This window comes from Dermacentor silvarum, chromosome 1, assembly GCF_013339745.2.
Source record: "Dermacentor silvarum isolate Dsil-2018 chromosome 1, BIME_Dsil_1.4, whole genome shotgun sequence".
Classification (NCBI taxonomy): domain Eukaryota; kingdom Metazoa; phylum Arthropoda; class Arachnida; order Ixodida; family Ixodidae; genus Dermacentor; species Dermacentor silvarum.
This window is the reverse complement of record NC_051154.1, coordinates 128,777,545-128,917,543: the sequence shown is the minus strand read 5'-3', so window position 1 is coordinate 128,917,543 and position 139,999 is coordinate 128,777,545. Positions and strand designations below refer to the sequence as shown.

General features: G+C 46.3%; 3 protein-coding genes and 1 long non-coding RNA gene across 6 annotated transcripts; 3 read left to right on the top strand and 1 right to left on the bottom strand.

Moving 5' to 3' along the window:
* Positions 1-40,631: 40,631 nt before the first annotated feature.
* On the top strand, positions 40,632-41,162 carry LOC119458806 (uncharacterized). The gene has a single exon (XM_037720703.1). The coding sequence runs from the start codon at positions 40,632-40,634 to the stop codon at positions 41,160-41,162; it is 531 nt and encodes a 176-aa protein (XP_037576631.1).
* A 32,659-nt stretch (positions 41,163-73,821) lies between these two features.
* On the top strand, positions 73,822-76,742 carry LOC119436011 (ras-related protein Rab-30-like). The gene is made up of 3 exons (XM_037702734.2): positions 73,822-74,070; positions 74,455-74,650; positions 75,248-76,742. Exons 2-3 carry the CDS (start codon positions 74,471-74,473, stop codon positions 75,680-75,682), a joined length of 615 nt encoding a protein of 204 aa, XP_037558662.1. The 5' UTR covers positions 73,822-74,070; positions 74,455-74,470; the 3' UTR covers positions 75,683-76,742.
* Positions 76,743-79,537: 2,795 nt separating this feature from the next.
* Positions 79,538-93,898, top strand: LOC119436012 (transcription and mRNA export factor ENY2). Of its 3 annotated transcripts, none has more exons than XM_037702736.2 (5): positions 79,538-79,804; positions 80,169-80,249; positions 90,758-90,828; positions 92,317-92,391; positions 93,667-93,898. In XM_037702736.2, exons 1-5 carry the CDS (start codon positions 79,764-79,766, stop codon positions 93,744-93,746), a joined length of 348 nt encoding a protein of 115 aa, XP_037558664.1. In that variant the 5' UTR covers positions 79,538-79,763; the 3' UTR covers positions 93,747-93,898. The 3 variants fall into 3 exon arrangements, with proteins under 3 accessions (XP_037558664.1, XP_037558663.1, XP_037558665.1); XM_037702735.2 differs by lacking the exon at positions 79,538-79,804 and adding an exon at positions 79,827-80,053; XM_037702737.2 differs by lacking the exon at positions 79,538-79,804 and adding an exon at positions 79,829-80,049.
* Positions 93,899-93,986: 88 nt separating this feature from the next.
* LOC119436014 (uncharacterized) lies at positions 93,987-102,991 on the bottom strand. The gene is made up of 4 exons (XR_005188955.2): positions 102,913-102,991; positions 102,633-102,735; positions 98,822-98,931; positions 93,987-94,265 (listed from the first exon to the last, which is right to left on the bottom strand). It is a non-coding gene; the product is annotated as an uncharacterized LOC119436014 (long non-coding RNA).
* Between the last annotated feature and the right edge of the window lie 37,008 nt (positions 102,992-139,999).

Genomic DNA, 139,999 nt, shown 5'->3' with positions numbered 1-139,999 from the left:
CTGGAGCTGAGAGAGGGTTGCCTGCTCACTTTTCAACGCCAGCGGTCCGCGAGTTCAGCGGCCCGGGTTTTACGCCGCATCCTTTGAGAGATGGCGCCACCAAGCCGGCAGCATCCGGCACGCCATGGATGGTTGCGTGGTGTGGTGTGCCCTTGCGAACATGCACTATACCAATTTTAAGTACTAGAAGAGAAACTTGGGCGAGTTGGCGGGAAATGCATGTTTAGGAAAATAACAGCGCTGGATAAACAAGAACACAGGCAAAGAAAAACGGCCGCCTTGCCATCAACGATATAGTTTATACAGCGCCAGTGTCGTGTTCTTCTTTGCCTGTGTCCTCGTTTATCCAGCGCTGTCATTTTCCTAAACCCGTTTGAAGATTTTGACTAGTATGTCCCCAACGAATCTGCGTTGCCGGTAGCCATTTCATGCTTACATCTACTCTCGATTATGGGAGAGCCAGCATTTTTTTTGCATTTCGCCCCCCTCGAAATGCGGCCGCCGCTGCCGGGATTTGATTTCTTGTATTATGATCATGCATACTTTTTATATGGTCTACAGTACGAATTTTCTTTGACAATACGCTTGTTCTCCCTTTCCGGCTTCTTGCTTTTTCTTTCTTTCTTTTTTTTTTTTTTTGTATAGGAAGCGAAGCCCTCAGTTAGGCTGTGTACCGACTTTTGCCTCCTTTCCTCGGTTTGTATGCGATGAAGCTAAATAAACTCTATTATTATTATTATTATTATTATTATTATTTTATTATTATTATTATTATATATTATATTATTATTATTATTATTATTATTATTATTTTATTATTATTATTATATCCTTCCGAACGCTTCTATTGTGCGAAAATAGGAACGCGGGCGGGAAAGTGAACCGCTGCAGCGATATTTCGCATTGCCGTGACGCAGTTGTACTTTCCTCCGGCACGTTTTTTTAATTCATGCTGCGTAATGCAATCCGAAGAATATGCTTGACCGGTGCCTTCATACATGCTATACGAGCGCGGAAGCAATTCACGTGCCCGAAGCCGTCACATTTGTCCTTTCATTCGCGTTCCACTTCTTGGCCGACCAACTTCCAAATAATTCTAGCCCACGAGTCCAGATGCCGACAGCCGCTGCAGAGAGTTTCCACATTACTTCAAAGGACAAGTATCGCTGCTGCCGCGCAGCCAGCGTAGAAAACGATGGCAGGCAAGCCTGTTTCGACGACCGTCAGCAAAGCCACTCGATCATTGCGAAGTTCGTTTGCGAAGCCGCAGCGCCGCATCTGCGGTGGCTCAAATCATTCGCGTCAACGATTTCTCCGATACCGAGACTGTGAACGCGCTGAGGCGGCAGACGGCTACGACGGTGCCTCTCGGCAAAGCACGCGCCCAATAGCAAATTCAGCCGGGCCAGACAGTAGAAGTGCATGCCGCGAATACTGTCGATCAAGCGTCGCAGACACGGCATGCCTTTCTTGTGCATACTATGCGTTTTAGGGCTGATCTTGCTTTCTTTTTCCTGTACAGTTTACGTGTATAATGTATTCTCTACAGATAATGCAGTATACGTGTTTGCGGATGCTTTGCGCCGTCCGAAATAAACAGTTTTTCTTGTTTTGTTTTGTTTGTTTGTTTCTTGGGGGGAAGGGGGCATAAGGGGCGACATATGTAGAAAGCGTATTCAAAGGTAGAATTGCATGCTCCAACGCGGCCCATTTTTACGTTCGCTGTTCCCCCGATTTCCTTATTTATCTCCTTTTTATTCCACATGCGGGCGTGGCAGAGTTTTCGAAGATCTCTCTCGCTTTTCATAAAAGTAGTTCCTGAAGTGCGTAAGCATGTTTCCAATTCAACAACTATTGTGATGCTCAAATTTTTGGTATTTTCGTTCATATTTTCTTCTCACCACTACTGCGTATTGCTGCTAAACAGCTTTCTTCTGAATGTTTGGTGCAGATGCAGAGAAGATTTATTTTCGCAAGCGTTCCTTATATAAATAACGAAGACATAAAAAAAGCGCTTCGCTGCGTTTTCACTGCACTTTAATGAGATTTCATTTCTTTCGATTTCTCTGAAAGTAACCGTATTTGCACGATTCTACCGTGCCCCCGATTGTAAAGCACAGTTATAATCATCATCATCATCAGCCGATACTTATGTCCACTGTAGGACGAAGGGCTCTGCCTGCGATCTCCAATTACCCCTGTCTTGCGCTTCCCTTCTCTTTGTATCCATTCTGTAACTCTGATTGTCCACCGGTTATCCATCCAACGGATTACATGTCCTGCCCAGCTCCATTTCTTTCTCTTTATGTCCACTAGAATATCGGCTATCCCTGTTTGCTCCCTGATCCACACCGCTCTCTTCCTGTCTCTTAACGTTACGCCTACCATTTTTCCTTCCATCGCTCTTTGTACGGTCCTTAACTTGTTCTCGAGTTACTTCGTTAATCTCCAAGTTTCTGCCCCATATGTTAGCACCGGTAGAATTCAATGATTGTACACTGTTATTTTCAACGACAGTGGTAAGCTCCCAGTCAGGATTTGGCAATGCCTGCCGTATGCACTCCAACCCAATTTTATTCTTCTGAAATTTCCTTCTCATGATCAGGGTCCCCTGTGAGTAATTGACCTAGATAAACGTAGTTCTTTACAGACTCTAGAGACTGACTGGCGATCCTGAATTCTTGTTCCCTTGCCAAGCTATTGAATATTATCTTTGTATACTGCATATTAATCTTCAACCCCACTCTTACTGTTTCTCGGTTAAGGTCCTCAATCATTTGTTGTAATTCGTCCATATTGTAACCGAATAGGACAATGTCATCTGCAAACCGAAGGTTGCTGAGATATTCGCCGGTGGTCTTCACTCCTAAGCCTTCCCAGTCTAAGAGCTCGAATACCTCTTCTAAGCATGCAGTGAATAGCATTGGAGAGATTTGTTCCCTTGCCTGACCCCTTTCTTGATAGGTAATTTTCAACTTTTCTTGTGCAGAACCAAGGTAGCTGTGGAATCTTTGTAGATATTTGTCAAGATATTCACGTGTGCCTCCTGTACTCTTTGATTACGCAATGTCTCTATGACTGCAGGTATGTCTACTGAATAAAATGCCTTTTCATAATCTATGAAAGCCATATATAGAGGTTGATTGTACTCCGCAGTTTTCTCGATTACCTGATTGATGACATGGATGCCATCCATCGTAGAGTATCCCTTCTGAAGCCAGCCTGTTCTCTTGGTTGGCTGAAGTCAAGTGTCGTCCTGATTCTATTGGAAATTATCTTGGTGAATATTTTATACAACACAGAGAGGAAGCTAATGGGTCTATAACTCTTCAATTCTTTAACGTCTCCCTTCTTATGGATTAGTATAATTTAGGCATCCTTCCAGTCCTCTGGTACACTTGAAGTCATGAGGCATTGCGTATAAAGTGCAGCGAGCTTTTCAAGCATGATGTCTCCTTCATCTTTGATTAAATCGACTGTTATTCCATCTTTTCCTAGCCGCTTTTCCCCTGGTCATGTCTTGCAAGGCCCTTCTAACATCATCACTAGTTATAGAAGGAGCCTCTGTATCCTGTTCATCACCATTTCGAATGAAAGTAGCTTTCCAAGTTTTGTTGTCATTGATTTTATGCGGCGTCCATATTTTACGGCTTCCTCAACCTTTCCCATTTATAATTAGAATTTATAATTATAATTTTATATAAGTTTTCACGCACACTTATATTACCACCCAAATAATAAAAAAATACCTTGGTGCCAATTTTACCGCTCACATCAAGTAGCGAAACCTGAGTCGATGCGTACCGTGTTGAAACAATTTTATGGAACATACGGAGGTACACAGACACGCACACAGCTGGATCTTAGCCGCTAGTCGCTATCGGAATCCGACTACACCTTCTTTTCGCTGTCTACGGACCACAGAAAATAATCTTCAGTTCCATATAATGCATTCGAATTTCCACACATACATACAGTAAACTGGAAAATGGCGACCGCAAACCAAGACAGAAAAAAAAAAAACGTCCGTTCGTTGGCAGTGTGGCTAGCTACCTGGGTTGAGCTTTTATTTTAGTAAGAATCGGATTCGTTTTGGATTTTCAGTAGAATTAGTTACGATTGTAACGCGCATCCAAATTTTAATGCAAATTTTATTCAAAAAAAGGTGCGTGTTAGAATCATGCAAATACGGTATATCAAAAGGGGGCAGCGCCGAACACACCCGAGCATCAATTCCATAAGAGCGAACATCAGGCACAGAACCGTAGTTCCGGACCTGAGCCATTATACAGTGAGCATTAGTGCTAGTGACGTTCTCAAAGTGCTTGTCGCTGTTTGTGCTATTGCGGCAACTCTAGCCGTGTGGCAAGGAAGGGGTCAGTCTATGTGAAAGCGAAAATAAATAGTATACTGCCGCAATAAAACAGAACAATCTTCAATTCCCCCGGCTTCCGGCACGTCTAATTGATGAACAGGTCACTGTACGCTATTTATGAAAACGAGAAGGCACACAACCCAAAGTCGCACAGCAACCCCTTTCTCAGCTTCCAATTCACTCTGCGCCGAGCATAATTTAAATTAAGTCAAGTTGGCCACCACTATACGTAAGAACCTAATTACTCATTGCAGTATGTTTGTTCATGCGACAGCCTCTCGCGAAGTTATAATTTCCAGTCCCAGTGAGGGGGGAAAGATAGAATAAATTTTATTACCTGCAGCTCCAACGCTTTTGTTTCTCGCTTCTTGCAAGCACATCGCGAATGTGTAGCAGTAAAAATGGCCAGAATATTTGGGGCATGGCCTGCGGGACGTGGTCCTTGCACTCGCTCTATATGCTTCGCAACCTGAGGTCGGGTGGGGTGTGAGATATTTTACACGTTCGTTCATATAATTCTGTTTGTTGGTAGCTTTGACAGTGCGGACGTTAGCATGTGCCAGGCTAACCTCATATGCAGCGTATAATACGCAGTGCAGTATTTTTCTCGTTTTCCTTGATCATGGTATTTGAAGAGTGCATTGCTTGCCATAGTGCGTTACCCGATGATGGTCGTTTTATGACATGCGCTGAATGTAAACATGGCTACCATTTGGGTCAACCTTGTTCAGGCATCGCGCCTAGTACTTTTGCGACTAAGAGCCAAGCTAAGCGAGAAACTTGGGTCTGCAAAACCTGTCGGGCTGGCAGGCAGCGAGACGCTTCAGCATCGCAGATGGAGAGTAGCCAGATAGGAGCGGCAGTCCTGTAGAGCCATCCTTGGTTTCCGAGCTCAGGGAAATAAAATACAGTATTGCTTCTTTGTTAACTCTGCATGCAAAAGTGGATTCTCTGCTTCTGCTGAAAACTGAGTTTACTAAGCTTTCCATGAGTGTTAAAGAACTAGAGGAATCGGTCTCCTTTGTGTCGAAGCAGTATGATTCAGTACTGGAGGAGATGAAAGCTAACAAAGAGCGCGAACAGGCCCAGGAAGAGGAAATTATGCGCTTGAATGAAGTAGTCAAGGCCCAAGCGATGCAGCTTGAGCTTCTGCAGGATGTACAGAATGAGAACGAACAGTACAATCGGAAGAATAACTTGGAAATTGAAGGCCTCCCACTGGAACAAAATGAAAACCTAAGGCATGTTTTATCAGAGGAAGCTATCAAGCTAGAGCTAGAAAGCTTTTCAAACACTGATGTAGAGGCGGTGCACCGCGTGCCTAGTAAACGTAAACCGATCCCGACAGTCCTGATACGGTTCACTTCTGTAGCAGCCAGAGAAGCTTGGTTTGATTCACGAGGAAAACTGCGGCGGTTACACCAGAATGGTTCCCTACCCAAATTGTTTTTCAACGATAACTTGACAATAGCAAATCGTAGTTTGTTTTGGCGTGCAAGAACCGTGTCTAAGGAGAATGGGTACAAGTTCGCCTGGGTTAAAGGCGGAAAGATTTTCGTAAAGAAGGACGAACGTGCATCTTTGATCCGAGTAATCAGGCCAGCTGATATTGCTAGAATTGTGTAAGCAGCATGACGTCTAGTTTCTGTGTGATTCCTGATTTTAGAAGCTTCAAAACTACGTTTGGCTTGAGGTCACAACATAATTTTACTCTAGTCAGCGTAAACATAAGAAGCCTCCGAAAGTACTGGAATGAATTTAAAGAGAAAACGGAAGCGGCTAGCAATTACGTTGACTCTTTTGTTCCCACTGAAATAAATATACCACAAGTCGGTGCCGATATGTTTACGCTGTCTGGTTATCGCTCACATTTCGTGACCCGGCCACGAGGGCGAGGAGGTGGTTTAGCGATTTTTGTCCGGGACACGTATGTTACGTCTGGAGTAGATATTACGTTCGTTCATGCGGAATGCCTGGCCATAAAAATGAATATTTGAAATGTAGATTTAATCCTTTATATATATCGTCCACCATGTAACAGTGTGAGGCGATTCTTGGCAGAGCTCGATGAAATACTGGGAAAGCGGGGTTCAGCTGTGCAGTTATGCTTAACTGGTGATTTGAACATAAATACGCTATGTGTCACGTCAACTACTGTTTCCGATTACTTATCCATTTTGTCTTCTTATGGTATGGAATCCACCATAAATCATCCGACTAGAGAAGAGTGTTTAGATAACCGAGTAGTAGCGTCCTGCATAGACCACATTGTGGTGCGCGCGTCAGACTATTCCTTGACTGCTTGCGTCATAAATCAGAGGTTAGCCTACCACTATTTTGTGGCCTGTCGCCTTTCGAAGTGTTCTCTAGCTTTAGAACATCAATCGGTTGGGAACACAAAAAATGTCACAGTTTCGCCCTAAGGGCGAAGCAATGAATGCGATAGTAACACAGCAATGTCATACGAAGTAAGGTGAGCGGCTTTGGTAGCAATATGAATTGTAGTAAACATGAGCTGATTAAGTAAGTAGGTGTGCTGCGGCGTAAGTAGACCGACATGAAGAGAGACTCGATGACCACGATAAGGCGCGTGTGAAACGGTGGTGTTGATGAGAAGCGCTTCCCGTGGGCAGCGCGTGCGAATGGACACACCTGTAGCGCTGCACTGCCGACCCGGGCAGCATTGCATGTGTAGCGTGCGCTGGAAAATGTGGCCCTACTATTACTAACTGATTGAACAAGCGTGGTGTGAGCGCGTACAAACAAACATGAATAGATCACACTGAATGACTGCAGACGACTGTCAAAACGCTGGCAGCAAGCGCATACGCCGCAGTAACGGGCGAAAGTACGTGCGGTCTATCGCTTCAACGGAAACTGAGCGGCGAATGTACCGCGCATAAAGGTCAGAGCCGTGTGGAGATAAGCGACGGTGCGAGCGAGCGACGAGCGCGGTTGTTGGCAGAGTAGAAGTGCGCCCCCCCCCCCCCCCCCCCGCTTCCTCCGGCGCTGGCTTCCCGCTTCCTTGCTTGCGCGTGGGAGATTGAGTGCGTTCGCTCTCCGTGATAGCGCGCGTCCCCGCACGCTTCCGCTCGGGCATACGGCGCACGGCGAAGATTTTATCTATAGGGAACCTCACGGCGACAGCGACGGCGACGCCGACGGCAGAAATCCGGTTAAAGTGTCCATATAATTGCTATCGCAATAAAAGCAATAAAATGGAAATTCAAATCACTAATACAAAAACGTTTGACCAACACATCAGTAATTCTGACTGGTCCTTGCTGATTGATGGCAGTACACCCGATAAAGCATACGAAAAGTTCCCCACTCAACTCAAACACTTTGAGCGCCTAAGTACATATACTGTTATGAAAAAGTGCAGAAATAATGTTAGCTGACTGAATGCCGATATTATGTGTGCCATATCGTTTAGGGATTGGCTCTGGAAGCGGTGCAAACGTTCCCCTAGAAATGAGGGATTCAAAGCTGAATATAAAATGGCAAGAAACAGGGTTGTCGGGCTTTTGGGAACAGCGAAAAGAATGTATTTTTTAATAAATTCAACCAATCGCGCAAAATTCCCGCGAAAACGTGGTCTATAATAAATAATCTTAGGAGAGGAAGTGACGTTCTTACTAATCTCATTGACTCATTTCCAGATGACAAAACAGTGGTAGTTAACGCATTCAACCGTTTTTTTCTCGTGTGCTTCTGAAAATGTTTTAACCCAACAGGAAAATCATTGTACGTTGAAGGAATCTGTGTCGGCGTCCGCTTTTATGCCTAGCTTATGAACGCCTCACCTGAAAAGGATTCTTTTTAGTTTTCGGCAAAGTAAAACACCAGGAATAGATGGCATATCAGTAGGCACCCTGCGAAGAAACTTCGATGTACTTGCAAACATCTTGCTTTATTTTAATTAATGGCTTTTTAGAAACTGCAGTAATTCCCGAGACTCTGAAAACGGCTATAGTTAAGCCACTTTATATAGGAGGCAGGAAAGATAAGGTTGAAAATTATAGACCAATCTCAGTTTTGCCTGTACTTTCCCAGATACTCGAAAAATTCCTGTACGAATGCATGACGTCCTTTTTAATGAAGTTTCCTATTTTTTCACCCAGGCAGTTTGGTTTCGTTGCGAATCGAGGTACCATAGCCCTATTAGAAGAATTCTCAGATGAAGTATATTCCGCATTTGAAAACAACTTATTCACCTGTGCGCTATTTCTAGGCATAGCAAAAGCTTTTGACCGAGTGAATCATAACATTCTACTAGCAAAACTATCTTTAATGGGATTCAGAGGACCATTTCACAACGTACTGCGAAACTACAAGGAAACCATCAGTAGCAAGCAATGGCTTACAGCCGGTGTTCCCCAGGGGTCGATTTTATCACCACTTTTATTTAACATATTTGTAAATGATCTTCCTCTAGTAATTTCTAAAGGCACTATGTATCAGTATGTTGACGATACGCTAATATTAAAAAAGCATATAAATTATGAAAAGGCTGTAGGCGCCCTGCAAAATACAATACATAGTGTAATGCACTGGTTTCCGAAAAATTGTATTAATTTAAATATCGGGAAGACACAGTTAATATGTTTTAGAAATCCTTTAAAGACCACAGCAATAAAGATCCCAGTATTATTGCATCACCAGCACTGCGTTTCATGTACATGTTCCCCTATTCAGTATGTAGACTGTGTGAGATATCTAGGTTTATTCATTGATAGCAGTATGTCGTGGCAGCATCATCTGGCCTATCTGTGTGGCAAACTTAGGAGTGTCGCTTGGTTGCTTTTCATTATAAAAGGTTTTACGCCATTATGGGTAAAGAAAACCATAGTGCATGCTCTCGCGTACAGCATATTGCGATACTGAATCACCGTATTCGCTTTCTGCGCATTGCGATGGCAAACACGAATTGACAGTTTATTAAAAAATATATTGAAAAGTGTTGCCTATGGCTGTGGCCAGGTGTCAGATGACAATTTATTTTCAGCATTAGGTTTTCCTCCACTTTAGTCGTTATTTAAGCAAACTGTTGTTCTTCGTCATTTTTGGAACGACCAATTCAGAGAGACATATGTAGCCCCTCGACTTTTGAGGGACAACAAGCGTTTCATAGTTCCTCGTTCATCAACGAGGTATGGTGAGTCACGACGATCTGTCTATGTGCCAAAAATCTTTAATGATCTACTTGCCGAATTTTTCTCAGTGCAATCGAAAAAGGTTTTAAAGAAAATGTCACATTTGGTTGCCTTAATCTATATATATATATATATATATATATATATATATATATATATATAAAGCATGAAAAAAATGTTCACTATGTTGGCATAAAATGTATTTAATTCTTTGTTTTGGTTCTATATAGGCGTGAAAATATGTTCACGCTACATTAGACTAACATGTATCTAATTTTCTTTTGTTTGCACAATGTTTTGTCGGCACTAAGGTAACGCCTGTATGTACATACGCTGACCTCATCGCTGTTGCCGGCGCTGCCGGGCCTAGTCACACAAGCCATTTAGGCTTCGACAGGCCCGCCTACTATGTATTTATTCTTGTGGTGCATAAATAAACATTATTATTATTATTATTATTATTATTATTATTATTATTATTATTATTATTATTATTATTATTATTATTATTATTATTATTATTATTATTATTATTATTATTATTATTATTATTATTATTATTATTATTATTATTATTATTATTAGTTCAGCGCTCGAATACGCGTCGGTCGTCTGGAACGGCATCTCTAGATCCAACAGTGACATTATAGATCGGGTCCAGAAGAAGTTTCTAAGCATATATCATCACCGCTTTGCTAGCACGGACTCTGGGCCCTGCTCTAGCACTGTTGGATTATTGCCATTGCCCTCACTTCGCTGCCGACGTAATCGCGCTGACCTGCTTTTCCTTTTCAAACTCCTTCACGGTATCCTCATGTGTCCCTAACTCCTCAGTTGTATCAAGTTTCGTATTCCGCGCAAAATCACCAGAGAACACAGACCTTTCCATGTTGCTGCCTGTCACCACCAACACTCAACCGTCCACAGAATACAGAGTCTTTATAACGCCCACTTTCATGACCTTAATATTTTTCACAACTCGCTGTCTTTGTTCTGTTCTGAGCTTTGCGTTGTTGTCTCTTAGTTTCACATATTGTTCAACTTCCCTTCTCCTCCATTTTTTTATGTATGCATTTTGCGCCTTGTTGTATGTACCCTTTTCTTTTCAAGATAGTTATTTTTTATTCGTTGTTTTTTACTGATATTCACCTGCTGCATTTTTTATGTATACGTGTGCCAGCACTTAGACCTCATGGTTGTTCCTGGGCACGACAAATAAATGATTGATTGATTGATTGATTGATTGATTGATTGATTGATTGATTGATTGATTGATTATATACGTGGGTAGAAGAGTTTGGCATCATGGGTGATACCGGATACCTCTCGCTTATTCACAGTACATATCAAGGTTAGCCTGGCTCAAAAAATATTAACAAATAATAATAAATAAATAAATATCAAAAAGATAACATGTAAATAAAAGTCAGATCACGCTCACGCATTATTCACAAAAACTTCTAGTAAGCACATTGTACGTCCCAACAAACACAAATAGCACAAGTAATGACAGTTAGTCAAAACATTAATCATGTAAAAATAAAATTAAGGCAAGGTCACTCTTAACATTCATTTCGAGCAAATATCATTGCTGCAAAGCTAGTATGTATGCATATGCATGTATGAATAATTCATGTAACACATGCACTGCCCTAGCAATTATCAGATTCTCAGCAATTTTGATCAATTCCAGGAATTATTTTAAGGTGTTGTAGCCTTTGCAGTTTAATTGTTGGCTATGATCCCAATATTTCTTTTTTCAATGGCCGCGGTCTTCTGTTCAGGAGGCGCAAATATATCACTTAGTCTTTTTTTTTTTCAGTGGAGCATGATTAGTGCAGTGCAACAGAAGGTGTTCAATGTATTTTTCTAAAACCGAGCATGAACACACGGCGCTTTCGGCTCGAAGCATTCTATGTAACAAACAGTGTATGTATAGTACCTATAGACGCATTCTTTATATTACTGTTCCAATATAACGGCTGGCAGTGGAACATTGCTGGGGGCAGCAATAGGAAAATATGTAAACACAATAAAATGGAAATTTTTGTGAACAAAGGGAGGCGAAATTTTTGTCCGCCAGACAGAGTACTCTGAGATGATCCAAATAAATTTCCAGTCCGACCTTGATAAATTGACATAAAACATACTTATACCTAAACCAGTAAACAGTTTACGACAGCTGTCGCCATGGCTTCTGAAAACGAATGTCGCTACTACGATGATAATGAATTTAATTAGGCTCCCCTTACCTGGAATAAGCATTTTCGAGAATTTAACATAGATAAACGCAGTTTAAGGGACCAAACTGAAAGGTTGAGCATGCCTCTTTCCATGCTGGTTCAAAAGTTTGATGCTCTTTCATTTGCAGAGACATCATCATCATCATCAGCCTATTTTCATGTCCACTGCAGGACGAAGGCCTCTCCCTGCAATCTCCAGTTGCTCCTGTCTTGCGCTAGCTGATTCCAACTTGCGCCTGCAAATTTACGAATTCCATCACCCCACCTAGTTTTCTGCCGTCCTCGACTGCGCTTCCCTTCTATTGGTATCCATTCTGTAGCCCTAATGGTCCACCGGTTATCCATCCTACGCATTACATGGCCTGCCCAGCTCCATTTGTTCCGCTTAATGTCAACTACAATAACGGCTATCCCAGTTTGCTCTATGATCCACACCGCTCTCTTCCTGTCTCTTAACGTTACGCCTAACATTTTTTCATTCCATCACTCTTTGCGCGGTCCTTAAATTGTTCTCGAGCTTCTTTGTTAACGTCCAAGTTTCTTCCCCATATGTAAGCACCGGTAGAATGCAATGATTGCACACTTTTACTTTCAACGACAATGGTAAGCTCCCAGTCAGTATTTGGTAATGCCTGCCGTATGCACTCCAAGCCATTTTTATTCTTCTGTAAATTTCCTTCTCATGATCAGGATCCCCTATGAGTAATTGACCTAGATAAACGTACTCCTGTACAGACTCTAGGAGGCTGACTGGCGATCCTGAATTCTTGCTCCTTGCCAGGCTGTTGAACATTATCTATGTCTTCTGCCTATTAATGTTCAACCTCACTCTTACTCTTTCTCGGTTAAGGTCCTCAATCATTTGTTGCAATTCGTCCCCAGTGTTGCTGAACAGGATAATGTCATCTGCAAATCAAAGGTTGCTGAGATATTCGCCGTTTATCTTCACTCCTAAGCCTTCCTAGACCAACAGCTTGAATACTTCTTCTAAGCATGCAGTGAATAGCATAGAAGAGATTCTGTCTCCTTACCTGACCCCTTTCTTGATAGGTAATTTTCAACTTTTCTTGTGGAGGACAAAGGTAACGGTGGAATCTTCGTATATATTTGCCAAGGTATTCACGTATGCCTCCTGTACTCCTTGATTATGCAATGCCTCTATGACTGCAGGTATGTCTACTGAATCAAGTGCATTTTCATAATCTATGAAAATCATATATAAAGGTTGATTGTACTCCACAGATTTCTCGATTAGCTGATTGATGACATGCATGTGATCCATCGTAGAGTATCCCTTCCCGAAGCCAGCCTGTTCTCTTGGTTGATTGAAGTCAAGTGTTGCGCTGATTCTATTCGAAACTATCTTGGTGACTACTTTATACAATACTGAAAGCAAGCTAACTGGCCTATAATTCTTCAATTCTTTAACGTCTCCCGTGTTATGGATTAGTATAATGTTGGCATTCTTCCAGCTTTCTGGTACACTTGAAATCGTGAGGCATTGCGTATGAGCGTTTCAAGCATGATATATCCTCCACCTTTGATTAAATCGACTGTTATCCCATCTTCTCTTGCCGCTTTTCCCCGGGTCATGTCTTGCAAGGCCAGTTACATTTTTATCGCTAGTTATAGAAGGAGCCCCTATATTTGTTCATCACTACTTCAATTGAAGGTAGCGTTGCAGCTCTGGGTACTGTACAGGTCAGTATAACATTGTCCTTCTGGTTTTACTATATCATCGAAATTGCTGATGACATCACCCTGTTAATCTTTCAGTGCATACATCTTGCCTTGTCCTCTGCCAAGTGTTATTCTCGCTGATTTCATGTTGCGGCCATTTTTTACTACTTCCTCAATGTTTTCCACGTTAAAATTTCGAATATATCTTACTTTCTTTTTGTTGATCAGTTTTGACACTTCAGCGAATTCAATCTGATCTATTGAGTTACAGACTTTCATGCTTTGTCGTTTCTTTATTAGGTCATTTGTTACTTGGGAGAGCTTGCCTACTGGTGGCCTTGGTGCCTTACCTTCCAGTTCAATTGCTGCTTCTGAAATCAGCCTAGTTACGGTTTCATTCATTACCTCTATGTCATCTTCTACTTCCTATTCTAAAGCTGCATATTTGTCTGCGAGCACCAGCCTGAATTGGTCTGCTTTTACCCTTACTACGTCTAGGTTGGCTTGTTTCTTCTTGACAAATTTTACTCTTTCTCTTTTCAAATTGAGAGAAATCCTAGACCTCACTAACCTATGATCACTGCACTATATACCTAACACTTCTACATCCTGCACTCTGCCGGGATCGGCAGAGAGCATGAAATCCATTTCATGTCGTGTTCCTCCATTAGGACTTTTCCAGGTCCACTTCCTGTTACGGCTCTTCCTGAAGAAGGTATTCATTATTCGTAGACTATTCTTTTCCGCGAGCTCTAGCAACATCTGTCCTCTAGTGTTCCTAGAATCGATGCTGTAGCTGCCAATTGCTTGTTCCCAGCCTGCTTTTCCCCACTTTTGCAGTGAAGTAACCCATGGCTACAGTATACTGAGTTTGCGCCATCTAATTGCATATGCAACATCTTCATAAAACTGTTCTATTTCTTCATAATAATAATAATAATAATAATAATAATAATAATAATAATAATAATAATAATAATAATAATAATAATAATAATAATAATAATAATAATAATAATAGTTTATTCAACGAAAGTACAGGATACAATGTGCAGGCCTTTTCTGCCAGAGCCTGGCAGACAGCATGCAACCACATATTATTTTTCAAATAGAACAGAAAATGAACTAATAAACGTACTTCAAGGTGCTAAACCGAGGTTACTAAGAACAGTATTTCACTACTTCGGCACATTAAAAAAAAAAAAAGGCAGATAAGTTTGACTCCTTACTGACAAGTACTGAACCGTAATGGTAGTATATCTTGAACATAGATGCAAAACACAGCAAATACGCAAGTATAAATACGTTTACAACGCAGTAGATACAGTACAAGAACCGAAAAACAAATATGCAGGAAGCGAGATAGTGCATCGCCTATGTACAGCAGGAAGTTAAATCTAGGTTCCTGAGGGATTTTTTGAGCTTATATTTAGTTGTAGATAACAATATGGTACGGGGCAATTTGTTGAATATATTCGGCAGATTGTACTCGCGCGTTCTTTCCCGTCATCTGGTAGCGCAGCGTGTATTCTGTACCGCCACTTCCGTCTAAGGCAACGAAGTATGTCGTAGGGTATCTTGAATCGACGTCCCAGAAATGCTTAATCACGATGGTTTCGTTTAATAGCGAGTTGAAATTTGGCATGGTTAATATTTTTTAAATGTTGGAGTGTTTATCAAACTGCAAATGGTAAGATGTCACCTTTAATCGAGACCGCAGTGAAGCATTCTGTTTTCCCATCGAGTGACTGAATGCTGTAATGCCAGAGCGCAGTAGACTATAAGCTATAGCATGCAAAATTGTTTTTCTTATGGATAATGGCATCTAGTAACGTATTTTATATAACAAACACAGCACCGTGCGTAGTCTTTGGCAGATATAGTCAGGATGTGTGTTCCATGCAAGATCACTGTCGAAATGTATGCATAGGTATTTTACAGAGGTTGAGTAACCAATTGGATCGCAGGCACACACGGAACAGCAGGATGTGTGAAGTAAGATTCCCTGATTAAGTTGGACTTTCTTTAAGTGGTTACGGCGGTTTCTTTAAGTTTCTTTAAGTGGTTGTGAAAACAGATGACTTGGGTTTTGAAGACGTTAGTTTTTTTTAAATTCGCTGCAAACCAGTCCATTGCCTTAATCAACCTATTACCGCTAAATTAGCGAGAAGACATTTTTGAAAGAATATTCTTTATCAGACTAAACTAATATCGTGTTTCTTGTTATTATACCTTTAAAATTCAAGGCATTCGACAGGGTAATTACACATTCACCTATACGTGGGTACTTTGTCATATAACAGAACATGCTTAATAGTTTCTGCGCTATATTCAGACGCTACAGACGAGTAGTCGTCATGGGCAATTTTTCTAATAGTCACCGCGTTCAGAGAATCGTATTGACCCTTTTCGCGGCGATCCCGTGGGCGCTGCCATGTTTGATCACGTGGCGGCGCGTCCATTGCTTGCCTCAACTGCCTCCTTTGCCTCCGTGTTTACAATGGATGTGTATGACGCCGGTGCGTCTTGGCAAACCTTTGTTTCGGGAGATTTCGTAGACGGTGTGACTGCGTGGACGACACGAAGCTTTGGCCACACCTTTAGAGAACATGAAAAAGCACTGTCGGAGCTGATTCAGCTACGTCCAAACGGCGCGAGCAGCGTATATGGTGTTTGCTCTAAAAGCGGGGCTAAATATTGCATTCCAAGCCATTCAAACTTTCAGCTCATGAATTTAATCAGGATAAGCGCGTTTTGCTCTTCGTTCTTTATTTGGCAAATATTTCGAAGCAACGGCTTGTCATGTTTCTGACTCAGTAAAGTTCCTCGGTGCGGTCACTATCTGATCATTTTCTGCCTAATCACTCGCGAGTGTGCTCAGTTCCGTTAGATTTGTTCTTGCTGCCCACAAGGCTTGAAACGTAGCTGTTCTGTGCATAGTAATACTTTGTAGCTAAAACGTATTATCGCTAGTAACTCGCTTACTCTTGTGGACCGTCACGAAACATTCAGCTTCGACCATTCATGCGCTATCAGTGTAGTACTGTCAGTCATTTATTGTGCGTATATAGTGCGCATATATTCAAGTGTGCGCCCATTCACTTATTTTGACACATTGGCGTAAGAGTGGGCGTAACTTTCTGTGCCAGTTGAGGTAGACGTGTGTGTATACTGTGTGTGAAACCTACTATGACTGGCAGCGGCGCTATCCCTTCAAGGTTGTTTAACTTGCGGTACTCAATCTTGTTGACGTACCGGGGCTGAAGCCCTTTCTTTGAAGGTTAGCGATACAACGCTGGCGGATGAGCAAATTTCGGAATCCTCGAGGAAAGCCGTACATCTTGAAGTGCCAGAAACACGTACGAACAGTTGCAGCAGGGGTCCGCGAGCATTGGCCACACGTATTCATTACATTCCTTAATATGTCAGTCTCTATTTTTGCAGCCAACTACTACACACCTCTTCAATCCACATGATTCAATCCAGCATGATTGGAGCAAAGTACGTTAGCAAAAACTAAGTTGCATTTCCGACAGCTGATCACACAGAAGCAAGGTAGAGGCGGTGATGGTTTCCTATTCGTGCGTGGACGCTGATGCGACGTACGGCGCGCCGCTGAGAGCGCCATCTCGTTTCTCTAGAACAAAGAGCTCAGCTCCGCAAAAAGGGTCAATAGCCTCGTATGGTTTCGAACAGCAGTGCTGTAGCGCTTTGAAGTATCATAAAACTTCTCTCTTTAGATTTCATTCTTTTGTGTTCGATATAGTCCCATGGCTGGCTTCCTCTCCTTCACCCCAATATTCACTGTGCTTTTTCCTGGTCTTAGGAGTCTGTTGTCAAATGCGGCCTTTTTCTGGAAGCATCTACCGAAAAGCTGAGTGCTGCTAATGATAGCCGGTATGCTATCTTATATTGAACATCATCTGCTGCTACATGATCTACCACTTATTCGTCTGACTGGTACAAAGTCAAAATAGGAGGCACATATCGCAATACCATCATCAGTGGCGTGTACTGCTCCTGCTTCAGTCTCAGCCTTCACTTTAAACTACGCACACTTTGACCGTTGCTGCAAACCCATTATGCAGGTTTGATGATAACTATGATGATGATGTCCACTGTGAAAAATAGGTGGTGACAAATCTCACCAAGCTTCTTCTTTCAACTTTCTATTATATCTTTTTTTTTTTTACAGACGCCTAGAAACAAAATCTATACAACGCGGTGTATTCTTTTAAACATTGATATCTCCATATAACGTGCAACACATTCAGTGTACAATATGCAGATTTCGCACCGAAGCTAATGTGGCACAGTTATCAAACTATACAAGCGAACACGCTCCAATGTAAGACACTGACCTCGTAAACTGTTACGAAATTAACTGCGATCTATCTTGCTTGCAAACTATCTTTGCCCAGCCCTGGTACGTAAAAGCCAGTCGCACTCTGTCATTGATGACCTGACTATAATTCACTCGAATTTTGAGTGCATTGACGTACGGCGAAAGGCTATAACAGTCGCGGTTGTTTACTGCCCACCGATGGGTTAAGTGCAATATTTTAGAGCGAAGCTGTCTATTGCTAGGGTTTTATGCATTTAGCACGAGGTCGCGGGATCGAATCCCGGCCGCGGCGGCCGGGATTCGATCGCATTTCGATGGAGGCAAAATGCAAAAACGACCATGTGGTTGCGTTGTAGTGTACGTTAAAGAACTCCAGGTGGTCAAAATTAATCCGGAGCCCTCCACTACGGCGTGCCTCATAATCAGAACTGGTTTTGGCGCGTAAAACCCCAGAAAGAAGATGAAAGAAGAAGGGTTCTATGCATTTTTTGTGTCCGTCAACAGATCTGAGTGTCCAAAAACGCAGCTCCCGAATTTGATGCAAAATCGCTTCATTCTGTGCAAAAGCTTGCACGTCTCATCAGTTCGATACGCATCTTCAGCAGATTAGTTATCAATAGGCGCCATTTTCAAAATTAGTAGACTCTCAGGTAGATAATAAGGGTTTCTCAAACATTTGCCGCTGTGCGGCCCACGTCGGCCATGTGTACGCTTGCGCCGCCCTCTGTTTGTCGTCGTTCCAAGCGCTTGCGTCTCTAGTTTCCTTCCGCTCTCCTGGCGTGGCGGTCCCGTCGCGCGTGCCTAGTTTCCTCCGGCTCCCCGAGGTGGCGGTAGTCTTCCACGCGAATGTATGCCGCTGATCAAGACCGCCGATCAAAATAAAAGTGTGTGTGCGTGTGTCTTTCTTCGGGATGACCGCCGTCGCCGCTCATGAGGAATAAAATTTGCTCATACCTGTGCTAAAACTGCTTCGCCGCTAATCCACCTTCACAGCAATGGAATGGCGCGCGATTTATTATTCCCTATGACTGCTTATAAATTTACGGTTACTAATCACTGGTGATATGAATGAGCACTTTTTAAGTGACAGTGCTGCCTCGAGAGAACTGTACAAACCCACATTGTTGTTCAAATTTTACAGCACTATCCAGTAGGCTTGCTGAACAATGTGCCACATTACTTACTGTGCTCTCAACCAACACCCCAGAAAGCAGTTGTAAAAGTGGGCTACTGTCATCAGACATTAGTTAACACCGCCCTATCTTTTTTTTGCCAATTTGCCACGAAAACAGCAGTATTCCGACAGATATCGCTCGCCACTCCATCAATTCTAATACGCTGTAAATCGTTAAATACTGTGATTTCGTATATACAAAGGAGTCAATCCTAATGTAGCATATCAACATTTTTATCGAAAGCTGAAAACCTGCTGTCAAAATTCTTTCTCACACAGTCGAAACATAAGAAAAATGTTACAAAACCTTGCATTACTGAAAAACTATACGGCCGGATTTCAGGTAAAAATAAAATGTATCAATGCTAGGTCTGTTAGAACACGTTATTCCTATCTTCTAAAATTGCGTGAACAGTTTTGCAATAGGCTAAGCGCTGACATTAAGAAGTGGAAAATACAATATTATCAGCATCTATATTTTACAAATTTCGACGATCCCAGGAAAGTCTGCAAATAGGTAACTAAATGGCCTGGGTACTCAAACAAGAGGTGACACCGATGTCATCGCATGTCCAGCAATAAACCTGAATTAGAAGTTATTTCAGCAATGAAAGAGTACTTTACAAACATTGCAAAATGTGCCACCGAGCGAGAGAACGGTTGTAAAGAAACGGTGACACTGAGACTGCGGTTGACGCATTCCTGGCTTCTTTCTGAAGTCTCCCCATCTGAAATCGAAAAATCCATCCCAATAAACATTTGTAGCGATATTGTTGCTCGAGTAGACGATCTAAATGTCATTCCTATAAAATATGTAGCTCACCTGATTTCACTTTCTTTAGCAAATATAAATAATAGGATGTTGCTCAGGGGCACCTTTCCATCTGAACTGAAGATTGCTCGGATATATGCTGCTCAAAAAGGAGGCGGCGAAAGTGAAATGAATCATTATAGACTAATGTCTATTTTGCCTGTTCTCTCTGACGTTCTTGAAAGCGTGTTATTCGATATAATCGAAGGATTATCTGAAGGGGCCCTGAACCACTTTTTATCGAAATCTAGAAATGCATTTTAAGTTAAATTAGGCTGTTTCAGAACTGCTTTGCCGCAAAACGTTCTTCAATTTGTTCAGCAGAAGCGGAGTTATCGGCAACCAAACATACAGTTCGCGGTGCTTCCGCTTCTTCTTTAATGATTTGCACTACAAAGGCTACGGCGGAGAAGGGTGTGCGCAAAACGCTCAGCCTACTGAACGTCACCGTGGCGCGCAGTTCAAATGTGATTTTGGATGTTCACGTAGACGCCACTATTTCCGATTTTGACGCCTACGCCGCGCCAAATGCGGTTGTCCTCAGCGAAGTGTGCTTAGCCAGTGGACTCGTCGCGGCACACCGCGGCAGCCGCGGTATCTACGCTACGTAGCAGACCGCATTTACATGCAACTGCAGCGTTTGCTGCAGCGTTTGCAGCGTTTGCAGGCCACTCTAGCCCTGCAGCAACTGCAGGGCTAGAGTGGCCGCTCGTGCTCATATTGTAACAAGGAAAGCGAAAGGTAAAATATGTATTGCCGTACCACAGGCAATAGGCGAAATCCACCCACGAGCCGAGGCGCGCCTTCATCGTCCTCCTTTCGCTGCGACCTCGTGCGCGCGCTTGGGTAACGGGCCCGTGACACAAACCCCCGGCGGCAGGAGCACCGACTCGGTGCTGTTCAAGGACACGATAGGCAAGTAACAAGAGGACGACGGCTAAGGTTCGCGGACATAGTACGGTTTGAGCCGTACCACGTGCACAATTTCACATTGTGGGCGGCGAGTCGACGATGTCGGGGTTTGGAGGGGTGCAATTTCATAGATGAGGTCGGTGACTTGTCGAAGAACACGGTAAGGGCCTCTGTAAGGCGACAAAAGTTTTTCTGAGAGTGCGGCTCGGCGCGTTGGCGTCCAGAGGAGAACGAGGGAACCTGGTGAAAAGTGGTTGGCCGGCGATGCCTGTCGTATAAAGCTTTCTGTCTTGCTTGCGATGTGGCTAATCGGTGGCGAGCAAGCTGATGGGCATGCTCAGTTCGAGCAATGGCGTTGTGGGCATACTCAGTGGTGGTAGACGTATTAGAAGGCAGCAGGGTATCCATGGGTAAAACTGGATCACGTCCGAAGAGCAAATAAAATGGAGAGAAACCGGTGACCTCGTGGCGTGATGAATTGTAGGTGAACTTCACGAACGGAAGGTTAACGTCCCAATCGCGGTGATCCGAGGACACGTACATCGACATGTCCGTGAGCGTGCGATTTAAGCGTTCTGTTAGGCCATTAGTCTGGGGATGATAAGCGGTGGTGAGCTTGTGCCTGATTGCGCACGATATAAGAATGTCGGCGATTACTGTTGAGAGGAACTGCGGGCCTCTGTCCGTAATAAGTTGTTTAGGGGCCCCGTGATGAAGTATAACATCACGCAACAAAAAGTCGGCGACGTCAGTTGCACAGCTTGTAGGGAGGGCGCGCGTGACCGCGTACCGTGTGGTGTAATCTGTTGCGATGGCGATCCATTTGTTCCCAGAGTAAGACACTGGGAAAGGGACCAAGAAAGTCGACACCGACGCGGAAGAAAGGCGCATACGGGATGTCCAGGAGTTGAAGGGGGCCATTAGGGGAAAGGGTGGGCTTCTTTCGGCGTTGGCAGAGCTCGCATGAAGTGACGTACTGGCGTACCAGCCGATACATGTCGGGCCAGTAAAATCGGCGACGCGAGCGGTCGTACCAGCAACGCCGAGGTGGCCCGCCATGGGTACGTCATGAAGTTGAGCAATGACGGTCTGCCGCATCTGTTCCGGAATAACAAGCAGGAGCTCGATGCCGTCAGGGAACATACTTCGATGGTACAGTATTCCGTCCCGGAGTGAAAACATGCGGAGGTCGGCCTCTGAAGGCTAAGGATCCAGCCGTGCAATAAGTTGTTGCAGTGCGAGATCACGCCTTTGTTCATCTCCAATATGAGTGAGATTCGAGATCTGCATGACACAGGCCGTTGTAGTGTCGCTGGAATCACAGTCGGGTGGGTACAGCCGGGTGACGGAATAGACAGTCCGCATCCTGATGCATTCGACCAGACTTGTAGATGACGGAATAGGAGTACTCCTGCAGCCGCAAGGCCCAGCGACCGAGGCGGCCAGTTTGATCTTTCAGGGATGAAAGCCAACATAGTGCATGGCGGTCAGTGACAACAGAGAACTGTCAGCCGTAGAGGTAGGGTCGAAATTTTGCGACGGCCCACACAAGAGCAAGACATTCCCTCTCGGTGAAGGAGTACTGCTCAGACCTCGAAAGAAGACGGCTGGCGTAAGCTATCACTCGGTCATGCCCATGCTGCTGTTGTGCTAAAACAGCGCCTATGCCATGACCGCTTGCATGGGTGCGGACCTCCGTAGGGGTGGAGTCATCAAAGTGAGCCAGAATAGGGGGAGTCGCAAGCAGGGTTACCAGCGTGGTAAAAGCTGAAGCTTGTGAAGGACCCCGGGAGAAATGCACGTCTTTCTTAAGAAGTTCGGTAAGTGGCTGGGCGATAGTTGCAAAATCTCTCACGAAATGACGAAAATACGAGAAGAGGCCAACAAAGCTGCGAACGTCATGGATGGAACGTGGTACGGGGAAATCGGCCACTGCACCAACCTTGTCGGCGTCTGGCCTCATACCTGCAGCGTCAACAAGGTGCCCAAGGATTGTAATTTCACGGCGACCAAAATTACATTTGGAGGAATTCAACTGCAGGCCAGCTCTCCGGAACACATCGAGAACCACTCACATGCGCTGCAAGTGACTTGAAAAAGTAGATGAAAACACGATGACATCGTCGAGGTAGTATAGGCAAGTGGACCATTTCAAGCCCCGAAGAAGGGAGTCCATCATGCGTTCGAATGTCGTTGGGGTATTGTACAGACCAAACGGCCTGACCTTGAATTGTTAAAGACCATCTGGTGTTATGAACGTGGTCTTTTCCCGATCATTGTCGTCCACTGCAGTTTGCCAATAGCCCGAACGGAGGCCGATCGAGAAAAAATACTTAGCTCCGTGGAGACAGTCAAGCAGGTCGTCAATTCGCGGCAATGGATAAACATCCTTTTTAGTGACATTGTTTAGGTGACGATAGTCGACGCAGAAACGCCAACTGTTATCCTTCTTCTTTACGAGGACAACAGGGGAAGCCCAAGGGCTGCAAGAAGGCTCAATGATCTCCTTTTCGAGCATCTTGTCGACTTCTTCCTGAATGACGTGACGTTCAGTTGCGGACACTCGATAAGGACGCCGATAAATTGGGCGAGCATCACCCGTGTAGATCCGGTGTGCCACTATCGAGGTTTGGCCCAACAGCCCGCCGTCAAAATCAAATATGTCCCGGTATGACGTTAGCAAGCGGCGCAGCTCCTGAAAGTTGGACGTAGAAAGGTCAGGTGCTATCATTTCATCGATGTTGTCGGGTGGCTTGGACTGTGTCTTGGAGCAAGAAGACGGCAAGGTGGTATCAGGATCAATAGCAAACTGTGCGTGTTCCTTAAGGGCAGATACACTCCCCAGTCTAATGCCTTGCGGTAAGATTTGGGGAATGGTGCCAACGTTCAAAAGAGGAACGTACGTGCGGTTGTCAGCAACCGTCACAACTGCATGCGGAAGGGCTACGTTGCGCGTAAGGATCATGTCTAGCGTCGGTGATAGCACGTAGTCGCCGTCAGGTACCCGTGGGGTCGGTGACAATGGAACGTACGTAGAGGCTTTCGGCATCAGCCGAACAAACCGCAAACGATCTGATCTCTCTCTCTCTCTCTCTCTCTATATATATATATATATATATATATATATATATATATATATCAACATACATCGTGAACCATGGGAGCCCGAAAAATTATTTGAATTTGCATTTATTTCCCGCAACTATATAAAATCTCAAGGACGAGAAGCAATGAGTGCCTCACAAAGGTCCCTGATCCCGCCCAGTAGCAGCAGTACAGCGCACATAAAAAATGCACATTTTCTACACACAATTTTAATAATTACACAAAGAATTGTACTTGGTGTTTCAGTCTACAGCACAAATGTATGGCTAGTTTAGGTAATAGTATTGTCGAGATTATACGCAACGATGTACAATCACATATATTACTTGCAATATTCACAAGAAAAAAATACAGCAGATGTGTGCGACCATGGAGAATTACTACCCGATTTCCAGCGAAGCTGTTTCTTTCGAACAGTTGCAATAAAGGTTTCAGTTTCTTGTAATTATATCGCATACTTTAAGAAGTTGTCCATATATATATATACGGCTGTTCCGTTTGAAAACTTGCCCGCATCTATTGCTTTGGAACACTTCTTGTCAGAAATTCTTAAAAAGGCAGTAATTCATCAACACACATGTTACGTCGCCATAACATTTACCATGGTGTCCTCCCCCCTCCCTTGCTCTCTTGAGGCCTTCATTTGCCGGTATTATTGTTTTATTTTGGCACGCTAAATTATCTGATAGGACTAAATCACACAGTAATCATAAATTCCTTCCCGCAGAATGAAACTAGATAGAAGGAATAGGCGCGCGCAGACAGAAGGAGCATACGTAAAGACTGGCGCGAGCGAAGATACTGCTCCGGGAGAGCAGGCCTGGTCTTTATTGCGGCCCGAACTGCTCCCCCGGGAAATGAGAGGGATGAGTCATTGCATTTTTTGCTGGCTTAGGGGGGTATGAGCGATTGCTGATGATCATAGTTTTTGCTCGCACACATGAAAATTTCACGGAACCCTAACTACAAAGCTGTAAAAAACGACGGCTTGGCACTTATTTGCAACGCTTCTAACTGGACCAGGAACGTAAAGATTTTGCCGCACATTGCAGTTTCCATGTCCCCCCGTAACCTACAGTTATGTCGGGACACTGGGAAACATAGCTGACAGCGGCCATATCACACACTCTAACACTTTAATAAGACTTTTTTTTTACAAAGGCTGTGTTTGATCCAACCGCATTTAACTTCGCACAGAGGCTTTCCATAGCGTAGCACCAATTTTCGCTAAATTTGGCCTTGGTGGCTTTTACAGTTCTGCCAGGGCAGCGGGCTCAATTCATCCCCGCTCGTTATACACGCTCATAACACTCTAGAGTACTTGCATACGTAATTCATTGCGAAAGCCCCAATTAACTATATATTTTGAATTTCACGTACACATCACCCTTTAACTTGTCCTTGCAGTCACCAAAAATAATAAAGCTGTCTCCTTAGTTCAGCGAGGTCGACACCAGGCGAAACTATTATATCACGCATGAAAAAGTAAAAAGAAAAAATATGAGGGTTAAATAATTATTCTGAACGCTTCTAAATAAGCTAGAAAAGTGAAAACTACGCGACACATTGCCCTTAAAATGCTGCCTATTCCTTAAATGTATAAAATAACTGAACCGCAGAGTTCTCTTGGGATATTGGGAAACCTAGCTAAGAGCAGCAGCGCGATACTTTCCTACACTTGCTTACAATTTTTTAACGCCGTGTTTGATCAACACGCATTTGCCATCACACATAGAATTGGCGTATTGTTCCCCTTGTGTTCGTAAAATTTGATCTAACTTGTAGCTGTAATTATGCCACTGCAGCCGTCTAAGTTTTACACCGTTCGTAAAACAGACTAATAACGCTGTGGTCCACTAGCATACGTATTCTACTAGAAAAGACACATTTCACCCACCCATTTGGAACATTGCCTACACATTGGTCACACCATGCCCCTAATTTTCCCCAGATATAAACAAAATGCCTCGTTTAGTTCACCGAGGGCACCGGAGAAAGAAACTGCGAATCTCTTATGATGCATGAAAACACATGAAAAACCGGGGGCTCAGTAATTATCTGCAACACTTGCAAAAGTGAAAGTTCCGCAACGCACTGCGTTTAAAGTTATCTCAATTGTCGCGGAATTTCAACCGTTTCTCGTGGCGTTGTTTTCGAAATCTGGGAAACATTTCGATTAGCAGCAGTATCGCATCGTGGAAGGCTTCAATGAGAAACTTTCTACAAAGGCTGTAATGGACCTACAGAGAATAAACATATGTCGTTCGTCATTCACAACACTGCTTCGTACTTCGAATAAATATAAACACCGTGCCCCACATATTTTACCTGGAATATCGAGGCAGAACAACTAAATGCCGTGTATAACGCGTAAAAGGTGGGAGAAAGCGACTATTCAGTAAAGGTTTTCAGAGTACACAAGCAATCTACACAGTGCAAATTTTTGGTACACGTCACCCCCCCCCCCCCCAAAAAAAAAAAAGAGCCCTCATTTTTTCAGAACCTGGTGTTTTTGCTCCTGCCGGGAAACAAGTAATAGCTGCATCTCTTATTTAGAAATAGCCTGAAAATTTAATTGTCAAAGTCATAAGTGACACATGCCCTTAGAAAAAATTAAGCCAGCTCCACGCTTCTGAAATCTGATGAAACATCGGAGCTTTGCGAGCGTGGGTGTATAACGTAGTGGGTATGACGCTCGCCTTCTGACCGTGTGTACACAGATGAAAATCCCGCCTCTCCCTCTTTCCTTCCTTCTCTCTCTCGCTCACATTTTCTCTTTTTCTCGCCCATAGCAACTTGTGTTACAATCGTCGGTACAGCATAATAGTATGGTTCCCATAAATGCATGTTCTTGAAGCGTGGGTGTATATAGCCTAGTGGTTATGACACTCGCCGAATCCCGCCTCGCCAAGAAAGGTTTTTATTTATTTATTTACTTGTTAATAAATTTATTTATTTATTTCTCTCACTCTCTGTCTGTCTCTTTTCTTTTTCTCTCTGCATTTCACACTCTCTCTCCACTTCGCTCGAAACTGCGAACACCATTGCTCCGTAGGAATCAACCTCGACCTTAAACAGCTCCACTGTTAAAAAATCAAGTCTGTGCTCTATTGGTATTGAAATGGCTCTGCATGTTCCACCAAGGTCACTTTCACGAGCATATCTACGATAAGTCGTGATTATACAATGAAATTCGACAGTAATACCTTTAATAGGTTTGATTAGATTTTTGATGGTGATAAGATACCGAGACTGAAACGCTATGAGGGCTATCTCTGGACAAAGTTTAAATAGTTCCATCATTTGATAATCCAACGACTTCATGCCAAGGCACGCCAGTCGGTGGCCGCGGCTGATTATAATGCTTAATTCTGACCTCCCCCTCGCCCGCAGGTTTAATATGGGAAGCTGATTGTGCTTTGCAGTACGGATATAGTGGTCCCCAAAAAATGGGCATGGTGCAAGTAGGGCAAGCTGACATTTGTTAGGGCGGGAACCGCCCAACGCCACGTCTTCTCGGCAACGTGAGCGTATTTGGTGAATCCCGCGCGTCGCCTGCTATACAGGGCGTCCCAAGAAGGCACAAAAGACAATCCCTGATGTCCAATCAGGGGACGAGTAGTAAAGAAAATAATTACTTATGTGGCCACTCTATTAAGAAAGAAAATTTACCTTCAGATGTAGTTTCAATGGACTTTCCAGCGTGCAACCGAAAGTGCCCGCTTTCAAAAGTGGGAGGGGGGGGGGGGGACTTGCATTATGCCCACGTCTGACAGTGGGGGGGCAAGTACTGGCACGGACGGGATCCTGAGACGTTGAGGGTGGCCTGCCGACCAAGAGACGCCGGCGGAAAAGGCACAAACCTGACCTTTTTGCGATATCGGGATGGAGCGAAGCGGCCAGCGAGCAGTGTCACAAGCGCTCGTGACACTGCCTCGTGACGGAAAAGGGGAAAAGGGACACGTCGCACGCTATTGCCGCCGCCGCCTTCAAACTTCCAGGGACGCTGCCCGGCCGTTCCAGTATGGCAGTCAGCCCATGTGCCAATCAGGCCCAGGTACTTCCCAGCGGTTTGTTCGTGCTGACCTCCCTGAATTTCCGTCGCGCCGCTCACTATCGCCCCGTCGACCATCGCACCCTCTGACGAAGAAAACTAAGCGCCACAAATTAAGAGGCAAGAACTGCGCCATCCTCTCCCTCCCAAGTCCTCGCCCCTCTCTAGCTAACATGGTCGCAATAGCTGTCGACTATGTCTACTTTTGCGCTAGTGGACACCGGCGCCGTCGTTTCAGTTATAACCGCCAAACTCCGCCGTTGCTGCGCAAGGTGTCCATGCCGCTCTCTGGACTGTCGCTTCACACGGCAAGCGCGCAGCACGTGACACCTCTTGCAGCCTGTACTGCCCGTATGCCCATACAAGGCGTTATGTACATTGTCGAGTTTATTGTTCTTTCTGCTCACTTGACATCATCCTAGGGTGGGACTTCCTATCCCGTCACAATGCCGTCATCGACTGCGCACGAGCAGAAGTTGAATTTTCACCGTTGTGTGACGCATCATTCCAGGACGCTCTTCATCAGCCACCTGAACTGGTCGTGCGTGAGGACACCGACATTCCGCCTTGCTCTTGTGCCCTTGTCACAGTCTTCTGCGGTGCTGTCACCGATGCTAGGGCCTACTTTCCACTGTCTGGCATCTTTGTGAGTCACAAAGCCGTTCCACTCATCAGGAGCATATAAAACGTCTGATTTCGCCTCAGGACACGTCAGAAAACCCCCCTCACTACACCACACGTCCCCGATTTTAATCCCGTCGTCTTCCCTCGGAGACTGGACTGGGGAATCTGATGTCAGTAGCTCGGCCAATCCCAATCGTTGAATCCGTTCCGCCGGGCCCGCCTCCAATGCCGCACCTCCACCCCCGCATTCTTGAGATGCGTGGCCGCCTGAGAAAATTAGCTCGATGCTGTTCCCACGGTTTTGGGCGACGATGGCCGCTTTCATCAATTACCGGGCTTTGCATGACGGCCCTCTTGTCAGGATCAGGATTTGGTAGTAATCTTCACGGTAATTACCATTTCCATCGATGGTGGTGGTTGTTGTTGACTCGACGCGAACTCCTTTGTTAGCGCGTCACAGTCTATGACACGCCTGGCCGCTGTCGGTGCGCGCGCTGATGAATGGACCACCTCGTTGGAAACGTCCAAGATATGCACTTGTCCAGGTTGAGACGTAACAACAGTATATACGCGTACCACAGGCAATAGGCGAAATCCACCCACGAGCCGAGGCGCGCCTTCATTGTCTTCCTTTCGCTGCGTCCTCGTGCGCGCGCTTGGGTAACGGGCCCGTGACAATATATGCTCCTGTCTGGCTCTGCTGCGTGGTGCGGACCGGCTTTGTCCTGCACCAGCTTTGACAGACACATAGTAGCCACATCCAAGTTGCGCATTTTGAACCGCTATGCATAGCTCATTACGAAGTGAAGTCTGCCAAGGCGTCTAACCAGGAGCGACCAGGAGTGAGCGCGCGCTAGCAAGCGTTCTGACCTTAAGTTTCGCGGGGTTCGAGGCTAGTTGAGTGTTCAAAAATTAGCGAGACCCGACGCCTACGACACCGATAAGCAGGGTAGCCAAACTTTAATTCCTACGCGGGCGGCTGCGCTTGAGTAGACGATATTCGGCTTCTTCCAGAAGTACGTAATTATTACCGAAATTCAAAAACAGATTTTCGCTTACTGCAGCCTGTTTATTAAACTGCGTCAATAAATATACACAGTAACAGTAGGAAGAAGCGCACAGATCCAAACACCCTTCTTGATTGATGTCAGCTATTGGCCAATAGCAGCCGCCTATGAGAATCTGCTATATTACGAAATAAAGCGTCCAGAAAAGAGTGAGGAGCAGGCTTAATTCCGTTGAAAACAGAGCGTTTGAGAGACAGGTGCGAGATCCGCTTGCGAGATCCACGCGCGGCGCAAGACTGCAAAATTTGGATGAGATGTTCACAGCAGCGTATGCTATCCGTGGGCTGTGTTCTTTCACCAAGCAATTCGGTTGAAACTTCAGGAATGCAGTTCATGTATAGACGAAACTCAGGACTTGTGATGTAGGGTAAATGGGAGTGCCTGCAACCTTTAGCACAATGCGTGAGACGTCTTGCCTCGTAAACTTGCTCGCAGAGCACTTCTTGGCGTCATCTCAAGACCTCGAAGCATGAGGAACTTCAGTATCCAATTGATGGCATTTTGTATCCGCGCCTGCAGTAAGCGCATGCTATGGGCGCAATACACAAATATAATCTGCATAAAGCGAAATATTCACTGAATTTGTCCTGCATTTTTCAAGAAGAATGAGGAAGAGGTTAAGTAAGGTTGGGCCTAAAACTCCACCCTGGAGAACACCTAGCAATATTTTGCGCGCCGTGGTATCCCCGTCATAGGCCACCATATACACTGACCTGTTTACGAAGTAGTCACAGATCTAATTCCACCATCGGGCAAATTCATACGCAAACAAAGAACTACTGATCAGAACACACGTTACGCGCAATTAATACATGGGATTGCGATGTACAATCACTCCGTAAATAGTTTCTAAGCATGCTGTAGTCCCAGAAGTTAAATTAAGCTACGACTGCAAGCGCGGTCGAACCTAGAAACGCAACAATACAGCGTAGTCGTTTACGACTAGCTCACGTTTGAATTTCCGCCGATAGCACACGCGACGAATTGCGCCCAAGTCCAGGAATTTTGGACATTGCCCCTTGCACAATTCGTTGAACTTCACCGCAATACACTAGCGTAACTCAGTGGGCAGCATTGAAAAAATTATATTTCCAGACGTCTACCGAGTTTCAGCAAGTTTTTGTAATCAACGTTGAGAGGGTACTTTTAACACCATACGCATTTACTGCAATTAGTCGGCACATCGCTGCGTCAGTCTTTTGGTTGGGAACAAACCACTACTCGCAGTGTTTTGTATAACGCAGTACTAAGAGTCGAGGAAGTGACGTAAACGCGCATGTTATTAACAGCAGGTACCCCCTCGAGATTGCTATTTGAAACTTGTCGAAATTCGGCGGATATTTTCAAATATGTTCTTTCCAAAATGCCAACCTTTAAGCTACGCTGGTATATTGCAGTGAAGTTCAACAGATTGCCGAAGGGGGCAATGTCCAAAATGCCTGGGTGTGTACGGATTTGCAGGCGTAATAATGGCCTCATGTGTCACTAAAGCTCCTTTGATGCCAAGGTTCACAGCTACAGTGATGAGTGAAAAGAATATAAGGGGATCCGAGGGGATCGATTTTCTATCAGTTACATCCATATGAAAAAAAAAAGGACAAATGAAGTCGGAGAAAGCTTAGGGGAAGTTATTTGTCATATTTAACCGAAATGTATAAATAATAAGGAAAAGGGACATGAAAGTGGAGCAAGAGATAATGATGCACAAAATAAGTGTAATGTCTCTCAGCGCATGCGTCCAGTCATTATTTCCTTCCTTCTCTCCCTTTGCTTTTCTAACGGCATATTGGGGTGGTCATTGAGAGCGCTCTGGCCGAACAACGCAGTTGGTCATAAACAGTTTTAACGCTGTATTACGTGAACAACTAGGTATGGAAGTGACGATCCTGCTTCCTGGTCATCAGTAAAGCCAGCCTACGCTGGCAATAACGTTTGATTGCTCTATTACATGACCTTTGTAGCGCTGCCAGAGCGCTCGGAAATGACCACCCGAATATGCCACAAATATTTCCCAGCCGGGAATACACCGCTGTCTTTTTGGCCAGCGATACTAGTCTGGTTTTTGTGCATAGCTGCCGGCTGCTAACCTAGCTGCCGGCTGCTGACCGGTAGAATGTAACACATAGTTTGACGGAGGTGGGAGACGAACCCACATCTTCCGCATTAAAACGACACGTCATGGACGCGTCGGCAAAGTGTCTCTAAAAACTTCCTAACGGCGAGCGCAGAGCAAGAACCAGGGATGTGATATTAAAAATTAATATTACTAGATAGAAAACAAAATTAATATTCAAAGTATTATAATAAGTACAATTAGAAACAAGCTACTGACTATTCCCATAACAACAGTCACAATAACGACTTGAACATAGTCGTAGCCTGAGCGACTTTTATGTCAGCCGGGAAACCCCACTACTCGCCGCTTGGGCCCGCAATCGCAAAAATTCTCACGCTCAAGATCATTTGGCTTATTGGCTGGAGTTAGGGCGTCCGGCTCTCACATCAATTTTGTCACTATGAAGTCATCGCTATCGTGATCGAGTGTCCAACACCCGAACAGGGCGGTACTGAACGTGACTCCTCTGTACTAGAAACAGGGTGACTCATCTGGAGTTGAAATCATCGCAAAAAATGGGAGTAAAACGCGTGTTTATAAGCAATTGATAAAGGCAACTTGTTTGTCAGAGTTGAGCTTCCAAACGCGAGAACGTAGTTCGGACTGCGTCTTTCTCAGTTCCGACGCAAAACAGAGTTCCGACCTGTGCTTTATTGCTGTACACGCTACCGCACACACAGTTCAGTCCCCATTGAACTTCAAAAACTCTTTCAATCGACACTTCAGAGCGATTGCTCTCCTATCGTACCAACCCGCTATTCGGGAAGTGCCTTCTGCCGTAACAGCGCCTCCTCTATGCAGCCGATCCAACGGTTCACCACCCTCTCCGATCGCCCTTTCCTACTCTTCCCCGTCGGCTAGCGTTCGCGCCTGCTTCACGGTCGTGGGAGAGAGTACCCTCTGGGTGGCGCCTTACGACGGTCGGAGGAAGTAATCCTGACAGATGCGTGAAGCGTCGACCGCATCTCAGCAGGAACGGCAGTGGCGCACGCGTGACGCAAGCAGTCGTACCCTCTGGGTAGCGTCACATAGCGGCAACTCACTGAACTAAGGCGGACAAACGGCTCCCATTGCGGAGCGAGCAAATGCACTGGCATTGAAAAAATACAGGAGGCGCTGGCCATAATCGCCGCCTGAAATAGAATGAGCGTAGAAATTTGAAACAATTGGTGTAGCTTGCTAGCTCAATCAAATATTCACCAGTGAGGCACCCTATTCTCCACTACTATATAAGCTGACTACAATATCTCGAAACTATGCGGTTACAAGAAAGAGCGACGTACCTTGTGTTGCTCGACCTACCGGCGAACTTAAACAGCGTCACGGAAAAGAAATACAAGATTGGTGCCGGAAATCAGACAGCAAGCTCCTCTTCGCATTATCTAGGGGGAAAAAGACTATATAAGGACACTGAACCATCATTTCGGTGCCACAGTTAGCATTAGTAGCTGTTCCCCTATTTGGATGTTGTGACGACTTCTTTTGCAGCTCGTTGGTATAAGATTTTTCGCTATGATTACCACGATTACCTTCTGTCATAATCTTTGTGAAGCTCGAAGCCAGGCAAGGAAATAGCACCCGCTATTGAGATAGCACCGAGGTCATGATCAGGCAGCCATTCCTAGTTTTTGTTACAAATCATTTTGAACAATGTATGCATGTATCCATGTGTGGCCCTTCTCGTTCACTGCAGCAGTCACAGTGTTTTCAAAATGGACGCATACGTTCACTTCCGTTGAATTCACTTGTGTCTTATTACCTCGACGTTAGCCGCTTGTGCCCTTTTCGGGTCACATTTACTACAACAGTAGTGCTGTCAATGTCAAGCACAAAGTCCAGCGTGATGGTAACCGCAATACTAAGTTAAAGAAAACGCCACCACGCTTTCACTAGAATTGTATACCACTACTGTTAGCGCCCCACATTTGCTATAAACATTTATACGACCTCCATGCAATAAATAAAATAAAACTGTGGAAGTTGTGTAAGGCAGCTGTTTTATATCATGGACAATTCGAAAAAACCCATCAAATAATAACGAGTTTCAATATAACTATCAATTTCTTTCTTATTTTAACTGATACATATTGCCTTCAATCACACAAGCTGTTTGTTTGGGCCCATAGCCAAGGTCACCTAATGTTACAAAAGAACGCATAATCGAAGCGCGCCGTGCATCACTCAAGCCAGCCAGGAAACAAGACGGCGCCACGGCAGCTTCGACAGAGGGGGAGAACGCATACGCCACAGACAGCCGACGCGATCGACGGAGTCTAGAAGGTACAACAAGATACCCGAAGGCGACGGTAACGAGAGAGAGAGCTGATACACCCTCTCAGACCCCGACACAAACGGCGGGTTGAGAGAGAGAGAGAGAGGGAGAAACCCGAGCGCGCGCCAACGGATGAGTCACCACCCTCCTCGACGACGCTCCTACGGCCGCGGCTGAAAATGTGAGAATTGACTAGAAGATTCCCAGGCTTTGTTCATGCTACGGGATCACGACTCTAATAGGAAGGTTAGAGAAGTGCCGGCAAAGGCTATGAAAGAGCCGTGCGAGAATCGGAAGGGGGATCAGACCGCGCCGGTGAAGAGATCTGACGTGAAGACTGACCGTCTGTGATAGAAGGGGATTCCCCGACAAGCTAACCGATGAGTTCATCGAGCGTCTGCATTTCCGGAAGAAATTCCTTCTTCGAGATTTGCCTCGAGCTACGCCGAGATCATCCGGCTCAAGACCAGCACGGGTGAATACGATTGGACACTTTGTGTTCCTATTCATTCTGTACTTTACGTGTTGGACTCTTAGTGCTTGTCGTTATTTATTTTCTAATATTTTGTTAATACCCATCTGAATTGTATTGTGATGTGTCTAGCCGAAGTGTGCACTTATGTATGTAACTGCCTTGGTTGAAGAATATATTTTGTTGTGTTTTGACAACTCTGGGCTCTGACTTGGTCTTTGGACCACAACCGGCGTTCGCTGGCACACCAGAGGGCCCCTTATTAATTGTCCTTGCTTTCGTGGGGTTATTTTCGGAAGCTAATAAGTCGGCTTTGGAATTTGGCCATGCATTGGCGCCTCGTTCACGGGGTGTGTGACACCTAAATTTCACCCACTATAATGTCTCAGTGGAGGCGGTTTTCGGCTACTGAGCTCGAGGCTGTGGGTTCGATTCCCTATCGCCGTGGCCGCATCTCAATGGAGGAGAAATGCGCAAACGCTCGTGTACCTATATATATTTAGGTAAATATTAAGGAACCCCAAGAAGACAAAATTATTCCGAAAACCTCCACTACGGCGACTCTTGCAGCTGTAGTGTTGCTTTGAGGTTTAAACCCCCTGAATCAATCACATAAATTTCAGACAGTATGGTGAAGTCACCAGAAAATTTACCTCTAATAATATTAAAGCGCAGACGAAGACAGGACGACAAGAAGCAAGGACAAGCGCTTGTGGACAATGTTTCGTGTCGTCATGTCTTCCTTTGCGCTTCTACTATTACTGGACCATGAAATACCGACTAGCCCAAACTGTCACCTTTCTTTTAAAAAATTTACTGAGTTTTGCAAATTCTGCGTGCCCCGAATGTTTGTGGTCAGCTGTACTCCGTCCCTTCAACCCCTATGTGGAGTCAACCCCTATGCTGAGTTCCGTGCAAAGTTTGGCCAATGTTTACGTTGGCCCAATGGAATTCGGCAGATTCTAAAAACAAGCGGCTTTGTTCCCCGGATCTTGATCTGAAGTTCCGTCTTCCACATAGCTTACCACGTCGGGAGGTAACTCTCATTTGTCGCCAGTAGCTTTGAGTAGCCTTTACCAATGCGTACTCCTACCTCATCGGAATGGCCAAAGTCCAGATTGTGAAGTTTGCGGGTGCAGAGAGACGATAGCGCACCTTTTGTGTGATTGTCGTCGCTTCAATGCACAAAGAAAAGCCCTCAGCACCACACTCGACAGGATTGACAACCATCCCCTCACGGAAGCCAGAATTCTTGAACCCTGGTCCCAGCCGACGTCGGCACGAACTGCTTTAAAAGCGCTAGCGTGCTTTTTAAAAGAAACGGGACTCATTAAACAACTATAGAATGTGCGAACTGATGCGTTACTTTTTTTTATCTTCTCTTGTTTTCTTATCTTCTCTGCCATCACCTAGTGCAGAGTAGCCAACTGGACACTTAATCTGGTTAACCTCTCTGCCTTTCATCTCTTGTTTTCTCTCTCACTCTTGACCAACGCTCTTGTAATAAGGGGAGCGAATGCCTCCGCTCCCCGTCCTCCTCTCCCCCATCCCTATACATCACGCACTTTCAATTTCCCTGCGTAATGCAGTGGATATCAAAGCAACGTGTTGCACTACAGGGAATTCAAAACTATCTTCTTGTATGATACAAAAGGAATAAACTGAAACCGAGCCATGAACAAATCAACATCAATGTGTTTACCATAGGTGTGATTCAGACATGTATCGGGTGTTCGGAAGCTACAATGTGCTTAACATCGGTGATCGTAACCATACCTCCCTTATTTCCCTACCCATCCACACTTCAGTTTATTCTGGTAATAGTACGAGTCATGAAAGGGGGGAAACTGCGATTGTGTTGTTCGATATCCTCAGTGATTCTGTCTTTTTTTCTACTTCATGCAAGGTACCGAGAAGACCCAAGCATATATAATCGAATTTCGTGTTTTTTTTTTTTTCATCGAATTCATTTTCCTCCTAAACAAAACCTCGAATCCAAACCGCGCACCAGTAGTCAACAATCATTTTACGTTTACTTTGCCCACAAGTTAAAAGGAAACAAAAAGGGGCTAGCACAGCATGCTTAGCATACCTTGCAAGCAAGCCATCGAGAGGGGAACTGATGAAATTTCATAGCAGGGAACTATATTTTTGTAGATTGCTCTTTTGTTTTGTTTTTGTTCTTTTTTTTACTCCTACTTCGGATCATTTTATCACTCGTTTCTTAGTACTGCATTTTTATTGCTATGCCATCACCGGTGAATGTCAAATACTTGCATTATTGGATTTTTGAGGGTTCAAGGACACCGCGTATTCTAAGCGCTAGGCATTCAGGCATTAAAATAACTTGCAGCCGGAAAGCCAGGACATTTTCGTTGAGAACAGAGAATATTCGGACAGCGACCATCTAAAAATAAAGAAAGAAAAAAAAATTAACGATTGGTATAAGACTTCAATATTAGGCGTTATTTTCTCACCGATGAATGCTGGGGATGTACATTTCAGTACAGTTTGCAAACGGTAAAATTAAACGTTGCTTTGCCGTGCCCACACACATTCGCTTCATCAGTGTAATCCACTTGTCAATGCACTTTTCAGAGTTCGCTAATCAAATGATCGATACTAGACATTTTCAATGATCCAAGCCAAGGTCGTCCCCGTCTCAACAGGTGGCTCCTGGACACCACATAAGAACATCCTTGCTATGCGGATGCGTTTGATTGCTTTGATTTGTTTTGTTGGCTTTGTTTTGCTTGTTTTGCTTTGCTTAGCTACTTTGCTTTGCTTGCTGGTTTTATTTTGGTTGATGTATTATTTTGTTCTTACAAAGCAAGCATAGCGGTCTGTGCAAAACAATAGACAAACCCAATGACGAGGTTGCCGCATATCCAAAGTGTAAAGGAAAATCTTGCATTTCCAGCATGATTTTTAACAATGCTGACGATTGCTCTGTCGACTCCCTTCTTATTGCTCTAGCTATGCTGCACTACATTTCCCTTACGTTACTCACTGACTGCCCTCCAATGCCTCTCTCAGGCTAACACGAAACTCTTGGAAGGAATGTAAGCCCGAGCTCCCAGAATATGCCTGGACCTCCCCAAAAGCACCTCAACTATAGGAGTCATGACAAGAGAACATGCGCCTCGGGCTGATTGTGCAGGAATCACTGCAACATCGGGTGCGATACGTCGCCAGAGACCATGATCATCCGCTGGCAGCTGGTTGTGTGTATGAGGTGCGCGACCTGCTCCCACCTAGCTACCATGAGATGTTCCGGCTATTGGCTGCCACCTTGAAAGTTCGCTGCTTGGGAGGTCACTATGACGATGCCTGATATCAAGAGCAACGCCAATACTCGAGTTACAGCTCTAGTTTGCTTTCCTCTTCAGAATATTTCAAACTCCTATAGCACCTGCTGCCACATCTACACTGATGGCTCGGTCACATCCAAGTCGTCTAGCACTGGCGTCTTATATTTCCTCATTGAATACAACAATATCAGCGAGGTACAAGAACATGGCAACTGCTACTGCGTTTTCTGCGCTGCGAGAAGCTTTTGGCCTGCATCCTAGAACAACCTGTTAGAGCGTGGGTGATCTTCACCGAGTCGCGGGCGACCCTACAATGTCCGAGGTCACCGCGTACGCAATAGCAACTATACTGGCTGACCCCAGCTATCTACACAATGTCCCATAGGTTGAATCACAGTGTTGCACTACAGTGGATGTCCGACCACGGTGGTACAGAGGGCAACGTGAAAGTCGCTCGAGCTGCTGGAACTGCCCCCGATAGCTCCGTCGAGACGATCCTAATACCATTATCTTGACGTGACTCTGCAGCTCTTTTTTGTGCCTGCCGTTGCGTGGCGCTCGCACCGTTCCCTATGGAACAGTGTGTAAAGCTAGTATATACGGGCCCCTTTGCAATATTGGTCCCAACTGCGACTTTAGCATGCCGCGTGGCCTCGACAGCTGCGATTGTGCGTGTTTGCACCGCATTCGGCTCAATGTTGCTTTCACCAATCACTGTTATTTCATCAGTGCAATATTTCACCGTTTCACACATGCAGTGATCGAGAAGAATTGGCACACATAATAGAGAGTTTTAGCTGAGCGCTTACGGTCCACCCCTCTCAGACTGGTGTATAGCAATTTGCACACAACCACTTAGCCAGATGGCTATAGAGCGCGTGCTCACAACGCTCATGCCGGCAGCGGAACGTAGAACGCTTCCCTCGCTTCGCTATTAAGACAATTGAGCGGCGCGTAAGGGTAAGTAAACTCGGCTTCTTGGTCGTTTTGCAGCCAAGTAGCTGCGCGTCGCTCGCGTTTCGGCAAGATGCGCATATCGGAAATGCGAAATCTACGCAGTTCCCTGGCATTTCCTCGGCGTGTGAAATCTGAGGGGATCGGAGCGTAAGCGACGCTCCGATAAAACTGCCTAATATGTGCACGCAGGGTCAAAAGTTTACCGGACGCGGTTTCCACGAAAAAGTAGAATATCATCCACAGCTTTACCTTGGAGTTATAAAAACAGCACACAACTATGTCGGTCGCGCGCACTAGTACACGTAACACATTCGATATCCGAGCTCCACGCCCATGATCAGGAAATATTCTTCTTCTCAGATCTTACATCCCGTGTGCTTTTGAACCTGCATGTACGTGAAAACATTTTGTAAATTCAAGAAATGACTTAACGAGCTCAATGAACCTTCGTCGAGATGCAACGCCTTGAACTGCGACATGTTCTTGGACCCTGTGGGAACGCTACTGCTGCTTTGCGCGCGACATAGGTGCTTTGGACTGTTTTAAGAGAGGCTCATAATTATGACCTTTAGAATTTACTCCGTCCACGTAACGTTTTAGTTAGAGAGTTTCTTGGTCTTTTGTTGTTTTTGTTTATCTTTCATGAATAAGTGTCCATGTTTTTTTTTTATTGAGAGATTTATTTCGTCGTTTTTTTCATTGGTACCGTCTTTTTTTCGCTGGTGTCTTATTTTCTATTTCTATTTATTTCATATTTCACTCTAATCATGAGTAGCATGTCAGGCATTTCGCTAGACTAACATCTCCAGCTCTAATTAACGTATATTTTTCTCCCAAGTGGCGCACCCCTGAAACGACGGATGCCTGGCCAGGCTGGTGCTTGTATCCGGTCTTATAAAGCGGTGGATGTCAAGCGGTAGGGTTCGAACCACGCACCTCACGCCCATGATTGACCATCGCCACGGTGGTCTTCTAGGGTGCGATCTTGTGCGCGTTCCAAATAGAACGGAGGCGGTCGTTCCACCGAGCCGCGCACGATTGGTCAATTTGAACCGTGACGAACGCCATGACGTTAATTGTGACGTGAGCCGTGACGTCTTGTTGCTGTCAATCATTCCGTGTCGTCTGCTATCGGACGAACGCAACGGAACGGATGCCGAGTCCGTCCGTTTCGATAGAGCGGATTAGAACGGCTACCAGACGGCTTGGATTGGATTAAAACGTAAGCGCTTGGGACAGTTAGCCTCTTTCGTATCCGGTTCAATCCAATTCGGCAGTCCCAACCACAGTTTCTCACCATATTACCTAGAGGGAAAACTGGCGCTGCTTCGCTGTGATATTCATGGGAATGCCGGTATATTGTGACTTCGGATTGGCATCGTTCTCGGAGAGCCAAGAAAGCCTTGAAGACGCGCCTGGCTAGCGCCGTTCCGTCTGTTATAATGATTCATTTCCTGATAAAATAGCATGTAAAAAACTGCTTTAGCTTTATTATTACACAAAAGCATGTTTTGTTTAATTTTGAGGACTTACTATTGGATGCACAATTATATGAAACGTAAAAAGTATCAACTGGCCGCTAAAGTTGGAGCGCACACGACAAGATCATCGCTCGCTTTGGAACAACTTGTCGTCTGTTCTTGCTTTTCTTCGCTTGATCCTGTATTGTAGGTGAGTAAACTTTATTGAGAGATGTAATATGGGTGAATTAAAGCCTTTTATGTATATTTTACTTTAAGAACGCATAATTTGTGTAGCAATATCCACGTTTTAGACGAAGCCTTATTCAACGCCAGCCAACACAAGCCTCGCAGACACATATCCCATCATTCCCATGAGGGCACGGCGCCCTTTAAGAAACTCGCATAGACGGTGGCGCCAGATTACCCTCTAGGTGTTATAATGAGAAACTCTATGGTCCCAACAGTTGGAGAAAATGGTGTTTGCTTTCTCGGCCATGCCTTTTCGTGTCGCCTATGTGGCTGCTGCAGTCGCGCAGAGACGACGACCCGAGGTAGATGATGCATTTGAAGAGTTGACGGAAGAAGAGTTCCGGCACCATTTTCGTCTGTCCAAACGAACAGTGCGTAGCTTGTGCGACGATCTTGACCCTAACATTGGATGCCAGCGAGCCAGTGGCTTTTCCACAGAAAGGAAGGTGGTGTGCGCGCTGCGATTCTTCGGCAGCGGAAGCTTCCAGAGGAGCGTTGGTCGCGAGGAGCACATAGGCATGGCACAGTCGGCCGTGAGCAACACCATTCACGAGGTGACGGAGGCCGTCATTTCCGTGTCTGCCCGGAGAAAGTTGGTGGACTTTTCCTTGACACCGGCTGCCAAGGATGAGGCAAAGGCGGCGTTTGCGCGACGGGGGGCCATTCCAGGCATGCTAGCGTGCCTCGACGGCACATTGATCGCCATTATGAAGCCAAGGGACTCAGCCCGGCCTACACGGCGAGTTTCTCGTCGAGAAAGGGTTATTACGCCCTAAACGTCATGGTCGTAAGTACCGTTGGAATGTTTTACTTCAAACTGTAGTCGCCATTTTTACTCGCCCATAGTAGCAATTGTTCAGTTTAATGCCCAAGCTGGCATAACTAGTAATGTAACGATTAAAAGAGGACATGCGGGGAACTGTGTACGAGCTCGTTGAAGTCTGACATGTCAGCGATAATGATGAGTGCCACGTGTTTGTGTGCATGAGCCGTCTGCCGTTCAAAAATTGTGTTTTCATTCTGGCGTGCATACACAATGGAGTTGTGCGTTTTGGAAGTATTAAGGAAAATGAGCAGCAGTCGTAGCAGAAATCGATACACTATAGGGAAGATACCATGGAAGCATTTTGAACACGGAAGTACTTACAACCAATGCATGGGCTGGCTTTGGCGTGTATGGGTGTTCTTGCGCAATATCGTGCTTTAAGTTTTCATTTAGCGATCACTTAGTGCAAACCATTAGCGTGCGCACAAAGGGGGGGGGGGGGCATGCCCCCTCCCCCCCCCCCCCCAGATGCAAAACCCTGTGCACGCCTATGACTGAAACAGTGTAGCTGCATGTACCAGCGTACATGTAAGTATTGTTTACTGCATATGAATGGCAAAAAGGGATTTTGAGCATATCTGCAGTGCTATTTTGTATTGCTCCTCATTGCAGGTGTGCAACGCAGAGAGAGAGAGAAACATTTATTGAGCTCAAATGACGGCGTCTTCTCAGACGTCGGACGGGGTGGTTCCCTAGTTTCGGGACCCATATACGGCCAGCAGCTCCTGGCCCCTAGCCGCCAGCGTGAGCTAGATCGACAGAGCGGGGCTGGACCGAAAGGTCTCCCATCGCTCATGGGGTGGGGTAGTGGGGGACGGAGGGGGGAGGGGGGGTATAGGGGATTTGAGTGAAGTGCACTCCATCAGGATGTGTGCGAGGGTACCTGTGTTGTTTTTGCAAAATAGACAAATGTCCTCTTCGGTTTCTGGGTATAATTTATTCATCAGGGCAGGGTGGGTGAGTGAACCCGCCTGAATGCACCTGATGATTGTTTGTTGTTCCCTGCTCAGGGTGCGATGCGGCTCGGGGAAGGTGCGCCGATCCTCCCTATACTCGGAGGTAATCTCTCTGTACGTGAGCACCGGGTTGGTAGTGATGGCGTCCTGCCCTGCCCGGAGGGTCATCGCTCGGGCATGGTAATCGGCTATGACGTTGCCGGCTACATCTGTGTGGGCAGGCACCCATACGAGCTCTACGGCTCGCTCCGGCGCCCTTTGCTTCGTTAATATCACGGCTGCCTCTGAGGAGATCACCCCTTTCCTGTAACCGCCGTAAGCTCTTTTGGAGTCGGTAACCACTACCCTGGCGCCCGGTTGGACGAGCGCCAGGGCTATGGCCACTTCCTCTGCTGTCGCTGACTCTCTGGTGTTGACTGCAGCGCTGTTTATCAACCGTTCCCCGTCGGTTACCACCGCCGCTGCTTTGCTGCTGCCCTTGATGAGGGACGCATCCACGTATAGGACTCCCTCCAACCGCTGCATTTTGGAATTATTCGTCTGAGCTCTGGCTTCTCTCCTGCCATCATTTTTCTCCGGCGTCATGTTTCGCGGTAAGGGCTTGGTGGTGAATGTCGTCATCCATTCAGTTGGGATGTACCTCTTGATTGTTGCTCTCTCCTTGCGCCACCCTATCTTATCCAGCACCGCGCGGCCATGATTTGTCTGGCTCAGGCGGAGTCGCTGGTTAGACAGGTGGGCTTCTATGAGTTCGGCGACTGTGTTGTGTGCCCCCATGGCTTGAAGGCGCTGGGTCGACGAATAGATGGGTAGGCCGAGGGCTTGCTTGGTGGCCTTTCTGATGATAGTATCGAGTATATTCTTTTGAGTCCTGTCTAGATTGAGATACGGGGCCGAATATGTTATCCTGGATGTTATGAATGCCTGCACTACTCTGAGGGCGTCGTCTTCCTTCAGTCCTCTGTTTCTAGTTGAAACCCTTCTCAGCATGGCTAAGATCTTCTCCGCGCTGGTCTTCATCTTGGCGATGGCGGCGTGTGCTTTGCCATTGTCTTGTATTAGGAGCCCGAGAATTCTACATGTGTCCGTCGGCTTGACTGTGGTGCCGTCAATTCGGATGCAGATGTCTGGTGGGGGCTGCTTGCGGGGCTTTCCTGGTTGGATTACGAGGAGTTCCGACTTCTGCGGCGCGCAGCTGTGTGCATAGGTCTTCGCGTACTCGTGCACTGTGAGTGCTGCCGCCTGAAGTGTCTCCTCCATCCAGCCGTCGGAACCCGCTCGCTCCGTCCATATAGTAACATCGTCCGCGTAGAACGCGTGTCCGATTCCTTCGATTTGGTCTAGCAATCGTGGCAGTGGCAGTAAGGCCAGATTAAACAAGAGTGGTGATAACACTGCTCCCTGTGGGGTGCTGCGCTCCCCCAATTCAATGGGCTCTAATCGCTCTTCACCCATTGAGATTCGTGCCTTGCGGGAGGATAGAAAGTCTTTGACATATCCGAAAGTGCGCCTCCCGCACCTCGTCTCATTGAGGTTAGTGAGTATCTAGCATGATTGATCATTGTCGCATGAGCATGATTGATCATTGATTGATCATTGATCATTGAGTATCTAGCATGATCTAGCATTGTCGAACGCCCCTTTGAGATCTAGGGCGAGGATTGCCCTGGGGCTGTTTCGCGTAGCTCTTTTGATTACCAGCTCTTGAAGCTGAAGCATGACGTCCTGTGTTGATAGATGCTTGCGGAACCCAAACATCGCCTTCAGAAGTTGGTCGGATACCTCAAGGTGTTCCTGAAGGCGACGTAGTACCATACGCTCTATCATCTTGCCAACACAGGAGGTCAGCGATATTGGCCTCATGTTTTCGATCGCGGTGGCCTTACCCGGTTTGGGAATGAATCGCACCTCGGCCTCTTTCCACTCCGGCAGGAGTTGAGAGGTTTCCCAAGCCTTATTTATATGTTCGAGCAGAGATTGTGCCGTCCTACGCAGAACTTCGCACCCTTGTTTTGGACCCCCGGCTCCCTGGTTCGTGCCACGACTCTTGGGTGTGGCAGCATAATCCACTGCGTGCGCGCTTAGCCGCACAACTGCAGCCTGGCGAGTATCTGCTTGGTAAGTATTCGTAATGTGTACCCCTAACTAGGGCAGAGCACTTTGATTGGTAACAACTTTATTGATAGTCACAGGAATACTGATGTCACAGGAATGACGAGTTTTCATAACACATACATAATTTATTTATACAAATTACAGTGCCCCTAAGCTATCACAGGGCTGTGTTTGTACAGTAGAAAATACATTAAAGAATTTGTATACACATCAAGTACCCCTTCATACGGATGGTAAATGTTTCCAAATCAAAACATCTGACAGATTATGATAATTTAAACGCAAACGAAGTAAAGTTATACAAAGAATCCCTTTAAAAGAATGCTACAGCCTCGAACTCAGAAACAATAGTACCCTCTTGACTGTGCAAGAGTCTCCAAGACTGTCACTTATTTACAGTAGTACTCGTGAAGCAGTCTTAAGGCAATGCGCCATGCCCCTTTATATGTGAAGACCTGCATTTGCTGCTGCGCCCAAGCTAGCATTGTTCTCTGCAATATGCACATAACAAAATTCTTCTTTCCTCGTGAAACATTAGAAATACGATGCTACAACAGCTTGTATGTGTTGTGTGCATCCTATGATATGCCACTTGCTGTGCATGTAGATGCAGCAGTTGTTACTTTCTACTCAGGTCAATACACCGAACATCTGTTTGCTTTGCCATAGTTTGTGGTTACAGTAATGAGGAATTGGCACAAAGTACTTCTTTCCTAGTGCAACATGAAACATGGTAGCAACGTGAAAGTGCAGCCTTTTCTTTAAATATCACATGAAATATGAAGTGGAAACATCCCTTGACCCATCATAGTTATTACAGACTTGATGGAAGCAGTACATATGATCGGCACTCTGTGCTCACCATCAGGAAAAGGTTTGCATAATTTTCATAAAACACACCAGACTGATCGCAACCGCCTCATCCTGTGCATTCGGGCACTCGGTGTACATTCATAGGAACGAGGCAATATGCTTGCTAGCCACCTCTTGTGCTAGATGTATAAAAATTTCCGTGCAAGCATGAATACGCAGACGAGGCAAGCAAGTAAAGCGTAATGAATGCGGATTCAAACACAAAAAAAGAAATCTGACGCTGAGTGCTATGACATTACACTCGTCACATCATGTCCAAATGGGTAGACCTAAATTAACGTAAAAGCAAAAAAAATACAAACGTCAACTTTATCACACGCTATGATGACAAGTACATCACAAACCTTGTACATACAGCACGCTACACGTAGCAAAGGGTGTGAGAACATTGCAACATCAGCATCACACAATCCGTTTTCACCACGGCACATAAAACTAGCAGTTACATTTAAGTGACCTTGCAAGAAAGTATGACTGACAGGTACGTCCGTTCACTTCTCAGTGTTATGCGTCACTGACTAGAAGCATTCATTTCTCGACAGCAATTGTAGTACGATGCTAAAAAACAGGTGAATCATAATTGTAGAAAGGTGAAATCACTTGCCAATTGTGATGAAACATAAATTACATACAACATGAATGTTGCTATGCTATGTTGCTATGATTGCAACATGCTATGCAATCTCACAGCACCCCGAACGTGTCACACTTGAAACTTATTCTTGCAATGACTCACTTGGAACGAAAACTAGAGGAAACCAATCACCGGCGTGGTGCAATGATGATGGCCATTTTCATTTGTGAAACTATGCAACTTGAAGAGTGACTTGTTTGGTGCTCTGAAAAAAGACCAGATTGTAGTTGTTGCATCTTAGCCTCACTGTGCCGAAATGAAAATATCACAGTGCAAACACTATGCGTTAATGCTTCATAATGAGTGCAGTAAGGTACAAAACATAGGGAAGCAATATATATATATATATATATATATATATATATATATATATATATATATATATATCACAGTACAAAACCCATACACAGAAATCGACAACTACTTGTAATGATTCCAGTGTGAAGGACTAGGTGTCTTCGAAATGTGTAAATAAAGGAAAACACGCTGGATTAGCATAATCAGCTGGATTAGCATAAATAGCAGCTGGATTAGCATAAATAGAAAGCAGCTGGATTAGCATAAATAGAAAGAGGAAAATACTACAATACAAAAATGGGTGCACGCATTACGCCTTTCGTCCAAAAATCCTCCTGCATTACTCATACAAGGCAGCAATGAAACTTAAACACTAAGACTGAAAGTGAAGCAACAATAAGTGCATAAAATGAAAGTGAAGTTATACCTAAAACTCAAAGAACAATAAATAAATAAGATAAACTGAACTCATAAAACTCAAAACACAATAAATGAATAAAATGAAAAGGAGAAAATAAGCAATCCATAAATTCCTCCTTGTTGCAGGTGCGCAGCTACGACTAGTGCCAGGGAGCGCACCTTCTCCAGGATGCCCTCCGGAGCCGCTGCTGTCCTCTCTGCCGCGACAGCGAGGCGGGTAGTGGATTGTTCGATCCTCCGCAGCACCTGAAATGAATAATCGTGATGTAACTGTTCGCATGAGTTGCTGATTACTCGCAACCAGCTCATGGCTGGAAGCTGCTGTTGTCAAGAATTGATTGCAACATGCATAACAATTCCCGACCTCCCTCGCTGTAGCCACTGTGGTGTCTATCCTCGTAACACATCACATTTCCTATGGCAATGTCATCCAAAACTACCCCCCTTACCCAAACCTTCATCCCTCCCATCTACCCCTTCCTCCGAGTGACTGACCACCGCAACCACCCTTCACGACCAACGATTCCTTGCGGACTTCATCGGTCTAGCGCTGAAGCACGCCGCAAGCGACGCCCTGGACTGAGGGCATCGATGCATTCTTTATCGCAGAATAAAAAAGCGATTTCTCTCTCTCTCTCTCTCTCTCTCTCTCTCTGTTGAAGAGCCACTGGCCTGATGGCATCCTTTGGCAGTGTCAAGCGTCGTGTACAAGCTATGCCCTCTTCGTTTGGACAGACAAAGACCTGTTAGAACTACTCTTCCGTCGTCTAATCAGATGCATCTCTTACCACCAAACAGCCCTTTTCAGGGCTAACCAACCTTTTGCCCGGCTGTTGATTGTTGGCAAGATACGATACCGAGCCCTCAATACAACGCATATTTCTTATTTACATCCAAAGTTGATTTGTTTTCCAGATTCATGATTCACTTATGATAACAGAGCATAGATAATATTTATGTCCTTCATGTAAAATGACACCAAAGTATCTACCAACCTGGAGCATTTCGTCGCCCTGTTCGAGGCTGCGGGCGCACTGCGACGACATGGTTGTGAGGGTGTCCACTCGTCATGGTCGCTGTCCACGTGGTGGCCGTACAGGACGCTGCAACACTGAAAGCATGCAGCATTTTCTACAGTTTCACTGCATTTTATGGTATGCATAAAAAGTGGCTATGGTCATGTTATGGCTTATTGGGTTAGTTCAATAAAATACGAGAGCTTGTTTTCTCTAACAGCTTCAGGATCAATAACTTACCAGGTGCAGCGGCCACCCTTTCCGTGCCTGATGCGCCGCGCGGTGGATCCTCTGCCGCTGTAGAGTAAACACATTACAAGTTTACGAACTGCACATACATTTGGCGATAATTAAAACACTCATTCCTCTGATGCTTACGTGTCGCTGTGCTCCTCACGCCCACAGCCTTGTCCGTAGCCTCGACGACGACCTCCATGGCGGCAGGGGGAACGTCAGCCTGCTGGAAAGTGTCATAAGCGTGTCACTTCGCTACGTGGCTATTCGTTACACTGGCTATGTTACAAGTTTTCGTACTACAGATCTGCGGAAATATTCTGCAATTATTGAGTGATTAATGATCCCATGTATTACCATCCTCGTGCACTTGCCTGAAGGGATTTTTTTCTGTGATGATCAATTAATCCCCCTTTTCCCGAAAGCGCAGCCAACTGAGATTCTAGTTGATTAACCTACCTGCTTTTCCATTCTCTCCTACGCTATTTTCCTGTTCACCAACAGTGTCGCGTTCCGCTAAACGTTCCACTTACAGATAATGGCAAACTCTAAGTCGGCACCGTTCAGTAATCCATGATATTACGGCGGCAGTGTGCTTACCTCTTGGTAGGGGAGGTCGGTGACGCCACGGAAGCGGACCATGCCCGTCAGCTGGAGCACTCGTCCCCGGAAGCCGGGTGGGCGACCCCCTCCAGTGCTTCTGAAAATGCACACCAATGTCGACGGACAAATCACCCAGACCATTCGACGGTCACTCACCTTTGCTCTTGGGCGATAGCGGTAGCGTCGCGGCGGGCCTCGTAGACCTACTGCTTCCTCCATCAGTCCTGCAACTGGTCGACCGTTTTCACAACGGGCCCTTCCGTGTTCAGTGCGTCGGCCAGCTGCTGCCACAGCCGTCGCCGGTCGACAAGCTCGCTGGATCTTAAAGCCAGCTGGAGATGCTCCTCCATAAAAGCGAGCACCGTCTCCCGCTGGCCCTCGGAAACGCGCGGTCCCTTAACGGGCACAGAAGCTGGCACGTTTTCCGCCATAGCTCTCCGCACGCAACGGCTCGACTGAACCAACCGTTTCAAAAGTCGAGCCGTTTTAATTTCAATAGTGGTAGAGACATGCATAAAAGCATTGCTTGAAACGGGATAGTGACTAGCGTCACCACTAAACGTTTCGCAAAACTGCGACACCACCTAGCGCCATTTCAAGACATTAACCGCAATAATTTGTTTCAGTCGTTCCGCATTCCAAACTTAATCTTTGAAAAGCAACACCAACATATTTTGCTACTCAGTCATAATAGTCAAATATTTCTCAACATGTTAGAAACGCTTATAAATATGTTATACGGTCCCCAAGCAGACGTCAAAAGCGTGACGCAGGGTTCCACTTCGCTCATTGGCTGTTTGCTTTCTCTCGTTCTCGCAAACATTGCGGACCGCCTATTTCGTGACGTAAAGAACGGACCGCGTCCGTCGATTTTGGAACCCGTACAAGATCACGCCCCTAGTTATCACGCCGATCGCTGTCATGAGTCCCGGGTTTCCAAACGCAGTTTAGCCACTGCACCATTGTCCGTAACAGCGCTGTGTGTAATTATAATTTTATGATGATGATTATGATGATGAAACTAATAAAAAGAATAGACGAGGGACCGCGTATAGGCAAGTCATTTATTTTAATATAATTACTTAATTAACTGCTAGACACCTCTTTCACTTTTCCAGAATGACCCCGTTACCTCTTCTTGCGAAGCGGCGCTATAGCCTACGAACAGCTCTGTGAATCGGACCCCTCACCACCCTTGACAGCAGTGCACGGGTTCACGAGCAGTTCACAAACGCAAGAATGGTTCGTGAGATCCGGGGCTCCGGCCAACCGTCTCGTTTTCCATTGTTTTTCCATATATATATATATATATATATATATATATATATATACACCGGGTGTGTGCGAAATTAAGCTTTACGAAACCTTTAAAAATCGCCTGTGGCAGGCAGCATAATTCTTATCGTTGAACTGGGTTCTTCGAAGTGGCGGACATTAGTAGCACGAGAAATCGAAACACATATTCAAATAATGAACAAAAAACTGAATAATGAACTTCTTAGTTAATTACTTTATGACACATATTGCAATTTACGAATTGTAGGCGGTGAGCTTGCAAGACGCATCCACTTGAAATGAATTCAAGCTCAGCCAACGTCAAATTGGGGCTTAGCCTGCCACTACCGGCGGAACGTTCGCCCAACAATTCTGATGGTGCGCAGGTCAAGCAAGCAATGCTCACGCAACAATTTTGATGGTGCACGGCTCGCCGTCGTCATTGTGTTAAAATAGAGTTAATTCAGGCGCTCGAACCCTCGAGCTTATGTGGGAGTCGAACCCACCATCTTTGCGTTAAGGCAAAGTTAATTAAGGCACAGTTAATTAGTATAGAGTTAAGGCGCTCGAGCCCACGACCTTTGGTGAGAGTGCGCCGAGTGCTAGTAGCTTCGTATGCGTTGTGCTTTCGACGCTTAGTTCACGTTGAAGCGAGACGCAGCATAAAGGTCAATTCGCTCGCTGTTTCTGCCGCGCCGAGCAGCGTCTTTATGTTGTCTTGTGGTGCAGTTGTAGATGCGGTAGTTGCTGACAGGCGCCGAGCAGCGTCTGTGTCCTTTCCCAAAGCAAGCAAAACCGTGCTATCGCTCAACAAACTTGGTTTAACCGCGTTCATCCATGACAAATTGCTTCAGGAGTTCGTCATGACAAACGTACTAGTACACGAGAAAGTAGTGATGCAACAAAATGACCATATTCAATTATCAGTTTTAAGTCTAATGTCTTTTCATATCTGAACATAAGTTCCGGAACGCGAAACCCGACACACGAGTTAACTCACGACTTCACTAGTATACCAAAATTGTAGAAATAGTTGCAGTTGTACATATAAAGTGTTTAAAGCGCCATAAGTGATAGCTTGCCAAAGAGATGTACCGTTATGAAAAATTCCTAATCCTATATCAACAGGCTTGTAGTTCTATTTGCTCCAAAATTTAGTAGGCAGTCATTTTTGTAAGTTAGTTTGACTTAAATGGGTCTATTACAAGTGGGCGAATTTAGGGGGAAATTAGGTCAGCATTTCAACCTTCTCGCGCCCCTCTACTTGCGATGTAGTTAGTGAGCGGCAGAGCATACTTTTTTTTCATAGGTGTCATGTGAACGTAGGACATGATCAAGTAAGGACAGAAACGTCAGACAGCGATGTATATGTTATTTCAAGCACTTGGTGATGTTCTGCAAACCACGAAAGAGTCTAGGTATGCCCAAGACTGCCACAAGACTGCGATGATCCAAAGTTGCAGACAGAAAACAGTTTCGCTGCGACGCGCAGTAACCACACATGGTGCTACGTCACCTGTCTCGTCGACTGCACCAGACGCACTTGAATATGACAGGAGCTCCGACAATGTTCACATCTCACAGAGATCTTGGGAACGTCGTGTTTGTTCTGTTGGAAAGAACTTCGGGTGCGAAAAAGTGGCCCGGCGTGAACTCGGAGTCAGAAGCGTCGACCGTGTCGTTCATCAGGAATTGCTGTCGTGGTGAGTATTTTGTGACGTTTCCGGGAGCCACGCCGGGGCTGTCGATGACTTCAGCGAGCTCGGCAAGCGGTGGTACGCTGGGGGCGGTGGCCTGGTGCACCTGCCGGGCTTCCACGATCTCGTGGCGCACAGCGACAATACGGCGGATGCAAACACCAATGATGCAGACGGAGCCCACCACCGTCACCACCAACACGGACATAAAAAGCACGGCGGCGTGTGGACGACCGCCAACGGCCCTCACGTCCATCTTCCTTTTTCTCAATGCGCGAGACTTGAAGATGGCATCTCCAACCACTGGTGATGATAACCAGCGGCGTGTCCTCCTGGTGATGATGACTGAAAAACTGTATTGATAAAATAAAATTTCAAAACACTTCAAACTCAACGGCGCTTCACTGTCACTCCTCTGTCATTCTGTCATGTCCTAAACCATAAGGTGGAAGCTTGGACCAGTTGGTGATTCAATATCGACATGTCTGCACAGCGCAAAAGACGAGGACTGAAGGAAGAACACAACACAGGCGCTGACTTCAACTGATCTTTATTTGCGAAACTACCAGAACTATGTACTTTAAACATGAGCAGAAGTAATAAAAAACTAATAAAAACAACTTTTGCATTATGTCACATAGACGGTACGCTGATACAAAGGTCACCCAGCCACTGTATCTTGTCAGCCTCTATGATTCCACGTGTAAGCTGTTCTCGGTGTTTGGAGATTACCAACGCAGTTTTCAAATTCAGGTTCACCGGGGCAGTCGCTGCAGTGAATGACAAGATGACCTTGTATGCCGATGTAAGCATTGTAAAAATGCTATTTCAATCGCTCATTTAAACATTTGCCTGTTTGGCCAATGTATTTCTTTCCGCAAGTCAGGCGAATCACGTAAACCACACCTAGTACGCATGCTCCAAACCACTTCCTATGGTTAGTAGTACAAATATTTCGTCGTGTGGCATGAGCAATCACACGCCTGCACAGCACTGATAATTTTTCCTGGGCAGAAAAAGCAACTTTAACATGTACTTTATTGCCTATCTTCAAGCTATTTCCATGGGGGCGAAATGCGAAAACACCTGTGTGCTTAGATTAAAGGTGCACGTTAACGAACCCCAGGTGGTCCAAATTTCCGGAGTCCCCCACTACGGCGTGCCTCATAATCAGATCGTGGTTTTGGCACGTAAAACCCCACAATTTAATTTTTCTTCAAGCTGCGAGATATATTCTGCAAGTAAGGGAGCACCGCGACTGGATTGTCTCTGGCAGCGCAGTCTGCTGGTGCTTTGTCTCCCAGCTTAATTTTCTTTAATATCTTTTCTGCTACTGAAACTAACAAAAGCTCGGGGTACCATCGCTGGATTTTTTTTTTTTCGATTTAGAACATGAACCAACTAGCCCAGCATTTCACGCTTCCCTGCACATGTTAGGCGGGAGGTCTGCACAAGGAGACTGCGCGTTAAAGGGTGGAAGCAAGGCTTATTTAGGGCATTTGTGAAGCAAGTATTTACAATGCCCCATTTAACCAGCTTGGAATGGGCCCACATATAAGGCAAAAGTGGGTTGTTCCCTCTTGGCTCATACATCCAGCACAGGTGACCTCTAGAGACTAAGTCGCAAATCTAAAAATCATAATGAGTCATCTACCGGTAGTTCATGGGTCAGGGCAAGCGGCGACAAACACTCGTTGAATTGGCAAAGTTCATCTGAAACAGCAGGCTCAAAATCTTGACCTTCACAAGCAAAAAGTAACAAGAAGTGCCTCGATGTCCTCCCCGTCCGCCAGGAGGAAGTGTGCATTGCGGCCCCCTATCCCGGGCGGGTACAGAACGCCTAATTCGGTGGCGCCTTTGCTTGCAATTTATTTCAGACTCATTGATCCATTGTTGTCGCCCCTAACTTGCTGTGGAGATGAACAGGTCGAGGAAAACGCGGGCCTGAGCGCGCCGCCGTCAGGTCGAGACGAGATCGAGGCACTCTAGAGTGAGGTGTGGAACACCGAGTGAGCTAGACGGGCCATCTGCATCCTAAGTTTATTTTTTATTACATGCCTCGCTGTGTAAATATAAACCATGTGAATAGAACTCATTTGGAAAATGAAATCTTAGAATCCTTCCTTCTTGAAAACGAAGGCTTCGGCGGCGACCAAGAACCGCGACGTGCAGCAGCATGGACCAGCGGAAGAGAGCTCCCCATCCCTGTGCGAGAGCGAGGGGCGAGCGAAAGGACCTTCATCTGATACTTTTATATTACGGTTGACACGCCGTCACCAGATTTCCAGCTTGCCATCTTTGGGCAGCAACGCCTCGAAGCCTTGCGCCAGTAAGGTAGAGCACGAGAACTCGTCGTCTGCGGTGCCGTCTATAGCCCACGACTATATGCGTCCAAATTGTCGACAAGAATATGGCAAGAACTGTTCTCCAGCTTCAACATAAATATGAGCGGCTCGATCGCACACACGTCAGATGTTCCGTACCTGGCAAGGTAAAGCAAAGAAGAAAACCGCGTCGCTAACAACAGCATTGTGCATGCGAGTAACTAAAGGCGATTTGGCGCTTCAGGATGGCAACGTTTTCTTCCCGCAACCGACGACTTTACCACCGCCTACAGCTTGTGTGCCAGTACCGTATCAAGTAGACATGGACCAGCCGTTCCATATATATATGTCCATGCTGAATGCTACTTAGGCAGGAACGGACGCCTCCGGTGCGCCTAGTTAGCATTTCAGTGCCTAGTTAGCATTTCAGTGACCAGGTTAGCATTTCAGAACTCCAACCTTCGCCAATATTATTTGCAAGTGCGCCTTCGACATCAATGACACTTCGAAAGCGGACCCGTTCCCAAGGTCCTGATGCCCACCAAATCTCACATGACACCTATACCCAAACCGAGAAAGCCACCTAACGAGCTCGCTAATTTCCGTCCTAGATCTTTCGCTAGGAACGTGTACAATTAAATGTATGAAACGCATGGTCCTCGAGCTTCTCATGCGGCTCCTTAAGCGCGCCAAGTTTCACTCGCGCCAAACAAGATCCCGCCAAAGGCTAGCGAGGTAAATCGCCTTCCTCATGCTGTACAACTTCGAGGTCAACTCGACCGTGCAGACCAGGAAGTCCGCGGCTGTGGACATCCGCAAGGCATTCGACTACGCCATACCCCATGACGTTCTAATAAAATGTCAGAAGCAAGCAGCGACGATCGACTCAATCAATACCAGAAACCGCCAGTCTGGGCCGATATTTTGTAGCGATGCCTTTCCGATGCTAATGCCTTTTCGCGCTTGGTCAGTGGTCAGAGCGACGGTCCGCTCACGTTATCAACGGGATCAGCCGGCCGTGAGCGTTGGATGATAAGACTAGTAAAAAATAAAGCATAACGCATCGCTACAAAATACCGGACCTGCACGCGCAAAAAGCTGCGCTTTTTTTTTTCCCCTACCACGTCGCGATTTACAAAGAAAGGTGCAGTAGTTACCTGGCTAACACAGCTATACATACATAGCTATGCCAATACATACAGCGGTACTGCGAACAGTTGGGGCCAGCAACAGAACTAGAACCACGGCAAAAAGGAAACCGCCTTTATGTTTATGAGTCATGACAATGCAACAGAAGACAAGAGAACAATGTGCAACCGAGCTGGCAGGCATTATTTCAAAGGAAATTCTAGTTTGTTAAGTACTATACAGTAGAAAAAACAAGGCTAAAGTCGGGACATTTGACAACCACATTATCTTTAAACGGCTGCTTACTGATTACCTCAAACTCTAACCTTATAATGACCGTACTGTGTTTTCCTTCTTTCGCTTTTTCTTTTTTTCTTTTTTCTTTTTTTCTTGCTTTTGCATTGTATTCGGTGTGCCGCGAAGTTTTTCCTTTTTTTTGTGTGTTCCTTTTTTCTTTTTAGTTGTGTTCTCAAATGAAATCCACAGGCTGTAGGAAATTGTAACCATGTCTATATTCCTATTCTTACCTTCTGTAACCCCCCCTTATGTAATACCCCGACAGGGGTCCTTAAGGGAAAATAAATGATGATGATGATGATGATGATTTGCCAGTCCCCGCTGTGTCAAGTCGGCACTCGGAACGTTTACTCAGAAGTCGAGACTGTCCCGCTAAATTCAGGACGGTTGGCAACCCTAGCCGTAACGTGGGCGCGCGGTTACGGGACATTGCGATAATGGGCGATAAAGGCCCATTATAGCGTTTTCTGGAACGTGTGGCTTCATCTTTGATCAGTGCAATTATATTTCAATGTAGTGTCAGAAATAAAGAAGAAAATACATGGCGATGGGTGGCGTGCCGCAGCAGCTAGAGCTTCAGGCGAAGTGGTATCAGACATCATGTCGCAAGTGTAAACAAGAGACGTAGCCATGTTAAGTATGCAGCTTGAATACTACTCAGCCAGCAGGCAACCACAAATCATTGAGTTGCGTCTCTAAGCAGGCATTACGCGATTTATGCTGCCGTACTTCTCTTCAACTTCCGCTGTCAATACGGTGATTCTCCGAAGTTTTGCAAATAAAGACGCTTTTAGCAGCGAACGCAGGTTCCGGTTACGTATGCCATAAAGGCAATTCCTGCGCATAATTAAAATTTTTTTCCCTTATAATGACAACAGAAAGATATCTTAACAAGCCGAAATCGGCCACACTGTTATCAAGGCTATTCAAAGTGTCCGACAGCGTGTCATATTATCTGCTAAGCCACCATCTTGCCTTTGTTCTAGTGCACTCTACAGCCACCGCTTCTCATGTAACACGCGCGTGATTATGATCAACAGTGACATCATTATAATATCAATCATTTTCATTTGAAAAATTGCTGGCAATGGCAACACTAGCCGGCCTATATGAGCGGCAGTGTTAAGTCGTTATTTTTTTTTTTTTTTTTTCTTTTTCTTTTTTTTTTCGGTTGCCCGCTCACAGCCAACAATCGCAATGAAAATATAGGGACAGTAATAAACGCATTAGCCATTGAAAAACTATTGAGATAATAACAAACAGTAAGTAATCCCCGTCCCCAAACGATAATTTGTTACACTAACAACCAAAAGCACTATTACATCTCGTCGCCTTCTGTGTTACGGCGTGGCCAAAATTGTGGAGGTCGGGAGTCCCGCTCTCTTGAAAGGAAACATGTATGCAGATACAACACAATGTGTGGGGCAAAAAAATGCTCTACACTCTTCCGTTGAAGTTTACATAACAATGACCCTTATGTATTGCTCCTTTATACAATAAGGGTCAACAAAAAATACTTCATGACAAGTGGGAAGAAAGTTCAAGTAGATGCCGAGTCGAGTACCTCGAGGAGCACACCATCTTTCTTTCTCTCCCTGCACTGCTGTCGGGACAGGTAGTGCCATCTATTAGGTATATATTGAACCGTCGAAGTGCCGCGAAAAACAAAAGTTGTATTTGAAAGTTGGCGACACGCATGTGATTCGCAGCGTTATTTTACATTATGGCAACATTCCTTGTCGCTGCCATACAAAGGGTTAAAATGCTTTCACGCTCTCTAGTCACACTGAGAGCAACGCGGCAAACGCGCGGCGGCGTCCACCTCTATTTCGCTCCATGTAGCGCTAGTCAGCGAACATTCTGCGTCGTGCCGCCGCTCATAAAGCTTTTGGTTGTCCGCAAACTTCGCCGGGTTAAACGTGAGCGGCCGGGTCGGTGGCGCCATCTGGTGGCAGCAGAGCTCAACCAGACACCACGAACGCCTTTACGCAAAGGACCCTTTTCACAGTGATCCCATGTGCGCCGCCATGTTAGATCACGTGGTAACGCGCCCATTGTCTGCCTCAGCTGCCTCCGTTGCCTCCGTGTTTACAATGGATGTGCATGGCGCCGGTGTGGCTCAGCAAGCTTCTGTTTGGGCGGATATCGTAGACGGTGACAGGGTGGACAACGAGAAGCTTTGGCCACAGACTTCATAGAACATGTAAGCGCTTTCGGAGCTCATTGCGCTTTGTCCAAACGGCACGAGCAGCGTATATGGTGTTTGTACTAAAAGCGGAGCTAGAACTGTATTCCAAGCTTTCCAGCCTTTCCGCTTAAGAACTAAATCGGGATCAGTGTATTCCACTCTTCGCTATTTATTTGGTGAACACTTTGAAGCAGCGGCTTTTCACGTTTCTGACTCAGTAAGGTTCCTAGGTGTGGTCACTATCGGATTGTTTATGTCCTGCTTAATCGCTCGTGGGTGGGGTCAGTTGCGATAGATTTCTTCTTGCTGCATGCACACAATGCTTGCAACGTGAATGTTCTGTACTTTGCAATAGTTTGTTGGAAAAACGTATTATCGCTATGGTGACTCGCTTAATGTGCGGAGCATCCCGCATCGAACAAACGTCGGCTGTCGTTGTAGTCGCCGTCATTCATCATGGGGGTATTGATTCAAGAGTGCGCCCATTCAGTTATTCTTGATACTTGGCGATACAGTATTGGGGTGGATGTGTGTAGATAACGTGCGATGAATTTTATTACGCCAAAAAGCGGTGTTACTCCCTTTGTCACTGTGTAACGAGTGGTACTCACTCTTGCCGACGTTCCGGAGTTGAAGTCCTTCCTTTGAAGGTTAGCAATACAACGCTGACGGATGAGTGAATTTTTTGCCCTCGAGGAAAGCCATGCATCGCGAAGAGCCGGCAATACATGCATTCCTTATGTAGGAGTGGTCCGTCAACTTGGCCACACAGAATAATTTCATTCCTTAATATGCCAGAGAACTCTCCGCTAGGGGGCCGTGGAGTACTGACGTGCCTCACATGGGCTCCTGCGTCTTGCGCTCATTTCTACGGAATAGGCCACTCACCCCTTTCATTTCGCTACGAGAGAATCGGCAAGCAACAAGGAATCAGCGAATACCACCTACTTTAAAGGTGAGTGCGTTTTTCGTCAAGATCTTGAGCTTCAACTTCACCGACCACCTCCCGCTTTGCTAAGCCTAACGCCGTGCGAGACCACACCGGCCTGCCGTGGAGAACCGCCGTTGCACGTGCAACAGCCACACGATGCGCGGGAGAGGATGCCGACAGCGCTCGCGGCTGCACGCGCAACACTGCAATAGTCCTGTACGTGCATTGTGCATCGCACGTGCAGTGTGCGCCGGGGAAGAGGCTCGGTGCTCGCCAGTGCTGCGGCTGACAGCCAATACTTGAGATGAGCCAAGAAACACCCGCGACGGGCGCGACGTCAAGCGAACGACAAGAAACAAGCGCAATGCAAACAGACTCAGCGGAATTAGCCAACGTCACGCGATCTTGGACCTATGACAAGAACAGCGGCATAACTATAAACCTGAACGACCAATGGCTGACAAAGGAAAGGCAACAAGGAAATCACGTGCATCAAAGCCCCCGCAGTCACCCAATCCACACAACAGCCAGTCACGCCGCCACCGCCGCGCAAGTCTAGAATACCACCCCTACCTTTGGACGACATCAAGATCGTCTACCGCCCACAAGCTGGCCTTGAACTCACCAAATGGTCACTCGTCGCAATCACTCACGCAGTCGGAAGAGCCAGCGATATAATGCAAAAAGAATCCCAAGACAACGTCCGCGTACAAATGCAAAAAGAAGAAAACCTCATTATTGCACGTGCAGCCAACAAGACCTACGCTCAGAACTTGGCCAAGATCACCAACATACAGCTTGGAGGCAACATTTACAACGTGAAAGCCAACTCGCGTCTACCCGAAGATGTTAGCAAAGGTGTTACCTACGGCATCACGCCTGGGACCTGCAGTGCGGAGCTAATGGATGGAATCCGAGTGCCAGCGCGCTATACAGTCCTCAAGCCCGCATGCTTGGACAGTCTACGGCGGCGGTCTTCTATTTTGAGGGCCCACACATTCCCTACAGCATCATTTATCAGAGCGGCGACTGCCGATGCAAGCCATACCGCAAGTCAGTTCAATACTGCCGAACTTGTGGCAACCTCGGACATCGCCAAGACGTTTGCCCAAAACCAACCCCAAATTTCTGTTACAAATGTGGCAAAACAAACCAACCCTCAAAGCATGACTGCCAACGCACGTGCAAGATTTGCGGAGAAAGATACGAAACAGCCGCGAAAGACGGCAAAAAAAAAAAAAAAAAAAAGCTCAAGCCTAACCCACCACCTTACCAAATAAGACAGCAATGGCAAAACAAGATCCAAGAACGAGACAGTCGATGGAGCTCCAACCGCGACGACTTCCATGAACTAGGCGCTGCCAATAGATAGGCCTCCAACTCAAGTAACACCACCAGTAGCACCACAAGAAGTAGCAGAGCCACGTCAAGATCAAGATCGCGGTCGCGTTCCCGAAAACGCGTGAATTACGCCAAAGCGACCGGCAGCGCCAGCGTCGAATTGGCAGAAGCGGTAGGCGTAAGAGCCCTCGAGAGCAAACTGCAAAATCAACAAAGCCTCATAGACAAACTACTCCAAAGATGCAAAGAATACGAACATGGAAGCAAGCAGTCATCTACACCACGGAGGCAGTTGATGCCGCGATTGAAGCTATAGCTCAGAAGCACCTCCTGGCTTTCGAGGATGTCTTTACAAAGAACATCCTCGCCATGATCGAAAACATCACCAAGCCTATCGTCGAAAAGTTTGTGACCCTTACCACGCAAGTCGCCTCCCTCGCAAATCAAGTCACCGCTCTTACGTATAAGCCAGGTGACTGGCCTAACAGCCCAGGTCAACAACTTCATAGCGCACGCGAAGAACAATTACGTCACCAAGTCCTACCTCGACAGCCTTCTCAACGCCACTGAGCAGGGCAGAAAGAAGGCTCGCACGAACATTCACAATGCATCCCGCTCCATCTCACCCAACCGTGATTCTACCTGTGAAACTGAAAAGCCTAATGCTGGCGACACCTAAAACCACAACAAAGAGCCCGCAAAGATCCCTGCGCATCTGGCAATGGAACTGTCGGTCCTTCCGCCCCCGCTATGCAAACCTACAAGAATTCGTCAACCAGGACCACCCCGATGTCATTGCGCTACAGGAAACTAACACCCGCAACGTTCGACTTCAAGGATACACCACTGATACGCAAACCCAACGCACAGTCGTCCTAACCAGGAAAACTCTCACAACGCAAGAACATGAAATAGAAGACATCCCCATCGAGCATACCCTAGTGGAGATCCTACCAGACAGAAAAACGCAGCAAAGACTCTTTATCGTCAGCATATACAGCCCACCTCGGGACCAATTTCCGGATTTTGACCACTTTATTTGTGAACTCGGGAAACGCACGAAAGGCCATCAAGTTGTCATCATGGGAGATTTCAACGCTAGATCGGAGCACGATCTCCTTCGTGAATTTCAGCAGAAACTTAGCATGGGCATATCCAAATACCACCAAGAAGAGAGCCCGCGTACACGACACTGCCCAACAACACAGGCTGACCCTCTGGAACGACCCGCTACAGGCCACGAGAGTCAGAAACAGTGTCTCCAGGGACACAAACCCGGAACTAACCTTCACATCGAACGTCCTCTGGGCCAAATGAAGCAGACTCTCGGAGACGCTCGGAAGTGACCACCACATTCTCCAACTTGACATCGCCCACAACCGGAATCAGACTAAGATTGGAGTTGCCCGACTAACAGATTGGAAGTCCTTCAGAGACAACCTGAGCGGCAACACAACAATTGACGACATCGACCATTGGCTCAAGGGCCTTCTCATCACCGCAGAACACCACACCAAGAACATCCAACAGCCCCGCAGTCGACACGCATCTCCTTCATCTCTGGGAGGCCAAAATAAAACTCCTGAGGAGGTGAAAGACGCAGAAACTCAATAGAAAACTTAAGCAACGAATCACCCTTCTCACCATACATGCCCAAGATTACGCGGAGAAACTTATCAGGCCAGATTGGCACACCTTTTGTGAAAACCTACAAGGAACACTCGGCACCAAGAAAACCTGGCACTTCCTAACGCGCTCTCTTAGCTACCGACCGCACCAAAACGCAACAAAGGCAAGATCTGCGCAGACTAATCCACAACCACGCTAGATCGGAGCACGATCTCCTTCGTGAATTTCAGCAGAAACTTAGCAGCGACAAGCCCACTTCGTCGGCAAGCCGCAAGGCGTACGACGGCGCACCAAACCCAGACCTTTATCGACCCTTCACGCAAGCAGAGCTCCACGCAGCCTTAGCCAAACCCACTAGAAACACCAGTCCCGGCAAGGACAGAATCACAAATAAGCTCCTACGCAACCTCCCGCAATCGGCCACAACAGCACTGCTCCAGTACTACAACGACTGCTGGGAAAAGGGGGACCTACCAGCAGCCTGGAAGCATTCGGAGCTCCACCATGATCCCCAAACCCAAAAAACCCCTTCGCATCGAAGACCTCCGTCCCATATCCCTCACGTCCTGCGTAGGCAAACTCCTCGAGCACGTGGTGCACGACCGATTAACGCCATACCTCGAGGACAACGGATACTTGCCGCACACCATGTTCGGATTCCGACAGCATTTGTCCACGTAGGACGTACTCCTACTCAAGGAAGACCTGCTCGACTACCTTGATCACAAACGCAAATCATCAATCCTGGCAATCGACGTAAAGGGCGCATTCAACAACGTGAGCCACGAAGGCATTCTCCGCAACCTCAAACATACAGGCTGCGGAGCCCGGCTCTACAACTACATCAGCAGCTTTTAGGGGCGAAGCTCCTTAGGGTGTGGGTCTGTCCCTCCTCTGTAGTAGTAGTAGTAGTCGTCGTCGTAGTAGGTAGCCACGTCTACTTTTATGAAAAAAAAATTCCGAAAGTTGTCTGTAGCGCGGAATCGAACCAGGGACCCCTCGCTTCCGAACGCGCGGCGCTAACCACTACGCCACAAAGCGCACATGGAAACACGCACCACGATGCATGACAATAAATACACAACATTAACGAAAGACTGCGCGTTTCTAAAGCGTTTGTGCTAGCGCGTTACGGCCCGTGTAAGAAGCTGGTGTAAGACGCTGTGGCCTCTCCGCCTTACCCCCGTATTCATAAACGCTCCTCGACTTGAACTTGACTTGCCACCTCCTTGGGCAGCGCGTTCGAATAGCGTTGAAGGCGGTGGCAAGTCAAGTTCAAGTCGAGGAGCGTTTATGAATACGGGGGTTATACTCTCTCAGCAGTCATGTGATGGCGTCGGCAAACGCGGTGCACGTTCCGGCATGTGTAAACGGCTGCGTAAGACGCTGTGGCCTCTCCCCCTTACTAGAGAGTACTGCACGTTTCTAACGCGTTTGTGCTAGCGTCCCCTTAAGCGGGAGATGGTGCAATTATAATGAAGGGCGCTGTTATAAAATAGGAATGACATCACATATGGCGCGTGTCATTGGTGGAAGTCAATCGTTCGATTTAGTGCGGCGAGACTGGGCGAATTACACGGAATATTCACGGTTTACCGATGATTCCCTCCGGAGCTTCGCCCACTCATCATCATTCACCCCGTGGATATGCGGTGTTTTTTTTTTTTTTTGACACACCGAACAGCAACAGTAGGCGTCTGCAACCTCCGCAGCGATAACTTTCGGCTACCCAACGAAGGAACCCCACAAGGATCTGTGATTTCACCACTCCTTTTCAACATCGCAATAATCAAGCTGCCAAAACAACTCAATGCCATCCCAAACCTATGTCATTCCCTTTACGCCGACATCACACCCTGGACCAAAGCACCTACTACTGGACAACAAGAGCGCAGTCTACAAGAAGCCTTCGATACCATTGAAAGATACCTCCGAGACTGCGGTCTCCAATGCGCAGCCGAAAAGTCGGAGCTTCTCGTCCTCAGAGCACGGACGCGAGGACGACCGCCCAACTATACCGAACCCGATCCTAGCGTCTTCCTGGACGGAACCGAAATCCCTACAGTCGACTCCCTTCGCCCACTCGGTCTTCACATCCACAAGGACTGATCAGGAGCGACCAATCTCCCGCGTCTCCAACGTACACTGTCACAAGTTACGCACATCGTCAAGAGGATAACAAACCAAAGAAGCGGACTCAAGGAGGAAGACACACTAAGGATAATTCAAGCCCTCCTAACTAGCCGTATCACCTACGGCACTCCTTACCTGACGCTCAAGCTGGCTGAAATCAAGAAAATCAATGCCATCATTCGAAAGGCAATCAAAGTAGCCTTGACCCTCCCACCCACGCCATCAACGAAGAAACTCCTCAAGCTCGGCGTCCACAATACGTGGGAAGAGCTCTCCGAGGCTCATAAAATCAGCCAACCAGAGCGGCTCACGCTCACACCCACCGGACAAGAAGTTTGGTGCTACCTCAACTACAGTGAAAGCTACATTGGCGAAACAGACCAGAAAGCAAGAATCTCACCCGCACTCCGTGAGCATATCAGCGTTGCGCGTATACCGCGCAATGTGCATCCGACTTACCATAAGGAGCGTCGACAAAGCAGAATCCGCGCACTCAGAAAGAAATACGCGACAATCCCTAATACGAGTTACACCGATGCTGCCCGGTATATTAAACGAAATGCCTTTGCCCTAAGTGTCCCGGATCACCAAGGCAAAGAACTCGCCGCTGTCACCAACCGGGCAAGAGCCGCCGAGACTGCAGAGGAAACGGCAATCGCTCTGGCGATAACAACTTGTACTGAAGTAGTCGTAATCCTCATTGATTCCCAGGCAGCAGCTCGCAACTATAAAAAAGGACGCATATCAGAAACCGCACTCAAGATACTTCGCAATCGCATCGCACGCACCCCGCTCCCCGACACCTACATCAACTGGACTCCAGGCCATCAGGGCGTGACAGGAAATGAGGAGGCACACGCCGCCACCCGCGAGCATATCAGCCGGGCTTTCCTGCTATCCCACACCAGGCCGGCCACCAACATTGATGACATCGCCCTAAAGTATTCGGAGCTTCTGCAACACCACCGACTCAGCAGAAGAACGTACCCATCACCACACAAGCTGAGCAAAGAGGAAGGAGTCATCATCCGCCGCCTACAGACAAACACCTATGTACACGAAAAAATTATGCACATACTGTATCCTACGCTGTACTCGTACACATGCACCCGCTGTGACGTCCCAGACACCCTGCAACACATGGTCTAGGATTGCCCACTGCTTGACACATCCCCAGATCCCAGCTCACAAGCTCAACAAGACGGCTCCAAACAAGGACGCCCCATAGAGGCTGAAGAAGAGCACCGCAACTCAGCGCACTTCAATACCACCGCTGAAAAGTGGGAGGCGAAGCTTTCCTCTGACGACCTGGACGACCAACGCAGTCTTGTCGCCCGGGCCAAGGAGGCATCCCAAGCCAGAGGGTTCTTGGAATAAGGAACCCTCCCACCTAGGGTGAACCGGGTCCTGACTGAATACCGTTTCAGAAAATAAAAGGTTATTTCTCTCTCTCTCTCTTAATATGCCAGTCACTATTTTTGCAGCCAACTACTGCACACGTCTTCCCTCTACCACTTCGCATTTTGCAGCATGAAGGGAGCACATTGTCTTAGTGAGCAGCCAGTTGCATTTCCGACAGCTGATCGCACAGTATAGCATGCAGGGCAGAAGCAATACTGTATCAGCATGACACCATGTTCCGGGTAGCCAGGGCACGAGTGCCCAGGATTTATTGAGCCGTTCTTTTATACATTGAAATGGGGCAACGCCCCTCAGATAATCCTGCTACGATATACAGAGAAGTTGGGCAACGCCCCCTCAGCTTATCAACCGTAGCACACGTGTCAGACGCGATGCGATACAAATACGTAAAGGTTTTGTATTTGTGCACTTTTGATGAGGCAACGTGCGGCGCGACGCCGTAAGAGCCATGTCGTTTCTCTACAGCAAACTGCTCCGCGAAAAGAGTCTATATCAGCTCTAGAGGAAAAGCTGGGCGAAAAAAGCGGCAACTACAAAGGCGCCGCCATGTTGCTACGAATAATTTTTCTAGCTCTAGGAATATTCAAAATATTATGCGAAAACCAGATTTACACGTATCGCGTATGCATGGAAAACGTTTAAAGTTCATCCCATATATTTTTCAGAAAGATCAGATGGTTATTTATAGAATTTGGATGCAAAATTTAAGGTACCTGAAAGGCTGCGTTTGTAGGCGCCTAAACTAGATGGCGCTACCACTCAGATAGGATCGGGATCGCCTTAGGGTGGCTAGAATAATCGCGTTATTGCACGACTCGTCTGAATCACTTCTCGTCGTCTGCGCCTGCACAGGATAGCAACATGGCGGGGCCCTTGCGGTTGCCGATTTCAATGCATGGGCGCCATGGGCAGTTTTTCCTCTAGAGTTGGTTATATTAACTATATGCTTTTCCCTCACTACGGCATGCCTCATAATCAGATCGTAGCTTTGGCATGTAAAATTCCAGAAATAATTTAGAATGAATTATCACGTCATCGTACGTCAAAATGCGGCCCGATCCCGAAGCTAGAGCAGTCAAAAAATTGAAGCAGTCCGACGCTCCTCCTACGCCCCTCACGCTAGTGGTGACGCGGTAAAGTGCCGTGCGCAGTGATTCCGCCACATTCTCACCCCCAACTAGCTCAGGAATACATTGTCTTTAATCGATTTCAGCTGGAGGTTGAATCGCCTTCCTACTTTTAGAGCGCAGTTCTTAGGCGCCCGTTCCTGCGGTGAGCGTCGGCGTTGTCCCTCGTAATCGAGCGAACGAACACAGCTAAGGATGAAAGCGAACGCGGAGAGCAGCTGCAGATGAAAGACGGCGATAGCGAAGAGGACAGCTCAGGAGGAGGGTGCAGCGGAACCTTGAGGCGGAAAGCGGAGGAGGATGGTACGGCGAAAGCGTGAGAAGAAAAGCGTAGTGCCGCGCAAGACCGGCTTTGCGGCGACAATGCATATACGATATGGCGCCTGAGTAGCGCGCGTCGTCTGTATGGAAACAAAGCACTGCATGAGCGGAGGACGGTGTGCAGCGGCTGCTGTGAATCGTGCCCACGCGTCACCCACGCGCCGCCTCACGCGATCTCCTGATTAGCGAGGCATTCGCGCCACACTTCGCTCCGTTTGCAACGTGCCGCACGAGACAGATTGTCCGCGCCAGCCAATATATCGCGAAATGAAAACACGTATACAGCTGCGCTCAAATTTCGCAATAGGGAATATCGTAATCGTCGGTGAATTTTTTTCTGACGCGCCAAGTTGGTCGTAAATGTTCGCTGCATGTATCCCACGCGCAAATTTAAGGGAAGCCTGTGTCGCCACTGCCGCATGTCTGCCACTATACTGATGCTCCAGTATTGTCCACATTTTCCCAAGAGTGAAGCAGAACATTGTCAGAGATAGTCCCGAGCACCCGCCGGCCACCTGAGTGGGTGTTCCCAATTTAACATTCTGTGGAGAAAGGTGGCTTTAGTAGGTCTACAAAAGGTATTTCCTTCAATACCCGCAGTGCCATTTGGAATGGTGTTCAAGTAGGCATGCCTATTTGAACAACTTCCAAATGACATTATGTGCATTGAAGGAAATAGGTAGAATTTTTATTGTTCTGCAACATTTCCTGTTTGTTTATTTTTCAACTTCAAGAATCAATAAGTATCCATTAAATAAACACCTCATGTTTCGATTATTTATATTCCATTTCCCGATTTCAATATTCGAACAGCCGTACTAAAATATAAAGCCTAATAAATTTCAAGCACTATAGGGACAGCCTGTGAATGTGTTATTTTTTAGAATTTATAAATCATGAATGCGCAACCTCGAGGGCATGAAAATTACGTGATGTCGTCATAAATACCGTTCAGAGTTCTCGGTTTTAATCTTTCGAAAATTCTGCGCACTTTCTTGGGTTTTTAATACGGTTCACCTTAGGATACTTATACGCACTTTGCCACGTCTGTGTCTCTGACCGCTTTCCGTTCTCGACGGCGGCGCGCTTCGGCCGGAGGGGACCCGCTCCCCAGTCCCGGTGTAATATGATCCGCCGCCTGTGCGGTCGGAACGGTCCTGCTCTCGCGGGAGGTGCTGGCGCCGGTGGGGCCGTCCTTATTTACATCGCCAGTTTAATGGGGTCGCGGAAACGGGGTCACGGAAGCGGGGTGGTTTGCTTATTCTCAATTCCCAAGTTTCTTTAAATGGATATACGTACATCAGCATATGCATGACATGAATGCCATGACATGTCATGATATGCATGCATGACATGAATTTGGAGTGCAGATTGAAATGCAGTACATTTCATTTTGTTTTTATTCGGACATTTCAGGAAATACCCACGAAAAGAGGCAAAAGGAGACAATCTGTCTCCTGACTAGGCATGTGCAATTTCCCATGCACATGCTGACGATCATGTTGGAGTGCAATTTGAGACACAGCACAAAACACGTATAGAGTCGGCTATTCTGCAGAAATTTGGAGTTCCGCGCGACTGCACTCGGCCAATGGCAACGGAGCGGTGCATGAAGTGTCGCTACATTGCTTACTGCTAATCGTACTGTGACACCGAGATTCATCGTGAGATGGATTCCGCCGTAATTTCTTTCGACCTTAAAGGGCCCCTAAACCACTCTGAGGTCGAAATTTAGCTGTGGTGTTGCAGTTGTGCATGAGTATACAACGAACACGTAGCCGTGAGAATTTTTCGAAATGGTGCCATAATAGCGGAGTTACACGCGTTTGATGATCGAAACGCGGCCCTTGCTCGTTTCGCTCTTCGCTACTCTCCTAGCCGGCTGGTCTCTCCTCCTCGCCGAGTGCTCCTCCAAATGTCACGTGACATATGTCATCTCCAACGCGCTTTTCAAAACAGTGTCCACTTCTGGTTAAGGCACGTCCACGCTAGCGGCAAATATACCGACGTCGGCGACCGGCCTCCAGTGCCGTAGTTCGTCTGCCACGCGAGAAGTGTCCAAAGTAGACGGCAGTTCGGCCGGCGTGCGTGTGTGTGTGTGTGTGTGTGTGTGTGTGTGTGTGTGTGTGTGTGTGTGTGTGTGTGTGTGTGTGTGTGTGTGTGTGTGTGTGTGTGTGTGTGTGTGTGTGTGTGAGAGAGAGAGAGAGAGAGAGACTATCCGACTCACTAATTTTGTTGACGCTGAAACAGGTCGTGTAAAAGTGCGGATCCTGCTCTTCGACACTGTAGTTGCATCTAATACAAATAAAAAATTCATCTTAGAGAAGCAAGGTTACAACGCCCTACGGCGATGTGACTATGCAAGAATTAAGTTGAGTGCATTTGATATTCGAACACAAATTACGAGACTTTATTCGTAGCATTATAAATGCGGTTGCAGAACTCGGGAGAATACAGAAAAAAAAAACACAAGTTAAATATGACTATAGTCGTATCTAACGTCGCTATTTGCTTTCTTTCTTTTATTTCATTTTTTTTTCTTATGAGACATTGCAGAAAGAAAGACGCAGTTTCGCTCGAAAGCCGAAGGATCGATTGCGATAGCGGACAGCTATACAAAGTAAGGATAGTAGTTTTATCGGCCGTATATAAACTTGTAAACATTCGCTTACTAACAAAATTGACAAGCATGGTGTCACGCGCGCACAAGCAAACATGAACACATCTCACTCGATGACCGCACACACTCGCTGTGAAAACTCAGAAGTAAGAAAGCGCGGCAGCAGCAGCGAGCGAATTGACCTTCGTGCTGCCTCTCGCTTCAACGCGAACTCAGCGGCGAGAACAAAGTGCACACGAAGCTATCTTTCAAGATAGGGCCCCCGCGGCCACGCCATACGCAGCGCCGCCGGAGTATACAACGCCGCCCCCCCCCCCTCTCTCCCATCCTCCCGGTGACTTGCGCGCGACGGAAGACAGCGCGCTTCCTCCCCGCTTTCCTCCCTTGCGCGCGTGAGATTGAGGCGCCATTGTTAGCTCACACTCGCACGCTTTCACTCCCGCATACAGCATACGGCGCGCGGCGAGGATGTTATCGCCCTTGGGCATTATACGGAACATCACGGCGACGCCGACGGCAGAAATGCGCCTGGAGTGTCCATATAATTGATGTTGCAATAATAACGAAACTGAACATTCAAGGACGCAAATAATAACTAACGGAAATAAAGATAGCAAACCGGTGAACTAGCCTAGTTGGTACATTATAAAAGGGATAAAAACAGCGGGAACATATGAGAGACCTGATGAAGAAGACGGAGGGACTATCTGGATAATAGATAGCTTGGGCGGCTGGATGGCGTGTGACCTTGACCTCGCCGGGCTCCTTCCTTCTGAGCATAGGTCGGCAAACTCACTCATGAGTCGACTCACACTTCCTCAAACTCAGACCAACCCGTGAGTCTGAGTGAACCCGACTTATAAACTAGTTGCAAAGAGAAAAAGACAAGCTTTTTGGTATAACTAGATAACCCATAAAGCAAGCACACCAGGATACACAGTGATCAGAAAGAATGGTGCTCTCGTGGAGCAAAATATTAAAACCAACGAGTGCAGCAGCGTGTATTCTAGTAAGCACGGCCGCAAATGAATGCCGCCAACTCTAACCGCCGCTGTAAACTACACGTGAGCTCTCCTTTTGCTAGGTGTTAGGCTTCAGCGCATGTCTGGTGCATCCAAACGGAGTACAACGCTCGTCCTGTTGTACAAATCATTCCCGGGGCACAATGACCGTTCTTTGGACTTTTTTCGCTCGCCCTTAAAGAGCCCCTCACCCGGTCTGGCCATTTTGAGCTGACAAGCGCAGTGCATACAATGCGCGCTAACGATCGTGTCTGCTAAGTATTACTGGTATCAGTGGCGCACCGACCGGGGGGGGGGGGGGGGATTCGGCGGTTGTAACCCCCCCCTCCCCTGAGGCCGACTTAACCCCCCTCTTTTGTTTAACCCCTTTTCTTTCCTTGCGCATTTGAGTACTGCAACTAAGATGTAAGACGCGCAATCGTCTGCACACTCACAAAAAGCGCATTTTTGACAATTGCAAGTGAAGAAATTGAAATTAGTGCTATATTTAGATGGTATTGGCAAACTGTCAACCCCCCCCCCCCCCCCCCTGGCAGAGATCCTGGGTACGCTACTGACTGGTATTACATCCCTATACGCGCCGATGAAAAGGCTTAAATTTCAAACCAAACGCCGTGCGCCCTTCTCGCGGGCGCCGCGCTCCCAGCCGGAAAGTCGAAGTCAATCGCGCAATAGGTGACCCGTAAAACGAGCAATCGGAGCTTCCGGTTCGACGGATGACGCGCGGCATCGGCGGCATGCCTGGCGCACATGTTTTTCTACGCGGTTTCAACTGTCAGTCGTGCGAAGCTTTCCGTACGCTTTGTCGACTAGCAATGTCGTACCATTCATGCAGCTGATTTCTAGGTTTCAGTTCACTCTGGGCGCGACGATGACGAGCCAAGAAAGGCAAGGATACATTTTTATTCATAAAGGAACTCTGGTTTTCGTTTCGGCGGCCTTTTTTGTTTCTGTCAGGTTTAGCTCTACGACATTTGCCGTTGCTTGGACGCACCGTCACTGAATGCTCTGCCTGCGGGTCAGTCAGACAGGTGAAAAAGTTATCGTTATCCGATCATTTATCAAGCGTATAGAAGCATTACTTAGAAAATCGGGTGCTGAGACGATGGCTACAGCGGTGCATGCTGTTCTGTGATCCTAGCTAGAAACCGATATGGTCGGTATAACGGCGCACTGAAAATGATAACTTTGCACGCTGTCAACGCCATTTCTCGGTCGAAACTCTAGGTTCATTTGAAGTGGAACGTAGTTAGACGTTCTCGCTTTTTTATTGCGATAGCAATTATATGGACACTCAAAAGCAGATTTCTGCCGTCGGCGTCGCCGTCGCCGTCGCCGTCGCCGTGAGGTTCCGTATGACGTCATTTGGAGAAGAAATCGTCGCCGCGCGCCGAACGCTGTATGTGCGAGTGAAAGGGCGCGAGGGGCGCGCGCTTTCACGGGGAGTGAACGCATGGCGGAGAACAAACGCGCGTTCTGCGCCGTGCTCGCTTAAGGGCTGCAGAAGTAGGCGTCTCTGTTCTCCTTCACAATCACCATGTATGTAGAGCAAACGCGCCTTCTTCCGACGAGCGAGAGGCCGTGGGGGAGGGGGAGGGAAGGGAGGCGACGTTTAGCTGCGGCACGCAGTGCCTATTTATATCAGAGGCTCCGGCAACAGTCACCAACGCCGCACGCATTTTCAGCGAACGCGGGCAAAACGCCGATGGCGTCGACAACAGTTCTGCGTGTTGCCGATGCTGCTGCATGTCCAAGTTTATACAGCTGATAAAGCTAATATCATTACTCCGTATAGCTCTCTACAAGTTTGCTATCGCAATTGATGCTTCGCCTTTCAGGTGAAACTGCGACAACTTTTTTTGTCATCAATGACCGTATCGCCGTCATAATACGGCTGCGCATTATCTCTATCTGTGCTGAAGGAGCTGAGGAGGGCTAGTTAAAATCCCTATATAAGAAGAGTACCACCATCTACTCTTAGCTCCGCCGCCTCCTCTCCTAAAGCGCTTGCTTTTTCTTTACTTTTTGGTTGCGAAAGCCAAGTCGACGGTGGCGCACCTAGAAAGTCCACGTTGAAGCTGTCAGGCCGGGCGCGCGCCGCCGCCGGCGGCGGCGACTGCGGCTGCGCAAAGGACTTTCAACATGGCTCTCAGGCGGAAAAAAAGAAAATATAAAGAAGTAAAAATCGCGCGCTATCATCGTCCAATCGGAGATACAGGAGAGAGAGAAGCGGCGTTTATCAAAGGATGGTGGTACTTTTCTTATATAGGGACTTTAGAGCTAGTTGGTTACGAGTATTATGTATGTATCTTGCTGTGTCCCGCTTAAATTCGCGCTGCAAAACCTCGTTTCATAATACCTCTATATGCGCATGCGAGTACTGACATAGTTCTGGTTGCCTGAGTCACTGTTAGAGAAAGAAATAACTTTGGTAATCATTCCGTGTCGGCCCTTACACAGCTTCGCCGCCTGATAAGTGGCACTGTACGTCATTTTCTTTTTGTTCACGGATGGTCTCTGCATTGTTACAGTTTTGGAAGTGGCAGCCATTCCTTTGATGCTTGTGCACAGCTGACTCAGCAAGGGTTGCTGCAAGGCAGTATAGTTACATGCGTCCACATTTAACGCTTGAATTTGAGCAGCCAACGGCTGAACAGCCGACGATGGTTTTGCTAGGCACCTGCAAGCGGGTAATCTTTGAGTGGGATAAAGCCGGACTGCAAGCACAAGTGGCTCAGTAAGCTAAGGCGTTGGGCTGCTGAGCACGAGCTCGCGTGATCGAATCCGGCCGTGGGGGCCGCATTTCGATGGAACCGAAATGCGAAAACACCCGTGTGCTTGCGTTGTAGTGCATGTTAAAGAACCCCAGGTGGTCAAAATTAATCCGGAGCCCTCCACCACAGCGTGCCTCATAATCAGAACTGGTTTTGGCACCGAGCACCCCAGAAAGAAGAACGGACTGCAAGCGCATCAATGGAATTCAACGGCGAAGCGGTGGCGGCGGCTGCGCTGACTCGAACCGGAAGCAGCTAGCAGCCGGCGTATCCCACAATCCCTCACTATTTTACGGGTCACCTATTCCACGCGCGATTTGTCTCTGAAACAGCCTCCCCGATAACATAGTCGAGGAAATTGACCGCGATAAATTCAGGCACTCACTCCACTCTCGCTTATCCCTTGTTAATCATACTCACTGTTTGGTCTTCTTTCCCTACTATTTTCGTTCATTGTTGTACAATAGTTTACAAACCTATCGAGCTGTTTCTATTGTTATAATACAGAGCTGCATGTTAAAATTGTTCTCATTTTTAAGCTGTGCACCTGGCTGCAGTTGTTTTTCGACCTTGATGTTTTTGCGAGTTTGTCACTTTATGTGTCTGTGTACTAAGTTCTATGCCCCCCTTACTCAATGCCCCATGTAGGGGCCTTGTAAGGTATTTTACAAATAAAATAAATAAATAATCATGCGAAACTGGTGTTCGTGTCGCTTTGTCGGTATACACGTTAATGCCACACGTCATTTCTCTTCAAAATCTCAAAACGGTTATAAACTGCACTGAATGTACGCTTCACGTGGCGACATCTACCTTGTAGCTACCTTAATTAAAAAAGCTTTTAGCGTAATTTCATATAAATGACTTAATTTGGAAAGTTGAAACCATTGAAATAGTCGCCACTGTGGTTAGGATAATTCTGAAATCACTGGAATATCTCTCGAATATCTCATCTTTTATTTTAGGGTTTCCGACTAATTAATTCAGCGTATGTGATCGCCTATCTACATACGCCGCGCTTGGCGGAACAGTAGGCGATACAAGAGCCTACGAATAAATGAAGTAAATTCCAGCAAGCTCACAAACCCGTTAGCCATCTATCAGACTAACCGCGTGTCTGACCAATTATGTACCTCTGAATAGTTTGGCTTGGCTCTCAAATGATTAATATCAAATTGCGCGCCCTGGATGCACGTGATCTTGCTTTGATCACCGGCCACAGATGGCGCCAGCGTGCAGATGATGGCATTAGAAAAGCGCAGTGTCGTCGTAGGTTTGCGTTCTACGTTAAAATGTTACTTTGCCAAATCGCGGACCCAAACTGCTTGAAATTCATAACAAGAACCAACTGATTTCATTTCTGCGTTTGTATGTTCACCGCTGAGTTTTTGGTCCGCTCTGACTTCCTTACGGCTACACTTAATATTGTCTCATGGTCGTGCACAATCACCGCTGAAAACACGACTTAAGGCGGCTTTTCTGTAAGTATATTATTGTTGTCGCAGCGTTAAACGGTAATTTTTAAATAGTGTTACACGGTTACAATGCGAGCGAGTTGGAGTTGTGAGCGCGTGAAACGTATCCGAAAGGAAGACGTTTATGTGGTAGTAGCTCGCCCTCGTGGCGTCACAAAAGGGTCTATTTCATACCTTATTGAGACATCAGCGCCAAGCACATTGCTCGTTGTCTTCTGTGCTTGTAAAATAATGTAGTAAATATTCTGGAAGAATGGGGATAGGCTTCTCTTTTAGGGAGTTACTTATGTGATTTCGGCGACGTTTGCGCCTTTGAACTCAGTTTGCCACCGTTTGTATGCCTCCGAATATGTGTCTCATTTCATGGTCATATTATATAATTTATTTCAGATCTTCACAGTTGACAATGGCATCAACAAAACTGCCTGAGCAGAAGGTGATTCTCTGTGGAGAGTACGGCGTTGGGAAAAGTTCACTGTTTCGTAGGTTCACGACTAACACTTTTGTGGCAAGCAACGATCGAAGCTCCACGCTTGGTTTAGACCATTTTGACAAAGTCTATAAGGTTGCAGGACGGGACCTCAAGGTAAGCTTCCAGTTCGTGCATTGTTTGCGAGCCTCAACTGTTTTCCTGTTATTGGACAGGCATACTAGTGTGCTCCATGCAATGCAGTTTCTCTCTCTTCTGAGTGAAAGACTGCACTGTGGAGCGCATAGCAAACTGGCGGTTTATTTACACATCTGTGCGCGTGTTCCAGTAATGATCACGTTCTTGTGACACAGTAAGGTCAGACGCATGGGAAAGAGTTGCTGCTGGTGTCTGATTTGTGCTATTACTTGTGACAGTTTCTAAGCTGCCTTGTTACAAAATTTTATTTGATGGTACATACAGCAAGTTCTTGAATTTGTCAAATAAATAAATTTAAGGGCAACTTGTTATTAATTTTGCTGCCCATAACAAAAGTTTTAGCCATTAGTAGGGCTGGTTGGCAGTATTTTGCAATGAAGTGCTCGAATTTTCAAAGCATTTGAGAAATATTGCAATATAATCTTAGGATTCGGTGTACTGCATGCTCGTGAAATGTGTTGAATTCACTGACTGGGGTAGGGAATGCCATCACTGCACATTCCTTATACATATTTCCTTTATGAACTATACTTTCTGATTTGTGAATGACTGTAGCTGCAGCTCTGGGACACAGGGGGCATGGAGCGTGTGGCATCCGTCACGTCCAGCTACTACAAGTTTGCCGAGGCAGCCGTGTTGGTGTTTAGCCTGGACAATCCTGACTCGTTCAACATCTTGTCACAGCATCTGCTGGACATCGTAAGCTATGCTGAGAATGCAAAGATATTTCTCTGTGGAAACAAAGTTGACTTAGTAGGCCGCATCTATGTCTCAGAAGCAGATATAGAAGCCTTCTGTGAGCAGTGCCACAACCTCATCAGTGGGGTTTACCGCACATCATGTAAAACTGGTCAAGGCATCGAGGAGATGTTCACAGACATTGCGCGGCAGCTGGTTATGTCTTGCAGAGTAAAAGATTTGGATGATGTGGCCAAAGACTCTTTCAAGGTCACCCAGCCAGAAGAAACACAGGAATCGTGTAGTTGCTAGGCGTGAAGGATCGGCACAATGAAGATAAATGTGAAATGGCAGCTGCGGCTTAAGAGTAAATCCAAGTCCACCAAACCTATCTGCTTTCCTCTGCATAGGACAGAGACAATTACGAATTTTCAAGTTTTCTTGTTTAACTTGATGAAAATGGTTCATTTTTTCATGCCTTTTAGTGATCATGGCTGTTTTTATGTAGCAGCACAAAAATGCTATTTGCTGTGGACTTTAGGAGCATTTGTTTTTATTGTTTTAACATAGGGCAATTTTGGGCCCTTGCAGAAGTCATATTTTAGAATGCTTGAGTCACTTTCATCATACTGTGAATTATGATCACCACTCTCTTTTGACAAGCTATTCAATGCTGGCATACTTCCTTATGAGCTGTCTTTTTAGTCATGCATACCTGTCAATGGCTGTTTGTGTCATTGTGGATCAGCTTGCCAGTTTTCTTTCTGCAACTTTACAAACTTTTAAGCTTGCAGAAATAGATTGTACATTTATTTAATAGAGTTGTATAGTTACCAATGTTGTGCAAGCACTTTCCAAGTGCATTGCTGGTTTACAAAGCAGCCTAATGGGACTTAACATGCATCTCGACTATGTGGCATGTTGCTCGGCCACTTGGCTCAAGGTTTGTTTGCAACCATTTCAGTCTGGTTTTTTGCCAGGTCAATGTGCAAGAAAGCTTGTAGTGAAAATGTTGTTCGGCCATCTGCTGATTGTGCGCATGTTTTTTGTGCACAGAGGCAGAGGGAAAAAAGTGCCAAACATTGTGTATGTGGACATTGTGCAGAAGCTATGTTTTTTGAGGTGGTGTATAGAACTTTTTTTTTGTTTGTTTTCATTGTCAGTGAAATGCTGTACTAGTTGACAAAATGTTACAAAACCAATTGGCGTATGCCTTTATTACAGTTGTGCTATGTACATATCATGCAGTTTCGTATCAGACATTCAACAGGCGTGCATCTTGCAGACGTGCCTTCGTGGCACCAAGCACTGTGTACAGTTTATTGTTGGGTATCATTTTCAGGTTTTGCTAATAAAGTGCTTATAACAGTAAGTCGATGTGTGTGTCTTTCGGTGCACAAGTTACATTTCAAGCAGTCTAGCAATATTTTTGAAGAACCAAAATTTTTCAAATTTGAGTAATCTGGACACATTAGCTTGCAGTAAGCAAGCCCAGACCTCAAAAAATGCCTACTCCAGGTGAAGAGAACTTTTTTTTTGTTGTATAGGCAGCCACAGTAGAAAATACACATCACTATTCATAATAAATATCACGATGCAAACATGTTGATAAAACATTATTCTCTACAACTGTCTACCCTTGACATAGCTGCAGCAATGGCAGAGGTCATATGTACATCTATTGTAGACTTAAGTGCACATATAACACATGAACAACATGAAATGAAAATGCACAGCCTGCATCCAATGCACAACATTAAGAAGTTCGAACCAGAGCTATACAAATATTGGAATGCTAGACACCAGGGGGTGCCTTCCTGTACTGATCAGCGAAGTCCTTTATCTTTCGCCAGAGTTCTTGTGGCTCATCAACACGGGGCACCTGCAATGACAGCAACAAAGTTAGTATATGATATCCGCACGCACACAAAAAAAAAAGTCTGGGATCCGCCCATGCCCATTGCTGACCCTACTCTCTGTATATGCCATTCTGCCGTTTCCTGAACTAATGACCACACACAGCCTAAATACTGTTCACATTCGCAAACTAGCCACTTTGGTCGGGCAGTTTCACTAATTAAGAGGTTCATTGTGAACAAAAGGATTTCATAAAGTTCAAGGGACTATAAATGGTTTTGTAAATGTGTGCTGTAAATATAAAGAACACAGCAGGTTTATTATGACAAGGGCCCAATTGTGCTTCATGGCCAACAACACATGCACAGCTGAAGTTATTGCAGTCCATGTTTGTTGACTAGTTAGTCCATAACTTTCTCTTCACCACATAAAGCAATAACTCAGCACTTCTCGGGCAACTGGCCGTATACTAGAGAAGGCAGGAGCCCATGCACAATCATAGTGCCGCATGCAGCACTGCCCCTCCATGACCCTTCAGTGTGTGTACAAACCTGATAGTTCTGTGCTACATACACGCCCGCGTAGACTCCAGCGCCGAAAGAAATCTGCAAGAATACCAATAGGATCAGAAGGCTGCAGTCACAGGCAAGACCTTGGTTATAGGCGTTGCTCGCACAAGAAGGCGCATTTGTCGATCACTCAGCATATATAAACATATAAGCCGCATATAGAACACATCTAATATATGCTGCAACACATATAAATAAAGGCATGACATGTATTAGTAAAAGTTAGCAGTTGAGTAGCTATCTGGGTCAGTTGGTACATACTGAATAGTAAAAACCAGTCATAAGAAGAACGACAGAGAAGAGACATCGCACACACAATGACTGGACTAACAACTGTGCTTTATTGAAAAACCCCGTCTCCCAGGAAAAACCAGGCGAGCATGCGCAGCTGAAAAGCCAACAGCTACACACAAACTAATGTTGATTGCAAAAGGCCACGTTGCTAACGCCAGTGCGATAGGAAACTTAGTTCCTTCTGCATCAGTGAGATGGAGGTAGAACTGATGCAATTATCCCCTTGCATGTTGATATGGTAAGCTTCGAGAATTTCACACTCCGTCTTGCCCTTGCCTCTACCAAGGATTTTAACATTAGAAAAAAGCGGGACGCAGCCGCATTCTCGACAATGGCGCGGCAAATTTGCTCCATCAGAGGTGTTCCAAGAATTGTAGTGCTCTCGCAGCCTCTCATTAATACACCGGCCTGTTTGACCGATGTAAACTTTTTCACAGTTCAGCGGAAGCTCGTACACCACACGTGTCGCACAAGAAATGCAACCATTGTCATGACACGCGGGGGGTCTATTTCTGCCACGCGCAACACGTGAACAAAGGCCTGAAAGTTTGCATGGAGCAGAAAAAACAACGTTAACGCCCTGCCTCGCAGCAACTTTATTGACGTTGTGAGAAACCCTATGTACATAGGGCATCACTGGGTCAGCCCTTTTTCTCTCTCGCCTCTTAATTTTTTGCAGCAACGTTTCTGCCACTGCGTTCAAAAGCGCTTTTGGGAAATCAGCGGCAACCAAACGCTCGAACTGGTTGTCCAAACTTGATTTTATGCTGTGGTGGCAACTCTTTTGCAAGGCATTACTAAAACAATTCGCAGCAATCCCTCTCTTAACGACTTTTTGAGTGTGCGGATAAGTACGGTACCAAGCCTTCTTACTCCAAGGCAAGAAGCACCAGCACACATGCCATCGTCAAGAAAAGTTAGTTCAATTTCTAAAAATCTAATCGAGTGGTTAGAATGCAGTCCATGTGTAAAGCAAAGTGCACTCGAGCAAGCTTTAAAAACCGTTAAGACCTGATCTACTACGACAGGCAAGAAGTCATTCGGTGAAAGATTTAAAATAATCAAGAAATCGTCCACATATCTGAAAACTTGGTTTATCAAGAAGAGAGCCCACGTCTCTTCTCTGTCCTTCGTCTTTTGACTGGTTTTTACTATTTAGTAAAAGTTTGTAATAGATTATGCTCGAATCACCGCTGACGAGACCAAAATAGCACCGTAAAGTAGCGCCGCCCCCGACACAAACAGAAGGAAACATAACTGAAGCCCCAAGTTTGTACGATAACTTTTTAAAGAAATTATTTACAGTATCCGGCATAGTGCTTTAACGACGGACAAAATAAATGCCAGATATCGGTGAATGTATTTCAAGGTCGTAAAGCTATGTCGCGCAGTGTGCATGTGCACGCTGCTGCACCAAGACATTTGAGTGCGCGTGCAACGCCACGCACGCGCTGATACTCACAATAAATTTCAACATGTCCGCAGCTGCGCTGAGTCTGTTCCTGCTGTAGGATAGTGCTGCGCTCGCGGTTCAGTGATAAGTCACAGCAGGCTGTTACACGCAGAAAAGGCCCGTAGAGCCCGTAGAGAACAAGCACGCTTGCTTGCAGCTACACAAATTGCCCAAGGCGACAGGTTTCAGCCTTTGATTGTGCTAACACTACGCGCGCAGTATGGTATTCGGCATTGCGCAACGGCCGCCCGCAATTCTTGGGTGAGTATAATATGCATCTGTTCCTGTACTGATGAAACTAGACGCAGGGCACAGTTATATTAACTAATACGATGGACAGGATTAGAATACGACAATACGTGGGAAATTCGTAATCTGACGAACCGCAGAGCATTGCGGACATTTTATTCCGGTTCCTGCAGCGATATTTGGCATAGAAATCTCCCCGAGAATAATCGAGCATCGACGTATGTCGAATCCATTGCCTGCTGGAAGGTTATGGGCGAGTAAGTACGTAACTTTGTGTACTCGGATGAACAGCAGTCCGTAATGACTACAAAAGATGATTCCATGTTGAGCGTGGATGAATAACCGTCATTTCATATTGGCAATCTTTGTGTTTCAGGCCTATTGACCGCCAACAGAGAGTGCAACAAATGAAAGCCAGCATAAACCAAAGGCTCATAGAAACCGGAGAACGAGATCGGTGAGTTTTACTGCGCCGTACGCTCGCAACAGACATGCACGCGTGTGCGTCTACCCGCTACATCTCTGTTGGGTATTCGCACGGTGTTCAGTTGTCATTCGACGCCCTTTTTTTTTTTTTTTCATCTTCTTCCTTAGTGTTTTACTGTTGGCCATATTAACATAAAGTTGCAAGTAATTTACCAAAGAACTGTGTTACCCGAATGCTGCATTTCTAGAAACTGACACACGGGTTGTTTTCTGTGTTTCTAACCTATAAGTTGACGCCGCCGGTTAAGGTTGTAGCAGGCAGAAGCATAGTGGTTGAAACTGATAAAAACCCAATGGCATCCATAATCTTGTCAAATTCTGCATTAGCAGAGTGGACATTCAGTCTTTTCATTGGGTAGTAGGTTAGCCAGTGGTAATGCGCTGATGAATACTTTAAAAAGTGTATCTGCGCTTTTTTTGCATTAATAAATATCTTGCGAAAAGGTAGTTGAAGTTTTTTTTTTTTTTTAATCTCTTCATCGAACAGGTGACAAAAATCTTTCATTCTTTGCACTTTGTAAATGTGCCTGTTGCTACGTTTTTGTGGCACATGCTTCTTAACCGTGGTTATCTCGTTGATGTTTGCGCAGTGCTTGTTCCCACATCGTTAAGCGCATCCATTTAGTTGCTTTAGCAGAGTACTATATTGGGCGAGTTGGTGCACAGTTAAGTTAATCTGACGTACTGTGGCGCAGTGTATTAAACACGTGGAAAAAAGGAGACAAAGAACGCCACTGTCTCGTACTTTTTTTTTTTTTTTCCTCTCTGGTTTTATACATTGCGCCACAGTACGTCGTGTTAACCATTGAGCTGCCTCTTTTGGCACCTTCACAAGGCTTTGCTACAACTGTTGTTATAAGTGAAAAGGCCATCACATGTTAGTGAATGGTTGTTGCAGAAATAAAAAGATTAACTTTCTTATGGAAATATCACCGAGAAACAGTATTCATTATTTTGTAGTGAGTGAAAAATAAGAAAATTTGCTGAGAAATATTTGCTAAACTCTGCATATTTTGCTGTGTCACTGAAAGAAGCAAAAAATTGTATGTTTTATTGCCATACATAATGAGGAAGGTACTTATGTTAGAAATAAGCATGGCCATCCTGTATACATTTTAATGCCTGTGGCTGAGGTTCTGCAGAGTTGCAGTGGTAATGCTGAGGATCCTGGCAATTCCTGACAGTTAAGGGATATTTGCAAAGGGATATTTAGTACTGCAAAAAATATTTGAACAGATTTTCACTTACCGGTCCCTGGGCATACCCTTCAAAATTTTCTGATAATGAAAGGACACCACAAGGATACTTGCTTCAAGCAAGATAATTTAGACAACTTCCTGAAGCAGATGAAATTGGCAGCAGCATTGTTGCTGGAAAAGTCGCTGTTATCTAAAAACAAGGTGTTGCTTGACAGCCTCTGCTACTGCTTCAGTGCCACAGTTAAATGTAAATCATTGCTAATAAAATGCACATGTATTCCAAAAAAGGTGTGAACTCGTGGCAAAATTTAAAAAAATAAATCCGCACCAAGTGATGCCACCACTTCACCTCCTTGTAAAAAGTTTTCCCAAACTCGCTTTTCGTCTTGCATTTTAAATTTATTATCATTTGTGGTTCAGCTTGGCCACAGCCACAGAACCAAACAGCACTGCTAAATTTATTGAAGCTCCTTGCAGCTTGCTTGCCAAGAGTGCCATCTGTGCAGCAGCATTATTTTTTGCTTGTTCTTTTAATTATTACATATTTTGTAATTTTCTTGCAATTCCATACCAACCTAATCTAGGCACCTCACCGGAAAAATCACTGAGGTTGCGTTTTAATACATGTACATTTTAAAAAAATTTAATAAATGTCTTTCTCTCTCTTCATATGTTATTTTTTTGTTTAATTTTGTTATTTCTTTGCGACCATATTTAATTTATTGTGTGCGGCCAAACCCCCTTGTGGTTGTGTACCATGTGTTTAAAGTACTCAACATTCTTGAAACATTGGACCACTTTAGCAGTCTGTAATGGAGTGAGGTAATTTGATGCGTGTTACTGTAGCATTGGGAACTTAAACACTGAAGCGGCAAAACATTTAGCATATCTTCAACATTGATTTCCCATGGGTAATCTGGCATTCCTACAGTGACGCACCGACGGGGGGGGGGGGTTTCGGGGGTTGTAACCCCCCCCCCCTTGAGGTCGACTTAACCCCCCTCTTTTGTTTAACCCCTTTTCTTTCCTTGCGCATTTGAGTACTGCAACTAAGATATAAGACGCGCAATCGTCTGCACACTCACAAAAAGCGCATTTTTTGTCAATTTCCCGTGAGGAAATTGAAATTAGTGCTATTTAGATGGTATTGGCAAACTGTCAACCCCCCCCTGGCAGAGATCCTGGGTACGCTACTGCATTCCTATGACTAAGTCTGGAAGCATTAGATTATGCAGTGGAACAGTGTGATTAGTTGCATTCTGCCTGCCTGCAAAATGCATTGAAACTACTTCCATCAGCAAGCACAGTTTAATCACCTTCGTGTGTTCCCTCTAAAAGTAGAGCCTGTTACAGATTACTTTGTCCCACTGTGTGTTTACATCATTTTTAACCTTGTAATGATACAAAGTCCGAATTTTTCTAGTGGAATGCCATCCTAAATGTACTTTAAAATGCAACAGTGTGTAATCAGTAATCGCGCAGAGCAAATCCAGCAGCTGTGAATACATTCCAGCATACTGATCAGATCTGATGTGTGATTAGTGAGTTAGTATACTGCGCATGCATACTTCAGTATAAGTCTCGTATCCCATTCACATTCACACACTAATTAATTATATTAAAAACTGATTTATGGTTCTCATGTATTCAGCAAATAAACAGAGGCATCAGCAAAACACGAATGTAAATTTACAATTTTTTTTCCGCATTCAAATTGACATCCTGCTTACTATACAGGGTGTCCCAGCTATCACGCAGCACGATTTAAAAAAAGAGGAATGGCGTTACGCGAAGCCAACCTAGTGCGTATTGTTTCCAGTACAGTGGAGTAGCCACCAGTAATTTTTTCGTTACTGAGATTTAATTATCTAACTCGAGAAGTACTGGTCCTAATTATCAAAGTGTCAGTGAGAAAGTTGCAGAGCAACATGAAAAACTCCAGATACAGCTTTCTGTTGCTCAATACGTGCTACATAAATGTGTTTTTACGAGTGTGAAGTAAGCCCACGAATACACGCAGAATTGCCACACGACTGGCCGCTCGAGGCACTTTGCGTGTATTCGCGGGCTTCTTTCATGCTCGTAAAAACACTTTAAATGTAGCACGTATTGAGCAACAGAAAGCTGTTGTATGAAAGTTTTTCATGTTGCTCTACAACTTTCTCATTGACACTTTGACAATTAGGACACTACTTCTCGAGTTAGATAATTAGTTACAATTAGTTAATTAAATCACAGTAACGAAAAAAATACTGGCGGCTACTCCACTGTACTGGAAACAATACGCACTAGGTTTGCTTCGCGTATCGCCGTTCCTTGTTTTTTAAATCGTGCTGCGTGATAGCTGGGACACCCTGTATAGCCTAGCAGCCACAATGCTTATTGTGCATTTACTTTTTGTCTTTGAAACAGTGTCTGCTAGATTTTGTGCATGTGGTGTGCAAACACAGTTTTCACAGTCAGGTGAAATTTTTTTTTTTCGGGGGGGGGGGGGGGTTGTGAGCACTAACCCGTCGTATCTTTTGTATAGACCCACTGCAAATGCTGACGTAGACAGCGTGTGATGGCCGATTGGGGTTGCTGGCTTTTCCCCGGCCCCATGGGAATACATGAGAGAAAAAGAGTTTCAAATTTATATTCTCGTTGCACAGCGCAGCTATGAAGTGCACAATTCGTGAGAAAGTGCCTCATACATCTTGGAAGAGCTTGCAGAACAAAGCAGCAGCCATTTCAAACCTGCTATATTCTTAAAACACAGTTCTAGAGGGAGAAGCAATATCCTCAATGCACCCACGTCATTGAAATGTTAGTTGAGTAGCACTTCAGACTTTTTAGAGATGTTTCATTTATTTCAACAATGACCAATAATGCAGGCATTTTGTTAACAGCTGCCCAGCACATGTCCCAAGAACTTTTTGAAAACATCGGTAGGCAGTCGCACAAAATGGTAATGACATGCTGGAAGCAATGGAGCGTAGCATGTGACACAGTGGTGTCAGATTGCACAAAACCATAATTGCTTAAAATTACTGGTATATTAGCATTTGCATAGCATGGCACCACACGCAGACACTGCATCGTGAAAGCAATTTTATTCAACCTTGTTTTTATAAAAACTACATCTTGTGATTGAAACCGGTGTCGAGCTTGTACTTTGACAATAAGCACTATGCAAATGAACACCAAGGCATTCAAACAATAAATGAACACTACCCAAGACACAGCAATGAAAACGTTGCATAAGTCATACAGAAAAACTAGCAAGAAAATTCAGCGCACTTGGCGTGCTGAGCATGCGGTATTCACCGATGAGAAAATGCAAAATGTAAAAAGCAACGACACCATGTATATCCAAAGTGCACTGAGAACATGCACAGCCCCAAACACGTTCTGTTGCACACTTATGCACTGTCAAAACAGTACACATATTCCCCACAACAAATAAACCCGAATGCAGACTCACAAGCACTTATAAAGATGCCGGTAACCGCCGGACGTGAATGATTTCTTTGTCACAATTCGACAGGAGCTTGGCGTACTCCTGGGTCATTTCGCACGTCTTCGTTGGTTAGATGAGCCAGAAAGCACAAACAAAAGCTGCTCACAAGCAAAAACTGCTCGCCTTGTTTGTCCCATCTTGGTGTCATACGTAGCTTCGTTGCATTTGTGTGATCAATCGTTCACATTGTCGACAGCAAAATTCTTTCCTTGGCATGGACTTCTCTGGGAGTTCTGTGGTTTAATCATTCGATTTCTTCATACTGCCTAAAGGGCTCTGAACACTTCAAATTAATTCAAACTTGAAGCTAAACATTTTGACAGAATTGCTTGTCCTGTTGCGTTAATTAGTATTACTTATGTAGCATAGCCATGGCGTGTTCGTAGTAACGCCAGGCTAGTGAAGCATCAGCGTAGTCAGTAGAACAAAATGAGCGTTTATTCAAAGGTGTATAGCGTATTTATAAGTAGCCGAGTGGCAAGCAGATAGGAAAGAGCACGTGTTAGTAGTGATAGTCCGAACTCTGAAAGATCGCCAGATGAGGCGATAAAAGGTGCGCGCACTTCGAAGATACACGTGTAGTTGCAACATTCCTTCCTCCTCAGAAATGGAAGCGTTGCACTGGCTTGCGTTCTCTCGTTGAGCGTCTTAGAGTTTGTTGGGCGACACCGGTATTCAACGGGGCCACTGGAATATCTGGTGCCACCAGATCTGGAGAAACCGGTGCCATTTGGGATGCTCCGAGCAGTCATGCCTTCATCCGGGCTCACCGTTTCTGGATGCTGTAGTTGTGTTGCTTGGTCTGGCTCACTACGATTTGTGGTGGTTGTAGTTACTGTCGGTTTATCCCCTGGTGCTTGTCGCGGGCGGACCTGGTCTACGTGCCGCTGGACGACCCCGTCCGACGTTTCCACGGCCACCATTCTCGCTCCAGATGTCGCCTTCACATGGCTGGGCGTCCACTTGCTCCCCGCACCGTAATTGCGGGCATACACATCGCTTCCAGGCAGTGGCAGCCAGTCATCTTGGTTCTCTTTTCGTCCTGGAAGTGCTGGAGGAAAACATGCGTCTAAGCGTGAGCGTATTTGATAACCCAAAAGCAGCTCTGCTGGGGATTTACCCGATTTTCGCGGAGTCCTCCGGTAGTTAAAGAGCAACCGTAAATAGGTTCTCTTCCAGATTTCCTTTACTCATTTTTCGAAGGCCATCTTTAATAGTTCGCACTGCCCTTTCCGCCGCACCATTAGATTGAGGATGGTATGGAGCAGATCGAAGGTGGACAATGTTGTTGTTCGCCAAGAACAACGCGAAGTCTTGACTGGCAAACTGGGTCCCATTGTCGGAAACGATCGTGCGTGGTATTCCAAACCTGCTGAAAATGCCACGTAGACAGTTAATGGTAGTCTGCGTTGAAGCATGCGACAAAGGTATTGCTTCGAGCCATTTGGTGTGTGCGTCGACTACTACGAGTATCATTTTTCCGCAGATCGGACCCGCGTAGTCAATGTGAATACGGGACCACCTTTCGCCTGTTTCAGGCCAGTTAACGGCGGGCGCCGCGGTTGGCATCGGCAGATTTTGCACACAGTTCTGGCACTGAGCAGACACCTCTTCAATATTTCTGTCGAGGCCTGGCCACCAGAACAAGGAACACGCGACAGATTTCATTGCCGGTGAACCCTGGTGCGTCTCATGTAGAAGATGCAGCACTCGCTCTCTAGCTTTGGTTGGTATTATGACCCTATTACCCCAGTACACCAGTTCATGTGCTACGGATAGTTCGAGCTTACGGTCAAAAAACGGCAATACCGCCCGGGCCATTCCGTTTGCGTTTCTGGGCCACCCATGTAGTATGTACCGTTTGACCTCGACTAGGACAGGGTCAGAAGACGTTAATGCCTTCAGCTCATGCGTTGTTATGGCGCCATTGTTCAGCTGGTTTAGCGACAGCACATATTCGGGCGGCTCACCGTCGTCGTCAGATTCCGGAGATCGCTGCGGAAGTCGGCTCAGGGCGTCAGCGTTTAGCATCTGTCGTCCTGGTGCGTACTGTAGCCGGTATCGGTAGGCCCCCAGGTGGAGCGCCCATTGTTGTATCCGTGCGGCGGCCATTGTCGGCGTCTGCTTGTCTGATCTCAGCAGACCCAGCAACGGCTGGTGGTCAGTCACCAAGGTAAATTCCCGACCTAGAAGGTAGTCACGGAATTTCGTGACGCCAAATACCAGTGCCAGTGCCTCTCGCTCGAGCTGTGAATAGTTGCGCTCCGCCTGCGTTAATGTTCGCGAGCGGAAACCGATGGGCCTGTGGACGTTACCGATCGTGTGAAACAAGATAGCTCCCACACCGTACGGAGACGCGTCACATTCAAGCTTAAGTTCCTTCGAAGGGTCGAAATGAACGAGAACCTTGGCTGTTTTAAGGCTTTGCTTGGCAAGATCAAACGCGAGCTCTTGAGGCTGTTTCCATTGCCAACGGGCATTCTTTTCAAGCAGTTGATACAATGGACCAAGTGTGGTTGACATGTTCGGCAGAAACCTCGCGTAAAAAGTAATCATACCCAAAAACGAGCGTAGCTCGCTGACATTACAGGGACTCGGTGCCTGCATGATAGCGTCAAGGTTTTTCTCTGTCGGATGAAGCCCATCACGATCGATGCGATGCCCTAGATAAGTTGCTGCTGGGCTGCGGAAGTTGCACTTATCGAACCTTAGCTTTACACCACGCTCTCGGAAGCGCTCTAAGACGTTTTTCAGCCTTTCGCCGTTGTCACTCGCTCTTTCGGAAATGAGCACATCGTCAAGATAAGCCTGTGCTCCTGGAAGGCCAGCCAATACCTCATCCATTTTTCTTTGAAATATCGCGGGCACAGAAGCTATCCCGAAAGGAAGTCTGTTGTAGCAAAATAGCCCTTTTGGCGTATTAATGACGCAAACTTTCTTCGCGTTATCGTCTAGCGCCACTTGATTGTATGCATCCCGTAAATCCAAAGTGCTGAAATAGTCCCCATCGTGTAGTTGCGCAAACATATCCTCAATAATTGGCAATGGGTATTGCTCAGTTGCACACGCTGGATTTACTGTGGCCTTGAAATCACCGCATATTCTTACTGCGCCGTCTTTCTTAAGCACTACGACTATGGGCGTTGCCCATTCAGAGTGTGCCACCGGCGACAGCACGCCCAGAGAAACTAAACGGTCTAGTTCAAGTGACACTCGCTCGCGTAGCGCGTATGGAATGGGTCTGGCCTTACAGAACTTGGGTACGGCGCCTTCCTTCATGTGCAGGCTGGCTGGAGGACCCTTGATTAGCCCCAGTTCCTCGGAGAACACGTCATGGTAGTCGTTGAATATGCTGTTCACGCTGGATTCGCTTGGTTCTTTTGTTGACCCCGAGTCTTCTACAAAACGAACCACCGGAGCACCTGCGCTGCTCAGCTGCTGGATTAAATCGCGACCGCAGAGGCTTGGTCCCGCACAGTCCAACACGGTCAGCGAACACTCTACTGTCACTCCTTTATGACAAACCTCGAGCGCAAGCTCCCCAAGTACTGGAAGGCGTCCTGTGTAGCAGGATAAATTCAGACCGGACGGTTTCAGTTTCGGCCATTGGTCGCGGTGCGTATCGTACAGTTGACGCGGAATGACACAAACGGGCGACCCGGTATCGACTTCCATGCTCAGCTGCACACCGCACCAAGTGAATGTTCGGCGAATCGGCGGTTCCAGACAACTTTTTAGTTGTGATACCAAAGTCCAAATGTGGGCGGCTTCGTGTTCCTCTTCTGCTGAGGCTTCCGTCCCCAAGAGGGTGTTAGTTTGTGCCGTCCTCGCCGCGCCTTGTTCTCGAGCCCCGCGGCTTCGACATTTCCTTGCAAGGTGACCACGTCGTCCACAGCGGTAACAGCGCGCGTTAGACCAGGGGCAACATGCGTCATTATGTTTTGTACTGCCGCACCTTGTGCATTCTTGACGTGCGTCAGCCCTCCTCTCATCCAGCAGAGTTTCTTTCTGATACGCCTGTACTTTTAACACGGGTTTCGTTGCCGGTCCGGTCATGCACTTTACATCACTATCCGCAGCCTCAGCTGCAAGAGCCATCGCTTCAGCGTCTTGTAGGGTTAATTCCCGCTTTGCCAGTAGCTGCTTCTGCAGGGCACCTGACCGTATAGCACACACAATGCGATCTCGTAGCATGCGATCCAAAGAACTGCCAAAATTGCAATTGTCAGCCATGCGGCGAATGTCTACCAGGAATTCATTAATCGGCTCGCCCTCAGCTTGACAACGACTGAAGAACTTGTAGCTTTCGGTGATTTCGTGTCTCTTGGGACTGTAGTGCTCGCTCAAAACTTCTACGACTTCTTCATACATCAACGCATTTGGCTTGCGCGGAGTCACCTTCCCTGCCAGCACTTGGATCGTATGCGTATTAAACGCGCCAACCAGCAATGCTCTTTTCTTAGTCGAGTCTTCAATTGCATTCGCTTCGAAGTACGCTTCTACTTTAATAAGGTACGGCTTCCACTTATCTTTGCCTTCTTCAAAGTCCGGAAGGTGGTGAGCCATGATGGCCTTGGTTTCTCGGTTCTGCGTGGGTTCCAGATCAGTGTCGACTTTCACAGCATGGGCGATGTTCATCCTCGTCGCCACTGTAGCATAGCCATGGCGTGTTCGTAGTAACGCCAGGCCAGTGAAGCATCAGCGTAGTCAGTAGAACAAAATGAGCGTTTATTCAAAGGTGTATAGCGTATTTATAAGTAGCCGAGTGGCAAGCAGATAGGAAAGAGCACGTGTTAGTAGTGATAGTCCGAACTCTGAAAGATCGCCAGATGAGGCGATAAAAGGTGCGCGCACTTCGAAGATACACGTGTAGTTGCAACAACTTACAAGTGGCTCCAACCAAAAAATAGGTTTATTTTCTGGACGTTTCGGAAACAACTTTGTTCCTTCTTCAGGGGGAGTGACGACGGAGTTGCGCCTCGACATCTCCGTTGTCACTCCCTCTGAAGAAGGAATCGAGTTGGTTCTGAAACGTCGGGAAAATGAACCTATTTTTTGGTTGGAGCCACTTGAAAGTCATAACTTCAAACATAGCGGCAACTCTCATTATTGGCTGTAGTCTGTTAACAAGGTGTTGAGAGAGAGAACCGCTCTGACCTTCACTTTCACTCTTGCATGGCAACAACAAAAAAAAGTTCATCTGCGTGGAAGCATGCTCTTTGCAGAGAAATGGAAAGTGAAAAGGGCAGAGAGCAAAGCATGCCTTGTGCACATCGTGTTGTTCTTTGCTTGGTGCTGCTGCTGGCTGTTTCGATGAGCACTGCTCAATGACCAAAACAACTTTTGGAGTGTTGCATCCACATGTGATGCTAATAAAGAATATTAGAAAATATTGCCAGAAGTGGGCTCCAAGCGTTCCTTTCTGAGCGTTAGGTGATACTCTTGAACGTTGTTGCCATTTCTCCTTTTTCACGAAAATCTTATGTGTGCAGATAATGAAAGATCCGTGTATTTTTAAGTGAGAATGTTTGACGCTAACCTGCTATGCATTCCGCATCACAGTTAAAAGTAAACCACCAAACAAAGACGTGTAGCAGGTGACAACAGCTACAATGGCGCAGTCATATTGCTAAGGACGCCAGCGTCCTGACCTTTGTTGGTAAATTTCCTAGCTGGTCTGTATGAGTACTAATTGATGTAAGATAGATAAATAATGCAAAAACATTCTTGGAATCTTGCATTTGAGAGGTTTCATTTGTACACCTGTGTTTTTGTTCCTAGGTTAAAGGAGTTGCTGAGGACAAGGCTCATAGAATGCGGGTGGAAGGACCAGTTGAAAGCATACTGCAAAGGTTAGTGACTCTTTTGTAGGCTATAAGTGTGTGTTTGAGAAGAACTACAGAGCATTTTTTTTTTGTGCACATTGGCTAAGTCATGAAAGGGACACTTAAGGAAAAGACTTAAGTCATGCTAGATTGGTAACTACATTCCTCGAGAATAGCAAATAGGTGGACCTTTCGTACACCACAGAATGCCATAGCCATAAGTGTGAAAGATGGGACTGTGATTCTGCCTTTGAATACTTGAAGCAGTCTTCTGCTACATCATAGAGTTTGACACCCTGTGATGGCTTGTTAATTCTTGATCATTAAAAAGCGCCGCGCATCATTTAAGAACAAGGGTTGTAGGCATTCATTGCACAAAAAAGAACAGGACCCAAAACCCACCTTTTCAGTTAACCTTAGAATTTATAGCTTTGCAGTAAAGTTATTATTATTCCGTGGTTTAAGCAAACTTTCAGTATATTATTTTTCCTTTTTCAAAGCTTTTTTTTTTTTCTAAAATAAAGATTTCAGAAGTGTATTTTTGGCTCTTTCTTTGTGTATATGTCTGTCTGAGCAAATAAAAACAATCTATACATTTGGGTCATTTTTTGCAGTGTGTGCTCAGTAGCGAAAAAGTTTACACAAAAGCCATTTCTTCATCTATTTGTATGAGGATTGTGTACTGTAGGAAGATGTTGAGGCATTAAGTAGCTTTTCGATTATTGGTTTTTTAGGGCCCATGTTGGAATAGCGGTATTGCAGCGGGGCACTGCAGGAGGCTAGAGCAGTTTGTGCGATTTTAAAAAACACCATCCGTTGACAGGATTTTCTCACTCAGACTCCGAAACGGGGCACACACACAGCAGCTCACTGCAATGACCTCTAAAGGGATGCAGTTCTGTGTGTCTCACACTGACAGATGAGCTTTGCAAGACAATGCAGTAAGAGGCATGCACAGGTAGTGAACCTTAGACGTAAAGATACCAGGTGAGGTGGAAAGCATCATGTGGGCACCCCGAGTTTTGGAAAGGTGAATGTTTTTTTTCGCAAATAATCTAACAGGTAGCCTTTCTAACATCATGTTAATTGCTTTTGCCTCCAGTGGTGCTTCCTTGCAAGCAATACTGGCATCGCAACATGGACATTAAAACCAGTTATAAAATCAGTTTAGCTAGTGAACGGATAGTGATGGCTACTTGACCATGTAGTGTCTGTCATGCTGAAGGGACAAATAGTGAAGAAAGCATCCTCGCATCTGTTTCCGTTAAAATAGGTCACCTGGAATGCCTTGCAACTTAGTAATTAAGATACTGGTGATCAGCCATGCAGGTTATGTCTGCCCAGCTGTAAAGCAGAACTGGCTAGATCTGCCTAGGGCATTGTAAATATCCATTTGAGTATATATTTAAAACTAATAACACAGGATGCTGGCCAACTTTGAAGCCAGTATGTCCATACCAGTGATTTTGGAGTGACATTGTGCAAACACTATTTATGGATATTCTTCCATTACAGAAATCATCAGAGAAAAGGGCGTAGAAAACGTATCTGTCGATGAACTTATTGCAGCAGTCACACCTAGAGGAAGAGGTGAGTGTCAAATAGTTGGAATCGAAGTAAACATTTCTTAGTTAATAATTATTTTTAAAGCAGAACTAGAGCAGGTTGCGGCATTGGATTCATTGTAAGACATTTTCTTCCAGTGGTAACTGTCAGTGTTTGTCCCATCTTGATTTCATCATTAATTGTGCCATTTTCTTTCATGTTCCAATAATGAACCAATTGAGACCTTCTTTAGTCTACTTCTCCAGTGCCAACTCTTGTTTTACTAATCTTTAGTGTAGACAGTGCATTACTGAAATGCATAAGAGTCACGAGCAAGAAAGTTCTCTTGCCATGTCGTCCTTGATTGCCTGTATTTTTGCCAGTAGTACTGGGCAATGTTGGAGGAGAAATGACCACTAATATTGCCCTGGCTAGATATAGTACACACACACACAAGTACCAAAGAAAGCGTATGGGAGGACACCTGCCACATAGCTTAGCATCACACCCACCGTGATAGCCCAGCGGCTATTATGGCGTCCCACTGCTCAGCTTAAGATAAGGATTCGATCCCGGCGATGGGGGTGGCATGCAGAAACGCTTCTGTACTTCAGTGCACCTTAAAAAAGGTGGTAAGATTAATCTGAAAACCCCGTTTATGACGTGCCTCGTAATCATATTGTGGTTTTGGCTCCCACTTGTGACGACTTGTCTTTTTATTCACTTTAATTTGTGCATTTCAATGAAAAAGAACAGTTAATTTCCCCTATGGCTTCATTGTCTGTGGTTCTAAATTAAGCAAACGATTGAGCCCCTCTATTCCTGTTATTCTTGATAATTAAGGCCTTGCTTTTATCTCCTTTATGGTGCTCAATCGTGCATGTCAAGGTAATCCATCAGAAGTACTAATGTCCTTCAAGACTTGTTGCGTACAATTATTACTTGCAAAGTGTGCTAGAGAAGACTTTGATCCTACATAGGCGTGTGGGTGTTTTTGCAAGTTAAGGTGTGGAACCCACATTTTCGGACGACTAAACTCGCTATAAGACACGTAAACTTTTAGCTGTATCTTTTTCTTTTTAAGTTTATAACAGACAGAATTGGCATATGAATGGTTATTAAAACAACTCGTGTTGCTTTTGTGCCCATGAATTTTGCCCTTCCTCATCACAACTAAAGCGCTCTGCTGTGACTGTTCTTGCCAGCACAGCTTTGGGATGAATTAGTGCAAGTATTTGCAAACAGCCTTTTTGACACCTACCTGAAAAGCACGATTGACATTGTCAAGATTTTTAGAGAATATGAAATCTTGTGTTGCAGCTACTGTGCCAGACATCATCAAGCGTGAACTCCTTCACCAGATCAAGAATTTCCTGATGGATCAGCAAGGAGGCAGTTGACTTCATGGCTCAAGACCGTCGACGTAAAGATGTGCTTGATTGCGAAACTTGTGGCTTAAGACATGTCAGAAAGCGCTTGATTGCACTTTTATCACAAGACTAATAGATTGACGCATGCGTGATGCTGTATGATAAACTTACGATTTTGTGAAGATTGAGTGTTGTTTATTATGTTTAGTATTTCAATGAAGAACAAAATTTGTAAAAATATATTCTGCATGGGCAACAGGCAACACTGGTAAAAAAAAAGTGTATATATATTCTCAAAATGTCAAATACTGTACAGCAAGAAATAGTAGATGCAAACTTTCCTGTGTGCCTTAATTCCCAGAAAAAATACACATGGCACGCAGTCGTAGTGCTGTAGAGGCTGTTCTTTGCATCCAAAACATAAGGACAGCAGTATCTGCAGTTATAGCCATCAGGGTTCTCCAGACTGCCATACCACCACTTTTCCATCACTTCCACCTGTTGCAATAAGGCTTCCATCGTCGGACACATGGATGCAGGTCACAGGTCCTGTAAACAGAAGTACATGAATTGTCTGTATCTGGGCATTTCAACTATTAAATAAAGTACACTTGGATGCATAAATTATATGTTCAGGCTAAGCAGCAAAGATTTTTGCAATTTTACTCATACTTAAGTTACTTCTGTTTTTTTTGCTATCCATCAGTAGTCAACTTTGAAAATAGCACTTCAAGAAACTATTGACCAAGCAATGCCTTATGGCTAAACAAGTATTTGAGAAATACTGTTCAGAATGCACTATACCATCTCTAAAAGGCTGTCAGAATTGCTTGTAGCTGCGGATGTTAGGAGTGTTCATGACCCACAGTAAGTGACTAACAAAGGAATTCAGTGTATATTTGCCAAGTGCTCATGCAAGCTACAGGGTTTAAAACTCTCGCAGAATCCAGATGTATTAGGCGGGATACAGCTGAAGATTTTGATGTTCTCTTGATGAAAAACTCGTCGCAAATCGACCATGCTATAGCAGAGCATCAGGCCATTTGCATCAAAGTATCATGGGACAAGCTACAGAATGAATAGACGTTTTCAGAAAAAAATTAGGGTCAACATATATATCCAAGAGTACTTCCCTGCACTCAAATAACTGCATTAAAAAAAATGATCTGGCTATTCACAAAAATTATAGCTGTTAAACAGAGAAGCACCCATAGGATGCACTCAACAATTACTGAGGAAAATGCACCCATGGCCACTACATTCAATACCAGCATTTTCAATCTGTGCAGTCAGGCCTGCCAGTAGTCGCATAAATACTAACTAGTACCCATTTTCGAATTGATACGTCGGCTTAAATCCCAGAATCCTACCTCCATGCCTTCACGGTTGTCTTTGGAAAGTGTAAAAAAAAATTCAAAAATATATAGCACACATTGCTGTCTATACTGAGTCTCACCCTCTGCATATTCAATACCTTTTCAAGCTTTTATCATTTTACAATGTCTCTGAAACTTTGCAGCACACTGTGCAATTTATTAAGATACCAATGAAGTGGAATTTTAAAGGGCCCCTCAACACTTATTGAGCATTTCTAAAAATTTCATTGTCAGTAACTCGATTCATACAAGTTGCATTCAAAAAACATTTTGTTGAGAATGGCATTTTGGAGATAAAACTGGATGCATTCCACACTTGGTTCTGCAGGGCCCTTTTAAAAATAGAGGCAACATTATTACACTTTACAAGGAAGAATGCGTGATCCTAGAGAGGGCAAACTAATGACCAATGGAATCCATGCTTTTAAATTCTAAAAGCTGGCAGTGGTGTGCAACGCGTCGTCATACTGCATCATCCCAGCAAAGGCATGGGAATGTGTGTAAACATCAACATTCATCGACTTCATTTTAAAGTGATAGCTACTTTGGCCACTGTGGAAGGTTGGATGATTTCGCACAATAAACAGTGGCACATACCCAGTGACCCAAGTTATCTACTAGCTTGGGCCACTGCGTATGTGCCCGAACAGATCACTTCAGCACTGCGAATGTGACATTGGTATGTGCCCATTCATGGCCAATGCCCCAGAATGAATGTGCCAAGGTGACACAAAGGGTACGTAGCCTTAAATATATTGTCACCGTGGCGTGCAGTTTAAATTTTATTGTGGATGTTAACATCGACACCACGACTTCCGATTTTGGTGCCTACGACGCGCTAAACATAAGCCAAACGCGGCTGTCCTCAGCGTGCCGCAATGCACTTAGCCAGTGGACTCATAGTGGCACCCCACCGCGGTGTAGCCGACTGCAGCAACCAATAGCAGCTGCGTATTGGAATGTGCTTTATTACGTAATAAAGCGCACAGAAGAGAGTGAGGATCATTTCTTCTTTTGAAACGAATTGAAATGAGAGCGTTTAAGAGAAAGGTGACTTCGCATTCCGCTTGCGAGCTCCACGCACCACGGATGACAGCAAAACTTAGCCGAGATGTTCACAGCAGCGTATGCTACCCGCGGACTGAAGTGCAGTGGCCACAGGTTAGTGAGGTCTAGGATTTTTCTCAATTTGAAGAGAATAAAATTGGTCAAGAAAAAACAGACCAACCTATACGCAGTAAGGGTAAGAGCAGACCAATTCAGGCTGGTGCTCGCAAACAAATATGCAGCATTAGAACAGGAAGGTAAAGACAACATAGAGGTAATGAATGAAACCGTAACTAGGCAGATCTCGGAAGCAGCAATTGAAGTGGGAGGCAAGGCACCAAGGCAACCAGTAGGTAAGCTCTCCCAAGTAACAAAGGACCTAACGGCAAAACATGAAAGTGTCAAACTCGACAGATCAGATAGAATTCACTGAACTGTCGAAACTGATCAACAAGAAGTAAGTAAGGGATATACGCAATTATAACGTGGAAAAGATAGACGAAGCATGAAATCAATGAGAACAAAACTTGGCATAGGACAAGGCAACATGTATGCACTGAAGGATAAGCAGGGTAATACCATCAGCAATTTCGATGACATAAAAGCAGCGGAAGAATTCTATACTGACCCATACAGTACCCAGAGCAGCCATGCTACTTTCATTCGAAGTAGTGATGAACAGGATACAGAGACTCCTATAACTAGCGATGAAGTTAGAAGGGGCTTGAAAGACATGACCAGGGGAAAAGCTGCCGGAGAAGATGCAATAACAGTCAATTTAATCAAAGATAGAGGAGATGAGATATCATGCTTGAAAAGCTTGCGACCCTTTATACGCAATGCCCCACGACTTCAAGTGTACCAGAAAGCTGGAAGAATGCCAACATTATATTCATCCATAAGAAGGGAGATGTTAAAGAAATGAATTATAGACCCATTAGCTTGCTTTCAGTATTGTATAAAATATTCACCAAGGTAATTTCAAATAGAATCAGGGCAACACTTGACTTCAGCCAACCAAGAGAACAGGCTGGCTTCAGGAAGGGATATTCTACGATGGATCATATCCATGTCATCAATCGGGTAATACAGAAATCTGCAGAGTACAATCAACCTCTCTATATGGCTTTCATAGACTATGAAAAAGCATTTGATTCAGTAGAGGCATTGCATAATCAAGGAGTACAGGAAGCATACGTGAATATCTTAGCAAATATCTACAAGGATTGCACAGCAACCTTGGTTCTCCACAAGAAAAGTAGAAAGATACCTATCAAGAAAGGGGTCGGGCAAGGAGACACAATCTCTCCAATGCTATTCACTGCATGCTTAGAAGAAGTATTCAAGCTCTTAGACTGGGAAGGCTTAGGAGTGAGGATCAACGGCGAATATCTCGACAACCTTCGGTTTGCAGATAACATTGTCCTATTCAGCAACAATGGGGACGAATTACAGCTAATGACTGGGGACCTTAACCAAGAAAGTGTAAAAGTGGGGTTGAAGATTAACATGCAGAAGACAAAAATAATGGTAAAAAGCCTGGCAAGAGAACAAGAATTCAGGATGGCCAGTCAGCCTCTAGAGTCTGTAAAGGAGCACGTTTATCTAGGTCAATTACTCACAGGGGACCCTGATCATGAGAAAGAAATTTACAGAAGAATAAAATTTGGTTGGAGTGCATACGGCAGGCATTGCCAAATCCTGACTGGGAGCTTACCACTGTCGTTGAAAAGAAAGGTGTACAATCATTGCATTCTATCGGTACTAACATATGCGGCAGAAACTAGGAGGTTAACAAAGAAGCTCGAGAACAAGTTAAGGACCGCACAAAGAGCGATGGAACGAAAATGTTAGGCCTAACGTTAAGAGACGGGAAGAGAGCTGTGTGTATGAGAGAACAATTGGGGATAACTGATATTCTAGCTGACATTAAACGGCAAAAATGGAGCTGGGCAGGCCATGTAGGATGGATAACCGGTGGACCATTAGAGCTACAGAATGGATACCAAGAGAAGGGAAGCGCAGTCGAGGACGGCAGAAAACTAGGTGGGGTGATGAAGTTAGGAAATTTGCAGGTGCAAGCTGGAATAAGCTAGCGCAAGACAGGGGTAATTGGAGATCACAGGGAGAGGCCTTCGTCCTGCAGTGGACATAAATATAGGCTGATGATGATGCTACCCGCGGACTATGTTATTTCACCGAGCACGAGGGGTGGTTCAGGGCCCCTTTAAGGTTTTATGATTGGAAGATGGTGTGGGGATATGCAGCAATAAATTACACAAAGCTATCGCTGAATGAATAATCTTCAATAGTTTCTGCCACAACTTTTTTTTTTTGTTGATGCTGACGTGAAAACAAAGAAATAACTTTCAGCAAGCTAGGTGGCAGCACTAGCAGAGGCAACATCATTGTTCAACTCACCTCAGCTGTTCTATGTCAATTAACTGAGTCATGCAAAACTTCCCTAGCCTTCATTTCAATCGTTTTGGCTTGCACTAAAATTTTCTGAAAAATCTACACAGCATTATGATCAGTTGTGCTACAATGAATGGGTAGTGGTATCACTCGTCTTGTAAGCATTGCACACTCACACAAGACTTTAAGTAATAAATGTGTCACAGATCTAATGAACACAGTTCCCAGACCTAACAGCTCTGATGACTAGGGCAATAGAAGCCTCACCAGAATGTGCCGACACAGTTGCAGCAAGCTTTGCACTCAGCAGGTCCCAGACATGGATGCTTCCTGAATCACAGCCAGTAAACACGGTGGCACCATCCCAGGACAGGCATCTTGTAATGATCCATTATATGTCAGCAAAAAAATGCACGAGAAGTCGTCAGTCTATGAACTGAGGGTAGGTCTAAAGTTTGAATGGTTTCAGAAGCATAATATTTGGATGTATCATACACAGTTGTGGCTGCTGTGGTTATTAATACCTTGCAGACATTTGAAAAAGGTCGGTATTTTGTAATGTTCCATTTCATTTTCCATTCTTTTTTTCTCGTGCGCTGCACCAGTGACTGATCTCAGCAACAACAGTGGCATGCAAGTTGCCAGTCATGTTTGAGCCAATGACAAAGGTCAAAATCTATGGAAAATAAAATCAAATGCTAAAAAAAAACAACCTCAGACTTCAAATTGGCTGCACACACAGTACACGAGGCTCGGTGGAACATTTATATGGTGTCTCGAATTGATCAAAGTTTATGTGTAGACATGACCAGTGCACAAATGTGCCTTGTTTGCTTTCCACTGCTGCTGCTTGGCTGTAGCAGCAGGGACATGACCTTTGCCGCTCCTTTGGCAATTACGCTGCTGTACCTTCTTCACCATGTAACCTTATTTGCACCAGCATTGCAAATAACTAATGAATCTGAGATCAGCAGGGTGCTTTAGAGGCAAAATTTTAATGCTATTCTGTGGCTTAATTTACTTTGAATCCCGCAGAAAACATTCAGATGTTTGTGGACAGAAACCACAGCTAACCCAAATGAAATCGACACCATCAAAATGAACACATAATACCGTTGCAGGCTTCACAAAAGTCCCTATAGACCCTTTTCAAGGCGATCCCGTGGGTGCATCCATGTTTGATCATATGGTGACGCGTACATTGCTTGCCTCAGCTGCCTCCGTGTTTACAATGAATGTGCATGACACGCCGGCGCGGCTCGGCAAACCTCTGTTTTGGCGGATATCATAGACAGTGACTGGGTGGACGACACAAAACTTTGGTCACAGTTTCAGAGAAGATGTATGCGCTTTCGGAGCTCATGACTTCTTGTCAAAACGGCGTGAGCAGCATATACGGTGCTTGTACTAAAAGCGGGGCTAAAAATGTATCCCAAGCTGTCCAAACTTTCCGCCTATGAATTAAATAAGGCTGAGAGTGTTGCTTTTCATTGTTTATTTGATTAACACTTCGAAGCACGGCTTGTCACATTTCTGACTCGGTAACGTTCCTCGGTGCATTAACTATCTAATTGTTTCTTTTCTGCCTAATCGCTTGTGGGTGTGCTCGGTTGCTGTAGATTTGTTCTTAGAACATGGATGTTCTGTGCTTTGCAACCGCTTGTAGCAAAGATGTATTATCACTAGTCGCTCGCTTACTCTGTGGGCCGTCGTGAATTGTTCAGCTTGAACATTTGCATGTTGTCGGTCAAGTCACCGTCATCCATGCGCAGTTATTCAAGTGGCGCCCATTCACTTATTGATACGTTGGCGATAGAGTGGGCGTAAGTTTTCGTGGGAGGTTGGGGTGGATGTATGTAGACAATGTGCGAGAAACTATGCCAGGACGTGGCGCTACTCCCTTTGTCACTGTGTAAAGAGTGGTACTCAGTGTTGCCAATGTTCCTAGGTTTAAGACCTTTCTTTCGAGGTTAGCGAGACAACGCTGGCAGATGAGTGAATCTTTTTATCCTCGAGGAAAGTCATGCATCGAAAAGGGCCGGCAACACAGACATTCCTTATGAAGCAGCGGCCTGTGGACTTGGTCACACAGATTCATTCCATTGTGCCTATTTCAGCAGCCAACTACTGCACACGTCTTCCTTCTACCATTCCACATCTTGCAGCAGGAATGGAGCATTGTGCATTAGCGATCACCCTGGTTGCATTTCCAACAGCTTATGATCGCCCAGTAGCAAGGCAGAAGTCGTAATGGTTTCGTATTAATGCGCTTTCTCTAAGGCAACGTAGGTGCGCTGGTGAAAGCGCCATCTCGTTCCTCTAGCGCAATCTGCTCTGTGAAAAGGGTCTATATGATCACCGTAACATGGATACTACCCTCATGATTCCTGAATGTTCCAATCTCTATCTCCAAGAGATGGAGCCCAGAGGAGCAGCAAAGCTACTGCTGTGCTACAATAGTCGTCACTACTGCATTTTGTGTCACGTCACCGATGTGACCTACAATAATGCCCCGGTCAATCCAATAGCACCATCTACATTCCCTTAGACTGGTACAGTCGAACCTCAATATAACAATTGCGAATGTAACAAATTATCGGACATAACTATGTAAATCTAAAATGTTTCTCCAAGATATCAGCATGTAACGAATATATGCTTATAAGAAAGTGCAAATAGACAATGAATGCATTTTCACGTGGGATGCCACTTCATTATAACGGGTAACTTGCCGCGGTGGCTTAGTGGCTATGGTGTTGTGCTGCTAAGCACAAGATTTCAGGATCGAATCCCAGCCGCGGCAGCCGCATTTCAATGAAGGAAAAATGCAAAAATGCGTGTGTCCCGTGCGTTGGCAGCATGTTAAAAATCCCTTGGTGGTCAAAATTAATCTGGAGTCCCCCACTACGGCATGCCTCATAATCAACTTGTGGCTTTGGCACGTAAAACACCAGTATTCAATTCAATTCATTATAACGAGGTGTTTCTCGAACTTGAGCCAAAGCTTTAAAAAAAATGTGGCACATCTTTAGATTATTAGACCACTGGCATATTGTTCGTAGTCATCCTTAGCTTTTTTTTTAAGTACCAATAATTAGCTAATTAGATAGGTTCAATTATGCAAATTTTTAAATATTTGTTTTGGGGCATAATTGGTGATTGTAAAAGTTGTAAAGCATAGTTCAGAAATGCCCAATGAACTTGTTTCATTACATCTCTTACGCGGCTCTTTTTTCCAGGCTCTGAAGAAAGCCTGCAAAATAAAGAAAATGACATCACTGCATGCTAGTCTGTCAGGTATGCAGCGCCCTTAACTGCATTTCCAAGGAACAAAGCCCGCATACTTGTCATAAATCAGGCTGACGGGTGTGTTTCGATCCTCTTTCAGCACCGGTCTATTGCTTATGATTTTGGACCGTGCTGATGTGGCTGCCTGGATGCCGAGGCCCATAAGCTGATTTTTACGAGGGAACGCATGGCCTTCATTATTTGGAAACATAATTGAGGGTTCTGCGAGCCAGGCATGCAAACTCATAGTGATGTCTTTTTCACAGGCCTGCTTCAGAGCTTGGAAAAAAGAACCTCGTAAAAGATAATGGAAACAACTTCACTGGGTTACTGAGCGCGCTCTACAACTTTTACAATCACACTTATGCCCGAAGATAAATATTAAAATTTGTATAATTGAACTAACCTAATCAAGTAACCAAACTTCAAAAAATACTCTGAGTAACCTAGGACAACTACTACAAACAATAAGCTGGTAGTTAGTCTCAATAGCCCAATATGTACCACTTTTTCTTTTTTTTTAAAGATTGGTTCAAGTTATGTTCCAGCTTCTTCTGCTGCACTCTCTACATCCCTGTGTCGGTGTTTCTTCCCAGATGTAGTGTCGCAAAACTGAAGATAGCTAAAGCGTTTGGTCACCCAATACTGACGACGACGATGTGAAGGTTCTTCCACGCAATCGTGGCAACTATTATGCCTGTGTGGCTTCTTTTATTTTATATATAGTTGGAAACACATGTTCTCACACATCACAAATGCAATGTGCTTATCACAAATGCAATGTGCTTACCTCATTGGCCAACCAACATCTTTGCTGAAGAGAACTGTACCCGTCTGGACATCTAAAACTTTCAGGAGTTTATCTTCACTGCATGATGCTACCCTATAACCATCTTAAAAAAAAAGAAAAGAAAAGCATGACCTCTTTCGCACTATGAACAGGCTAAAATAAAATGAAACATGTCAAAAAGCATGCTTGTTGTTCAATGTTTATTCCTGCAGAGCATCAATGTTGTGTGGAGTGCATTAATGCTGTCTGGCTACATAATAAAGTTTCTGTTTGTACTTACCTGGACTGAAAGAGACAGCTGAAACAGAACCTTTGTGGACTGGAAAAGGAAAAAATAATAAAGTGCCTTAAATATATGATCAAAATGTTCTGAAACATGTAATTCTGTAATAATTAGCACCACAGAAACACAACAAAATAATTACTGCTCTAATTCTGGATGCATAAGCAAATAATGAAGCAAACGTCTGCGTATGCTGCGACTCAAAAGCGCTTTTTAAGGCAGTAGCAGGTCAACAATGCATTAGCAAATAACCCTCAAAGGGAACAAATTCTAGCGATGGGCGAATATCAACTTTTTCGAATACAAATCGAATATAAATAGCAAGTATTGAATATTAAATCCAATATTGAACAGTCTAACGCAAACACATATATTTACAACAGGAATATTTATTTTGGTATAATTAGGCACCACGCCTGCAACTGGTGCAAAAAGACAGCTAACTATCAGGGACAAAGGATCAGTTTTATACATGGGATAACTAATTGCCATTATAAAACTGTACAAATAACCTATCAAGATACATAGAGCCTGGCTGCTGAAAAATGAGTGTGTAAAAATAAAAAAAAAAATAATCTGCAGAAGGACTTGTGTGCCGTAAACAGATGTAAACAGGCCCTTTGCAAAGAAAACATCATGGTTGTAGCATAAAAGATCGAACTGCTGCATGACTAGACCTACAAAAACACCTAAATGGTAGACAACAAGCAAGAAATTGGGTAGCCTGTATCAGGGACACAGTCACAGTGGGCTACATGAAACATCTTATGCGTGCTGTTGAGGGTGTATGGGCACCAGGGTACAGAAATGATGTACACACTGTGGAGATGGGTTTTCACAAGGCTTACCCTACGAGCGACGGTCAGGAAACGGCACGACGCTCCTCCACTCCGCAATGCACAAAGGTGCTACGGCAGGGTTCGTCGACTCTCCGACACGGCGCAGAGAAGGCTCCGGAGTCAGATCGTCAACAGACACGGGTTTATTCACCCAAGATACAGCACAGTGCGACAGTCACGGCGCTTACGGGCCAAGGCTCACCGCAAGACCGATCGAGTACGCGCGCCCGCTGCGCTAGAGCTAACCGGGTAGCGGTCCGCCAAGCGCGATAACGAGGAGTCGCGAGAACAAAGGTCTCATGTAACCACCTCGTTGCGGGTCTGTGAGCATCTGCCGCGACGAGGAAGCGCTCAGCGGACAAGAGCTCGGGTGGAGAGGGTGCCCGGGGGCCACCACGCAGGAGGCCAATCAGGGCGTCCCAGTGACGTGCTCTCGCGGGGCAAGTCCAATCCCGGGGGGGAGAAGCACGGTTTGCGCGGGAAAGTAGTCCAGCGCGCTAGCCATGTCCGCCACGTTGCCGTTACGGCAGTGGTTCCCGGAGATCAGGCTAAGCGCCACGCGCGAGCTGGGGAATGGGACGCGGAAAGGCACTTTGATCCCCACATTCCCCCCTCCTAAAGACCGAGGCCAGCCTCCAAAGGTGGCTGACCGAGGCCAAGTGGCAAGGTTGACTCAGCGAAAGAGGCTAAGCCAACGTGGCAAAGTCTGAGAGGGTGTCGTCGGTCTTCACTTGATATGAAGCCAGGGGCTTGCCTTGGCCACCAAAGTTCCGCACACTGGAAGGACCCACTGCCAGGAGGAAGAGTCGGCAGCCCGGAAGGACGGGCCCAGGCAGCACCATGGTTCAGCCAGCAACACTCGAGGTCCGCTGAACTAGGAGCAGCCAGGAACGCGCGAGTCGTGGCTGCCACTTGGCGCAGCAGCCACCACGGAGGTCACAGGGCCCTCCGGATTGTGCGCTAGCAGAAACAGCAGGCCGGGATGACTGGCAGCCAGGTCAGCCAGCGGAAGCCTGAGTGACCTTCCTCGGCCAGGGGTCAGCGCTTGATTGGGCGGACCAGCCGCAGTTAGCGGCAGCCTAGGCAGCAGGAGGCAAGGCTGGCACGCGTTTTGTGGCCCCCAAAGGCAGGAGTAAGTCGTGGCAGAAGGACCAGGAGCAGCTGGCTTCGTGGTCAGCAAGACTGGAGGCGCGCGCAGTGGAGCCAGGCGCAGGGAGAAGACTGACGACACAAGGTGAAGGACAGGAAAGCCCCCCGGCATAGCCGGCGTGCCAAGAAAGTTGCCCGTAGCCTGGCTGACTGCCCAAATGAGGGGCGTTTGCCAGGCTGAGCTTGGGAAACACCTAAGAGGGTATACTAGGCCACATGGGCTGTCACGGCTTCGATGTGCGCCCTCGCACCGTAGCTACATTTCTCCATTCACCGGCATGGTAGGGAATGAAGTGCAGCTACCTGCTAGGGGGAGAAAGCTGACTAGGCGCGTCAGAAGGCAGGTGAGCTCGAGAGGGCATATTAGGCCAAAAGGGCCTGTAGCCGCTTCAACGTGCACCCTCGCACCGTAGCTGTGTTCTCTCCGTTTCCGGACGTGGTAGGGAATCAAGTCCGGCTACCCGTTGGTGGGAGGAAGTCTGCCTAGGTGCGTTTCCGCAAGTTGTACCGGTGGCGTGGCCTGGGGCCAGCCATGTCACGGTTTGTCTGCATTCGTTGACCGCCTCCCCCTCTCCCCAGTCGTTGCTACGGGCAACGAAAGGTTTGAGGTCCGAGACGTGAACTGGACCGCCGACTGGTCTCCCTTGGGAGTCAGCCAGTTTGTATACCAGAGGGGACATTTTGGTCTCGACTCGGTACGGGCTCAACCATTTGGCCGACAGGGAGGCAGAGATGCCTCTGGTGGCGTCACTCAAGACATGGTTGCGTCTGAGGACGAGATCGCCGACACCATAGTGCACGTCCCTATGTGACCGGTCGTATTGGGCTTTTTTGTCCAGCTCGCGCTTTTGCCAGGTTGGAACAGGCCAGGTCAAGAGCCGCGTCCATCCGTGAGCGCAGTTCCGCCGCGTAGCCGGAAAGGCCGGCTTTCGTGGCGCACGCCCTGCTGCCAGTCCACAGAACGCGGTCCATGGGGTTTGGCAGCTCTCCCGAAGTTGAGGAAAGCGGGCATGTACCAAGTTGAACAGTTCACCGCGGACTGCAAGGAGAAGCCTATCTCGTTAAGACAGACATCCCAATCCCTGTGTTGCTGGGCAAAGGCCGCGAGCAAGGGCTTGAGGTTCCGGTTAATCTGCTCTGTTGGGTTGGCCTGTGGGTGATACGTGGTTGTCTTGCGGTGCTTAATGCCAAAGGCGGCACACGCATCCACGAACACCTTGGCCGTGAAGTAGGACGCATTGTCCGTTATCAGCTCCGCCGGAAAGCCGAAGCGGTTAAAGACCTCGGTCAACTTGTCCCAGATTGTGCGTGCCGTTAACTTCTGAAGGGGAAAAAGTTCAACCCATTTCGTGAAGTGATCTGTGACAGCCAGGAGAAAAACGTAGCCTCACCGGCTTCTGGGACAAGGTCCCACAATGTCACAGGCCGCGACTTGCCAGGGTAGCTGGCTGTCGATTCGCTGCATGAGCCCGGGGGGTTTGCACGCGCGAGGCTTCACACAGTGGCACACGCGGCATGAGCGGGCGTAGTGAAGAGCATCACGCTTCATGCCTGGCCAGGTAGCGGAGCGGCACAACTTTTGGAAAATCTTAAGGCCACTCGCATGTCCGGCCACCCATGAGTCGTGGAAATAGCTCAAGGTGGCTTTCCTTAGACTGCGGGGTATCACCACCTTGAAAGACTCCTGGGGAGCCTCTTCAGATGGGATATAGCGCAAGAGAGCGTTATCGGCATCCAGCAGATACGTATGCCCGCAGCCAGCTGTCCGGGTACGCCCGGCGTGCCCCACTCCTCTTGGGAGCCGCAGCAATACGGGTCGTTCTGCCAGATAGATCCCACTGCAACAATACCTCGCACTCGGCGCCAACAGCAATACCAGCTGTCCGGGTGCCCCCGTCGGCATTGCCGCCCTGCTCCTCTTGGGAGCTCGGCTCTTTGAGCCCGTCAACAATTCGTCGACAAAATGGATCGCTCTGCTGTGCCTTTAGTAACTCCTGCCTGCTGAAGACGATACTCGATGAGTTAATGGGGTCCACCAGGTAAACGTCCTCTCCCGGGGCTGGCAATCCGGGATCGCTTCGCCGCCGGGGGTTGCGCCTTCGAGTCATTGGAGGTGTGGCTCCGGTCTCTACTAAGTGCGTGAGCTTCGCGCCTTTTGAGCCATTGGAGACTGAGGCTCCGGTTTCTACTTGGTGCGAATGCTCATGGAAGTGGCGGACCAAAGGATCAGACGCCGAAACGGGGGCTCGCAACATGGCGTCCGCCACCACGTTTGAACTCCCTTTCCGGTAGCGCACAACAAAGTTGTACCGCTGCAGTGTCAACGCCCAGCGCGCGAGGCGGCCTGAAGGCTCGCGCAAGCACTTAAGCCGGATTGTACGTCTCCACGGCAAACGGCACTTACGCTAACGCAAACTTCTGAGAGCAAAAAGAACCAACGGTCAGGTGGTCCGCTCAATGCGCGACCGACCCTATAGGGCCAGTAAACGGCAGAGAGCAGAGCTGGGTTCTGCCGCTCCGACAGGCGCATGAGGCCTCACATGACCGGGAGATGGATTGACGGCAGACGGCATCGGAAATGTCGCTCGGATGCGGAGCGACCGGGTGAGGGTGACAATCAGCGCCTTAAATAACCCGTTGTGGTCTTGTGGTAGCCGATGTCTCCTTCGAACTTGTGGAATGTCGTCCTCTATCGGGTGGTCAAGGATGACCACCTCCCCCTCGGGTCCGTCCTTTGAGCTCAGGTCGTAGAGGTGTGACGCTTTCTCCGCGGTAGGCGAAGAAAACCGCGCCCCGCGAACGTGCGCTTTGTCAAGTGAGGCTGAGCGGGGTGGCTCGCACTCGACATTGCTCCCAGCTGCGCTCGGGACAAGGAGAGGCCAGCGAGCGGTTTTGCACCAACAGCGAGGCAGGGAGGCTCAGCTGCGGCGCACGGGACACCGAACTGCGCTCGGGACAAAGGAAGGCCAGCGAGCGAGCTCGCGCCTACGGTGGAGCGGGAAGGCTGCACCGCAGCGTATTCGTCCGAGAAAGGCGCTCGGGACAAAGGTGGGCCAGCGAGCGTATGCGTGTACCAGCGTATCTAAGCAGGGTGGCTCCGATGCGGCACATGGCGCAGTGAACGACGCTCGGGCAAAGGGAGGCCGGCGAGCGTATTCGTGCGAGCATCTAAGCAGGGTGGCTCCGATGCGGCACATGGCGCGGCGAACGACGCTCGGGACAAAGGGAGGCCGGCGAGCGTATTCGTGCGAGCATCTAAGCGGGGTGGCTCCGATGCGGCACATGGCGCGACGAACGACGCTCGGGACAAAGGGAGGCCGGCGAGCGTATTCGTACCGGCATCTAAGCAGGGTGGCTCCGATGCGGCACATGGCGCAGCGAACAACTGTGCTCGGGACAGGAAGGGAGGCCGGCGAGCGTATTCGTACCGGCATCTAAGCAGGGTGGCTCCGATGCGGCACATGGCGCGGCGAACGACGCTCGGGACAAAGGGAGGCCGGCGAGCGTATTCGTACCGGCATCTAAGCAGGGTGGCTCCGATGCGGCACATGGCGCGGCGAACGACGCTCGGGACAAAGGGAGGCCGGCGAGCGTATTCGTGCGAGCATCTAAGCAGGGTGTCTCTGATGCGGCACGTTGGGCACAACTGAGCTCGGGACAAAGGCCAGCGAGCGGAGACACAGCCGGAGGGGCTAGTAGGCACCTGCTCCCCGCGCGTCTCAAACAGTTGATAAAACCCGTAACTGGCGTGGCTATATAGGACTAGCGTACACATCCGAGCTGTCGACATCACCTAGGGCGCTCCAAGGAAGGGATCGCTTCCGGTGGCCGAAAGCAGAGGGTTCGCGAAGGCGAACCTACCTCGTGCTATCGGTGTCGTTCGCTCCGAAGGACGATAAGTCCGCAGCCAGGGGCTCAGGCAGGAACGAGGGCCGTGAAGGGGCCTGCTCTGATGCCATGCCGAAACCGCGTTGGGCGCCAGTTATGTGGAGATGGGTTTGCACAAGGCTTACCCTACGAGCGACGGTCAGGAAAGGGCACGACGCTCCTCCACTCCGCAACGCACAAAGGCGCTACGGCAGGGTTCGTCGACTCTCCGACACGGCGCAGAGAAGGCTCCGGAGTCAGATCGCCAACAAACACGGGTTTATTCACCCAAGGTACAGCTCAGTACTACAGTCACGGCGCTTACGGGCCAAGGCTCGCCGCAAGACCGATCGAGTACGCGCGCCCGCTGCGCTAGGGCTAAACGGGTAGCGGTCCGCCAAGCGCGATAACGAGGAGTCGCGAGAACAAAGGTCTCATGTAACCACCTCGTTGCGAGCCTGTGAGCCTCTCCCTCTCTGCCGCGGCGAGGAAGCGCTCAGCGGACGAGAGCTCGGGTGGAGAGGGTGCCCGGGGGCCGCCGCGCGGGAGGCCAATCAGGGCGCGTCCCGGTGACGTGCCGCGCGGGGCAAGTCCAATCCCTGTGGGGGAGAAGCACGGTTTGCGCGGGAAAGTAAGTCCGGCGCGCTCGCCATGTCCGCCATGTTGCCGTTACGGCGGCGGTTCCCGGGGATCGAGCTAAGCGCCACGCGCGAGCTGGGGGACGAGGCGCGGGAAGGCACCTCGATCCCCACAGTTTTGCCCTAAGGGCGAAGCAATGAATGCGATAGCAACCCAGCAATGTCATACGAAGTAAGGTGAGCGGCTTTGGTAGCAATATGAATTGTAGTAAACATGAGCTGATTAAGTAAGCAGGTGTGCTGCGGCGTAAGTAGACCGACATGGAGAGAGACTCGATGACCACGAGAAGGTACGTGTGAAACGGTGGTGGTTGATGAGAAGCGCTTCCCGTGGGCAGCGCGTGCGAAGGGACACACCTGTAGCTCTGCACTGCCGATCCGGGCAGCATTGCATGTGTAGCGTGCGTTTGTAAAATGTGGCCCGACTATTACTAAGTGAATGAACAAGCGTGGTGTGAGCGCGCACAAACAAACGTGAATAGATCACACCGAATGGCTCTAGACAACACGACTGTCAAAACGCTGGCAGCAAGCGCATATATAAGCCGCGGCGGCGAAGGTACGTGCGGTCTATCGCTTCAACGGAAACTGAGCGGCGAATGCACGGCGCATAAAGGTCAGAGCCGTGGGGAGATAAGAGACGGTGCAGGCGAGACGAGCGCGGTTGTTGGCAGAGTAGAAGTGCCCCCCCCCCCCCCCCCCCGGGAGCTGGCTTCCCGCTTCCTTGCTTGCGCATGGGAGAATGAGTGCGTTCGCTCTCCGTGATAGCGCGCGTCCCCGCACGCTTCCGCTCGGGCATACGGCTGCGCGGCGAAGATTTTATCTATAGGGAACCTCACGGCGACGGCGACGCCGACGGCAGAAATCCGGTTGAAGTGTCCATATAATTGCTATCGCAATAAAACTTCTAGCAGACGACACACGCGTGCTACGATGACGTAATGCGCACGAAAGGAGCCTACCCTCCCCGAGCATTCGCGCAGATATTGTGGCTGCCGTCTGACGGCTCTGGTGATATAGAAAGCCACGCGCTCCCGTGTTCACCCTCAAAAAGATTGCGACTGTACGTTTGAATATCTTGCCTGCTCTTCTGAGTCATATTTGAACGCACCAGCACTCAATACTACTTTTTTTGCAACCGTATCCTTCACTGAAAGTGCAGAAAGCTGTGTCAGCCTTAGGAATATTCCAGAGAACAGCTGCCCACCTCTTAGGACCAGAGCACATGCCAACGTTTCCATATTTTGTCAGTTTGCGCTTTTCTAGACTTCTTATGTATCGCTGCATGCACATCACTGAAAAGCTTTGTTGTCTACTGCGAGTGAGCGAGAAGGAGTCGCCGGCATCACCCATGATGCCATACCCTCCTCTCCGTTTCCCCACGCGCGCGCGCACACACACACACACACGCACATAATTGTTAATGCGTCCTAAAACATATCATTCGCTCATTATCAGCGTGCTTTGAGTGCTTAATTGTTCTTTTGCGCACTTTACCTGTAGTTCACAAAATATGAAAAGTGCCGCGCGAGCACGTGCCCGCGCGCCGTGGTACACAAGGTCCCAAAAGTGCCTTGAAGAAACTCCGCTCTTTGACTGACTCGGCAATCACCTGGTCATTGCGTAGGATGCCATTGTCGCACGGAACAGGTAGTCAACGCAGCTTGCGATCAGCGGAAGCCACATAACACACACACACACGTGTGTGTGTGCATGTGTGTGTGTGTGTGTGTGTGTGTGTGTGTGTGTGTGTGTGTGTGTGTGTGTGTGTGTGTGTGTGTGTGTGTGTGTGTGTGTGTGTGTGTGTGTGTGTGTGTGTGTGTGTGTGTGTGTGTGTGTGTGTGTGTGTGTGTGTGTGTGTGTGTGTGTGTGTGTGTGTGTGTGTGTGTGTGTGTGTGTGTGTGTGTGTGTGCGAGTGCGTGTGTGCGTGTGTGCGCGAGTGCGTGTGTGTGTGTGCGTGTGTGCGTGTGTGTGCGTGTGTACGTGTGCGTGTGTGCGCGTGTATGTGTGCGTGTGTGTGTGTGACACTGTGTGTGCCCAACGATCACGCTTGGAGGGGTGTACAGGGTGTCCCAACGACCCCGCTTAGAGAGACATTATTTTTTTTAATTCCGCCTAATTACATAATTAGTGTTAATTAATCTCCTTCTCGAATATTATTGATGAAAAGTTAATGAAAAAAATCGTAGAGAAACATGAAAAACTCCCGATACAGCTTTCTGTTGCTCAATGTGTGCTGTATAAAAGTGTTCTTCCGAGCGTGAAAGAAGCGCGCGAATGCACGCAAGATTGCCGCGCGACTGGCCACTCGAGGCACTTCGCGTGTATTTGCGGGCTTTCATGCTGGAAAAAACACTTTTATGTTACCGCTATAACGTGAGCTTCAGAAGAATACTTAACGAAAATTCATTAATTCACTTCTTTATTGGTGCCTTAGGGGCATTTCTTTAAATGGCAAAATGGAAGGCAGTCTATTTCATTGCACCCTCATTTTTGTACATCTTGAAAGTCGCTCCTAGTTTGAGATATGCATCCTATCATCACATCAACCCAGCGTGCCGGGAGCGCGGAAAAAGCGGTTCCGCCTATCATATCACACGAAAACGCAATATGCAAGCCATCATCAGTTGCAATACATACACACATACATACATACATACATAAGCTGTTTGTTTATTTTATTGCGATAGCAATTATATGGACACTTCTACCGGATTTCTGCCGTCGCTGTTGCCGTCGCCGTGAGGTTCCCTATAGATAAAATCTTCGCCGCGCGCCGTATGCCCGAGCGGAAGCGTGCGGGGACGCACGCGCGCTATCACGGAGAGCGAACGCACTCAATCACCCACGCGCAAGCAAGGAAGCGGGAAGCCAGCGCCGGAGGGAGCGCGGGGGGGGGGGGCACTTCTACGCTGCTAACAACCGCGCTCGTCGCTCGTCCGCACCGTCGCTTATCTCCACACGGCTCTGACCTTTATGCGCCGTGCATTCGCCGCTCAGTTTCCGTTGAAGCGATAGACCGCACGTACCTTCGCCCGCTGCGGCGTAATATACGCTCGCTGCCAGCGTTTTGACAGTGGTTGTCTGCAGTCGTTCAGTGTGATCTATTCCTGTTTGTTTGTGGGCGCTCACACCACGCTTGTTCATTCAGTTAGTAATAGTCGGGCCACATTTTCCAACGCACGCTACACATGCAATGCTGCCCGGATCGGCAGTGCAGCACTACAGGTGTGTCCCTTCGCACGCGCTGCCCACGGGAAGCGCTTCTCATCAACACCACGGTTTCACACGCGCCTTCTCGTGGTCATCGAGTCTCTCTTCATGTCGCTCTACTTACGCCGCAGCACACCTGCTTACTTAATCAGCTCATGTTTACTACAATTCATATTGCTACCAAAGCCGCTCACCTTACTTCGTATGACATTGCTGTGTTGCTATCGCATTCATTGCTTCGCCCTTAGGGCGAAACAGTGACATTTTTGTAAAACTGTCTATAGGGAACCTCACGGCGACTACAATGCCCACCTGCTTCGGTCTCACGGAGACTGGCAGTATCGCAAGTAATAATGCACACATACACGCTCTTCTGAGCTCTCCCATCCCTCTCTACCTCTTCCACTTGACCAGCTTCCCATGCTTCACACACATACACTTTTTCCCCACTTTGACAACTCTAATGCAAACGCATTGAATATTACTACATGCTAATGCGCAGTCTCTATAATCACTCGCTCTCGTTTTGCATTAGCGAGAGTCCATCCGTATCTTCGGTTTTGTAAGGTACCGAGGCTTTCGTAGTATACGTATAAGATGTAGCAGCTGCCAGTACTGCGAACTTACCGTGCAGCAGACGATCGCTATGCTCCGGCAACGACGACCAAGTGCCTCGTGTTCTAGAGACCGCGCGGCACGAAGAGCCCGCCCCAAACAAAGATAAAATTTTAAAATGATCTTGATGAGAGTGCATGGAGCCTCGGTAGCTGCGAGCCCCTTGCGAAGCAGCGCAGTGCACTGCAGTTATGTGTTAGTTAGTTCTCGTCCTAAATAAAAGTTTTCCTTATTTGTAGCAAGCCTACTTCATTCCTCGGTTAAATCCACAATAAAGTAAATGCAACCAGCATGTAGTTCAATCTCGTCTGAACAGTGAAATCTTCACAGTGAGATCTTAAATAGCTTAAAGAGCAAGTGGTCCAGATTTTCTCAAACCTCTCGATTCATTTACGTTGTCGCTTTACAAAACAATATTACGTTCCAAGCCGATTACGCTACAGCAACGTGGAATCCTGATCGCGGGAAACCAATTTCATAATTATATAGGGCCCATATGAGGATAATTATTACGTTCATCTTTGAAAAAATAGCGGAACCATGCCAGTATTACGACTAGGCCAGCTGTTCATGTCCCTCCAGTGACCATAACGGACATGTTTGCGCGGACAAATTCTTTTAATACTTCCAATTTTGTTTTATTTCTCCGCGTCTTTTCTACACTATCCCCTTTCTCCTAGTGCAGAGTAGCCAACGGCACAGTTGCTGTGGTCACTCTCTCTCTCTCTGCCTTTCATCTATTTATCTATTTTCTCTTTGTCTCTCTCCCTCTCTGCATGACCATAGCGCTAAACATCACACCAGCATTTAGCACTTTCATTCTATTACTTGATTATGACAAGTCTTGTGCTATTTCGCATCATCTTATCGAGTTTAGCGTAAACGCATGTCACGCCAACAACTTACCTAGGCTCCATTTATAACATGCATTTCAAGCAGTGATCGGCGTACAAACGCTGGAATCAATTATGAAGGACTTCCAGCTGTCTGTGTGGTGTTGCGATATTGTTTTGAAACTGAGCATTTCTTTTCAATGTGCTCGTATGCGGGACATGAAAGATATTAACCAAACAAGCGAAGTGTCAAATGAATCAAGAATCAAGAAAACAAATTAACCTGCCTTCGTTTACTTCGCCCTGCATGTTCACAGTGTATGTTTACTGCAGTCGAAAGCGTGACGCACAACTTCGTCGCGTCTCTGTGGCAATTGCTTCGCCTCTCCGATAAACTTGTGAAAGTTTTCTGCTACTCACTTTCGGAAGCTTTCAGAATCTTCGGGAGACTTTCTACGACTTTCGCACATTTATATTGTATGGCTCAATTTCAATGCCCAAGGCTAACGCAAGTGCGTTGCCTGCGACGTTGCGTGGCTCGGATAAAAATAATTTTCCCCGCGGAAAGTGTCCCTTTCGGATGAGTGCGAAAAGCGGCCGGGCCTCTGCGTGGATGCGTCCGGGGTTTCGTCGCACGTATTTTCACCTATATATTGGATGGGATTACAAACATCGCTCGTGGCCTCCATATTAGTTTTCTTGCGCTTCTTCCTTCGTCTGTTTCTTTCTTCTTCCGCTCCTAGCAAGGGCCCGATAACCGCATCTCGTCCATTCATCTTCGGTATATATATATATATATTGGTAAGGGCAGCGTCTTGCGTCTGAGTTATTTGTAATTTCAAGATGATGTTGTTGCAAGCGGGTTCCATTTCGACGGGGCCGGCGTTTGTGGCCCTCAGCCATTGTTGGGAAAGCGGCCAGCTGCGCACGAGACGAAATCGCCCCGCGGAGGCTACGGTGCTAAATGGCGAAATCATCGCCCCGATTCATCCGCGGAATCCCGCGGACACGGTGTCCCGCGGGCATCCCAGAAACGACCACGGGTGGTGCCAAGCTTATGCTCGTGCATGATATAACCCATGTCCTACAGCTGGCGGCTCGTGGGTCTGCGCGTGCGATCGGAACGCAGTGGCCCCGCAAGTCTCAAGGCAACGACAGGACACTGGGTCGGGTATTCTGTGTAACCTGGTGAGGAGCACTTCACCGAACGCGTGCGATGAAGGTATCGAAACATCGCACTTTTCGCTGTTTCTGCATCGGTGTGGGCTGCAACGGGCTGGGGTTGCGTTGGCTCGTTTATTAGAACTCGTTATAGAAAAAGAAAAAAAAATGGAGCTACTCTGAAGGCTCGGGCAAAAGGTACCAGTGTTGCATCCTTCATCTCGGCCTTATTCTGACAGTCAGCGAGATTAAGAAAATTTGTGATTCGCGAAAGTGCCCGTGGGTTTCGCGAAGTATATCCTGCGTCGATCTGCCGCGCAGAGTGATTTCACTGAGCGTTTTCATGTTTTCCGTTGTTCAGCCGAAGGGCGCGAAAAAGCAACAGCAAAAGCGAAGGATGTCGAGCCGGAAGCCGGCAAATGTGACCAAGTGTCCCTGACGAGACAGTGCTTCGCTGTTGGTCAAGCGAAGCGCGGTCGCAATCGTAGTGCGGCGAAGAAACGCTCAAATTTTCAGCGCGAAGTCCATGGCGAACGTTTAGAAAACTTTGTTTCCATCGGCACAGCGCACTGCTTGGGTGTCACTGATGTGATACAAAATATGGTCTCCAGCGTACGTTTCCTTCATCTAGTCATTTTTTTTTCTCGCTCCGAGCTGTTTGTAACCGCGGGCATGCTCAGGCGTCTCTTCTTTTCTTTCACCGTTTCAAAGCTGTGTTCCTCTCTGGTTTTTCATGGTCATGCTTAATAATGTTGCTACACTAATTCACAGGTATGTAGCCAGTTCACAGTTTTACCTCAAACAGAAACTACGCTGCTAAAGAAACTACACCAGCACATGTTTCTTGCAATACGCAAGCCATTCTCGTTAACTTCATGCACGGTACGTGACATACAACAGTTCGGAACTGAAGGGGGCGCTGCTGTGGTTGAACGGTTAATTCTCAAACTTCCCCTTGTGTTATGTTATTTTCCTTAATTTTTGTTATTCATTTTCATTATTCTAAAATACGCCAATGTTACTTATGCTGACCGCATTTCTGTTTTAATTAGAAATCTCTTTCACTGTCTTCCAGAACTCTGAGGACTCAAGTTCATACAGACACTTTGAGATGTTATTTAAATTTCTCTCCCGCCAGTCAAAACTAATGATGTACCTTCTTGATGTAACAATTATTCTAGCAGTGAAATCTTCCCAATAGCTGCATCAGTTGCTGGCTGAACACGGAAGCATATATGGGCATAGACGGATGCCTAATTGTGTGTGTTCATTGGTTTGAACAAAATACACGCTGTATTGAAGTGAAAAAAATATATCTCCATTCCAGGTAAAAAGTGGCATGAGCTAAAGAGGCTGTTTCTCTGAATATTTTGTTACTACTTGACTCACGCGTGTTATACACGATGCAAGCAATAAAAAAATACATATGTTGTCCTGTTCCAAAAACTGGTAGCAATGTTTCGGAAAATACGCAAAGGAAATTGGATTGTAGAATTTGAGGTGGTGGAGGAATAAACTTCATTGACCAAAAAGAAAAAAGAAAACGCCTGCCGGAGTCGTCTTCCCCTCCCTTCCAATTTTCTAGCAACGGAAGTATCAACGAACATATCACTCAACTAACGAATGTCTTTTTTTTTCACAGCATGAACTGTTTTTTTCATTCATTACCAAGGTTACTGCACAAATTACGCCGAAGGGCCGGAGGAATGCTCAAAGCGGCATTTCCAAACATCATACAAGAAAAAAATAATTGATAATTTATCAGTGTCAACAAGCCACACTCAAATTTGAGTTTCTAGATTTCCAGACTAAACTGATGCCGTGCAAGTTTAGATCCCTGGGGCTGGTTATCGCTCGCTGGAAGCAGCGTAGCTAACGGAGCGGGGAACGTATTTGGAACCATGAAACCGAGTTAAGCGACGGCACCTAAAGACATGTCGCTGGGCAGGTGAACAAAAATAGATGTCAATGCAACACAGATTGACACCATGCATTCGGCGTGGTAAACTGTGCATACCACGAGGAATTTCTAGAGCCTTTGACGAAACTGCACAAGCGCGTGTGATGACAGCCGACTTCAGGCAGTATGCTAACTGTTTGTTTTGTTTCCTCAGTGCTCGAAAGTTCCGAAGCTGGGAATTAGGAGAACCATTTCTCACTTTGTATGGCTTTGAATAGCTATCAGTGTGACACGTGAATCCCGACATACGTCCCTGCAAGAACTCTAGCCGAACGCTGCGCATAGGGCCCAGTGTCATCCTTTAAAATTGACAACATCTGCAACTGTGATGCCAAAAGAGAGCTTTTAAAGCCGTACATACGGTTATTTTCTACTTGTCAATTTATTGCTTTAAATGATGTTCCAAACCTGCCAAATTTAAAAATTAAATTATGGGGTTGTACATGCCAAGACCACCATCTGATTGTGCGGCACGCTATAGTGGGGGACTCCGGATTATTTTGGACCACCTAGAGCTCTTTAACGTGCCCCTAAGTCTAAGTACACGAGATTTTTATGTATTTCGCCCCCCATCGAAAATGCGGCCGCCGTGTCCGGGATTCGATCCGGCGACCTCGTGCTCAGCAGCCCAACACCATAACCGCATGAGCAACCATGGCGGGTAAACCGGCTAAACCCTGGCAGCAAATACTGGCAAGCGTTAGAGAACCCCGCATAACTTACTATAAAATCTGCTTCCACCAATCATTTTCGTTTACGGTGCCCAGGGAAGAAGCGAGTGTGTGTCGACATCATGATACACCGGATTGCATGCTGCGTTCCATGCGTTCTCTGAGGCTGCCACACGCGAGCACAGCCGGAATAAACGCGAGCATGCAGAACTCTCGTTTATTTTTGATGAGCAACGTCATCGTACCTACCCTTACTACCACACGATGTCAGCAGATTTTGTGCTGTTATGACGTCGTACTAATTAATGTTGATGACACAAGATTCGGTGTTTCGGGATCAAATTTAGCACCAAATTGATACATCCTATATTTCCCAGCGTTCAAAATCCCAAAGTGCAATCTCTTTTTTCTTTTCTTTTCTTTCTTTTTCGTTTCTTTTTTTTTTTTTTTTTTTGTACTTGAGAGACGAGTGCGATAGAGTTTCTACCCAACTTGAAACGCATGTGCCGGTGCTCCTTTTAAAGGCCCGAAAAGCGTTACTTTGAATATTACTGCTGTCCCAAACGTTCGGGAGCTTCTAGTATAAAAAAGGCGATGGTGATGACTGCAACTCAAGTGATGCATATAAAGAGCAAGGCAGAAGAACAAACGTGAAAAGATATCATGTAAGCTGTCACCGATTGACCGTAGCAGGGAAGACTGTTTCGTTTTTTTGGCAGTGGCCGATACAGGCAGCGTCCTAATATCTATGAGCACGCCCTGATATATCTTGTATTGCCAACATCGAGACGTTCGACCAAGACTACTTACTTTTTGCACCTTCTAGTGTGTCCTCTCACGTTTTCTTTATATATACTTCGGTATATGCAGATGTAACGGGATTTAATGTCCTGCTTTAGCAGACCATTCTGCCCGTTTTTCACCGGCCCCTTCACACATACAAAGCTCGCGAATGGGATTTTAGGCGAAGCGTCATCGTCGTGAACGAGACATCAACGCCCCGAAAACCGTTGTATACAGCCTCTAAAATTTCTACAGGCAATTATACACATATCGAAGCCATTAGAAACCCTCTGTATTCATATTTGATCCAAGGTGTTCATTATCTAAAATATTACGAAGAGATGTTACATTTTTCCCCCACCACCAGCGCTGGCGTATCATCAGACAGAAAAAACTTCCACCTCCATCTTCATTCTCATTGTTTAGCAATGTGCATCCTGAAGCCCCGCACGAAATAGGTCATTCTTAGTGCGCTTTTCACACTACGAACGACTTCGCATTAGACAGTCAAGAGAAACTAAGAGAAAAATTGAAACTATGAAACCATTTGCCACCCGAAATGGTATATGTATATTATACCTACTGGAAGTAAACTAAAAGAAGGAGGAGAACGCTTTCGGGCATTTTTCAGGGTCATACATTCATAACAAACGACCAGAACCAAGCGCCGACAGAATATATGATTAAAAACATAACACTGCAGCTCCGCAGGAAATTGCGGAGGAAACGAAAAAAAAAAGTGGTCTTCTAAATCGCATTGCGCACCTCATGCATAAAGCATGCATGCATTCAATGCATTTTCAACGCGTTGGTGGTCGTAGAAGACGTCCCGCTTCCTCGGCCCTCATCCTAACACTTTTCTCTCCGCTCCCTCCAGCCCCCCCCCCCCCCTTTAAAAAAGGAGGGGGGAAAGGGAAATGGGCACCGCTTCCGGCCACGAGTCTCACTAGGGGTGGTGTAATCTAGTGTTTGGCGCTCGGGGGGGGGGGGGGGGGGGGAGTTACGTTCGTTCACAGCAGCAGTAGTTCAGCCTAGGCAGATGCCCGTAGCAGTACACATGCGCATGGGGTGCCAGCATGTATGCTCCCGGTTCGCCCAGCTATTAGTTCTGTAGGTAAAAGCGGAGAAGGTTAAGCGGGCTCGCTGGTTGAACTTTCGCGGGGCACGCGAGATTCATTACCACTCACAGAAAAACATAAAACGTCATGGTACCGAGCGTCAGCACCCGGTTCGGCGTTGAAACCGAATCGGTGCTTGAAAAAGTAAAATAATGGAGGGCCAAAATAGTTACTTTTCCGTTAGTTCCCGCAGTTATAAGACAAGAAAGAAAAGAGAGGAGGTAGGAAGCTCGACAGCGTGTATTACGACGAATGAAAATAATTTATAACTTGGGAGGCAAAACTTCGTTGCGAATGCCAGTGGGAGTCACCGCGTGGCATGGAAGCAAACTTGCTTGCTAATTCGAAAGTTGTGCGGGCAGCGACGTTCGCGCGACTGAAGAAAAAGTAATGCTTTCCCGCAGCACGCTACAAAGAAGTGGGGAAGAAACCTTTCATGTAGAACGCTCCAGCATATACTGTATACTTGTAAGCTGGCCGCCCGCACTCGAAGCCAGTGATCCAGAAGATACGCGAAGCCAGAGCTTGATTAAGACACCCGCACTCCACTGAAAACCAGATAAAAGCGCATGCTGCGCAGCAGCTGCACGGTTTAGTAAAGGCGCGAGAAAGGACACCGACAGGGAAACGTGGGGACAACGCAAGCCCAATTTACGTCCTTTTTCGGGCTGCACATTATGAAATATTTCAGCTTGCCGACGTCTCTGTTTTAGGTAAAAAAATGGTGTAGCTATTCGTATGACGACTGGTATCCACAGGTTATTAAAACTCTAGCTCATGTCTAACTTATTCAAATTTCGTCGTGTTGGGACGTTGCGACACTTGAGTAATCCGGATTTTCTTTTTTTCGCCTTGGTGATAACATAAAAGGCTCGGCACTCTCAACCTTTTCTCTCGAGAATGTAAGCGAAAGCACCGATCTTTACCTCTTGTTTTCTTTATATGCATGAACATTGACAAATTGTCTTAATGCTCGTAAGTTGTTTACAGGGTCTGCAGAGTGGCAACAACACGTGTACGGTAACAGCAACAGTTGTTACTGTTGCTGCACAAAGCATGAATACCTTTAATGCTTTTTCGCATCTTTGTGCATCTCAATGAAAGAAAACAAGAGATAGATAAAAAGTAAAGTTTGTAATGATATTACTACAGATGGAAGGAAAATAGCTGACACCTTTAAAAAATATTTCCAATCGGTTTTCTCAGAGCCTGTCAAGTATAAGTCTGACGGGTCATTTTCTGTCATGGATTGCGATTTTTGATAAACCGTGAGGTTGTCATGGACATGCTATAGTGAGCGATAAAAAGTATGTACGTAGGCCGGATGGAATTTCGAATTCATTTCTAAGGCGTTACACTCATCAGTTATCTCAACCCTTAAGTTATGTCTTCAACCAGCCCATTGCCTGTCGCGAGGTTCTGGCTGATTGGTTAAGGCTAGAGATGTCTCTATACAGGGTGTCCCAGCTATCACGCAGCACGATTTAAAAAAAGAGGAACGGTGTTACGCGAAGCAAACCTAGTGCGTATTGTTTCCAGTGCAGTGGAGTAACCGCCAGAAATTTTTTCGTTGCAAGAGGAGCGGTCTAAAGGAGGACAATCTCCTACGGCTATTCCACGCATTCTTAATGAGTCACATAATTTACGTGGCTGCAATGCACAAGTGGTATGCTTCTGAAAGGCACAAGCTGGACATGGTCATCCGTAATGGTACATTTATTGGGTATTACTGAGAAATTTAAACTCTTGAAACGATAGCCTTCTATATATGGTGTCCCAGCTACCGTTAGCCAAGCTCTTCAATGAAACAAAAAGATCCGTCATCCGGCTACATCCGTCATCCGTCATCCGGCTACACCATCGCGGATGGTGGGCACTAAAATCTCCGCATAACACAAACGATGCAACCACACCGGGACATTAAGCACTCAAGTAGTGAGGTATCTGAAGAACGTGTAGGCCGGATGTAAATGCTTGCCACCGTCGTAGTCACACCCTTGAGGCTCACAGTAACACCTGTGCACTCAAACTCATCATCACAGATGTCATCAGTGTCAAGAACCATGAAATCCAAGTCAGCACGTACGTACACTGATGCTTTTGAAGCATTGCGCGTATGCGCCGTGTCCATACACTGGAAAGAGCCACAGGTTGGTTCCGCGCACCGAGTGTTATTGTGGACACCCATGAAGCCTGGCAGTCGATATTCGTCTTTTCTTACGTTAGTTTCCTGAAGCGCTATAACATCTGGTGGAGTCTTCATAGCGATGAGTCGAAGAACTAGATCAGCGTGTCGCGGTCGCAGCGATCTGACATTCCATTGCAGCACAAATGGGCGAGGCTGCTAACAACTGATAAGATTGTTTCCGGTAACACGTCTATTGAAGGCCGTCGAGGACTGGAACGAGGGCCTCCAAAAGTTGCTCTGCTGCTGATGCTGCTGCTGTCTGACGACCGGCGATTAGAGACCTGATGACGTTGACAAGCATCTTCAGAAGATTGACAAGTGGTCCTTCGTCGTTGGCTGTGACCGGTTTATGCACTGTTTCCTATGTTGTCCACTAGGGTCGCAGTCTTTGTAGAGACTTGTTCCGACGATTTTTGATGGTAGCGCTGGCCACGATGACTCCGGAAGGTGGAAGGTCCGCCCCCCTTCTTTTCGATGCGTTGTTTGTTTGGCATTCCTTGAACGCACTGTTTTTTGCTTAGTCGAGGCATTTCCAATCGCTGGAACAGCACTACGGAGACGCGTGCTTTGATCACCTGCTGCCTTCTTTTTGGCTTTCTCTTTTAGTGCCTTTTGTACGTCCTTCAATGAGGGACATCCTTTATCCGTTGCCAAATGTTCGCATTTGCAGTTAGGGCACTGATATGTCTGACTTTCGCAAGCATCTACATGGTGATTCCCACCGCATTTGGCACAAACCAGATCTTTGGTGCAAAAGCCCTGAACATGACCAATCTTAAGGCAGGTACGAAGGGGCGAAGAGGATCCAGCCTTTATATGACTAGGCAGCTTTCCACCGTCAAACAATATTTTCATACACTTTTACGAGCCCAACCTACGAACGCTAATTATTTTGCATGGTGGTGTGCAAACGATCATGCTCTTAAAAACGTCGTCTTTGAGATCCAAGTCGACATCAGAGACGACACCAGCTGCAATATGCGCACCCTGTGGTATGTAGGGCGGCGTGCGGACACCACAAATTTCAGACAAACCAAGCAGAGTTTGCACCATCTTATCATCTGTTATGTCAACGGCTATGACATTTTTCCAGGGGTTCACGCGAACTTCTTGGATTAGTCCAGGGGCAAGTTTGAAGAAGAAATCATTGAGTTTCTGTCTGTAAATAGCATTCAGGCTTACGGTTGCGTCGACGGGCATTATAACTCAATGGAATAATGCGCATCTTACTGATAGATAACAAGTTGCTATAATGAAGAAGTGTGAGTCCAGCGTGGTTCGTGTCCCCTCAGCTGTTACACAGGGAAGCGCACTGGGCACGCTGTTCTTTCTCACTTATGTGAATGATTTAGTCGCAGTTCTACCCGACGATGTGAGCATTAAATTATGCGCTGACGATTGTGTTTCGTTCAGATAAGTAGCGTCTGCATCCGATCAAAATGTATCAAATAGAGCTCTTTTTGCAATCGATGCTTGGTCACTAGAGAGTGGGATATGGCATTGTATTCTGGGAAAACTGTCCTGTTACGTATCACGTGAAAGAAACATCCTCTCGTGTTTCCCTACATCCTTCTTGATTGTTGAGTGCTACACGTGGAATAATATAAATACTTACACACTTAAACACTTACGTCACCCTTGCAAACAATCTTGCTTGAACGACACACATCTCAGATATCTGCACTTAAACGCTTCGTAAACTACGCTTGTCAAAAAGGAAGCTAAAAGGCGCTCCCACCAGCACAAATATTCAAAGGGCACTTATAAAGTCATCCCTACGTGGATGAATGCGAAAGCATTGCTACTCATGAGAAGGCGACTGCCACCAAAGGTCGAGGGTTCAACTTCCAACAAAGGGCGTGGGTTCAAGCGCCCTAATTAACTCTACCGCCGTGGTAAAAGGTGGTGGGCGCGAATCGGCATCCCTCTGCCGTGCCGCCCGAGTATCTTGACGCCATTTCTGGCCCCTACGTATCGAACGCGGAGGATTTCTGCAACAAATTGCGCACTTGTAAGCCTTACAACTCCTGATGAGCGCAGGTTTGAGTTAAACATATTGTCACCAGCTCTCATAACAGAGGCCAGATATAGAGCGAATCAGCACGGGGACTGTCGGTGGAGAAGGAAGACGGCGTTCGGCTGGTTGCTTTTGTACCGGGCTCGAAACGCGCCAACCGTTCCGATTTATCTGCCCTGCAGATTTAAGTAAACGCTTCACGGCGTAACATTTGGTGGAGCTGTGCTGGGTACCTCCCACGACCGACAACGGAATTGTCCGTACAAGACCTTCGTATAAGCCGCCACCTTGCCGGACTTTTGCCGTCGACCACCATCATGCCTAGAGAAGAAGATGCTCCCAGTACTGCATCGGCAGGACCAGCTCCGATTCAACACTACCGAGAGCCACGCACGTTCTCCGCAAAGGCAGGAGAAGATGTCGATGAGTGGCTCACCCATAATGAAAGGGTAAGCCAGTACAATCATTGGAACGCCGCCTCCCAACTGAGGAGCGTTGTTTTCTTTTTGAGTGACACAGCGTTGGTTTGGTATGACAACCATGCGGGCGTGCTAACTACCTGGGCCTGTTTCGTTGACGAGATTAAGAAGTGTTTTGGCGATTCAGATGCCAAGAAGAAACAAGCGGAATTAACGTTAGCTCAGAGGGCTCAGGTCCCCGGAGAGACTTGCCCCACATTCATCGAGGAAGTTTTAAAACTGTGTAAGACCGTAAACCCCCTAATGTCAGAAGAGGATAAGGTGGGACACCTTTTGAAGGAAATCGCGGAAGATGTGTACAACTTCCTCATTGGGAAAGATAACTTGGAAACCGTATCAGGTGTGATACGGCACTGCCGTACATTCAAAACACTGAATACTCGTCGAATTGCCCCGAAATTTGGATGGCTAGCTAATGTGACGACTGTAGCCAGTGTGGACACGAATCCTCCAACAGACTTGTCCACCATTCGGCAGATTGTCTGTGAGGAACTCCTTCCACATGAAGAACAAGCACGGTATGGGGCCCCCCGTTACAGCTCCTGCACTTTCCGAGACGCCACTTGTGCGACCCCCTCGACTCATTGGCAGCACTCGGTAAACACAGCGGACTTTGACAGCTATAGAGATGGTCCACATTATGATCTGAACCAGCCGTCCTATATCGATTCTTTTGACCGACGCCTTGATCAGCGCCCACGCAATGGTCGCTCACAACGACCAGCCACTGCCACTCACAAGGAGAGAATATTCGTTACTTTCAACGCACGGCCACGGCTGAACAGTGTCACCAGCATCCCGATGTTCGCCCTATGCCTGTGTGGTACAGCTGTGGCACACCAGGTCACATAGCTAGGTACTGCACCCAACGTCGACCATCTAGCTATGGGCAATCGAAGCCGTCTGCGTGGCACAGTGGTCGTATCATGGACAACCAGCGGCTAGAGAACTCCGCTCTAGGAAGCCACTTCCGAGAATAAAGGCCACGTAACTACACCTTAGGAAGCTCAAGTCCAGCAATCTGGGACATCGACTACTGCGGTGAAGCCAACCCTGGGGCGATGCGGTTGGCGTAACTCTATGGGCAGCATGTTTTAAAAATCGATTTCTGAGCAATGGCTCGTTTTTCGCGATTTGCACTTCAGGCACTCAATCCCGACAACGTTCTCAAGCTATATGTCGAGTGTAGTTTAATTCTGCCGGCTGGATTTTTTTCCTGTAGCACTTTTGTAGACCCATTTAAAATGCATGGGGTGATTTTTAAAACGTCATTTGCAGCACAGTAAAAACTAATCCGCTAATTGCACTCTAGTGGCACATACTGTAGGTCTCTCTATATATGTAGGTCCAGTTTGGTTTTATTCCGCTAGCTGAATTTTTTTCCTGGGGCGCTTTTGTTTGGCTACTATGCGGCAAAGCATCTTTACAGGGGCAAAAGATTCGTCCGCCGTTGAATTGATGGGAAAGAGCTTGTAGACCATGCTAAAAATGGACACGAATGTGCAGCTGTGATGCATATTTGCGCCCTGGCGTATAATGAAAGATGATGGTGTCAGATTCTGCAAGAAGGAGCGGGCCAAATGGCTTTATGGAGTGCCATCGAAGCACTAAGAATGGCTGCGCCTGCCCCTTTTTCTCAAGTTTCGGCACATGGTAAAGTGTTTCATATGGTATTTAGAAAGATTTACTATTACGCAAATTTTTGACACAAAAGGACATCGCCAAATGGAGCACTTGTTACTTGTGTTTACTTGACAGTGCAATTTGCCGACAATGCGAAGGCTTGAATATTATCAGTGTAAAAAAATTGAAAGGGAGAACTTATGATCTATAGAACGCGTGACGGAACGAAATAAAGAAAAAAAACAGAGTCCCCGTGTTACAGCGAAAATCAGCAGCTTCGTCTCGTTTAATAAACAATGTCATTTTAGTTTTAAATGCAAAAGCATTTCTATGCCTACCAAATCTATGTCTATCATTTCCGTCCGTCACGTCAGACTAATGCAATGGCTCATAACCACGTAAGGCAGAGGCTACAAGCGCTCAGCGAAGTGAAGCGAACAGCGCATACATTCATTGAGGTCACCCATACAATACAAAGAACAGCACATGTTTCAACAAAGAAAAACTTTAAAACAAGCATCCGAACCATGAATAAAACATTGCATGCCCCCCTCAGCAATTGTAGTGGTAGTTTTGCAACAGCTTAGCTGGACATCCAGGTTGATAAGGACCGATAATAGTTGATAAGGGTCAGATCATGTTCGATAAGGTTGATAACGATGGATGAGGGTTAATAAGGGTTTATGCTGGTCGAATCAAATTTCATAACATTGATAATGACACTGGGCTGCGTGGCGATTAACAAGCGGCACAATGCTTGTGCATACTTAGGCAACTTCCAGAGGACTTTCTGCGTGATTTCTTTTTTTCAGTTCGGAAGTATAACTAAAATCATGCGTGCCTGTTAAGTGTACGCAAATCTCGCACGTTATACGCGAAAGTAGGGTTGTGAGGGTTTGAGAAAGTGGAGCCGCAACCGCTGAACTACACCGGGTTGATTGTTGTAGGGCCTGCTGTGAGCCACACGATTGCTTAGCTGCGCAAATAGGTAATCGCTTGACAATACTTCTCGGAGCCCCGCCTGGTCGGGAATATTTCCTCTCGTAAGGTGACTCTTACAATATCCTCGTAGCGCAAGAAAACACTGGTCTGACAGTCGTTCGGACATGACTAACCTGATTCCGGGCTTTTAAATGCTGTCGCACCAAATCGCTTGGAAATACGAAGAAAATATACAATTCGTTTGTTTCTCCACAAACTCAGTCGCACTGTGGGGAAACAAGCTTCTAGTTTATGGCAGTGGTATTTCCCGTACAAAACTTTTTTTTTTTATTATTGTGAAAGAAATTATATGTACACTCCAGGCGCATTTACGCCGACGTCATCCGCGTCGCCTTCGCTGTCGCCGCCATGTTCCGTGTGAAGTCCGAGTGCGATAACATCGCGGCCGGATGCCGTAAGTTGCCGGTGCGAGTGGAAGCGTGCCAGAAGCCTGGTGGCTCAATCTCGAAGGTTATGAAAAATGGCGCACAACAATGCCTCAAGAAAGCACGTCTCGCTGTGTATTGTGTGTATTACACGGACAAACAGGTGCACGCAGGGTAACGTTTAACATCGACTCACCACTCTCGCATTGCACTAAATGCTGAAGAAATTAAACATTCACTGTTAAGATCACCGCGTACTATCGTCAGTCAAAGCAAACAGCAGAGAAAGCTTCGCTTACTCTGGTTCCCACACTGAGTCGGAACCACATAATTTTATTGCGATTGCAAATATATGGACACTGCAGGCACATTTCCGCCGTCGTCGTCGACGTGATGTTTCGTATAATGTCCAAGTGCGATAACATAGTGGCCGTGCGCCGTATGGTGTGGGTGAAACTGGAAGCGTGAGAGGGGTGAGCAGAGAATGGTTGCTTAGTCTCGCGTGCGCAAGGGAGGAAGGCGGGGGAAAAGCGCTCCGTGTTCCATCGCTCACAAGGCCGCAGGGAAAGTGGGGGACGTTTTACTCCCGTGGCGGCTACGTATGACGCGTCTGAGCGCGGCCGCGCGGCCCCGATCCAGAGAGCGATCTGCGCTGGGTGCAAAGTCTAGACGGGCCGATGGCTGGGACCCTATAACGTAAAGCTATTCCAATCTGTTTTCCTTCCAATCTCCTGATGTCCAATTTACGTAACCGCCAACGCAAGCATCGGGCGGTGACTCGCAGCGTTGTTTGAGAAGGCTATTGAAACGCTCTCCTATTTTCTAGGAGGTCACTGTTGTTTGCTTTCAAAAGGAATAGCATTGCCTAACTTGACATATATTTCTTACCTGATTGGCTCACCAAGGGCGATGAGCACGCAGAAGTGGAGGCGGTAAGGTGGGGCCGGGCTAGCGCAGTGAAGGTAGATAACCTGATGAGGAGGCTGTTGCCGGCGTCTGCGTTTGCCCTGCTTCTTCTTACTTAGCTATCGGTGTCTGCTAGAAAATCACATCGGCGTGCAACGGAAACGTAACAATGCAGCTAAAACGAATCTTCAGTGAAGAAAATTTGACATAGCGATGTTGTTTACGTGCTGAAAGGACTCGACAACGATATAATGTCAAGCAAAATTTTTAGTATAGGCAAATTAATCCATTCTCCACGGCAGCAACGACTAGCCAGTGCCAGAGCGATCGGCGGGTACCCACCTTCTATTCATGTCGGAACGGGGCAGTGTCCGGCTATTAAAAAGAAAATTAAGTTTTGATTGGCGTAAGAATGCATCTTTAATGCGTACACGCCACTTTGACGCAGTGATTTTTCACTGTTTTTGGACGTCAGGTGACAGACAGGTGAACTGGACGCAGCCCGAAAACTTTTGACCAATTGCGGATGACTGATGGTAAAAAGGCATAGAATCGAAAAATTAGATTTTTCTGTTGTTCGGTCTCACATGCATAATTAGTGTGCACACACATATAAGAGTGAGTAGCTCTCGAGGTTTTTTAACAGCGGAGCTGTTTAAGCCGAGCGTTAGTCCGTAACCTGCGAACAGAAATTGTGGGCCGATCCTGGCGGTTGTGCAGAAAGGGTACAAGCGCAATGACACGTACCTCTGTGAACTGGCAAAGCTGAGCCGGGTTAAGTCTAGCTAAGCATGGTTGGGACTACTTAAGCTTAGTCTGTCATCGATAGACAACCGATAGTCAAACAGCAGCTAATCGATAATCGATAAATGATCAATAAATTCCGGAAATGCTGGGGATGACTTGGTAGTGCTTAGCCTAGCCCAAAAGCCAGGCGAAGCTAGGTGCCCATCAGCTCCGCTTTCTCTGTAGCATTGCGGTTCCCGTGCAAGCTACGCTAATATTTTTACGTTGCGTGAAAGACAAGTGAAGTTGGGCAATCATGGAGGCCTGATTTCAGAAATAGAATAGAGGCAGTTTGGAATAGCTTTTCGTTAAAGCGCTCCTGATGCCGTCGTGTGCGGTGTACTCTCGGCGCAATTAGTTCGCGTTGAAGCTAGAAGTAGCACGATGGACAATTCGCTCGCTGTTGCTGCCGCTCTCCCCCACGCCATCGTTTTGACAGTGAGTGTCCGCGCTTATCGAGAGAGATGTGTTCGTGTGTGATTGTGCGTGCGTGACAACGTGCAGGTTAATTTAGTTAATAAGCGAATGTTTACAGCTGTTTATGCAGCTGATAAAACAACTAACCTTAGTTTGCACAGCTGTCGAATAAATTTCTGTCACAATCAGTGATTCGCCTGTCGGGCGAAATTGACCTTATTGTTAATATTATTGTAGTTAATATTATTATTACTTATTACGTTCAAGCCAGGCGCAATACACATACAAGTTTCAAATACAGGCGCAGTTCTGTCTCATTGCGACTGAGTGCCGATAATTTTTTTTTAGCAAATGGGGCACAGCGTGTCGTTTACAAAAAGCAGCTTGGTGTCGGTCACTGTGGATACGGTGGCATAGACATGTTGTAAATCCGGTTTTCTACTGGATGGCGCAGATCAGCACGCAGAAAGAGAATTTCGGGTGGTGGGTCGATTCCTTGTTTGAAAAATGGATATATTCTCTGGCGCAAGCCGTTGCTTTAAAAGTGAATAAGACTGCTTCCCGTCTCTTGTTGTTTTCTTCCTGTTTGTTTTGGGCAGCGTCTCAATACATTACCATAAGGTCACTGTCTCGTTCGACGGAAACACCTAAACATTTTTGCAGTAGGTAGAGTCATCTGCGTTCGGTGTTCTTGGAAGTAGTCCCCTTCCGAGGTGATCAAAAAGCACAGTGCTACTTCATCTTTCTTTTCCTTTTATTAAACGTGCAACATTTAATGGTAGTGCGCGAAGGCGAGTATTACAAGCTTTTGCGCTGTAGTCGTTTTTTGTTGAAAGTTGCACACGTGGCTCCACTCTCGTGCGCCCGAGACATGGACTGTCAGGGTATGGTCATTTATCGGACAATGCCAGGGCTACTACTTTGTTTTCACGCCAAAAAACCGTCCCACCCCCCTACGGTCAAATAACAGTCACAACCTTACCACAAACAAGACAAATTGGCTTTGTGCTTTTGAAAGCGGATAGTGACAGTCTATCAACTCTCTGTCTTTGGATCTTAGCACTGGCTTTCTTTCTAGCGCATGCTGCGCTAGGAAAAAGTCGGCAGAAAATTTTTTTCTGGTTAGAATAAGCATTGTCAATGTGAAGTTAACATTTTCGACAGTATTCGTCTTCTCCCGCAATGCGACGTGTGTGGCGGCGTTGAGTAGAGCTTCGGGAAAAAAAACGGTCAAATACGATATTCAGCAGCTGATTGATGCACTCTCGTTAAATGCTAAAAGCTTTTTCAGTGGCATGACACCATTTACACACCCTTACGTTGTCATTTTCTTGGCACATAAAAAATTTGTGCTCTCCAAATCAATGTTCAATGGTGTAAGTGCTGCATTGATTTGCTTCTTTTCTTTAATGTACTAAGCTTGAAAATGCCGCTAGTCAGATATTATAGAGCACAGAGAAAAGGCACAACTGCACGCGGCATGGTCTTATCCTTACAATAAATTCGCTAACGAGACAGATCATGAATCCAACTACAAAATGATTTCTCGCACCAAAGGAATGAGGGAAAAACCACTAGGACACACTTAGTTCGACAATCTTATTGTTAACAGGTGATTCAAGGGTGACGCAAGGCGACAACTGTTTCACATGACGGCGTGCATATGACCAGTCAATCAATAGAATAACATGACTTTAGTGAACCAAGAACCAATATGCAGGCCATGCTGTAAAACTTTATTATAGGAACACATTTTCAGCATTGTTCGTACAACTCAACGCTTGAAGCCTGTATATATTAGTGGCGGTACGTATATGTTTTATTGCTGCTTGGCCCACTTTGGTTATTAGCCTGCGTAACGCTGTGACTAAATTTCGCCTCATCGCACGCACATTTAAGCCTTCTTGAAAACAGAACCAGGACGATTCAGTCACTTGAACAGCCTTTTATTTATTTATCATACAGTCCCATATTTGCTCGAGGAGGATTATAGCGGGGAGGATGTATACACGCATTAAAACTTTTTTCAAGGTAACATTATAAGAAGTTATACCCAAACCAAAACCAGATCTAAAACAGAGAAACAAAGCACCAGGGGCCGAATTCACAAAGCTTTTCGATCGTAAGTGCTGCACCACGATTGGCTGACACCTGCTTCTGCGAACAGTTTTAGCGTGAGAACGTTTTTGTGAATCCGGCCCCAGTATGTAGCATACATTAGTTACAATGAGCCTAAAAGAAACAGATTTTGAAATTAAAGGCGTGTAAAATTGTTTTTTGGCCAATAAAAAACAATTTGCGATGAACCTATTGCATCGACTGACGTATTCCTGGGGATTTATCAACTTCAATGAATCAGCTTTCAGATTGTTGAAGCAGCAGCTCTTGAAATGGCAAAGAAGTCGTTCCAAAATCGCAGTTTTCATAACAAGGTCGCGGAATTTATTGTGGTACATACATAAACCTAGTTTTCGCCAACAGCAGCGCTTCGAAACGGTAGCCGAGCGTATTGAGCGACCACAGATCAAGATCACTGATACAACGATCGTGAGTTCGCAGGTTTGATGCCAGCTGCGCCACGCTTCTTATCACTTTTTCGCTGCTTAGTTTGGTGGTTTTTCCCCAGAATGGCATATTCCGAAATGCAGGTCATTTGCTTACGGTTCTTGTTAGGTTACTTTCTACTGTACCAACGTCTTCCTAAAAAAATAGCTGGCTGGATTCGAGAACATGCGAACGTGCTTCCACCACCTTTTGCACTTTAGGTATGTTGTATTTTGGAGAATAAACCCAGGTAACGGTGTTTTGAAAGTTCATTTCTTTCTTAAGGTGAATGTTTATGAAGACATTACTAAGAAATATTTTGCCTTTTCAGCTATGTCTTGGGAAAGGCGTGTTTGTGCGACTCTTGTGCGGCTTGAAACGTACCACAAAAATAACTAGCGTCCAGTGTGTGCAATTAAAAGACACAGAAGTAGAAAAGTTGGCTGCAGCCCCAGACGTAGTATTTTTACAAAGGAATACAGTTGAAGCTATTTGACTGAGTATATTTGCATTATATCAAAGCAGAATTTTTGTGTATACCTGATCTTCGGTACAAATGAAGGCTGTCCGAATTATTGCACAAGCTTGTTTGCTTAGTACAAACCGATACCTCGAAACATAAACATTCTACCCTCAATATGCAGCGCACGTGTCTTATCATTTGAACCATTCCCATATACCTTCACAAAATTCCAGAAATACTAAAGGTCTTCATATCCTTTTACCCTTTTACCACAACTTACGCAGAGGAGTACTGGAAATTATGCGAAAAGACTCTGGGGACGTGTTAATGTAGCCTGTCGTGTAAAAATAGAGAACGACTCCAATCACCCTTTTTGAGTTATGCCCACAAAGTCGTGCAAGAAGTCACTGCAATTACCGAAGTTGCCATATAGCATTCTGCTGTTCTGTTCTTGACTAACTCTATTGCTGAATCAGGTCACAGCACCATGATATAATTACTGGTGCAATTCTTTAGTAATTCTGCGAGAATATTCTTCTACCCTAAATTTAACATGTTTGAACAATTGAAGAAACATGAGAAAGGACCGTGAGGGTTTGCAGAAATGTTCCTTTATTAGAATCGTTTATGACCCATATCGGTACGGTCATTTTGTCATGATCACGCCAGCGTGCACTGAGCATCATTTATCATTTTGTCTGTTGCCTATACATAAAATGCCAAAGTGTCGTTCCTCGTGTGTGAGTAGCACAATGGCAGCTGAACCTTTCATATGTCCCACTAAGCCAAACCTTCCCTTTTCTGCCATGGTGCCACAGGACATGTCAATTTCACACTTGATTTTCGCCCGTTCAGTTTCCTAGAAAGCATAGGGTGGTAGGTACACAAGACGAACAGGCGAAGTTTTGAAGTAGTCCTGAGATTTGAGTAAAATTTCATAGGCAATGTTATTATCCTTATTTGTTTACAAATTTATTACACCTCATTGGTGATAATAATGACGTACTACATAGTAGTTCAGTTCTTATACTTAATACATCATGTCTGAGATGGCTGTCCTGAAAATTAACCAGGTGTAAGCATTGCATGACGTTGGCTGGAAGGCCATTCATTAAAAAATGTGTGCAGAATAAAGAAAATACAGGTGTTCAATGGCACAGTCACCGTCAAAAGTTTACGCGGCCGAGATTCCGCGAATAAGTTCATTTTCAACGCAGCTACGCCCGCAGCCAGTAAAAGTATGCAAAACCTTTGTTTACTCTAGACCAGCATACGCTGTAAATCCGAATACCACGATGCGTGCCTCAGGCGTAGAAATATAATATTTTTTCAGCTTCAGGCGTGCGAAAGCTTTGGACGCTGACTATACGGTCTGAAGGCCAGGCTGCTTTTTAGCTTATACGTGATGACAAGCGCTGAGCTCTTGATGATGGAATATTAGAGCGTAGAATTGTAGAACTTCTGCAAGGTCAGGTGACTTCACGACGCAAACCTAGCGATAGAAGCTCAGCATGCTTTTTGTTTATTAACACTGATGATAAATGAATAGTCAGAGTAAATTAATGTTACTGTCCATTTCTGGACAGACTCGAGTGTAATGCATACGTTCTATATCACTAAAGGTTCCATGCTAATTCCATACAGGGCATTTATATTCGAATTTTGGCCTGTCTTACGCCTACCAAATCTTTAGCAATGAGAAGAGGTAGGCAATTACTTCTTCGGATGTAGCCGAGGCCATGGTAGATATGATTAGTAATGCGGTATATGTGAGTAGGCTGACTGGGATTATTGCATGAAGTACGCCAACGTACCTAGGTTAAGTCACGGTGGAAACTACAGAGCCCTTTATTGTATATATGTTGAAGCCATGTGAGAGTGTATCTGCTAAAAAGTTATAAGTTTAATAATATCACGACTGAATAGCCTTCTGTTAAGCTGTTGGTAAAAATACTGTGTACGAAGTTCTATTGTGCTTTAAACTGCAACGTTATTCCAAAAGAAAGTGACTACAAGTCCATCTTTCTCGGGCGTTCATTTCACCTAGGTACCACCGCCTGACTCGTGACCTTTATATTTTTAAATCTGCCCCGATGACGTAAGTTACGTTGCGGAAAAAAAATACCCTTTCTAAAGAATGAACCATCACAGCTTCCCGACAAAGCGCGGTACGTTGGCGCAATCGTCATGTGTGATCACGATAAGAACGACAGCGCGTCGTTAAAAATGACTTGTCACTCCCCGGTTTTTCTTTTTTTGTCAAGGACGCGACTAACCCGTAGAAGGGTAATCCCGACCTTGGCGTGATGCTTGCGACTTTTCTGGTTCCGGACGAGCGCGTTCTTTGTGTATAATTCAGGCGCCTGGCATCGAAGGGCTTACACCTTTACACAGCGAAAGGCTTTCACAGTCACTTCGGCAGCTCCACGGAAAGCGCGGACAATCAGTCCACTTTCAGCCCAAGCTCTCTAAACCAAGACACATATTTGCGAGAAAGGAGCTCCTATATTACCCATACCGAGAAATGTATCCACAAATTACACCTCATTATACCGATGTGTTTATGAGCCGCACTCTGGTGCCTGTATTCCGTATTATGACAAAAAAATATATTTTGTGCAGTGTCAGTAGCCTAAACGTAATACAGGAAATTGAAGTCATCACAAAGACTGTCATATATCATAAATTGCAAGAAAAAAACTGAAACTGTCCTTCATAATACTCGCAATGCAAACTTTGATGCATGTGATTCATTTCAATTTTCTATCTGCTCCGACCCGCCGTGGTTTCTGAGTGGCTATGGTGTTGGGTTGCTGAGCACGAGGTCGCGGGATCGAATACCGGCCAGGGCGGCCGCATTTCGATGGTGGCGAAATGTGAAAACACCCGTTTACTTAGATTTAGGTGCACGGTAAAGAACCCCAGGCAGTCCAAATTATTCCGGAGTCCCTAACTACGGCGTGCCTCATAATCAGATCGTGGTTTTGGCACGTAAAAGCCTATAATTTAATTAAACGTTTAAAACCTAGATGTTGCTAATCGTAGTGGTTAAGGGGAAATAAACATGCACTCTTAGCGTGCGCAGAAACTACGCCGGTTTGTAGCGAGGGGAGCTTCACGCCGTGACGCAGCAGACCCCTTCAAGCAATGACAGTGCAGCACGCTGCCGGCCGAAGTATACGGGCGGTGGGGTGCAACTCGGATGTGGCGGGGGCTGCCGTTGCAACGCGAGGATAATTGGATGGGACGGACGTTCGCGCCGAAGATTAAAAAGATTGTTGATATTAAACCGATAGCTGTGCACTATGACGCAGCCAAACATGGCGGGTTTTAATGGTGGATCATTAACGCTATCACAGCGAAGGTTTATTGCAAAGAGGTATATGGCGGGTAGAGGCGCGGTGGGGTTTAAAGCGATAGCCCTGTGGTGGCCCATGCGCAAAAAAATTGTACCTTAAGTATCCTTACGTGATTTGAATGCGAAATCATTATGACTTCTCTTAGTCATTACCAATAAAGACTTCTTAATTATTACAACCTTTTTGCAATCCTTCCTTCGCTTTCTTTTCTCTGCGTTCATTAGTCACCAGACCACAACCATTCAAAACTCATCGCCGAGTAGCTACGAAATAGTATGGTGATCCACTTTAATCCACCTTAACCAAATTTAATTCATTGTAATTTAATTTACTTCCCATTAATTCAATTGACTCCACCTTAAGTCATCCCCAAATATAACTTGTTGTAACTTCAATTAACTTCACTGTAATTCACATTACTTCACAATAACTACCCATAATTACTACTAATTAACGTTGTCATACCATTTACTATCTTCTCTATTACTACTGATTTCATTGAAGACGCTGACGACTTCACATTGACTTTTGATACCACTCGTTGTGGACGACGCCGGCTTTTATACCTCAAGGCTCATGTAATGCTTTCGCATTAATGACTACTGTAGACGACAACGGTCCGTCTGCACGGCACAGAGTAAACAGCTTTCCCATTTTCATTGCGATTTGCGCAGCCCCGATGCGCGGCATCCCGTCATGCTCAGAGTTGCTGCAGATAGTTGTTGCGCGGCGACGAGGGCAAGCGTGTATACTGGGCCGGTATTTTGTAGCGATGCCTTTCCGGTAATAATGCCTTTTCGCGCTTATCGCGCTTTGTCAGTGGTCGGAGCGACGGTCCGCTCGCGTTATCAACGGGATCAGCCGGCCTTGAGCGGTGGATGATAAGACTAGAGTAGAATAAGTCATAATGCCTCGCTACAAAATCGCGGCCCTACTCGAGTGCACGCGATAGGAGTGAGACCGCTGCTCCGGCCTAAGCGGCCAGATGTGCTTCCTGACGCCGTGGTGGAACGCGCCTTTGCCGATTACGGATGGCACAAGAGCTGAAGCAAGTGGTATACCGGCGTTGTTTTCCGCCATGTTCTCTGCTCTGTGCCGAGTAGAACGGACTTATATCACTTGTCACGGCGTGACGACGCTCGGCCAACGGCGGTGCCGGTGGCGCGAGGAAAAGAGAGGCCCTGCGTGTACAGCGGATCAGCCGGCCTTACCCCCGTATCAACTATCCCTCACCAGTACACGGAGCCCAAGCCCAGAGTCCACTAAAGTTTGCTTAAGAGATTTGGTACTGGAGATGTGGTTTATCGTAAATGAAAAAAATAATCACGATAAGTAAGCCAGAGTATGTTGATTCCACTGTCAATCTGCATCAAATCGACAGATTTAACGCATGAAAACTTTTCTATAATCGCAATGGAACATTCGCATCACTTATGCTAAAACACTGCGTTGGATCTCATGTAAAGCTTTCATTATTGTTGTACTTCCTCTATAATAATTATTTAATAATAATGTATTATAGTAGTAGCAGTAGGGGTAGTAGTAGCAGTAGTAGCACTGATGGGGCTTCAGACCCTCCCTCCCCCCTCGAAATTTTTTCGTGCCGGCATGCACCGCCGACCAAAACTGCCACCGACGCCGGGAATCATTCTGGATTCTGTCTACAATGTCTTTTTCACGCTCGAAAAGACAATTCGGCACGAACATTGCGAACTCGGGCTGGATTTCGCGACAACGCCCTTGCACCTGGAGTCACGTAACGCAAGGAGCCCCATCCGAGCACAAACTTTCAAGGGCTTTTGGATAGCGAGCGGGCGCGTTGCGGCATCTCGCAGCGGCGGCGGAATCTACGGAGCGCATGGAATTCAATTCCGAAACTTTATGGGTATAAAGTTATCATAAACTTATGACGCGAAAGGTGCACTGACATTTCCAAAGGCGTGCTTTAGATTTTCAATTCTGGAACTTTATGGGTTTAATATTCTTATAAACTTGAGCTAACATGCGCGCACTGGAGCCCTCGTGTCCAAGCAGTTTCAGAAATGGAAGCCCGCGCTCGCAATCTTCCACACACACGAAAATACTGAATATGACCGTGACTGCCAGCTGGCAGCTGATAATTTTCTCCAAACATTTCCAGGAGGGCGCCCGATGTGATCAATCAGCTGGACCAGGGCAGGCAAAGTAAAATAAGCGAAAACAGAAGAAAGTTAACGGCCTATTTTTGAGGCGGTTCTTTTTTGCGGACGACAAGGTCTGGCTCTCCGTGACCATAGGGACAGTGTCCTATGGATTTAAGCAAATCCCCTCTGAAAATATTGGTATTTTCAGAGCGCTTCTTCATTTGCGAGCTGATTGTGGAGATACATATCTGAAGAACCATTTGGATGTTGCCCCAGTAATACCTCGCATTTAAGCCCAGATGTAAAAAACCAAATTATAGAAATTTATGGTGAAATTATCAAAGAAATCCTAGATGCAAAAGTAAATGGTGCTGGCTGCTTCTCCATATTTGCTGACGAAACGACGGATATTGCCGGTATCCAACAGTTTACTGTTTGTGCAAGGTACCTAAACAAGGATGCCAACGACATCGAAGGAGTACTTTTAGGTTTTAGCGCCGGAATAGATGCCCTCTCTCACTGCGACTGCGACTGCAGGTTCTATAGGGGCGAAGTAGGGTGGGGTCTGTCCTCCTCTGTAATGTGTAGAAACGGCTTCACTTGTTTCGAACCAGGGACCCCTTTCTAGCCACGTTCCAGTGACCACTTCAAGCGCAGATAGTATATTTTAACATGAGATTAGAAAAACTACTTGGCAAGTCAAGCGTCGTTAATGAATACGGGGGTTAATGTCTGATGGCGTCGTAACACTGTGGCCTCTCCCCCTACCCTATTCTACGTTTCTCGCTTGAACTTGTTAGGCAAGTAGAGGAGGCAAAGTCAGCACATGTGATGGCGTAAGAGATGTGTAAACAGAAGAAGTTAACGCGTTTGTGCGGCCTTTTTTGAGTCACATATGGCGTGTCATGGTGGTTCTTTTTTTGCGGACGACAAGGTCGCTCGACAAGGATGCCGACGTCCACAGAGACGTCGGCATCAACGTGTCTGAAGTCATTGACCGCTTCACTAAACTTCCCCGCCGAGTGAAGTTTGTCCTTTAGCTGGGATCGAAGCGGCAAAAATCAATGCAAGTAAAGGTTCTGTTTCCTTCAGGTCCATAAACTCGTAATATGAAAACGTATGACTGTTCATTAGTTTGTAAAACCGCAGAAATTTCGCCGTTTATTCAAACAGTAGCATCATGATCAAAGCTATTCGTGGGAAAACGAAAATTACGAGGACATCAATAACCAATTTTTACCGACCTTTTTAATTGAAAGCCGGCCCTCGCGTAAGCGCTTCCCAACAAACACACTCGGATATTGGGTAGATTTTTAACTTGCCGCATCATCTTATGTGGCTTTCGTTTGGTTTTTTCTTTCCTTTTTTATTTTTTTTAGCTACCCGCTTTTACTTCTGTTTTGAGCCGAAGCAATACCCTTCCTTAATTTGGGTGCAGAAAATTTGTCGCCGCTCTGCAGGCAGTTAAATTATACATTTTCGTACTGATTTGCATTATTCCTCTATTATCTACCCATATGGTGCTGTCGCAACGGCCGCATGGCCCAGTACATATCACGATGTTACTTTCAGACATAGCGCAAAAGTACGCTCAACACACACGAAGACACGACAGATGCGGACGAGCGCTACTACCAACCGTTTATGTTCCGTCAACAAACCCTCCGATTTATAAGGGAACCACGTACACCAGTGTCACGTCCCTTTCCCATGCTAGGTGATAAAAAGAAATCTAAAAATTAACAGTACTTTCTCCCTCGGTAACAGAGTTCAAATAGTTGTTCGGCACTGGGCCAAAAAGAATTGCGCTTCGCTTATACAAATATCTGAGTTCTTGTGGATGTAGAATGCTTCTAGAGCCACTCGAGCCGTGTAGTGTGTTGATGTGCCCTAATAGTGGCTCATAAATCGTGCCTTGCCCACACGTAATGATGTGGGCAACCAATGAGCATACTTTTCCTCTTC

Coding starts and splice junctions, on each gene's coding strand:
- LOC119436011 (XM_037702734.2), top strand. CDS start 74,471: ATGGCATCAACAAAACTGCCTGAGCAGAAGGTGATTCTCTGTGGAGAG. Junction 74,651..75,247: donor TTGCAGGACGGGACCTCAAG/GTAAGCTTCCAG, acceptor GAATGACTGTAG/CTGCAGCTCTGGGACACAGG.
- LOC119436012 (XM_037702736.2), top strand. CDS start 79,764: ATGGTATTCGGCATTGCGCAACGGCCGCCCGCAATTCTTGG. Junction 79,805..80,168: donor CGGCCGCCCGCAATTCTTGG/GTGAGTATAATA, acceptor TTTGTGTTTCAG/GCCTATTGACCGCCAACAGA. Junction 80,250..90,757: donor GAAACCGGAGAACGAGATCG/GTGAGTTTTACT, acceptor TTTTGTTCCTAG/GTTAAAGGAGTTGCTGAGGA.
- LOC119458806 (XM_037720703.1), top strand. CDS start 40,632: ATGCCTTTTCGTGTCGCCTATGTGGCTGCTGCAGTCGCGCAGAGACGA.